The sequence below is a fragment of the Trifolium pratense genome, linkage group LG1, assembly GCF_020283565.1.
Source record: "Trifolium pratense cultivar HEN17-A07 linkage group LG1, ARS_RC_1.1, whole genome shotgun sequence".
Lineage (NCBI taxonomy): Eukaryota > Viridiplantae > Streptophyta > Magnoliopsida > Fabales > Fabaceae > Trifolium > Trifolium pratense.
In genome coordinates, this window is record NC_060059.1 from 36,159,399 (window position 1) to 36,279,642 (window position 120,244).

At 32.1% G+C, this 120,244-nt stretch overlaps 13 protein-coding genes and 2 long non-coding RNA genes across 27 annotated transcripts; 10 read left to right on the forward strand and 5 right to left on the reverse strand.

Annotated features, from left to right (window-relative positions):
- Nucleotides 1-4,073: 4,073 nt before the first annotated feature.
- Nucleotides 4,074-9,335, reverse strand: LOC123902868 (vesicle transport protein SFT2B). Of its 6 annotated transcripts, none has more exons than XM_045952679.1 (7): nucleotides 9,062-9,335; nucleotides 8,426-8,573; nucleotides 8,274-8,327; nucleotides 5,993-6,066; nucleotides 5,361-5,478; nucleotides 4,891-4,949; nucleotides 4,074-4,771 (listed from the first exon to the last, which is right to left on the reverse strand). In XM_045952679.1, exons 2-7 carry the CDS (start codon nucleotides 8,528-8,530, stop codon nucleotides 4,693-4,695), a joined length of 489 nt encoding a protein of 162 aa, XP_045808635.1. In that variant the 5' UTR covers nucleotides 8,531-8,573; nucleotides 9,062-9,335; the 3' UTR covers nucleotides 4,074-4,692. The 6 variants fall into 6 exon arrangements, with proteins under 6 accessions (XP_045808635.1, XP_045808631.1, XP_045808630.1 ...); XM_045952675.1 differs by having other exon boundaries at nucleotides 8,244-8,327; nucleotides 9,072-9,271; XM_045952674.1 differs by having other exon boundaries at nucleotides 8,244-8,327; nucleotides 9,062-9,271.
- A 3,378-nt stretch (nucleotides 9,336-12,713) lies between these two features.
- On the forward strand, nucleotides 12,714-16,992 carry LOC123902869. Of its 3 annotated transcripts, none has more exons than XR_006807774.1 (5): nucleotides 12,714-13,003; nucleotides 13,208-13,303; nucleotides 13,655-13,699; nucleotides 15,430-16,638; nucleotides 16,759-16,992. It is a non-coding gene; the product is annotated as an uncharacterized LOC123902869 (long non-coding RNA). The 3 variants fall into 3 exon arrangements; XR_006807773.1 differs by having other exon boundaries at nucleotides 12,715-13,003; nucleotides 13,642-13,699; XR_006807772.1 differs by adding an exon at nucleotides 13,459-13,523 and having other exon boundaries at nucleotides 12,719-13,003; nucleotides 13,642-16,638.
- Nucleotides 16,993-18,319: 1,327 nt separating this feature from the next.
- LOC123902870 (sulfite exporter TauE/SafE family protein 3-like) lies at nucleotides 18,320-22,553 on the forward strand. 2 transcript variants are annotated; one of them, XM_045952682.1, is made up of 13 exons: nucleotides 18,457-18,713; nucleotides 18,838-18,997; nucleotides 19,357-19,557; nucleotides 19,649-19,713; nucleotides 19,981-20,008; nucleotides 20,135-20,211; nucleotides 20,501-20,596; nucleotides 21,081-21,131; nucleotides 21,250-21,471; nucleotides 21,623-21,716; nucleotides 21,828-21,968; nucleotides 22,324-22,436; nucleotides 22,490-22,553. In XM_045952682.1, exons 1-12 carry the CDS (start codon nucleotides 18,540-18,542, stop codon nucleotides 22,398-22,400), a joined length of 1,386 nt encoding a protein of 461 aa, XP_045808638.1. In that variant the 5' UTR covers nucleotides 18,457-18,539; the 3' UTR covers nucleotides 22,401-22,436; nucleotides 22,490-22,553. The 2 variants fall into 2 exon arrangements, with proteins under 2 accessions (XP_045808637.1, XP_045808638.1); XM_045952681.1 differs by lacking the exon at nucleotides 22,490-22,553 and having other exon boundaries at nucleotides 18,320-18,713; nucleotides 22,324-22,458.
- A 638-nt stretch (nucleotides 22,554-23,191) lies between these two features.
- On the forward strand, nucleotides 23,192-31,613 carry LOC123902872 (sulfite exporter TauE/SafE family protein 3-like). Its single transcript, XM_045952684.1, has 12 exons — nucleotides 23,192-23,505; nucleotides 23,620-23,779; nucleotides 26,324-26,524; nucleotides 26,629-26,693; nucleotides 27,533-27,560; nucleotides 27,718-27,794; nucleotides 27,933-28,028; nucleotides 28,793-28,843; nucleotides 28,954-29,175; nucleotides 30,693-30,786; nucleotides 30,885-31,025; nucleotides 31,340-31,613. Exons 1-12 carry the CDS (start codon nucleotides 23,323-23,325, stop codon nucleotides 31,414-31,416), a joined length of 1,395 nt encoding a protein of 464 aa, XP_045808640.1. The 5' UTR covers nucleotides 23,192-23,322; the 3' UTR covers nucleotides 31,417-31,613.
- A 1,885-nt stretch (nucleotides 31,614-33,498) lies between these two features.
- On the forward strand, nucleotides 33,499-44,248 carry LOC123902871 (sulfite exporter TauE/SafE family protein 3-like). The gene is made up of 13 exons (XM_045952683.1): nucleotides 33,499-33,920; nucleotides 34,048-34,207; nucleotides 40,159-40,359; nucleotides 40,464-40,528; nucleotides 40,942-40,969; nucleotides 41,244-41,326; nucleotides 41,549-41,623; nucleotides 41,706-41,801; nucleotides 42,544-42,594; nucleotides 42,705-42,926; nucleotides 43,193-43,286; nucleotides 43,385-43,525; nucleotides 43,836-44,248. Exons 1-13 carry the CDS (start codon nucleotides 33,738-33,740, stop codon nucleotides 43,910-43,912), a joined length of 1,476 nt encoding a protein of 491 aa, XP_045808639.1. The 5' UTR covers nucleotides 33,499-33,737; the 3' UTR covers nucleotides 43,913-44,248.
- A 2,184-nt stretch (nucleotides 44,249-46,432) lies between these two features.
- LOC123902873 (replication factor A protein 1-like) lies at nucleotides 46,433-47,079 on the forward strand. Its single transcript, XM_045952685.1, has 2 exons — nucleotides 46,433-46,583; nucleotides 46,730-47,079. The coding sequence occupies exons 1-2, from the start codon at nucleotides 46,434-46,436 to the stop codon at nucleotides 47,045-47,047; spliced, it is 468 nt and encodes a 155-aa protein (XP_045808641.1). The 5' UTR covers nucleotide 46,433; the 3' UTR covers nucleotides 47,048-47,079.
- A 2,836-nt stretch (nucleotides 47,080-49,915) lies between these two features.
- LOC123902874 (la protein 1) lies at nucleotides 49,916-57,431 on the forward strand. Its single transcript, XM_045952686.1, has 11 exons — nucleotides 49,916-50,200; nucleotides 50,282-50,360; nucleotides 51,307-51,456; nucleotides 51,790-51,932; nucleotides 52,242-52,390; nucleotides 52,772-52,873; nucleotides 52,957-53,392; nucleotides 53,706-53,853; nucleotides 54,024-54,102; nucleotides 54,198-54,358; nucleotides 57,286-57,431. The coding sequence occupies exons 1-10, from the start codon at nucleotides 50,150-50,152 to the stop codon at nucleotides 54,298-54,300; spliced, it is 1,440 nt and encodes a 479-aa protein (XP_045808642.1). The 5' UTR covers nucleotides 49,916-50,149; the 3' UTR covers nucleotides 54,301-54,358; nucleotides 57,286-57,431.
- Nucleotides 57,432-59,091: 1,660 nt separating this feature from the next.
- LOC123902875 (transcription factor MYB3R-1-like) lies at nucleotides 59,092-65,709 on the forward strand. The gene is made up of 12 exons (XM_045952687.1): nucleotides 59,092-59,456; nucleotides 59,848-60,028; nucleotides 60,524-60,578; nucleotides 60,666-60,723; nucleotides 61,153-61,247; nucleotides 61,482-61,585; nucleotides 61,680-61,808; nucleotides 62,318-64,007; nucleotides 64,126-64,430; nucleotides 64,535-64,643; nucleotides 64,737-64,967; nucleotides 65,328-65,709. The coding sequence occupies exons 2-12, from the start codon at nucleotides 59,946-59,948 to the stop codon at nucleotides 65,409-65,411; spliced, it is 2,943 nt and encodes a 980-aa protein (XP_045808643.1). The 5' UTR covers nucleotides 59,092-59,456; nucleotides 59,848-59,945; the 3' UTR covers nucleotides 65,412-65,709.
- Nucleotides 65,710-66,306: 597 nt separating this feature from the next.
- LOC123902876 (D-amino-acid transaminase, chloroplastic) lies at nucleotides 66,307-72,408 on the forward strand. Of its 2 annotated transcripts, XM_045952689.1 has the most exons (6): nucleotides 66,421-66,676; nucleotides 66,754-66,809; nucleotides 70,226-70,404; nucleotides 70,819-71,504; nucleotides 72,031-72,139; nucleotides 72,170-72,408. In XM_045952689.1, the coding sequence occupies exons 1-5, from the start codon at nucleotides 66,526-66,528 to the stop codon at nucleotides 72,123-72,125; spliced, it is 1,167 nt and encodes a 388-aa protein (XP_045808645.1). In that variant the 5' UTR covers nucleotides 66,421-66,525; the 3' UTR covers nucleotides 72,126-72,139; nucleotides 72,170-72,408. The 2 variants fall into 2 exon arrangements, with proteins under 2 accessions (XP_045808646.1, XP_045808645.1); XM_045952690.1 differs by lacking the exon at nucleotides 66,421-66,676 and adding an exon at nucleotides 66,307-66,363 and having other exon boundaries at nucleotides 72,031-72,408.
- A 5,882-nt stretch (nucleotides 72,409-78,290) lies between these two features.
- Nucleotides 78,291-81,344, reverse strand: LOC123902878. 2 transcript variants are annotated; one of them, XR_006807775.1, is made up of 6 exons: nucleotides 81,203-81,344; nucleotides 81,060-81,109; nucleotides 80,656-80,743; nucleotides 80,422-80,515; nucleotides 80,082-80,209; nucleotides 78,291-78,623 (listed from the first exon to the last, which is right to left on the reverse strand). It is a non-coding gene; the product is annotated as an uncharacterized LOC123902878 (long non-coding RNA). The 2 variants fall into 2 exon arrangements; XR_006807776.1 differs by lacking the exon at nucleotides 78,291-78,623 and adding an exon at nucleotides 79,919-80,003.
- Nucleotides 81,345-81,911: 567 nt separating this feature from the next.
- LOC123902877 (TOM1-like protein 9) lies at nucleotides 81,912-90,077 on the forward strand. Its single transcript, XM_045952691.1, has 10 exons — nucleotides 81,912-82,363; nucleotides 83,408-83,486; nucleotides 84,612-84,710; nucleotides 84,808-84,921; nucleotides 85,137-85,297; nucleotides 86,063-86,144; nucleotides 87,333-87,418; nucleotides 87,822-88,025; nucleotides 88,407-88,897; nucleotides 89,147-90,077. The coding sequence occupies exons 1-10, from the start codon at nucleotides 82,263-82,265 to the stop codon at nucleotides 89,740-89,742; spliced, it is 2,013 nt and encodes a 670-aa protein (XP_045808647.1). The 5' UTR covers nucleotides 81,912-82,262; the 3' UTR covers nucleotides 89,743-90,077.
- Nucleotides 90,078-90,733: 656 nt separating this feature from the next.
- LOC123902880 (photosystem I reaction center subunit psaK, chloroplastic) lies at nucleotides 90,734-92,305 on the forward strand. The gene is made up of 3 exons (XM_045952694.1): nucleotides 90,734-91,040; nucleotides 91,358-91,441; nucleotides 92,013-92,305. Exons 1-3 carry the CDS (start codon nucleotides 90,957-90,959, stop codon nucleotides 92,238-92,240), a joined length of 396 nt encoding a protein of 131 aa, XP_045808650.1. The 5' UTR covers nucleotides 90,734-90,956; the 3' UTR covers nucleotides 92,241-92,305.
- Nucleotides 92,306-92,770: 465 nt separating this feature from the next.
- Nucleotides 92,771-97,681, reverse strand: LOC123902879. 2 transcript variants are annotated; one of them, XM_045952693.1, is made up of 6 exons: nucleotides 97,461-97,541; nucleotides 97,275-97,339; nucleotides 94,948-96,117; nucleotides 94,544-94,784; nucleotides 93,755-93,837; nucleotides 92,771-93,011 (listed from the first exon to the last, which is right to left on the reverse strand). In XM_045952693.1, the coding sequence occupies exons 3-6, from the start codon at nucleotides 96,064-96,066 to the stop codon at nucleotides 92,940-92,942; spliced, it is 1,515 nt and encodes a 504-aa protein (XP_045808649.1). In that variant the 5' UTR covers nucleotides 96,067-96,117; nucleotides 97,275-97,339; nucleotides 97,461-97,541; the 3' UTR covers nucleotides 92,771-92,939. The 2 variants fall into 2 exon arrangements, with proteins under 2 accessions (XP_045808649.1, XP_045808648.1); XM_045952692.1 differs by lacking the exon at nucleotides 97,275-97,339 and having other exon boundaries at nucleotides 97,461-97,681.
- A 1,908-nt stretch (nucleotides 97,682-99,589) lies between these two features.
- LOC123902881 (dentin sialophosphoprotein-like) lies at nucleotides 99,590-104,396 on the reverse strand. 2 transcript variants are annotated; one of them, XM_045952696.1, is made up of 5 exons: nucleotides 104,129-104,396; nucleotides 101,716-102,965; nucleotides 101,386-101,587; nucleotides 100,989-101,071; nucleotides 99,590-99,805 (listed from the first exon to the last, which is right to left on the reverse strand). In XM_045952696.1, the coding sequence occupies exons 2-5, from the start codon at nucleotides 102,937-102,939 to the stop codon at nucleotides 99,734-99,736; spliced, it is 1,581 nt and encodes a 526-aa protein (XP_045808652.1). In that variant the 5' UTR covers nucleotides 102,940-102,965; nucleotides 104,129-104,396; the 3' UTR covers nucleotides 99,590-99,733. The 2 variants fall into 2 exon arrangements, with proteins under 2 accessions (XP_045808652.1, XP_045808651.1); XM_045952695.1 differs by having other exon boundaries at nucleotides 101,716-102,990.
- A 1,557-nt stretch (nucleotides 104,397-105,953) lies between these two features.
- LOC123902883 lies at nucleotides 105,954-109,473 on the reverse strand. Its single transcript, XM_045952697.1, has 5 exons — nucleotides 109,329-109,473; nucleotides 107,320-108,453; nucleotides 106,967-107,216; nucleotides 106,761-106,840; nucleotides 105,954-106,358 (listed from the first exon to the last, which is right to left on the reverse strand). Exons 2-5 carry the CDS (start codon nucleotides 108,400-108,402, stop codon nucleotides 106,287-106,289), a joined length of 1,485 nt encoding a protein of 494 aa, XP_045808653.1. The 5' UTR covers nucleotides 108,403-108,453; nucleotides 109,329-109,473; the 3' UTR covers nucleotides 105,954-106,286.
- Between the last annotated feature and the right edge of the window lie 10,771 nt (nucleotides 109,474-120,244).

Consider the following 120,244-nt stretch of genomic DNA (forward strand, 5'->3'; position numbering starts at 1 on the left):
ACACATTAAATATATGTTGGTTGTTGGGTGGATTAATCTCAAATAAATATATAAAAATTAGAAGTCAAAAAATATGAACACATATATGAAGTAAAAAAAAAATATTCACCTCTCCCAGTCCCACATGATTTTTTTTTTTTGTATATAAATTCCAATTCAACGAATATGAATTTTTTTTGTTAAGTATATGTATATAGTAATTGTTAGAGTGGAGAAGAGAGTGAGAGAGAGTGAATAGTTCCATCAATGAGGATTGATTATTATTAATCTTAGAAATACAATTTATAGGGATACAAATTGTAGTGTGATACTTGATTAACAAATAACCATGATTAGAGTAACTTACTCAAGTTAGTTACTAACTATCTAACAAACTAAAGTAGTTACAACAATCAAACTAATAACTAACTTGCTAAGCAAGTAACTAACAAGTTGTTGATTGTTTTCACCAAGTCATTGGATTGTATTTCTCAACACACCTCCTCAATCCAATGTCTTGTCTGCAATCATGGTAATGCCTACCATTTTTCTTAATTCTTTGAATCTATCAACCTTCAGTGACTTGGTCATGATGTCTGCAATTTGAATTTCTGTTCTACAATGCATCACATTCAATTTGCATTTGCTGACTTGGTCTCTTAGAAATTGATACTTGGTTTCAATATGCTTTGACCTTCCATGTGCAATGGGGTTCTTTGCCAAGATGATTGCAGACTTATTGTCAACATTCAATCTCATAGGCTTCACATAGTTGATCTTCAATTCTTCTAGTAAGGATTCAAGCCAAACTGCTTGACAAGCTGCTTGTGCTGCTGCTACATACTCAGCCTCACAACTAGATAATGCCACTATGTTCTGCTTCTTTGAAGACCACAAAATAGGTGAATTTCTGAACCTGAACTAGTAACCTGATGTGCTCCTTCTATCATCTTTGTCTCCACACCAGTCAGAGTCTGAAAAACCTTCAAATTCAATTTGAGTTTCACTGTTGCTTGTTGGAAAAGCTAGACCATAATCCTGTGTACCCTTCAAGTATCTTAGGATCCTTTTTGCTGCAATCAAATGAACCTCAAGCTGCCAACTACCTGCTTGAACAAAGTAGCATCAACTGCTTGTTCATCTTCATTTTTTGACAATTTCAAATTTGCATCCATTGGAGTTTGAGCTGCTTTGCAATTCTCCATTTGAAATCTCTTCAATACATCTTCAATGTATTTTCTATGATGCAGTACAATACCATTTGAAGCATAGTAAAATACAATCCAATGACTTGGTGAAAACAATCAACAGTAATTAAAATTTTATCTCTAAAATAATGTGTAATTTTCAACATTTCATTTTTTAATAGTGCATACTGTAGTAATCAAAGTGAAAAGTCTTAGGAATACACATGATATATGAAGTTGCAAAATGCAGATACGTAGTAGTGTAGTACTAGTATGTTTTATCCCTGAGGAAAAGCAAATAAAAAGAGAAAAGTACTTCTCACCATTCACCAACATTTACTCCACTGTATCATCAATTAATGATTAATAATGTGGAAAGAGCAAAACTCAGTAACATAACACCTGATAAGGACTCAACTATTCTAACTACCATTCTACCTATGATAAGCAGGATATGTGATAATGTTAATAAATTATTATAGCCAGCAACTTTACAAGTTATCAATGAAAATGTTCTATATGTATATTGATTAAAAAAATAAAATCATTTCAAATAAATTGACAACATCTAATTTTTTTTCTTTTCAGTAAACCAATATACCGTCTGCATGTAATTACAAAGACTACTCCTTCAGAAAAATCTTAAATCAAATACTTTAGATATTCAAATATCTACCACTTATGTCACATGTTCTTAATTTTGATTGACATTTGACAACATGCAATATGTAAATAACTTTAAAAGCTTAATTCAATATTTTTTATTTCTCATTTCTTAAATCTTTAATTATTTTATAATACTAGTATAAATTAATTTATGAATAATGTTGAAATTGAAATTTCATAAAATTGAAAATCCAATAGTAGATAGTATAGGGTAGGCAGTGGCGGCTCGCACACATGTGCGAGGCATGCGACGGCATCGGGCCTCAAAATTTTGAGGGTCTCAGCTCAAAATTTCGAGCTCCTATAATATTACTTATATATTATTTATACATATAAAATATCAGATGTATATTAATAGATAATTTTTTGGCCCTAAACTAATAGTTATATATTATTAATGTTCATATAATATCATACGAGTATCAATAGATTAGTTAGTTATACTCGTAAATATAGTTTTAGTCCATTTTTATCTTTGCATAAAATTTAACCTTAGATTAGGAGATTCTTTTTTGACGTTATATACAAAGATAATTATTTTGTATTTCTTATCTCATTTGATTTAATGCAATTGGTTTAATATTGATAATCTATATGTTTACAAAAATAAAAATGATTTTTTTATATTATACACGATTTAAATCGACAGCTTTTTTTTTTAAAAAAAAAATTATATTAAGGGGCCACTTTTATATTTTACACAGAGCCTCCTAAAACCCGGAGACGCCCTGAGGGTAGGTGACAACAAGAGTCACGAGGGAGGTATCAAACCAAGCAAAAAGAGAGTGAGATGCATTGAATATAAAACAGAGGGGACACTTTTTGGTTGATCAATAGTCAATTTTTATGACATTTCATTTTCAAAGTCCATGCAACTTGAAATCAGTAGTACATTGTTTTATTGTATGTTTGACCAAGAAAAAGAAAATTGTGAGTGAAAGTACATAGTTCCAAAACAAGATAAATTCCAACGTTATTGATTTTATCGGCATAGGTAAAAATAAAAAAGAAGTACTGGAGTACTAGTACTAACAATGTTTCAATTATACACGTGACAAATGAAAATTTTACTACATGATTATTTGAAATTTGAATATTCAGCTTGGTTGATCACATTTTACCACTTATATTCCTTTTCGACATTTTTATCGGAAATTATCATTATCACGAGTAAGTTTAACTTAAATTGTTTTTACAACATTAAATTTTGGGGAAGATCGTCGGTAATAGACCGATTCAAGGGATAAGGAACATGAATCTCTTAAATAAGTGGTCATTAGTTCGTTCTCCGAGTCTTGTGTATGGAAAAAGATTTGGTTAAAAGAAGAGGATTCATCTGATATATCCCACAAGTTTTTCAACAGAAGTTAGTTATCGTTAAATAGCGGAGCGGTAAAAACTTCATATCGTGGTGAAAAAAATTGGGGGCAGATCAAATGGTTTGAACTTAAGCATAAGAACTATTGGGTTGACATGGATAAAATCTATTGGGCTAAAGCTTAGAAACCATCCGTTGTTGTTGGGCTATTGTTGCCTACACCTCACGTTTTACAAATCACAATTCCGAAAAATACTCAATGTTATTGTCACCTGATAACCACTCACACCAACTATACCAGTTTATTCGATTTTTTAAAAAAATTAGTACTGTTTATTTTTTGAATATATTTTTAATTTTTCAAATTTATGTTCATTTTAAATTGCTAAAACGGAGATAAAAGATTTATTTTTCAAATTCATCCATCTAGATGGGCAAATATGGAGGAGTAAGGAAAAAAAAAGCAGGAGGTAAAAATAGCACTCTCCCAACAAAACAACCTTTAGAGTAACATTTGTTCATGCTTTTCTTCGTGTTCCTTGTTTTCAACAATGCATTTGGATGTTTTCTCTCTAGGCCTCTTTTATACCCTCAAATATTTCAATTTTGCCCTTGCTAAAAACTTCAGTTCGTAGAAACCTAAGTTTTTTCTAGTTCAAATTCAGGGAAAATTCAGTTAACAAAAACCGAATTTTTTTTTCAAGGCAAAAAAAATTCAGTTCGTAACAACCGAAGTTTTTATTGAAGGGCAAAAAAATAAAATCCAGGAGGGAAAAAGAATCATGGGGGCTTAAAGAGAAAACATCTTACATTTGTCCTAAAGTTATGTTTCAATGGATGATTTTGGAGTGGAGGTGAGGACTTAATTAAATTAAGGAAGCTATGATGAAATATTTCTAAAAATAAATTGAGATTGAAATGTCATAATTTTCTATCATATAATTCTTCTATAAAAAAAATTGGATAACAAACACATAGAAGAAAGACAAACTAGGGGCCAATAGAGCCCAAATCAAAGTAATACAAAGCTTATGTTTGGTATTATATGTCAAAATCATGGCGGTGATACAGCCTAATTTTACAGAAGCTACAGAGTGTAGCTTTTGGAAAATCACATTGGATCATCGTAATTCTGACATTCCCACAGTACTACCAAACATATACACAGGGATTAGAAAGGGGGAATGTCATCTATCTACACCCTTTCCGGGATTATCATTACATGTTTAGCAAGAAAATAAGTATAGAATAGGATATGGAAAAAACACCATTTCAAAAAATGAAAAAACAAACTTCTTTGTATAAATTTCAATCCATTATCTTTTTTAATTGAAATGAAATGAATAGGGGTATGGAAGATGAATTCCAAATCAAGGCCGAAAGAAGCTTCATAGGCACAAGAAATCAAACCAATATCTGAACTTTATAATCAACATCAACAATGCCAACTTCTCCACGAATCAATCCACAAAATCCAAACACTGACCAACCATGTTTACGATAGACGACAAGTGACATCTTTGTTTTTTTTTTCCTCTTGGTTTAGAGTTCTGTATCGCATAATCTAATCATCAACTCGGAAACCATTCTTCGAGCAAAAGGGATATAACTCAGGCTATACCTGTAACAACATATACATGCTATGAAAAAATTCCTTTTGAAATGTTCTTCATTTGTAGAAACAGTTTAACCATGTCACAAATTTATGTCAGGAAACAAGTTTATTGAAGGCAAAATTACCAAATAAGGGCTCCGATCTCGACTATGATTGCAAGTAACGTCAGCACCTTGCTATGGATCTAAAAACATGAAAAATAGATATTAGTTATCCATCAGTTTGATGGCACGAATTATAGTAATATGATTCATATTAACAATAAAAAATGGCCAGTGTTCAGTGTTCATTATCCGGTGTTAACCTCCTCCAAAAGTGAGTAGGCTGTAAATTAAAAAATCTTCATCATTAATAGAAAATCAAAAGTTGATATATACTCGTGGTCTTGTATGCATATGTATCTCATATCAACCAATGATTTATCCATCAAAATTTGATATTACTTATTTTACACTCTTTTGTGAGTTGCTTACTTAAGATAAGACAAATCCCATTAGTTGATGGGGGAAATAGACAAAATCTGAAAGCAGTTTATTAGTACACCAGAGAAAACTTAATATAATATGTTTATGGAGATCGAAGGAGTAGGGTTTACCAAGAGAGCACAAATAAGTGCTATAACTACACATCCGAGGTAGATGGCTGTTGCAAAAACACGAACAGGGTCAAACATTACTGCCATTTGTTGTGCCGGTCCAAGAAGAAAGCCTGTACTGGCAGATATGCAAAACAAAGTTGGATGGTCTATTAATTAATTGAACTAAATACAAGAATTTAGAACCATAAATATGACCAAATCTGATATAATACTATATTCACTCAATGATAAACTTAAGTACATCTGTATGCATATTAGAAGAAAAGTAGGCAAATAAAAAAACACTTCCTGCCTAGATATTAGAAGAACAAAGGCAAATGAAAACAACATCCAGTCTTATCAATGAAGACATCAAAAAAAGAGGGAAAATGCCCAATATTGAAGAGGACAAATGAGACAGAAAAGTTTTGCAGGGCTTCACTTCTCTTCATTTATTTTTTCAGGGTGTGGAGGGTGAATATATGCATGAAAATAATTAGAATTAGAATTTGTGAATAGCTTGAATAGATATCAATCAGGATTTACCAATAATACCCTAGACTAAAATGTTATCTTGTCTTTGTAGATAATATGGTAACAGTTATTTCTAAAACTATCATGGGTCAATAAGGTACAAACTAACCATCTACCTTCCAACTGCTAAGAGGTTGCCAAAGGTGAACAATAATGCAAATTTGATGGGTTTGGCAAAAACAATCATAGACTGCAAAATAGAAAGAAAACGGTTAATGAATGTACTTGCAAATTATCAACACAATTTGGTTGAGGTTGCTAAAGTTTAAAATAAACAGAGGACAAAATATAATATTTTTCGCATAAGTACCATAAGTTACACAAGATATAACATTCAACATCTTTTCGGAATATAAACAAAAAACAACTTTTTAGGTTCATTAAATAAAGCATGTATCTGGACCATTTTATTGTCTAGAATCCAGATCATGATTTATTCAATGAATCTAGAAAGTTGTTTTTTGCTTATATTCAAAACCGGAGTATGATAGGGTTCAGATCACAAAAGTAGAGAAAATGGATATGAAAAAGGGAAATAGCAATTTGTATCAATGAAACAGGGAAACAATTACAATGTGTAGCAATGATGAAATAAGAAAATAAAAGGTAACAAACTGATAGCAGTAGCTATCAGCCCCAGAAGCTAAAAAGCTTCCCAAATCACCAAGATGGTGATCCCATAATTCTAACCGAAAACTAGGCTAAGTTATTCTTTTCTCTTGCTACTCTTTATATAGTTACTATTACTAATATCATGCCCTCCTCATGCACATGATTACACATGCTCACATCTTCTGCACATGCTTTACTTGCCACCTCATCATTCTTTCCTTTCTCACACTTACGTTGGGCTTAGGATCATAATCAAGGCCCACTTCACAATTCAAGTTTCTATCAGAGTAGTATGTGCCAAGTTACAATGGTTTCTGGAGGGAAAAAGTTGGAAAAGCTTCAAAGAAAAAGTTACTTGAAAAGAGTGAAAGTACTGCTTGATACCACTAGACAAGGACTTCTTTTAACAGTCTTACTTAGAAACAGTTAGAAAATCACACATACTTTTACACATAATGGATATACAAGTAGATTTCAAAGTTTTACGGCTTTTTAACCAAAACCAGACCAGAAAGTCATGTCATTATGCCCAAAAATCACATCACTTTTAAAATCTGAAATTAGTTTTCTAAAACTCATGGTGAGCATGAATTTGCATTGACTTGCATAAATCTAGGGAAAATATGTTCTTATAATAATTACCTAGATGGCAAAAACCTAGTATTTTTTAACAGAAAGTAACCAAGGGAAAAATTTAGCAAACAACTTGGGCAGTAAAGTACTAAAGTGCCAAGAAGAGCATAAGCTAAGTGTTGAATGAATGTACTGGAGAAAAGATACGAGTAGCACAATGATAAACTCAATTCTATCATCTTTACTTCAATATAGCATACCCAGTGATAGGTTGAAATGTTCAATTCTCTTGTCTTCTAATTCATCACTCTTTATCTATTGTTATGGTAGGAGTGTTAGTTAATTGGGCTTACATGCATTCAGGTTATTTGATGCAATTTTGTCTCAGCCTCTGGTGTTTTATCCACCAAATTTCCACGTCCCAATTATGGTTGGTAGGTACTTACAAGGGCCCTTAGGTAAGGGTCTTGATAAGGATTCAAAAATGGAAAGTACAAAAGAAAAATCAAGCTTTTTAAAATTCCCAGTATATGAAATGTTGTATTTTCCATTAAATACTTTCCGTTTTCTGATTCTGCAAGAAGTGACCTTTGGCACTTATTAGACGGACCCATTATAATTTTCTCAAAAGGAAGGTCCTTGAAAGATATATATGGTTAAGGTCCAAGCCTTAATAAAGACTCTAGCAGATGCAGCATTCAAATAAACTGAGAAAGTAACTGTCATGATATGGAGAAAAAAGCATGATAGGAAAGTGACGCTATTGCTATGCTTTCCAGGTACTGGGACAGTTGCCTCTAAGAGATGAAACCTCAGAAGAAGTCTGATAGCTCGTATTCACTGTCTAGGTGAAGTACAGTACATAGAGTCTTACAATCGGCTTGTAAGGTAAGGGGTGTTTCCTACTTATATACACAATTTCAGGTCATGTCTCATCCAGTTTAGGGACTCTCAACATAGAGAAACACCATTCAATCCCCACATCACCAGAGAAAATTTCAGGTCATAGGCTATAGAAAAATACTTTATATTCCATTCAATTAAACCTATGCACCTAACCTAACTATTTGATTACTTAATACGCTGAATTGGTTATATGGGATTCAGGCACACCTTGAAATTTGAATAAGCCAAAATCTAAATACATGAAGACAAATAAATCACATACAAAACATGACATACACATAAAATGAAGGCACAAATTTCTCTCACCAGTAACATGAGAGCCAGACCAGCAATCGAACAAGCAGCAAATCCATAAATTCTCTGTTTAATCAACACCCAAAAGTGGCATAACTTAGAACTGAATAGGCTACAGAAAAGTCCCAAACAGTTAGATCTTGTGTAAAAAGTTTTGACAGTACCTGTGTTGTAGAGAGGGAGCAGAGGCCACCTGAATCCTCATCCAACCAGCTCTCCTCTTGTTCTTCATTATCTCCTGATAAAGACTCACCGAGTTTTTTCCACATTATTTGTAACAAGAGGTATCTAAATATCTCTTCACCAGTGCCACTATAGCATTAAGAGAGAGAATAAAATCATCAAGGTGTGAAAATGAAAGATTTAATGGTTAACTTATACAAAATAAATGAATCAAAACATATATAGTACATTTTCAAAGATATCCTAGAAGGCAATTTTAAATCTCAATGCCATGATATGCCATTTGTTTACTTTGTTGGGGAGGGGGAAGCTTCATCATAGTCATGTTGATTGTCCTTCCTCCCAAATACTACTTTGTTGGCTTAGTTAGAATAATCTCAATTCCTCAATTCAACTATAATGCCACTAATCTTTCCCTACAAAATTTCAACAATCCAAATCCAACAACTAATTGAAGCACAATTGTGTTCCTCATTTCAGCATTTTCAGATTCCAAAATCAATAATTCTGACCAATAATGAAAGATGAATATAGAAATTAAAAAGAAAAAAGTGATAAAATGGGTAAATAGAAGATTTTGATGAATCATAAATAGAACAAATAGGAGAGAATCTTACAGAAAATGACCTTGAAAAGTTGGTTTGATAGTGTGAAATTCAATTGAACAGAGTGATGAAAGAAACGGAGAATCAAAAGCGCATTGACCTTGAAAAGTATTGCAACTGAATGAATGAATTACTGGAGGCGTTGTCGGAGATGGAGAGGTGTGAATAGTAGTTGGTCAAAACGACCCGGTCGAAACTTGATTTCTGCACGTTCGAACCAATATAAACCATCTTTTGCTTTTAAGATAGTTACCGGTCTTTTAAGAAACCAAGACACAATTAAGATACGTTACCATTTATATCTTACCAAAAACTAAAACACTCATTAAATGAATTTTCTTTTTCTTAATAAAAATAAGGTTAAAAATGACTTAAGTTATCAATCTTTATTATTTCTTAATTCAAGTGAAAAACTCTAAAATGACAAAAATTTTAGGACCAGGGGAGTATTAAACTTTTTTTATTAAAAGCTAGAATATCGACCGTGCGGTGCACGAGTCTAATTAGCCGTAAGATATGTAACTATAAATTACGATATGATAATTGTAATAATATAAGATATATGCAAATTTTTTAGTAACATTAAACGACAGTTCAACAATAATTTTGGGTAAATATTCATCTCTAGTCGTATCTTCACCGTCATCGCCGATGATCAATATTTTTAATCCTTCTCTAGAAGTAACTCTTGAAATCGCAACATACAGCTGACCATGTGAAAACACTGGCGACAGAAGATATATATCCCTACATGCTTTAAAAATTGTCCCTGACTCTTATTAATAGTCATCGCAAAAGAAATCATTAAAGGAAATTGTTTCCGTTGAAATTTAAAAGGAATTTTTATGTCAAATGGTGTCAGAAAAAATCTAGGTATGAAAACCTGATCACCAATATTACTTCATGAAATAATTTTTCGTTCAAGAGCACGCTTCCTTAATAACATGACAATAACTCCAACTTTAAGTCTCAACTTGTGATTTCGGAGTCTCGACGTATAAATCATTTATTGTGTCGACTATTGAATTTTTAGGAGCTAATATAGCTCTATTTTGGAAACACGTTATATTGTTCATGTTTTGTAAAAGTTGGGGATATGTGATTTCAACGATAGAAGCAAGAGGATCACCTGAATTTGGAATCAATAAATCTGATGAAATGTCAAGTTCTAAATCATCGTCATTGTCATCTTCAATTTCTCCATCGCCAACACCCAAAATCCATTCAGAAAACAACCTTCTTTGATCCGGAAAGGTTAAGATACATTATTAGCAAAAGAAACAAATGTGAATCAGTGATTTTTTTCGTAATTAATAATATAGTCACATTGATATATATCTGGAGTCAACTACTATTTGCATAAATATCACCTTGATATATATATATTTGCAGTAATACGATCAACCATACTCCTCAACATGAACAAACTTTTAAGTTCAGAAAGACATAAAAAAAGTATATTTTTTTTAGCATGTTTAGTTTAAAAAAAAATAACTTTTAAGTCTAATGATTTTTTTTCTTTCCGTAAAAAAAAACACTAAGAAAATTGTTAACATGGTTAGTTAATTAGTAAAAAATATTGAATTAGGATAAAAAAATATAAATTTTTTCAAAAAATAAAATACTAAGAAAATGTATGATTTGATGATTTGCTAGATTTCTAATTATCGATTTTTTATTGTTTAAACTGTGCAATGTAATTTGATGGTGTTTAATTGTTGTATGAAATATTTTCTATGAAAATCGATGGTGCTTATCAATTATTGCACATAATTTTAATCGCATTGAAGGGTTGCAGGTTCGAATCCTAGTCAAGACAAAACTGTATTATTTTTTAATAAAAATTGCAAGATAAAAGTGGAGGGAAAACAAATTAGGTTTAGGGTTTGCTTGTGTATACAAGTTTATAAGATAAGAAATTAGTGTGAATTTTACTTACTAATAATAAGATTATTAGACTCTTAAATGAAAAATTGTGTTTGACAAATAAAATTGTGCTCATTTTTTTTTTATTATAAAAGGAGGGCATAAGGCCAAAAAAGAAAGCAGCTAAAAAGAAACTGTGCACATTTTTAAAAAGCAATGAAAATGTCAAAATAATATAACAATGAAAATCCCAAAATATTATTTGCATTATTTTTTTTATGCAATTATTCGCATTATTTAATTTCAAGTAATGCAACATGCTTTTAACAAAAAATATTAATATTATTATTTTAATAATAAATCATGCACATGCATAAAAAATAAATTTTAGTCTAAGTCGATTTTACCAAGTTTGGTTCAATCATACACTTAATAACAGTTATTTTTTTCTTTCTAATAGACACTTGATAACAGTTTTAATCTAAAAAATATCTACCAGTCAATTTAAGTGATCAATATGATGTGGATTTACATGAAATCAACTTCAATGATCAAGGATGAAGTTTACTACATATAATTTATGTAATTCTAATAAAATTTAATTCTATTGTTTATTTTTCTTTTATATGTAGATAAAGTGACAAACACCACCTAAAAACTCACAAATACAAATGGCAGAGCTTATGTTCAAATAAGGGTAACCATTCAATCTAACAATTTTAATATTATTATTAGTTGAGTTATACATCTTATGAACTGTCTATTGTCTTAAGGTTATAGACCCTTCAAATAAGGGAGAACTTCAATTTTTTTTTTACTAACACTTAATATATTTTAATGACCTTCAATGAGTAATAAAATAGATTAGTCGAAAATTTAAAAAATAAAAATTAAATGAGAAGTACTATCTTAATTAAAGTTAGAGACATTATCATTAAATTTGGGAGAAGTTGTTAATTATTTTTTTAATATTTTATTCCAAAACATAATTTAATTTTGCTTATATTTCATTTTGAGAAAGTAATATGACAGCATCCTTTGTCTTTTTTCCTTAAAAAGAAAAAAAAAACTTTTTTTTTTCTAATAAGTTTCATCAGTTAATGTAATTTCATTGTAAGACATTAAACGAAAATATATCTCTCATTTAAAATTTAAACAGTTCATCACATTATAGGAGTCCAACTCTTTTTCTGCCTAGACCTCATTTGCATTACTAGGATATTGCTTTTAACGTCCAAAATTTTGACCACTAAATTAAGAAAATAGGTCACTAATTAAATTAATTAGAATTTAGAAACAAGATTGAATTAAATTGGTCAACAAGATACTAGTTGCTAATTTAGAGACAGGTTTTGAAGACCAAATTTAGATATAACAACTTAGGATCTAACAATTTGTCAAAAAAAAAAACTTAGGACCTAACAAAGATGGTTTTTAATATCCCTTTTTCAATGCACTATAATGGAAATAACTCCATTTTTGTTAAAAAGGATTACACAACTCTATTTTTTTTTTCTTATTTGTTAAAAAAAAAAACTCCATTTTTCTTAAAAATGAGTACGACAACTCTATTTCACTATCACTCCTCACCTACACTTTTCATTTTTTGAAAAATAAAATAAAATTTTAAATCTCTTGACCATGCTACACGAGTATATATTAATCTTAATATAATAAAGGATGAGTGGTTTTGCAAACCCTATTTTGAAACCCTAAATCCTTGTCCAATCAATGTTTTACATTTTTTTATACTGGCCAACCACATCTTGCCATGTCTAGGTTTTCATATTTAGGTTTTCATTTCATTTTAGGGTTCAATCTTCACATTGACACCTAATCCTATTTTCTAGCCAATCACTTCTTGACACATATATATTTGGCAAATCACTAATATATATTTCCTTTTCTCATACTTTCTTTATTTCTCAAATTTCTTTCTCTCTCTTCTCTCTTTTCTCCCTACGATCTCTCTCTATTTTCTCACCATCTTCATGAACATCATGAAGAACAACAAGAACACCACCACCCATCCCCAGATTCCGGCGAGCCATCGCCGGCCACCGTCGCCGCCGGAGCTTCTTTCATGTGGTACGATCTGTTTTGCTTCTTTCTTTATTTTTTTTGGTTTTTTTTTGTTGTCTGTTCTTCCCCTATCAATTTTCTGCTTTGTTTGTTTTATTTTAGTTGTTCTGTTTGGTGTTTGTTCTATTGATTGAAGATTGTGTTTTGGTTTGGGAATGGGTTGTTTGATTAATTTTAATAATAACAATAATGATTATTATGATTTTGCAGTAAAAGAAGATGAGTTCAACATCAAAGACTTTAACCTTTGAGGATCTGGCTAAACACAATCACAAGAAAGATTGATGGATCATAGTCAACAACAAGGTCAATTTTTATTCTTTTTTTTTTTTTATAAATTTTTTGGGTATGCAATTTCTTATTGATTGATATGTTTTTCTTGATTGATTTTTTAAGTTCAATTGATGAATCTGATTTATGAACAAATTTCAGTCTCTCAAATTTTTATTTTTCAACTTCAGTTTTGCATGTATGAAATGTATGAAATTCTCCTAGATTCAAGTTTTTGGGTGTTGGAAAAACTAAGGTAAAAGAAATCAATTTGATTGAGAATGTGCTAATTTATTTTTCTCTTATTTTGTTATGTTTGGTGTTTGTTTTATGAACCAATTTCAATCTCTCAAATTTATATTGTTCAACTTCAGTTCTTGCATGTAGGAAATTCTCAATAGATTCAAGCTTTTGGGTGTTGGAAAAACTAAGGTAAGAGAAACCAACCTCCTCTTTTTATTCTTTCTCTTTTATACCAAACCCTAAGAACCTAGAAGATGGACAAAAGAGATTTTATAAGTTAAAATGGACAATATATGTTTAGGTTGCAAGTTCATGTAAAAGAAGAAATATTTATGTGAAATTTGTGTAGACATACATGTGGTAAATTTAGTATAACTCTCTGAATATATGTCATATGCTAAATATTTTAAATCCACTACAAAGAAGACAAAATTTCCTACAATTTAGTCACCGGAAATGTTAAATTCCCATAAGTATAGTAGGAGAAAAGCTACCTACAAGTTTGAGTATAGTTTCAGTCCTGTTTCTGTACCAATACCCAATCTTTTGTTAAACTGGACCAATTGGATGGTTAAACCTCAAAACAAAAATTATATTTGTAATCTTGACATCCTAAGCTTTCAACCGAGTGGTCGTTTACTCAAAACGGATATGGTTTGGTATTTTAATTAAGTTGCGAAAGTTAAGGTGTTGTTGCTATGTTTGTGCAGAAAAATCTGTTTCTGTACCAATACCCAATCTTTTGTTAAACTGGACCAATTGGATGGTTAACACTTAAAACAAAAATTATATCTGTAATCTTGACATCCTAATCTTTCCAACGAGTGGTCGTTTACTCAAAACGGATATCGTTTGGTATTTTAATTAAACTGCGAAAGTTAAGGTGTTGTTGCTATGTTTGTGCAGAAAATTCTCAATAGATTCAAGCTTTTGGGTGTTGGAAAAACTAAGCTAAGAGAAACCAACCTTCTCTTTTTATTCTTTCTCTTTTATACCAAACCATAAGAACCTAGAAGATGGACAAAAGAGATTTTATAAGTTAAAATGGACAATATATGTTTAGGTTGCAAGTTCATGTAAAAGAAGAAATATTTATGTGAAATTTGTGTAGACATACATGTGGTAAATTTAGTATAACTCTCTGAATATATGTCATATGCTAAATATTTTTAATCCACTACAAAGAAGACAAAATTTCCTACAATTTAGTCACCGGAAATGTTAAATTCCCATAAGTATAGTAGGAGAAAAGCTACCTACAAGTTTGAGTATAGTTTCAGTCCTGTTTCTGTACCAATACCCAATCTTTTGTTAAACTGGACCAATTGGATGGTTAAACCTCAAAACAAAAATTATATTTGTAATCTTGACATCCTAAGCTTTCAACCGAGTGGTCGTTTACTCAAAACGGATATGGTTTGGTATTTTAATTAAGTTGCGAAAGTTAAGGTGTTGTTGCTATGTTTGTGCAGAAAAATCTGTTTCTGTACCAATACCCAATCTTTTGTTAAACTGTACCAATTGGATGGTTAACACTTAAAACAAAAATTATATCTGTAATTTTGACATCCTAATCTTTCCAACGAGTGGTCGTTTACTCAAAACGGATATCGTTTGGTATTTTAATTAAACTGCGAAAGTTAAGGTGTTGTTGCTATGTTTGTGCATAAAAACTGATTTTAAAAGAATAATCTTGATTCCTTTTGTCAAAAGTGTTTTCAATTATATGAAATGTTTTAATTTACTTTGATATTTTCACTTAGCTTCATTGTGTTGATTCCAATTTTTTGTTTACTTTCTTAAATGGCAAGATGAAATAATTTGTTTATAATCATATATATATATTAACCCAATCAATGTACCAATCATATTTTCATTTGTATGTTTTACTAATGAATTTTGAAATAATGAATATGAAGTGAACCAAACACTAGCTACTTTAGGCTTCTTTGGAGTTGAGAGCTGCAAATAATGTGAGCAAGTTTACATGTTCTCAATATCTCATCTTGATATCCTTCATTCAATAATTAGGTGACTAATCTACCACATCTTTCTAACATCACATGCAACCTTCATTTCATGATCACATGATGCCATCATTGCTTCTCTATCATTATTATATTTATTACTAGCTATTCCTATCATGATTATCCCTATTACTAGCTATCATATCATGATTATACCTATTATCTCTATTTCTTGCTTCATGTGACATGTGTAAAGAAATGAAGAGACAAGTGGCATCATGCATGTATGTCAATGAATAAGTGTCTTCATAGATGAATTCATCAACCCTATGTAAACCAACTCCTCCTAAAACTACATTCACACACTAACTTTACCATCATTGTAACTTATGATTAATAAATTATATTATACATTTTCTTTTAAGTAATTAGCTATTTTTTTTATGTAGCATTTTTTAATTTGAATTTATGTTTAACAATTTATACTAAATTTTTTTCACTATGTTCATTCCCTAAAATTTGTAGACAACATGTTGTCTTTTGTTCCTTTACTTTCTCAGCTTTCATATGTTAGATGTTTATGTGTCATTCACATGATGCAATGATTTCATTGTTATAAATTCTATTGGCATGACTTCTTTATCAATTCTATATTGATTGCATGTATTCTTGGAACTTGCTATCATGTCCTTCACAAAATTCTTATCATGCAATCATTCCTCCTACCTATACCTATATTTTGAATAGTACTCTAATGTCCCAAATAGCACTCATTTGTCCCAAATTACAAATAGTAACCTTCTTTCAAATAGTAACATATAGTACTTAGTAACCTATATATTCTCAAATAATAACCTTCTTCCTATATATTAAAGGTTTTTTTTTTCCTGAATCTAAATTCCCTAATCATTTCATTTTTTGGTTTTAAATCTAACAATTCATGTGTCCATAATAAGTACCTTGATAGTAATCATATGATGCATTTTACAAAGGTAAACTCTAATTTGGATTTGTTAATAATGCTAAGTTGTATCACTATATCTAAATCATCATGATTATCCATTTTCTTTGTTATAAAGGTTATCAAAGCTTATATGCTAAGGATTTCGAACAACTTCAACTGTACCATAGTCTTTTGGATCATCACAATTTGATTGAATTGTAAGTAGAAATTATCTCATAGTCTTTTGTGATGAAGCATTGTGAATGATGTCTTATTTAGAAATGTCACAAAGAAAGAATGGCTATAAGAAATTACATTTGTTGATTTGGTTATTTCAGGGCCATTTAAAGGAGAAAAATGGAGCATGCTTGGTGTGAATATAATTGGGTGGTGGTGCATATCAATCCAATATAACATGTCATATTAGTTTTTTCAGCTTTGTATAATACATAGTGATAACACCCAACACTTGAAATAATGAGCAAAATTATAAATCTTAATATAAGGTTTATAATATTGGAAAAATTGTCAACTACATTGATATTTGTCCATTATATGGTGGTTCACTTTTATATTTACTATGATTTGGTTTTTAAGTTTGTTTCCCCATGAGAAAATTAAATCGAGTGTGCTCTTATGCAAAAATTAAATTTTATACATGTCACGGGTTTTGAAGACTCCGCTATAAAATTAAGTGTGATGCTTCACTTGATTAGGTTTATTATGGTGACCATTTTATGTTGTGGGCTATTCTCTGTTTTGAGTTCAAACTATCCTTTTTACGATGAAATGTGTTTGTTTTTGGTTCTATGTTGTTTATGTTTGTATCCAACTTGATTTCTATTGTCTTTTGAATACTTTATCCTAATTTCGTTGTGCTTATGCTTAACCCGCTTGATTAACAACATCCATGATTGACATATATATGATATGGCGATGCTTAACCCATTTGATTAACAGCATCCATGCTTGAAATATATTTGGTGTTCCGCCAAACCCGTGCAACGCACGGGTCGGTTACTAGTTAGATAATGAAGTGGTGTAAGGAAAACCTACTAGCTAGCAATGTGGACCCTTTCATTTATAATAATAATTAATTGTTTGAAAATGAAGATAAGATCAAATGTGCAAACAAAAATAAATTACTTTATTTTTAAAACTCATAACTGAAAATCAAAATTTTGGAAAATAAAATAAATATTTTTTTATTAACCTTCTGATTTTTAGGGTCTGATAGATAATTCATAATTCGTTCGTGAGATAGATAAAATAAAATTTTGTTTGTACTGCTAAATTAAGAATATTCATTAGCAACCACACTATACTTTAACTTTCTTACAGAAAGTATATGGACTATTTCCAATTACTTTTGAAGAACCCAATCACCACCTGCAGTTTGAAATTGTGTAAACTTTCTTGTTTTAATAATATTTTTCCTATAATGTATTTAAATTAAAGTTATGCACCATGCTTTTAACTTTTAAGTAAAAAACTATTTTCATAACATAATATTTAATTCATCTTTAATTATAAGCAAAAATTCACTTTTCAGATTCATTAAATAATTGATGTATCTGATCTGCTTATAACTAGATTCATCAGTTATTAAAAAATCTAAACAGTTAATTTTAGCTTATAATTAACGATGAAGGGAGTATTATTAATTATATTTTTTTGTCAAGTAATCTAGTGGCTATAATTTCATCTTTTTAAGTGAATAACTGGGAGTATAGGGTTCGAACCCTGGTCCCTGTAATAATTTACAATATCCCTACCAATTGAGCTATGTTCACGAGGAAACATTATTATTTTATCAAAAATAACATACACACGTATATTAAAAAAATAATTTCTGGTCTAAATAATTTTACAAAGTTTGTTGATTCAAACACACAATTGATAATAGTTGTATATGAACAAAATCTACTTGTCAATTTAAGTGATCCATATGAAATGGACTCGCATGAAATATCACATTCAATGATCAATGAATTCATATTATAATAATAAAAAAATCTATATAATCAACAAACGTTGTCAAGTATTTTCTTCCCATTACTACTCTTACATATTTTCAACGAAAAGTTTCCAATCTTTCCAGGCTGGCTAGCTTCCCATCATGAAAAATGTGGTTTTGTTTTCATTCATTCTTTTATTTGTTCTTCTCATCTTTTGTGCTAATAGAACATACAAAAATGAAGAATCATCATCATCATGGTTAATGAATGAAGCACAATCTTTTTATCATCATGTCAAAGTTAATAGTCATTCAGGTTATGAACATATTTGGCCAGTAAGTTTTTTGCATCCATAACTTTGTTATTTGTATTAAATATTAATTCTTCTAAGTTTGTATTTCATATATAAATGTGTGATTATGTATGAACATAGAATTTTTATTGTTGAATTATTAATAGGATATGGAACTTGGATGGGAAATTATTGTTGGTACCTTGATTGGAATATTTGGAGCTTCATTTGGAAGTGTTGGTGGAGTTGGTGGTGGTGGCATTTTTGTGCCAATGTTAATCTTGATTATTGGATTTGATGCAAAATCAGCCACTGCTATTTCAAAATGTAAGAATCTATCATTAGATTTCTTTAGAAAGTTATGTGTTTCGAATGGATCGTTGAAATTGGTTTTGCGAATAAATAAATCATCAGTTTAGTATGTTACTTTTTTTTCCACCTTATTAGGACTTGAATCATGAATCTCCAACTTCTTAACCTTTAATTCAATCAGCTTAACGAATTGAACTACATATTCTACACTATTAATATGTTACGGACTAAATTGACGAAATTTCATATAATTTTTCTATATTTTAGAGACTAAATTATAGATACAGTAATACTTTAGGGACTAAATTAAATGTTTAACTTTTTTGTGAATTACATGATTTATTTGGATTTTTGATCATTTGTGTATTTTTTAGGTATGGTTACTGGTGCTGCAATATCAACGGTATTCTTCAATTTGAAGCTAAGGCATCCAACACTTGATATACCAATGATTGACTATAATTTAGTGCTTCTTAATCAACCAGTAATCATTCTTGGTATTAGCATAGGGGTTCTTTTAAGTGTAGTTTTTGCTGATTGGATGATCACTGTTCTATTAATTATTATCTTCATAGGTAATTTATTGGGTTATTTACATTTCAGGTTTACGTAAAAAATTTCACTTAGTAACATAGTTGATTTGTTATATATTATTGTTATTTGCAGTGACATCAGTGAAGGCTTTCTTAAAGGGTCTTGACACATGGAATAAGGAAACCATAGTGTTAAAGGTAAATAAATACTATAAATTTCAATAGTTTAGATGATTTTCATTTGCAATGTGGAAAAGATTATGTTATTTTCTAGTTTGCAATGAAAACGCGGATATCTTACTCAAAATCTCATGTATACCATCCAAATCTTTCATCATTAGATTAAATTTAGTGACTTAAAACTTATTCTTGAATTAGATGTATCGTGAAAAAAATTATTTATCTTTAAACATAAGAATTGATTTCTAATCCTTGAATTTCTTTTTCAATGATTTGGATTGACAGGAGGCTGTCAAGCATTTGGAGTCTACTGGTGAGAGTATATTTAGATTGGTTTTAAATGAAACCACTCAATATGGTCGTCACAAGAAACAAAATGAATAGATATCTATAAATTAATTATTAATTATTTATAAGAAAATTTGTGTTTTTCTTTCAGCCACTAGCAGTGAAGAAGTTGAATACAAGTGGCTTCCTAGTTGTCCTGATGATGAGACTCGAAAAGAAATGACACAAGTAGGCTTATTTTAATACGAGTATTATTTTATCTTAATGTAATCTAACCACTTCTTAGACGTTGAGAAATACTTGTTTAGTCATAAGTATAAATAATTAGTGTTAGGCACACTTGCATAAAGGAGAAAAAAATTAAAGAGAAAGAATTAAAATGATATTGATTGATGTGACTTGATTTCTTTTATTCTTTTAGATTTATGTATGTGTGCCCAAATAAAATTCATTTGGGCTTGTGTCCATAGAAAAATGTGTCCTTAGACGTAATACTTAAATGCAATTATGTACGTAGGTAACCCAGGGGACAATTCTTAGCAATATTCGTTGGAAGGAATTTGGATTTCTTTGTTTTGTTTGGTTTGCAGTCCTTTTCTTACAGATTGCCAAGGTAAATTTCGGATAAGTTTTTCTGCAGTCGGATATTTTAAATCCACACTGTCAGTACATTAGTAACAGTTGGATTCAGACTGAACAATTCATATTTTAAGCTCAATATTTTGAATTTAAAATTAAAAAATTGAAAATGTGCACTTTTGTGAAGTGTCTTATTTGAATCCAACGGTCACAATGCACCGACACGGATGAACGCAGTGGTATCCAAACTGCATGAATTTATTTTCAAAAATTTCTTTCTCTACTATTAAAGGATAAGGTTTTAAATTATGGTCGCATCACAATATTTGATAATGCGAAAAATCGTGGTCAAATGTGTGCAGCCAATGCGACCTCAATTGTTGTCGTAAAGATATAAAAAAAAACTATGATAGTCTCTCAAATTGTGGTCGCGCGGACCTTTTATTAAACCTTGATTTCTTGGTACATTTATATGAAATCATTAGGAGTATTAAAAGGAATCATTTATTTTTCAACAGAATTATACATCTACATGTTCAATCACATACTGGATACTTACTTTGCTACAGGTAATTAATTTTGTACACTTTCTTTTACTTTGTGTCAAACAATGTGACTTAATTTGATCCATACTATGGAAAATTGACAATTACTTACAATCTTAGGAATTAAATTTGTGTTTTATAGATACCAGTGACCGTAGGGGTTTCCATGTACCAAGCAATAGGCCTATATCAAGGGAAGAAAATTACAGTTTCAAAACAAGATCATGGCACACATTGGCCATTGCACCTTCTAATTTTATCCCTTTCATGTGCCTTGCTAGCTGGAATTTTGGGTGGACTTCTTGGTGTAGGTAGTGGATTTGTCATGGGTCCTTTGTTTATTGAACTTGGAATTGCTCCTCAGGTATGTTTAGGATCACTGACACTTCTGATTGAAGGTGTATTTGGTGTCTAAACACGGCACCAAGACATTTCATTACATTCAATTATTCTATTTTATCAAATTATTATCAGTCTCGTGCCAATTACTTAATTTAAATATTGTAACCTTGCAGGTAGCAAGTGCCACAGCCACATTAGGAATGACATTTACAGCATCAATATCAGTTGCACAATATTTCCTCTTGAATCGTTTTCCTGTTCCTTATGGTAAAATTAACTTCATTTTTCACTTTTTTTTTATAATAAATATATGGTCATAAAATTCAAATGTATATTTTTAAAGTAATACTAATACATATCTTTAATCTTGATTTGCAGCTCTCTACCTTACTCTGGTGGCTACAATTGCTGCATACATAGGACAGAAAATCATTGATAAGCTTGTCAATATCTTTCAAAGAGCTTCTTTGATTATCTTTGTCTTATCCTTCACAATTCTTATTAGTGCAATTGCACTAGGTGAGTACTTCTTATATATAATATGTTCTTGTAATTAGTTGCTACTTTCCATGTTTGCTTTGTTTATGTAGAGAGAATGCTATATATGTCAAATATTTTAAATTGTAGTCACAGTCGCAACTGCATGTCATATTAAGCAATTCATTGATGTGGCCGCAATTGTAGCCGCAAAGATTTTCAAAACCTTTAAATTTATAGTAACAATTATGCGTGGACATAAGTAGTCAATACAGTCGCAATGTGGTTGCAGTTGATGCGACTAAAATTGTAGTTGGAATGTGATTGCATAGACCTCTAAAATTGTATGATTTATTTTTTTGACTAAAGTTTTCATATTTGCATGATTTGTGTATAGGTGGTGTAGGAATATCACGTATGATTGAGAAGATTCAGAAGAATGAATACATGGGATTTGAGGACCTTTGCTACTAATGTATAGAACATAGAGCTGTTCATCTATTTATCTAAGTTTTGGCGTTATTGTTTGCCTTGGCCACACTTGGAGAGCTTTGTTTATATTTGTTTTTTCAAATTTAATTATTTACAATAGTTTGGGAATTTTTTTATTACTAAAAGCTATAAATGATTAGATGTATATTTTTATTTCTTGTAAGTTGTCTATTGATCAAATTTTACTATTTAAGTTGAATAAAATAAGTGAAGAAATTGTTCAAATTTCAGCTCAATAGATAAAAATATCAAAGTTGTTAGTTTAAATTTGAACCGGACTCTTTCACTTATATATGAATTATCAATAGTTACCGTTATTTTGCATGTATAAACTAAAAAGAAGGAAAACAAAAACTAATGGAGAATCACATATTTAAACTTTGAGTGAACTCTTTATATCATCATTCATAGAAATTAAAATTTAGAAAAATTGAAAATCATTTGATATGTTATTGAGACACATCAAGATTAACGGTTTATTACATAACGTAAATCTTGATAAGTCTCAATAACATATATCAAATAATTTAAAAAACTTTATGGATGATCTATACGATATAAACTTTCAATCCAACAGTGAATTTCGTAAAATTCATATTCGGTAGATCACTTATCCACGATGGACCAATTGTGAAGGTGGTGCACCATAGCATTAGCCATCATATATAATATAACCATGTGTTACACGAGTGTGTATATATATATATATATATATATATATATATATATATATATATATATATATATATATATATTAAGGTATGAAGTGGTGTAAGCTATCAGTGTGGACCCTGTCATTTGTATATATGAAAGGTATTTTTCTTCCATTTCTGCTCTCACATTTTTCAACCAAAAGTTTACATCTATCTTTCCAGGCTGGTTAGCTTTTCATAATTGAAGGGTCATGATGAGAAATGTGGTTTTGTTTTCATTCATTCTTTTGTTTGTTCTTCTCATTTTTTGTGCTAATAGAACATACAAAAATGAAGAATCATCATCATCATCATCATGGTTAATGAATGAAGCACAATCTTTTTATCATCATGTCAAAGTCAATAGTCATTCAGGTTATGAACATATCTGGCCAGTAAGTTTTTTGCTTCATATGTATTAATATTAATTCTTCTAAGTTTGTATTTCATATATAAATGTGTGATTATGTATGAACATAGAATTTTATTGTTCAATTATTAATTAATAGGATATGGAATTTGGATGGAAAATTATTGTTGGTACCTTGATTGGAATATTTGGAGCTTCATTTGGAAGTGTTGGTGGAGTTGGTGGTGGTGGCATTTTTGTTCCAATGTTAATCTTGATTATTGGATTTGATGCAAAATCAGCTGCTGCTATTTCAAAATGTAAGAACCTATCACTAGATCTCTACAAAGCATTTCTAGATAGGGATTGAGCGCAATTAATGTCTCTGATTTCATGCGGTTAGCAAGATCACAGTCGTCCGATTAAATTTAGATGGTGTAGATTTTAAAGTTAAAAATATTTATATTTCAAAAAATTAAAAACCGCATGAAGAGCTGAGCCATCTAATTTTGATCCATTTATTTATATATGAAATATAAACTTAGAAGAAATAAAAATCAGATGACTGCACCCACACTGACTGTCCTGGATCCATTTCCTTTAGAAAGTTCTGTTTTCTGAATGGATCTTTGAAATTGGTTTTGTGAATAAATAAATACATCATCTGTTTAGTCAATAAAGTATGTTGTAAAAAAAGTTTAACTTTCAATTTAATTAGTAAAAAAATATAAAATTAGTAAAGTATATAAATATAATTAATAAGTAGTTTTCAATTTAATCTCCATCGTTAATATATTAGAAACTAAATTGACAAATTTTCATATACTTTAATAACTAGGATCGTATCTAAAATAGAGTAAAGAGGATGACCATCCTAAACCTCTCATCAAAATTAGGTCCTAAAATAATTTTTTTTAAAGGTATATTATATATAAAATAAATAAATAAAAGGTTTTGTTATAATATCCATTCATTTGTACAATGATACACCTTTATTTTTATTTGGTCTTAAAAGTAAAAACCCTCCCTTTCCAATTGTGATATTTTAATTGCTCTTAAAAGTAAATTTGCTTCCAAGTTCCAACCACTCATTTCAGTACGGTGCAGATAAAGTAGAAAAGCTTGACCATGGAAGTGGCTTTTTGGCATTTTAATCACCAATTTATTTTATTTTTTTAACAAAAACATTCAATACATATGAGATTTTGTTTTTTTTTTTTTTTTTTTTGTTTTACTCATACATATGATTCTCATGAAGAGAATGAAGACAAAAGAGGTAGGAGACAGTTGAATATAGTGCCAAGCGATTTTGGTTAGAAGAATCCAAACGCAAACATGGTGCTGCGGTGAGAAGTGGAAAAATGAATTTAATTAGGAGAATTTTTAATTGTAGAATTAAATTTCAGTTACAATCATCTCATTGGTCTTCACAGCGGAAAATCTTAAATAATGCACTCATATACTATTACTATAACTATAGTTAAGGATACTAATAAAAAAAGTTTTATTGTTAATTTTTTTTAGCATGTTTAACCAGTGTGGCAGAGTGACACTATTAGTATTGTATAGCCCATTTTAAAATAAATATAACAACATTTGGTCTCCAATTAAATAAGTGCATCCTTCTCAAAAGTGATTGGGCGTTTGTTATAGCAAAACCAATAAATAAATATCAAAATTCTTAGGTGTTGAAAATAATATGCATAAATATCTTTTGAAGATTTTAAATTTAAATATATTTTAGATTTATATTTTCAATAATATATCGTTAGAAATTATTGTTTATATTTACAATAATATGTCCCTTGAACTTAGCTCAGTTGGTAGGGACATGACACTATATGTGCAGGAGTCCGGGTTCGAACCTGAGACACTCAACTTATTCATCTTTAAGGTGAATTTTCTAGCTACTAGGCTACTTGACAAAAAAAAATATCATAAGAAGTTTCAATATAAATTAACGTACATTGAAGTTACAATGAAAGAATTGGAAGGCATAATGTTGTGTTTGAGAAATATAAAAATGAAGGCTTCACATCTAGCATGATTGCATGAATATTATAGAAAGTCTTGCATTTGATATATGAGTAGAGTCGTCGACATTTCCAACAAAGCGTTTCAACTTTGCCCTCAAGTACCTTTTTAAAGACCTGCATGCTTTTTGTTGGGAAAGTACACTGTGGACCTGTGTGAGTTTCTTCTGATCCACACAAGGTTCTATGAAGTAACTTTTTAACTTTTCAATGTGTTTGTTCTTAAGAAAGTGGTTAATTCATCTTGAAAATTAGTTTGTTTAGATGTTGTTAGAGTTAGTTACAACCAACTTGTTAGTTAAAAGTTTGTTAGTAACTAACTAGGTAGTTAGGGAATTTGTTTAGGCCTAAGGGATGAGCTTGTTTGTTACACAAGCCACCCTATATAAGTGCAACTAGTGCATTCTTTTGTAATCAATCTTTTGTGGCCCATTAAGGAAGAATAAAATTCTCTATTTCCCTAAGTTTTCAAGTTCAGTTGTTAATCAATTTCATCAAGAAACTAGTTCATCTTGCATATTGCAGTTTTTGCAAAACTGCTAGTTTGCTCAAGCTCAAGCCTGCGTGCCTGCTGAGCTTGCCTGCAACCCTGCGCGCGCCTGTGCCTGCATAACCAGCTGCTGAGCCTGCCAAGCCTGCAGCTGTGCTTGTGAACCAAGCCAATTCTTGCTTTTGCTGCGCCAACATTTGTAATTTAGTAAATTTGGCATGTTTGTTGACTTATTTATTTCTTTTTTTAATTTGTGTGTAAAAACTTTAAACGATAATTATTTTGGAACAGAGGGTGTACATGATTTTTTTGAGATTTGACAATTTATGTGTATTTTTTAGGTATGATTACCGGTGCTGCAATATCAACTGTATTCTTCAATTTGAAGCTAAGGCATCCAACACTTGATATACCAATGATTGACTATGATTTAGTGCTTCTTAATCAACCTGTAATCATTCTTGGTATTAGCATAGGGGTTCTTTTAAGTGTAGTTTTTGCCGATTGGATGATCACTGTTCTACTAATTATTATCTTCATAGGTAATTTACTGGATTATTTATTTACATTTTCAGGTTCACTTAATAAGTTTCACTTAGTAAGTAGTAGTAACATAGTTGATTTGTTATATTCTTGTTATTTGCAGTGACATCAGTGAAGGCTTGCTTAAAGGGTCTTGAGACATGGAATAAGGAAACCATAGTGTTAGAGGTAAATAAATACTATAAATTTCAATTGTTTATGTAATATTTTTTATAAGTATACTTGAATTTAATTTGTATACACTGACGGTTAGTATAAAATTATTTATGTTTTAGAAGGTTTTAAAAAAAATTGAAAATAAAGAAATTGTTATTAATCAAAGTGATACTAATGACTATGACTATTTTATGATTTGAACTCTATCCGTCGAAGTTAGTATAATGTTAGGTTTTTACTACTGAGCTAGTAGACATATATAATTTAGAAAGTAACATAATAAAGTGGGAAAATTATGTTATTCGATTATGAGCCTGTTTGTTATAGATTTTTTTTTTAAAATAGATTCTTATAATGTTAAATAATTTTGTGTAAAAAAAAATTATAAAGAAACTTTTTATAAAAGCTTCGAACGAAAATTTAGTTTGAATAGTTATTCTTAAAATGTTATTTTAGGTATTTGATCATTTTATTGAAAAAAAAAAATTGGATATCAAAATTTCGAAAAATCACTTAATTCTGAAGCTATTTCAAATAGATTTTCATAAAAATCATTTTTGAAATACAACTTTTTGAAAAAATTGTGATTTTGACTATGTTTTGATCTTCAATGATGCGTGTTTATGTTATAATATGATGTCAAAATTAGTGTTTCAATTTAGAAAAAACAAATATAAAAAAACTTGTGATATTTTGAAAAATAGTTTTAGAAAATTTATTTTCAAAAAAGAAAAAATCCATTTTTTAGATATCTATCCATTTTCATAAAAGTTTTACTGTACGCATAAAATTTATTTGCTAATTACATTTCAAATCCTTGATTTTTCTTTATCAATCATTTGGAATAACAGGAGGCTGTCAAGCATTTGGAGTCTACTGGTGAGTGTATATATTTTTATATTGGTTTTCAATGAAACCACTCAATATTAATTTTTATATATTTTTATATGGTCGTCTGGATATCTATAAATTAATTTTTTTTTACAAGATATCTATAAATTAATTATTTATAAAAAAAATTGTGTTTTTCTTTCAGCTAGTAGCAGTCAAGAAGTTGAATACAAACGACTTCCTAGTTGTCCAGATGATGAGACTCGAAAGGAAATGACACAAGTAACCATATTTTAATATTGTTTTATCTTAATGTAATCTAATTAACCACTAATTAGATATATAATAGTAAAAGTAAATGCAACTATTTTCCAAAACAATTAAAAAAAGTACTACTTATATGTAACTATGCATATGCAGGTAACCCATGGGACAATTCTCAGCAATATTCGTTGGAAGGAATTTGGATTTCTTTGTTTTGTTTGGTTTGCAGTCCTTTTCTTACAGATTGCTAAGGTAAATTTTGGATCAAGATTTTTTGTTGGAGAATATCTTTAATTCACGTGGTCGGCACACCAGTGGCAATTGGATAAGACTGAGTATGTTTAATCTGCTAAAAAACAAAGAATTGGACTGAACAACTTTTGTTGTATCCCGTTTGATTTAGAAATTGGTTATGAGGCTAGACAAAATAGATAGTAATAGACCTGACAAAAACAAGAATTTTTGTTTCTCACTGAACCAAATGACAACTTTTTGTCTATAGGACAACTATAAAAAATACAAAAATATTCATTTTATTTTCAAATATAAAAAATATTATGTCTCTATCTCTCTCCAATACAATTTTGTCTTTTTGTCTTGTACTACTTGTTTTGTCCGTCCAGTGTTTACTTTTTTGCAAATCAGATACACCCTAAATGGTCTATATTTTAAGTTCGATATTTTAGATTTTAAAAAATAAATAAAAATTACTGTAGCATTTATTTTACAGCCCGATTTGAATCCAACGGTCACACCAATGCATTGACCGGATGAACGCAGTGATATCCAAACTGCGGGTGGGATAGGTACTTCAACTAATTAAGTTGATTGAACAAATTAAGAATTAAGAGTTGGAGATTCAAGATTTAAATCCTAGCAAGAGAAAAACTAACGTATAACAATTAATGCATTCTTAGATCGTGGTTGTACAAACTTTTCATTAATGCATTCTCTCCTTTCTTTTCCTGGTACATTTATATGATATATAATTATTAAAAGGATTCATTTCTCAACAGAATTGTACAACTACATGTTCAATCACATACTGGATACTTACTTTGTTACAGGTAATTTTATACACTTTCTCTTTGTGTCAAACAAGTTGACTTAATTTGATTCATACTATGGAAAACTAACTATTACTTACACTCTTGGGAATTAAATTTGTGTTTTATAGATACCAGTGACCGTAGGGGTTTCAATGTACCAAGCAATAGGCCTATATCAAGGGAAGAAGATTACTGTTTCAAAACAAGATCATGGCACACATTGGCCATTGCACCTTCTAATTCTATCACTTTCCTGTTCCTTGCTAGCTGGAATTTTGGGTGGACTTCTTGGTGTTGGTGGTGGATTTGTCATGGGTCCTTTGTTTATCGAACTCGGAATTGCTCCTCAGGTATTTTCAAGTAGCACTAACATTTTTAATTGAAGCTGTATATGTGTTCGACCACGACACCAACATATTTCATTACATTCAATTATTATATTTTATCATATTATTATTGGTGTCGTGCAATAACTCAAGCATAATCCGGGAGACGCAACCTGAAATAATTAAGAACCAAAGTGAGAAGAAACATAAAGCTAGAAGTGCACTCTCGTTAGGTCCGCCTGATAATAAGGTAGGCGATTTTGATAATGATGGACGTTCGAACGCAATTCTCAGGGTTGATTATGCTTGTGCTATACCGGAAACAACGCAAAAGATCGTGATAATGTCGGATGATGATTTTGATGAGATAGTCCGAGCAGACCTTCAAGTGATGAAACAAGTTGGTTGATATGGATAGGGAGAGAAGCCTTTCATAACTTCTATTAGTAAAAGTCAAAAGAAGAACAAATGATTGGCTAGGAGTGTTACACTCGTTCTAGGGGTGTCACATCTCACATGTCCCTTTAAAATGAGAAGGTGTTTGGCAAATCGGAAACTAGAGTTTTTTGCGCATTGTAGAGATGGTTACTTTTGGAGTTAGGTCTACCCTCACCCCCACCCCACCCACCCACCCCCCCCCCCACCACCACCACCCCCCATCTAGAAAATATTAGTGTCGTACAAACTACTTAAACCTCTCACTAGGATAGTCTCATCCAGTGGCGGAACTAAGGAGTGGCTGGGGTTGTCACAACCCATCCAAAAAATAAAAAATTACATAACTAGCCTTAGTATTTTTATAAAATTACGAACTAATATATATTTGTTGGCTAATGTCACGGTGGACCACATTGACAAGTGATGTACCGAATATGAATTTTACAAAATTCACTATTGGATTGAAAGTTTATATCGTATAGATCATCCATATATTTTTTTAATTTTTTTGAAAATCATTTGATGTGTTATTGAGACTCATCAAAATTTACGTTATTTAATAAACCGTTAATCTTGATGTGTCTCAATAACATATCAAATGGTTTTCAGTTTTTCTAAATTTTTCTATGGATGATCTATATGATCTAAACTTTCAATCCAACGATAGATTTTGCAAAATTCGTATTCTTTATAATGTTATTCGTGACTGGTCAACCATGGACCACTTGATGAAGTGGTCCTTATTAGAATTTACCATATTTGTTTGGGAATAACAGTATTAAATTGAAATAATAGCTTAATGGTTGTTAACATGCTCATTAAACAAAATGTAAAATTCATCTTACTTGGAAAAAATTAAATGTTAATTAAACATATTTTTTTATGTCATTTCATACTTATAAGCTAGTTTAGCCACTAATTTTATCAAACAATACAAATTCAATGAGTTAGCTTATTCTCTATAAGCTAAAAGTTAGCTTATAAGTTATTGCCATAAGTTCATTCACTATAAATTAGCATATCAACTATTCGCTACTTTTTACAAAACAGAGCCTACATAAATTGATCAAAATATAGCTATTTAATGTTTCATAACCTTGCAGGTAGCAAGTGCCACAGCCACATTAGGAATGGTATTCACAGCATCAATATCAGTTGCACAATATTTCCTCTTGAATCGTTTTCCGGTTCCTTATGGTAAAATTATACTTCATGTTTTACATTTTTACAAACATAGTCATAAAATTCAAGTGTATACTTTTCAACTAATACATATCTTTCATCTTGATTTGTAGCTCTCTACCTTACTCTTGTAGCTACAATTGCTGCATACATAGGACAGAAAATCATTGATAAGCTTGTCAATATCTTTCAAAGAGCTTCTTTGATTATCTTTGTCTTATCCTTCACAGTTCTTGTTAGTGCCATTGCACTAGGTGAGTACTAATGCTTATATTATAACAATTATTTGTGGACATAATTAAGTAGTTGATGTGTACGCAATTGCGAAAGAGGCCTCCACAAATTTTATAAAAATTTTCGTAAAAGTTTACCTGCATTTAATTGATGTGACTAAAATTGCAGTTGCGATGTGTTTGCAAAGGCCACCAAATTCTTCATAGCAAACTATTGCGGACTGCGATTTAAATTTTTTAACTATGGCTGATTAAGTTCTAGCATTTTTTGCAACATATCCTTCACTTGTATGATTTATTTTGACTAAAAGTTTCATTTGTATGATTGTGTATAGGTGGAGTAGGCATATCACATATGATTGAGAAGATTCAGAGGCATGAATACATGGGATTTGAGGATCTTTGCTACTAAAATATATATATGATGTATAGATCATAGAGGTTCATCTATTTGTTTGCCTTGGCCACACCCGGAAAGCTCTGTTTATATTTGTTTTTTTTCAATTTATTTACAATAGTTTGGGAATTTTTTATTACTAAAAGCTATAAATGATCAGATGTATATGTTCTGTCATATTCGTCCTCCAAAGCTTAAATTACTAAAATTAACGGTTTGCGTTTTTTTTTATATGTTGTTAATTTTTATGTGTCGCAATAGCATATGAAATGATTTTGGATTTGTCTGAAATTTTACAAAAATGATTTATATGATATAAACTTTCAATCCAACGGTGAACTTTATAAAAAAAAATTCGGTTAAAACGTTATTGAGAGGTGTAACATTTGGTGTCAAACTAGTTGATGTCATTTGATATATATATATATATATATATATATATATATATATATTACTTCTTTTAAGAAATTTTAAGTACTTGGAAAAATATATTTTAAAAAAAATTATCATCTATAAATATCTGTTAATATCCGCAAATATCTTAAAACCCACGGATTATCCGTTTAATGGAAACCCACACGGATATGGAGCGGATACGAATATCATATTTATCTCATGGAACACACACGGATATCATATTATCCGCACATGGATATTTATTTGCATCCCTATGCATATGTTCCGGCATACTCATCCCGCAAAGCTTAAATTATTAAATGGAGATTGCATATTTACATTTGCCACCAATTAATAGTGAAGGATGACTTCTTTTTTTTATTCTTTTTTAAGTTGTGTATTGATCATAATTTTGAATAGAATAAGTGGGAAAAAAAAAATTGTTCAGGAAGTATAGTTCAGTTGCAAGCAATATGTAGGAATTACGGTTCAAATCTTGATACACCCGCTTAAAATATGATTTTTTAGTCACTAGACTATCTGACAAAAAATAATAAATGAAAATTTGTTCACAAATTCTAGCCCAACTAACAAAAATATCAAGAAAGTTTCTCTTCCGACCCCATTCTTTTATACCCCCAAACAGACGTTTTTGCCCTTGCAAGATATTTCGGGTTTTACGAACCGATTTTTCTTCATCGTTTAAAAATTTCAGTTAATAGAAATCGAAATTTTGTGCCGTTAAAAAAAAAAAACCGAAATTTTGTGTTCCAAATTTTGTGTTCCAAACTTCGATTGAGAGTGTAATAAATACAGCTTGTGAGGTAGTTGAAATGGGTTCCGTTATAGATACGATTCCATCAAGAAGAAGAAGAAGAAGAAGAAGAAGAAGAAGAAGAAGAAGAAGAAGAAGAAGAAGAAGAAGAAGAAGAAGAAGAAGAAGAAGAAGAAGAAGAAGAAGAAGAAGAAGAAGAAGAAGAAGAAGAAGAAGAAGAAAGGGTCGATGGTTGGAGTTGCGCCTCCGCCAACGAAAAAGAATGCAAAATTTGCACTTTATTCGGCGTAAATTTCCGAAAATTTAAAGTCTATGGAATGGTTTGCTGAATTTTTTCACTAAAACCAATAAGAAACAAAAAAATAATGAATCTAATTAACGATTAAATTTGATGCAAAGATTAAAATGGCCTGGTGGTTGAGTTTGTAAATGATTTCAACATGTAATAGTTCCAATTATTAAGTTTTCCATAAAATGGCAATGTAGGATTTGTTGAAGCAATAACCTTGCACAGACAAGCAACGTGGTCTGCGATTAATCTATGGATACACATATCTTTTTTATGAACAATCTATTGATATACATATAATATTTTATGATCATTGACAATATATAATTATTATTATAGAGCCTCAAAATTTTAAATTGAGGCCTCCAAAATTTTGAGGCCCGATGCCGTTCGTCGCACACTCCGCACTTGTGTGGAGGCCGGGCCTCGGTTCATTGAGGGACAAAAAATCTTGTTTTTGTCTTGTCTATTGCCACCTAATTTGTCCAGTCTCATAACCAGTTTCAAATCAAACAGGATGCAACAAAAATTGTCCAATCCCCTATTTTTTAGCACATCAAACAGACTCTATATCATATACTCGTGTAGACCGATCTAACATATATTCGCATTTCTAACTACAACTCTATTTCACCATCACTCCCCTTTTCATTTTTGAAAAATTAAATTAAATTTTGAATCTTTCGATCATGTGTTCACGACTATTATATATATGAGAATGAATGAAGTGGGGTAAGGAAAACCTACTAGCTATCAATGTATGGACCCTTTCATATATATGAAAGATATTTTCTTCCATTTCTGCTCTCACATAGTTTCAACAAAAAGTTTACATCTATCTTTCCAGGCTGGTTAGCATTTCATCATTGAAGAGTCATGATGAGAAATGTGGTTTTGTTTTCATTCATTCTTTTGTTTGTTCTTCTCATTATTTTTTGTGCTAATAGAACATTCAAAAATGAAGAATCATCATCATCATCATGGTTAATGAATGAAGCACAATCTTTTTATCATCATGTCAAAGCTAATAGTCATTCAGGTTATGAACATATTTGGCCAGTAAGTTTTTTGCATCCATAACTTTGTTATTTGTATTAAATATTAATTCTTCTAAGTTTGTATTTCATATATAAATGTGTGATTATGTATGAACATAGAATTTTATTGTTCAATTATTAATTAATAGGATATGGAATTTGGATGGAAAATTATTGTTGGTACCTTGATTGGAATATTTGGAGCTTCATTTGGAAGTGTTGGTGGAGTTGGTGGTGGTGGCATCTTTGTTCCAATGTTAATCTTGATTATTGGATTTGATGCAAAATCAGCTGCTGCTATTTCAAAATGTAAGAACCTATCACTAGATCTCTATAAAGCATTTACCTCTTTAGAAAGTTCTATTTTCTGAATGGATCTTGAAATTGGTTTTGTGAAATGGGAATAAATAAATCATCCGTTTAGTACATAAAGTATGTTTTTAAAAAAAAAAGTTTAACTTTCTCCAATTTAATTCATAAAGTATATAAATATAAAGAGTAGTTTCTAAAGTATATAAAGTCAATTTAATCTCTGTCGTTAATATATTAGAAACTATATTGATAAATTTTTATATACTGTTATGATTTAAGAATAGAGAGGGAATTGAAAGAAAAGATTCTTCATTATTGAATAGAATGAATTGTTCTTACACTAACATCACTTATATACAATCATAGAGGATCTACCATAAGCTAAGCTACACTATCTACATGATAACTTGTGCTACAAGTTAGTTACAAATTGTTAGCTATACAATGTATAATGCAACTTAGGCTTGATCATGAGCATCACTTAACATCCTCCCACAAGCTGATGCTTGGTATATGTCAAGCAATCCAAGCTTGGACAAGAGATTGTTAAACTTTGGTGCAGGCAATGCTTTTGTCAGAAAATCTGCTAGCTGATCATGTGTTGAAATAGGAAGCAATCTCATCAAGCCTTCTTGTACCTTCTCTCTAACAAGATGACAGTCAATCTCTATATGTTTAGTCCTTTCATGAAAGACAGGATTGGAAGCTATGTGTAAGGCACTCTGGTTGTCACAGAACAACACTGGCTGTTTGGAACTTTCAATGTGTAAATCTTTCAGCAAGTATAGCAGCCATGTTAATTCACAAGTTGCTGAAGATAGTGCTCTATATTCTGCTTCAGAGGATGATTTGGATATAGTTGACTGCTTCTTAGCTTTCCATGAAACTAGTGATGAACCTAAGAAGAAGCAATATCCAGTTGTTGATTTCCTTGTATCTAAACACCCTGCCCAGTCAGCATCTGAGTATCCAAGGAGATGCATATCTGTGTTTCTGTGGAACATGAGGCCTCTACCAGGATTGTGCTTGAGATATCTAATGACTCTACAAGCTGCTTTGTAGTGTGTCACAGTAGGGTTATGCAAGAACTGACTTAACTGTTGTGTTGCATATGTTATATCAGGCCTAGTGTTGGTGAGATATAACAATTTCCCTACAAGTCTCCTGTACAAGCTTATATCTTCAAATGGCTTCCCATTGTCTTGATGTAGCTTGATAGAGGGATCCAGAGGTGTAGATGCAGGTTTGGAGCCAAGCAAACCTGAGTCATTGAGCAGATCAAGACAGTATTTCCTCTGAGAAATGCTGATGCCTTCTTTAGAATGAGCAACTTCTAATCCAAGAAAGTACTTCACAACTCCCAAATCCTTGATTTTGAAGTTGTGATCCAGAATAGTTTTGATTCTATCTATCTCTTGCATATTAGTGCCAGCCAATATCACATCATCAACATATATAAGTAATGCAGTGAAGTTGTTTTGTTGACTGAGTGTGAATAATGAATAATCAGAGGTGGATTGTGTATATCCCTCCCTGACTAACAAAGATGTAAGCTTTTCATACCACTTTCTGCTGGCTTGTTTCAAGCCATACAAACTCTTGAGCAGCTTACATACTTGGTTAGGCTTAGTGCACTGAACACCATCTGGTATTTGCATATAAACATTCTCCTGTAAATCTCCATGCAAGAAGGCATTATTGACATCCAACTGATGTAAGAACCACCCTTTAATAGATGCAATGGCAAGAAGCATTCTAACTGTAGTGAGTTTAGCAACAGGTGAGAAAGTGTCAAAGAAATCAAGACCTTCTACCTGGTTATAGCCTTTAGCTACAAGTCTGGCCTTGTATCTCTCTATGGTGCCATCAGACTTGTGCTTAATTTTGTAAACCCACTTGTTACCAATTGGCTTAACATTAGGTGGTAAATCTACAATCTTCCAAGTGCCAGTACGAGCCAATGCCTCAAGCTCAGAATTCATAGCTTGTATCCAATGTTCTGATTTACAAGCTTCAGTATAGGTTTTAGGTTATGTGTGTTGTGTGAGAGACATTGTGTAGACACTATGTGAAGAAGACAAATGATCTAAAGAATGAAATGAGGAGATAGGATAGAGAATACCTGGAGATGATGGCTGTGTGGATGAATCTGAAGAACTGCATACATAATCAGACAGATAGGAAGGTTTATGCTTTATCCTGTCAGGCCTAACCAATGGTGAAGTAGCAGTTGGTGTAGAGTTAGGTAAATTATGTTGTTGGTCAGGTGTGTTAGGAGGTGAGTCATTTGGTGGTGTAATGGCAGAAGTGTCAAAGTATTGAGTTGAATTATCTGGTGAGGGAGTGATGGAATCACTGTCAAGGATTGAATGGTAATGCCAATGGTTTTTGGAATTGTTGGTGGTATAAGGTAAAATATGATCAAAATGTTTGACATTTCTTGAAATGAAAATGTCTCTGGATTCAAGATCAAAAAGGATGGTGCCTTTGACACCTTGCTTGTAGCCTAAGAAAATGCATTTTCTACCCCTTGGTGATAGTTTTGTTCTATTAGCAGTTAAAGTAGATGCATATGCAAGAGAACCAAATACTTTCAAATCATTTAAATCAGGTAAAGATTGATGCAACATTTCATATGGTGATTTATTTTCAAGTACAAGTGTGGGAATTCTATTAATGATGTATGCAGCATGTAATACAGCATAAGACCAGAAATTTTTAGGCAAATTTGACTGATATAAAAGAGCTCTACCAATGTTCAAAAGATGTTGATGTTTCCTCTCCACTCTACCATTTTGTTGTGGAGATTCTACACAACTTGTTTGATGTAAAATGCCATTAGAAGAGTAGTAATCATGCATTAGAAACTCAGGTCCATTATCAGACCTAACAATTTTGACTTGGTGATTATATTGAGTTTTTATCATTTTGAGTAAAGTTACTATATGAGTTCTAGTTTCAGCTTTAGATTTCATTAAGATAATCCATGTAAATCTGCTATAATCATCTACAGCAGTTAGAAAATATGAATAACCATGAACAGATTTTATTGATATAGGGCCCCAAATGTCAAAATGAATTACATCATAAGCAGCAACTGCTTTATTAAAACTATTACCATAAGGCAATTTCTTAAACCTAGCAAGGTGACAAATGTCACATATTCCTTTATGATCTGCTATTACATAAGGGAACTTATTTTTCATACTAACAAGTCTATGATGGGAGGGGTGCCCTAATCTAAAATGCCATATAGCTGTTTTGGGAATGGTGGCATGGTTAGAACCATCAATGGAAGCAACATGAGCCAATCTATCTGTGAGTTTAAGGTGATACAGGCCTTCATGCTCATCACCAGAACCAATCATCTTCAAGCACTTCTTGTCCTGAATGACACATTGTGAACCAGTGAAATTAACAATGTAATTAGATGAACTACAAAGTTTGGACACAGCAATTAAATTGATTGAAAAAGCAGGCACATATAGAACATCATGAATGACTAATTTTGAAGAAAAATTAACAATACCAGAATATTTGGCAATTGCAAAATTTCCATTAGGCAATTTAATGTGAATAGGATTGATTTCAATATATGATTGAAACCAAGATAATGAGTTGCATATGTGGTGACTAGCACCTGAATCAATGATCCAAGTGCCAAGAACACATGCATTATGAGAAGAAAGATGAATACCTTTGTGAATCACTGATGAATGATCAGTGATGATGGAAGAACCAACCTGATTGGAGCTTGCAGAACCAACATTGGATGCAAGATTAGAATTCTGAAGGAGAGTCATGAGCTTATCATACTGATCTTGAGAGAGTGATGGAGGAGTAGGAGCAACATTAGAATCAACACTACCTCCCTCAGCTGCAACATTATGAGCAGATGAAAACTTCTTCATGTGTGGTGGTACACCATTCTTTTTGAAGCAATTTTCAACCACATGATTGTCCTTTCCACAGTAAGAACAACTACGAGTAGAAGATTTGGAACTAGAAGAAGGTTTTGCAGATCTTGCAGCATTAACCAAAATCTTAGAATCATCAATTTCAGCAAAGTTACCTTGGCGTTCATGCTGGATAACTAAGGAGAAAACTCGGTTAATTGGAGGAAGAGGCTCCATGATCAAGATCTGTGACCTAACAGTAGAGAAATTCTCATTCAAACCAGTTAGGAAACGAACGGTTTGAAGCAAGATGTGATTTCTACGCGCAGACCTCATAGCTTCGCAAACACAGCGCTGACGGCAAGTGCAAGAAGGAATTGGAAGATACAATTCTAATTCCTCCCAAAGAGTCTTGAGTTCAGAGTAGAAATCAGTTACAGAACGATTATCTTGTTTCAAAGCATAGATTTCTTGTTGAAGTTCAGAGATACGAACCAAATCACCTTGCGAGAAACGTTCACGAAGATCATTCCATATATCAATGGCGTTCTCCATGAATACGACAGATTGAGCAATCGAAGGAGAAATGGAGTTCAAAATCCAAGATGAGATCAGCTGATTGCAACGATGCCAAGCACGATAGGCAGGATCAAAGTCATCGTCCGGCATTGGAAGAGCACCGGTGATGAAATCAAGCTTCATCTTCGCACCGAGCGCACGTTTCATAGAACGTGACCAAGAATGGTAGTTAGCACCGGTGAGAAGAGGAGTAACGATAACAGAGGAAGGTCCATCGCCGGGATGGACATAGTAAGGAGAAGAATTGTCAAGAACTGGATCAGGTTGAGCTCGAACCATGATGAAAAACGGTTACGGCGGCGGAAGAAAACGGTTACGGTGGTGGAAAAACGGTTAGGATCTTGAAGGCGGATGATACCATGTTATGATTTAAGAATAGAGAGGGAATTGAAAGAAAAGATTCTTCATTATTGAATAGAATGAATTGTTCTTACACTAACATCACTTATATACAATCATAGAGGATCTACCATAAGCTAAGCTACACTATCTACATGATAACTTGTGCTACAAGTTAGTTACAAATTGTTAGCTATACAATGTATAATGCAACTTAGGCTTGATCATGAGCATCACTTAACATATACTTTAACAACTAGGATTGTATCTAAAACATCAGAAATTCTTTGATAGGCACAATCACAAATAATACTATTTAGGCACACACACATCAAAGATTTTTTTTTAAAATATAAATGATTTAGTCACATCAACTATTATTAATTAATTTATTTATATTTAACTTTTTCAAAAATATGTATGTGTGCCCAAGGATATTTGGTTTAGGCTTGTGCCTATGTAAGTGTTACTCCTAAAACATATCTAAAACAGAGTAAAGACGACGATAGTCCTAAATCTTCCAAAATTAAGGTTCCACAATAATTTTTTTAAAGATATATTGATATTGTCAAACAAAAAAAAAAGTGTGTATCATGATACACTTTTTTTTTTGTTCACTTACTCCCTCTCCGATTGTGATATTTTAATTGCTCTTAAAGTAAATACTTCCTCTGGTCCTTATTAAGAGAATTTTTATTTTCTAAGTTTATTGTAAAACTAATATATCTAGACTATAATATGGTCTAAATAAATTAATTTTACAATGAACCTAAAAAGTTAAACTTCTCTTATAATAAGGAATAGAAGGAGTAATTTTCATAATGATAGGCGTTTTCGATGAATGGTTTTTTTTTTCAACTTTGCCCTCAAGTACCGTTTTAAAGACCTGCATGCATTTTGTTGGGAAAGTACACTGTGGACCTGTGTGAGTGTGAGTTTCTTCTGATCCACACAAGGTTCTATGAAGTAACTTTTTAACTTTTCAATGTGTTTGTAATTTAGTAAATTTGGCATGTTTGTTGACTTCTTTATTTCTTTTATTAATTTGTGTGTAAAAACTTTAAACTATAATTATTTTGGGACAGGGTGTACATGATTTTTTTGAGATTTTGACAATTTATGTGTATTTTTTAGGTATGATTACTGGTGCTGCAATATCAACTGTATTCTTCAATTTGAAACTAAGGCATCCAACACTTGATATACCAATGATTGACTATGATTTAGTGCTTCTTAATCAACCTGTAATCATTCTTGGTATTAGCATAGGGGTTCTTTTAAGTGTAGTTTTTGCTGATTGGATGATCACTGTTCTACTAATTATTATCTTCATAGGTAATTTACTGGATTATTTAAATTTCAGGTTCACTTAAAAATTCCAGGTTCATTTATTTACCGGACTATAACATACTGATTTGTTATGTTATTGATATTTGCAGGGACATCAGTGAAGGCTTGCTTAAAGGGTCTTGAGACATGGAATAATGAAACCATAGTGTTAGAGGTAAATAAATACTATAAATTTCAATAGTTTATGTAATATTTTTTATAAGTATACTTGAATTTAATTTGTATACACAGTTAGTATAAAATTATCTATATTTTAGGAGGTTTTAAAAAATTTGAAAATAAGAAAATGTTATTGTTATTAATCAAAATAATACTAATGACATTGACTACCCTTAATTGGGAACGAGGGGATTTAAACTTTATCCATCGAAGTTAGTATAATGTTAGACTTTTACCATTGAACTAGTAGACATATGTTTTAAAAACTAACACAATAAAGTGGAAAAATTAAGTGATTCGATTATATATGCATGTGTGCAAAAGTTTTATTGTAGGCATAAAATTTATTTGCTAATTACATTTCTAATCCTTGATTTTTCTTTATCAATATATCATTTGGAATAACAGGAGGCTGTCAAGCATTTGGAGTCTACTGGTGAGTGTATTATATTTTTATTGGTTTTCAATGAAACCACTCAACATGCATGGTCAGCTGGTCACAAAGAAACAAAATCAATGACAATAGATATCTACCGGTTACTTTTTTAGATTCATCGAAAAACCAATATATCTATTTATTTATAGGCCAGATACATTGATTTTTCAATGAATCTAAAAAATAACTTTTGCTTATAAATAAGGCTGAAGGGAGTATAATTTATTTATTTTCTTTGACAAAGATATCTATAAAAATTGTGTTTTTCTTTCAGCCAGTAGCAGTGAAGAAGTTGAATACAATTACAAACGGCTTCCTAGTTGTCCGGATGATGAGACTCGAAAGGAAATTACGCAAGTAGGCATATTTTAATATTGTTTTATCTTAATGTAATCCCATTAACCACTAATTAGATATAATACTAAATGCAACTATTTTCCAAAACAATTAATAATAAAAGTACTACTTATACGTAACTATGCATGTAGATAAAATATGGCTAAGTTTTATTAGTGTCATTAGTCCAATCCTTACAATTTACAACCAAATGAAATCTTTCTTTCCCTCTTTTATTGGAAGATGGGTGAATTTTATGAGCTTTTTGAAATGGATGCACATGTAGGAGCAAAAGAGCTTGACTTGGAGTATACTAAGGTTAGTATGATTTGTGAGTTTCCATTGCGATTAAAATTTTGCTCAGACTTTCTAATATTCCTGGCTCCGTCACTACATGTAGGTAAACCAGGGGACAATTCTCAGCAATATTCGTTGGAAGGAATTTGGATTTCTTTGTTTTGTTTGGTTTGCAGTCCTTCTCTTACAGATTGCCAAGGTAAATTTTGGATCAAGATTTTTTCTTTGGTCGGAATACCTTAAATTCACACAGGCGGTACATCGATGACAGTTGGATTAAGACTGAGTGTGTTAGATCTGCTAAAAAATAGAGAATTGGATTGAACAACTTTTTGTTATACCCTATTTGATTTAAAAACTGATTATAGGACTGGACAAAGTAGATAATATGGAATAGGACAAAAACAAGTTTTTTGTCCCTCATTGAACCACATGACAATATTTTGTCTATAGTACAACTATAAAAAATACAACAATATCCATTTTATTTTCGAATGTAAAAAATATTATCCCTCCGATAGAGTTTTGTCTTCTCTTATACTATCTTGTTTATTCATGTATTGTTTTGTCCATTATTTAGTATTTACTTTTTTACAAATCAAATACACCCTAAACGGCTATATTTTAAGTTTGGTATTTTAGATTTTTAAAAAATAAAACAAAATCAGCATATTTTGTGAATAATCCGATTTGAATCCAACGGTCACACCAATGCATTGATCGGATGAACGCAGTGATATCCAAACTACGGGTGAAATGGTTAGCTCAACTGGTTGAGTTAGTTGAGTTAAGGGTTAAGGAGTTGAAGGTTTGGGATTCGAATCCTAACAAGGAGAAAAACTATGGCCAATGCAACCTTTTCATGCATTCTCTCCTTTCTTTTCCTGGTACATTCATATGAAATAATTATTACTTAAAAAGATTCATTCATTTCTCAACAGAATTATACAACTACATGTTCAATCACATACTGGATACTTACTTTGTTACAGGTAATTTTATACACTTTCTCTTTGTGTCAAACAATTTGACTTAATTTGATCCATACTATGGAAAACTAACAATTACTTACACTCTTAGGAATTAAATTTGTGTTTTATAGATACCAGTGACCGTAGGGGTTTCAATGTACCAAGCAATAGGCCTATATCAAGGGAAGAAGATTACAGTTTCAAAACAAGATCATGGCACACATTGGCCATTGCACCTTCTAATTCTATCACTTTCCTGTTCCTTGCTAGCTGGAATTTTGGGTGGACTTCTTGGTGTTGGTGGTGGATTTGTCATGGGTCCTTTGTTTATCGAACTCGGAATTGCTCCTCAGGTATCTTCTAGTAGTATTAATATTTCTGATTGAAGGTGTATTCGGTGTCCGAACAAAAATATGTATATATATATATATATATATATATATATATATTTATATATATATATATATATATATATATATATATATTTATTTATTAAATATGAAAATTTTGGGACGAACCGTAGCCCTCCCAGTCGGCCCTAAGGGCGCTCCTTCCTATATTGTATATCATTGCATAAATTGATCAAAATATAGTTATTTAATGTTTCATAACCTTGCAGGTAGCAAGTGCCACAGCCACATTAGGAATGACATTTACAGCATCAATATCAGTTGCACAATATTTCCTCTTGAATCGTTTTCCGGTTCCTTATGGTAAAATTATAATTTATGTTTTACATTTTTACAAACATAGTCATAAAAGTCAAGTGTATACTTTTCAACTAATACATATCTTTCATCTCAAATTGCAGCTCTCTACCTTACTATTGTGGCTACAATTGCTGCATACATAGGACAGAAAATCATTGATAAGCTTGTCAATATCTTTCAAAGAGCTTCCTTGATTATCTTTGTCTTATCCTTCACAGTTCTTGTAAGTGCCATTGCACTAGGTGAGTACTAATGCTTATATTATAACAATTATTTGTGGACATAAGTAGTTGATGTGTACGCAATTGCGAAAGAGGCCTCCACAAATTTTTTAAAAAATTTCGTAGAAGTTTACGTGCATTTAATTGATGTGACTAAAATTGCAGTTGCGATGTGATTGCAAAGACCTCCAAAATTTTTATAGCAAACCGTTGCGGACTGCGATTTAAAGTTTTTAACTATGGCTGATTAGTTCTAGCTTTGTTTACAACATATCTTTCACTTGTATGATTTATTTTCACTAAAGTTTCATTTGTATATGATTGTGTATAGGTGGAGTAGGAATATCACATATGATTGAGAAGATTCAGAGGCATGAATACATGGGATTTGAGGACCTTTGCTACTAAGTTATGGCGTTATTGTTTGCCTTGGCCACACCCGGAGAGCACTGTTTATATTTGTTCTGTCATACTCATTGCAAAGCTTAAATTATTAAATGGAGATTACATATTTACATTTGTCAGTCGTTAAGTCTTAGCTCAACTGATAAATAATGCCAAAATTACTAGATCGGACGTCATGATGAGAGTTTGAACCTCGATTCATCTACTTAGTGAAGGGACGAGTTATCTTTATCGTGTTTTTAAGTAGTGTATTGATCAAAATTTCACTATTTAAGGTGAATAGAATAAGTGAAGAATTGTTGTAAAAAAAAAAGAATAACTGAAGAATTTGTTAGTTGAGATTTGATTGGGGTTTGAACCCGGCTCCTCTATTTGTATGTGAATTTTTAATGGTTATTATCATTTTGTCTATAAACTAAAAAGAAGAAAGGAAAAAAATTTGGAAAATCACATATTTGTCCTATGTTTGCCATCACAGTGATAATATATCAGAATTACGGTGATCCACCGTGATTTTGCAGAAGCTACATAGTGTAGCTTTTGACAAATAACAACAATGGAGCTTTATGTTACTTAAACACTCTTAGTTTTGGTTTACAATGGAGCCGAAGATCGAACCTAGGACATCTAACATATTCCTACTTATATCATATTTATTTAACGGGCGGAGACGAATATCATATTATTTGTCACATATCCCTGCTCATTATGCATAAATTATTAATTGTGTATTTTGTTTTTTTTTTCATGATATTGATACGAACTTTCTACTTTCTTTAGTGATGACTAATCTTCATCGAGGAATAATTGGGATATACAAGGTGGATTCTCCCCCTCCCAACTGAATTTTCTTCATACTCATGAACCAAAAACCGACCTCTAACGGTCTAACTACATGCTTAAGGGGACCAAAATCTTACAACCAATTCATTATTGGTAATTGTACACATCGGTTAGTCTCATTAGTTTTTAAAAATAAAAATCAAGAATTGAACCAAACACAATTTGGTTTTATTTTCCTTCAAAAAAAAAAAAACAATTTGGTTTTATTTTTGAACTGAACTGAAACAAATAGTTTTTTTTTTTATCGTTTTTGTTTGAATTTTTCCGGTTTGGTCAATTTTGTCTGAAAGGGCTAAAATTTTATTCCGCAATAAATGAAACAAATGTTAATAGAATGATTAAATTAAAAAATATTTGATAAAAATAAAGATTAATTTGTCTCATAAGTTTAAGCTCAACTAACAAAATTGTCGAAATTATTAGACCGGGCGTCGTGACCCGAGTTCTCACAATTATTTGTGAGTTTAATTTCAATAGATTACCACTTCATCTAAGACAAAAAAAACAAAGAGTAATTTTTTTTGGACAAAAACAAAGACTAATTTAAAATATTAAAAAAATATTTAAACAATATATTAAATAACTCTGAGACCTATTTTAAGACTAAATTTTACAAGTGGTCCTTAGTTCGATCCCTGACCAGTGCTATGAAGAAGCATTTATTGAGAGAAGTTGACTCTTTAAATAGATCTCAGTTACTTCGAGAGAATTAGTTGTGCGCAAAAGATATCTTTAGTTTACCTAAAAAAAAGTGCTTACTCCGTTTCAATTTATAAGCAAAAAAAAAAATTAAATTTTTTACTGCAAATTATAACCAAAAAATATCAAAGTTTATGATCTTCAAAAGTTATTTTTAGGTTGCGTTTGGCCTGACTTTTTTTCAACCTGAAAGTTACTTTTAGCTTAAAGTTAAAAAATCCTATATATTAACAATGCAAACCCATTCGTCGAGAACTATTTCAGCCAAAAATCATCCAGTTTTCAAAATACTGAACTCTCCTTGATTGGGCCACTGTTTGTTTAGAAAAAATAGGGTTTTTACTATTAGATTGTACCTCAAAATTCTCATCAATGGATACATCTCTCTCTTTCTCTAGACTCCTCTCTTCTTCCACCACCACATCACTCTTATCTCCCAAAACCAAAACCCTCTCTTCCAATTTTACCCTCCCCCTCAAACTCAACCGTTTCAACCCAAAACCTCTCCGATTTTCCACTTCATCCAAAATCTCCGCCACCATCTCCGTCGGCGACAAACTTCCCGAATCCACCTTCTCATACCTCGACCCCGCCGGCGAAGTCCAAACCATAACAGTTTCCGACCTAACAAAAGGCAAAAAAGTCGTTCTCTTCGCCGTTCCAGGAGCTTTCACACCAACATGCTCACAGAAACACTGCCAGCTTATCATGTGCGATTGTTCCAGCTTAATAGGGTGTTTTAGATTCGTTTTTCAAAAGCTTTGCGCGCGTAAATTGATTCTGATTATGGGAATACTATGCGGCTTTGTTTCTAGCAATTGGGTAAGAATATATTCTGATTCTTCTTTTCTCTATAATCATTTGAATAAGACTATTCTCAACAGTGTGTTATTGTTTGTGATTCTCACTTATAAATATCCATAATTTCTTTTCTTCTTCCATTGCATTTGAGGCTGAATCAGTCATCCAATTTGATTTCGAAATGGCAACCCAATTTGACATGTTGTGCGATGTTCTTCCTGGGCATAATTCATGGAAGTTCAAAGTTCGTGTCCTCCGTATGTGGGCAATTTCTTCTTTTATGAAGCCTAATGAGTTGAACTCTATGGAAATGGTGCTGATAGATGAGAAGGTTTGTTCGTAATATTTGGTTTGTTTGCTAATTCATAGAATTGATTATTGTGTATGATTATTTTTTTTTTGGTTTTGTTTTGATATGTTTCTCGTGTTCTTGGTGATGGTTGATCTATAAATAACGAAACTTTGAATAATACACAGGGAGGTAAGATTCATGCCTTGATAAGGAAAGAATTGGTTTACCTATTCCAGAATAAATTAAAGGAAGGGGAAGTTTATAAGCTATCAAACTTTGATGTTGTTCCAGTCGTTGGATTTTATCGTACAACTCTGCATCCTTACAAATTGATTTTTCGATCGAATACCAAAGTTCAGAATTTTGCGAGTTCTGATATTCCTATTTTGGGATTTTCTTTCACCGATCTTGCTGAAGTGGCTAGCTACTCTGTTAACTATGATTACCTAATAGGTAATTTTGATTTGAAGAACCTTACAAATTTTGTAATTTTCATCGATTAATGGTCATTGTGTATCAAGTTATTTGTTTCTTATGTCATTGTGTAGAATCATATATTCATAGATGAGATTATTCACACCAAGGTAACGTGTGCAAACCTTACTCCACAAACCTTACTCCATTTCAATGTCTTCTTCCTCAAATAATCCCACAAACCTTACTCCACTCCAAATGTTAGATCTATGGAAACTTAAAATTCCTAGCAAAATCTATAACCACACAATTAGTGCAGAAACTACTAAAGTGTCTGCAAATAGTTCCGATGAAAAAGCAATAACAATAGAACTTCATGTACAAGGATTCTATAAGCTTTTTGTTCAGCCTTTGGCTGGACTTCAACCTATACCAACCGAAAGTGATTTTATTGTATCTCCTATCTATAAATACAGTTTCAAGATTCCTCTTTTCTATCTCTCTATTTTATCTTTCATTTTATCTCGAAGGTTGGCCAATTTACCCATTAGCAAGGATTTAGCTAATTATATTGAACCCTATATTGTTGAAAATTGCATTTCAATGGGACAACAATTTGGAGAGAAAGAATTTAAGATTGTTTTTTATATTGAGGTCGTTGAAATAGATCTGGCAGATTGTGAAGATTGCGATGATTATCGTAGACGCGGTATCGTTTGATTGATATTAATGATTAATTGTTGATGGTTTTCTAGGTCTTGGTATTTTTCTTTAATATATGGTATGTAATTTTATTAAGTCGTGGAATGCCCTTATTCCTGATGATGAATATTAATTGGTTTGTAATTTACTTATAGTTAGAATTGAAATTTATCTATTTGGGTTGGTCTGTGCAGATAATAATTGTATCATTACTTTGTGATCAAATATTCAAATGTGCTAAAGTGATTCAAAAAGAAGCTAAAGGATTAAGAATATATTGGTCATCATATCTACGATCATGTGCAAGACCTCCATTCAAGATAAATATATATTATGAAATACTTTGTTTGTGATAAATCTCATGTCTCTGATGTGTTTTATCGACAAAGTTATTGAACCTGATTTATTGTCATTATGTTTGATAACTTATCATTAGCTTCAATGATTTGAAAGTTTATTTATTTATGCTCATGCAACATGTGTCTGTAGTACGGACTTTGAATATAAATATCAATTAGTTTTAATAATCTGGTCTTACCTTTGGGAAATTTTATTTTTAATTTATTTATAAAAAATTTATCCTTTATAATTTTTACTATTTATGGTTGAAAATAATTGTTAGATTATGTATTAATTAAATATTTTAATTAAACTCGTGCATCCGCACGGGTCTTACACTAGTATAACTTTAAAGGAAAAGTAAAAGCTGTTTGGATTTTTTTTAAAAAAATTAAGATAAAAGCTACTTTCAAAACAATTGATTGACTATGATAAAATATTTTATTTAAAATTTATTCTAAATTATTAAACACACACGTGAGATTATTTTTTTGGTATAATAAGTGAATATTTTTAAGAAGTATTTCAGCGAAAAAAATGAATTTTGTTACAAAAGAAAAAAATTATAATAAATTTTTTTGTATTATTTTTTTTATATAAAAACTTTAATAAAGTTGTACTTTTTTAAATATTTAAGAAACATAAAAAGATATTAAGATAAGAAATATATATATATATATATATATATATATATATATATATATATATTGTGTTAATATAGAACCTGAACTATTTCAAAATACATAATTTGAGTTGAATCAGTCTATACTACGAATGTTCAAAATATAAATGCCCAAAATGATTGGCTCAAAATGCAAATTACCTTATATTTGACACAAAATGAGTGTAGAAATTTTTTGTGAAAGATTCAAGGTTAACTTTAGACCCAAAATCCAACTAAAAATGTATACATAATTTGAATTGTATCAGTATAAATCAAGAAGACGAAGTGAAGTACAACAATTAATAGATGATGTGTATAAATGACATGTTCGGTTCTTGTTTCCGAACTTCAGCGAGAAGATTATAGGTTTTGAATTGATATTTGGTTCGGGAAATAGAATCCGAACTAGACTTAAGGGAGAAAAAAAAAAGAAAATTTAGAGGGCTGAGAGCAATAAAGGAACCTAAAGAGAAAAATTCATCAAATATTATTATTAATACTCTCATATGAAAAATATTATTTAAATACTATCATTTCATTTTATTTCTTTGGTAATTTTTATACTACCATTTAAATACTAGTCTATGAAATTGTGAATAAGGTTTTTTATAATAATAATAATGTCCAATACGTTTTAAAAAAAATGATAGCATATTATAATAACAATTCACTGTGGCATTATGTCAAACCGTTAGAAAAAAATAAAATAATATAAGGGTGCTGTTAACATGTGCATACAGGGCACATGTTAATGTATCTATAATTAGAAATTTGCATTTAATATTACAAATACATTTAATGCTTAAAAGATATAATACACATGTTTCAAGAGAATATTTCTATATTTATATTCTTAACATGTGCCTTATATGCACATGTTAACATTTGCCATAATATAAATCTGTATGGTGAGTGGGAATCGAAGAGGGATTTGCCGAGAAGCTAGCTTTTGGCAAAATAAGTTCCATATTCTAACTTTGTTGGAAGCTCATTATTTGTTAAATTTACACACATAAATTAAGCTACTTTTTTAATCAAGTACTTTTAATAAAAATTGTTTGGCCCGACTTCTCCTTATATAAAGTAAAAAGTTTAAAATAAGCTGGGTCAAACGGTACCTTATTATCATGAAATTACATTTAATTGATTTTCTCCCCCAAATTAAAAAAAAAAAGACAAATTTTTTTTGAAAGTATGTCAACTTTTTTTTTGTCCGTCAAAATAAAGAGTACTATTCCTATTTCCTACCGCTACCACGTTTTATTTTATTTTTGTCAGAAAATCTAACCACGATCCGTAGAAGTAAAACTAACACACGCGCATATTTAAACATCGTGAGCTTATAAAACTGAACAAAACCAAAGAACCTAAAATCTCTCTCAAAAACCCTACACTCTCTCCCCCCACTACCACTACTACTACCTCTCTTCCTCTTAATAAACCGCCACTCTCTAATTTCAGTTTCATCAATCAAATCAATCAATCAATGGCGATTCCTTCTCTCGACGAAGAAACCACCAAGAAAGTCATAAGACAGGTCAGTAACCGCCGTAATTTTTTTTCATTTTCCCTTTGTTACCGTCCCTATTCATTTACCCTAATTTGTTTGAAATTACAGGTTGAGTTCTATTTCAGCGATAGCAATCTTCCTAGAGATGATTTCTTGCGTAAAACTGTTACTGAAAGTCAAGATGGAAGTATCCTTTACCATTTTACCCCTTTCAATGTTTTTAGCTTTTTTGTTTTTTAATCAATTTGGTATAATTTATAGCGTTTTGTTGAATTAATTTAAGGTTGTGATAACAAACACATGCAATGGTGATGATAGTTAGGAAATGGTGATAGTTATGCGTCGATGCTGATAATAATTTAAGAAATTGAAGTGATTGAATGAAACCACATTTGTTGTTGATGTGTTGATGTCGGACGCTAACATGATAGTTACGCGTTGATACCGATAATGATTTAAGAAAATTGAAGTGATTGAATGAAACTGCGTGTGTTCTTGTTGGACAGTAATATGTGTTGAATATTTGGGATGTTGTGAATGTTATATGTAGGTGAAAAGTTTAAGAATGCTGGTTCAATTCAATTTTAGTGGGTTAGTTTTATGGTGCACAGGTGAGATAGATGTTGTATCATGCATATTTTTGTTTTCATCTTCAGATCAGTAAGTCTCATCATTGGATCAAGTGAAATAGGATGAGATTTATAGATCCGATGATGGAAAAAAATTGTTCATGGTTCAAGACAATCTTAGTTGTGCACCATAGAATTAGCCATTTTAGCGACCTAAAAATCAGTTTTTTTTTTCGTCAATTCAACATAACAAACATAAAAATAGATAGAGGTTTTCATTTCATTAATACTAACAAAAGCAGGGTAAGCCCTAGTAGGCGTGACTTAGTCGGTTAAGCTAGGCACCTTAGCAGAGGAGATTACCCTAATAGTCTCTCCAAAAGACTAAGCTCTTTGGGGTGTTCTGTGGGTCCACTGGGATGCCTAAGACCGCATTTGCAAATGTTTCCTACCAAATAACAAACCAGGGAAAATAAGTATTCCAATTTATTCTCATTTGATCAAATCTTATTCAATATGTTTTTTTTTTGGTTGTTGGTCTTAACTGAAATTCTAACTACACAGTGGTTAGTTTGGCTTTGATTTGTTCTTTTAATCGGATGCGAAAGCATCTTAATTTGGGAGAGATTAAGCCCGATGAAGTCAAGGAAGAAACTGTCAAAGCTGTTGCTGAAGTTTTGAAAAATGCTGCTACACTCAAGCTCTCAGAAGATGGTCAGTTTCTTGCGTTTTTGGCACATCCATTCCTTTTTTGTGTTAAATAGTTCTATTTAGTTTTGTGATAAATTTAGTTCTAATCAGGCAACACCAATCAGTTATTTATTTTGTGCTATACATGATTAAATAATCTGCAACTTCTAATTAAGCATAGTTGTGTGATCATTCTCATTTTGCTCCAATTTTGAATAGGAGAGTGTGCTCTATTCAATATATTGTATGAATCCACATATATGGGTCATGTTTTGTTTTGAATTGTGGCAGCATGTTCTGTGTTGAATGTACACATAACTTATTACTTACTTATTTCATTCTATTTGTGCATTTCAGGGAGCAAAGTTGGAAGGAATACTGAACTTTCCAAGCCAGAAGTGGTTATTGAGCAGGTTGAGATAAGAACAATTGCTGCATCACCATTTGAATATACTGTGAAGCTTGAAGAAGTAGAGTCATTCTTTGGGCAATATGCGAAGGTAATATTAACATTGATGCCATGGTTGGTTTAGATTCTAACATTATAGTCTTAATGCATTATGTTTCCTCATCTTATCTTCTGAGTGACGAGGCTTTATGTAAATTCATTAAATTTCTCGGTGAGAAGTTGTAGCATAATCTCTATGATTTTGGTAAACATGAGACTTCTTTTGGATAACTCTGGCATTTGATTCTCCTTGTTAATATTTGAACTCTTTAGATTAGATATTCATTTAGCAAAAAATAGTTCGGAAGATGGTACTGAAAGTAGTGGAAAGTACTTATATTTTAATTTATTTTAATTTCAGGTCAACAGTGTGCGGTTGCCCCGTCATGTTGGAGACAAAAAATTCTTCTGTGGTACTGCCCTTGTTGAGTTCTCATCAGAGGAAGAAATGGAAAAAGTTTTGAAGCAAAAATTGGTGTATGCGGGTGCTGAGCTAGAATTAAAACCAAAGTAAGCATACTTATAGTGATTCAATAACGAGTCTCTGACCATTGATGAATTTTAATGAAATAAAGTTTCTTTTGTTCTGTATATTAGAAAGGTTCTTATAGAAGGTAAACAAAGAGTATATAATCCTAATTTCTGTCAATCCTTTAGGCAAATAAATATATATTACAATAAAATTGTCAATTAATTTTTATTTTTATTAAAAAACTTGAATTAATAACAGTTTTTTTAGAGCATAATTATGATGCTCCTTACATCTAGCTTGTGAAAATGGGTTTTTACTTTTTACTAACCTGTGAATTTTGGGGGTGTAAGGCTGTCTCTTATCTATATACGCAAATGCTTATTGTCTATTAATACTGTATATATATTTATGAAATGCAGGAAGGACTTTGATGCAGAAAGAGAAAAAGAATTGGAAAAACATGCAAAGTATCATAAACCTGCGGATTCAAACCATGAAGATAACACAAATTCAGAAGAAGAGTAAGATTCTTACATTCTTTTAACTCGTACCCCCAACCATAATATACCGTTAAACTGATTGAGTTCATTTGTGTTTATCATAGCTACCCTAAAGGCTTACTTATAGCCTTCAAACTAAAGAGCAGTTCCGATGAAGTTCCTGCAGAAAAGAATTGCACTGAAAAACAAGCCAATGGAAATAATGGTGTCACCAAGACAGATGAACAAAAGCCCGCTGAAGTTGCTGCGAAGTCCGAAGATAATGACAATGATAAAGAAAACAATGGTGGGAATGAAGCAAAGGAGGCTGAAGGCGAAGAAAAGGAAAAAGAAAACAATGGGGTGAAAGAAGTAAAGGAGGCTGACGTTGAAGAAAAGGGCCAAGAAAACAATGGGGTTAATGAAGGAAAGGCTGCTGAAGCTGAAGAAAAGAAGGGTCAGGAGACTGAAAAAAAAACAGCTGCTTCTTACAAGAGCGACTCTGATGTTGTCTTACGTGAGGATTTGAAGGTTGTCTTTCAGAAGTTTGGTGATGTTAAGGTAATTTTGGTTTAACCCCATCTCCTGCTGTTGGGACTTTATTCATTCGTTTATTGTTTATAAGTTAAAACTCTTGCCTCTTTATATATATATAAAGAGGCAAGAGTTTTGCACTTTTAAAAGGATTTTTTTTCCTTTTGTTTGAATACCCTAATGGTGGTTTAGATATTAGACCATTTTGTCTCACTCTGATTACTAAATAAATGACGATTATCATTTATCATATCAACCATTTTGAATTTGCTTAAAACTGGATTTGAATTTCTTGGCTTAAGACATGCATATTAATTTGATATTCATGTTTACTGCACAGTACATAGATTTCAATATGGGAGATGAGTCAGGATTCATTCGGTTTGATGAACCTGAAGCCGCTCAGAAAGCACGTACTGCTGCAGTTATTTCTGAAATCGGGGGATTGGCTGTGAAGAATTTTATTGCTATTCTAGATCCAGTGACCGGTTAGTTTCATTTTCACATCTAATTTTTCGATCAATTCGGTTTCACGTGTTCGTAAACTCTTTTGAGGCATTGATTTATATTATCTTTGGAAATATTCATACTTACCCTCCCCTCCTCATGTTTGAACCAATCAGACCCTGAGAGTTATTCTTGTTTGCTATGAAATTAGGTGAGGCTGAAAAAGAATACTGGAGCAAGCTTCGTGGTAAGCAAGATCAGCGCAGAGAAAGCTTTAGTAACCGAGGAAGGTAGGTGGCACTCAACCATGTCTTATCTTTGAATATGTCTTTTTCTGACGCGGCCACTGGGTAGAATAGTAATTTATTATATAATCTATTTTCAGGGGAGGAAGGCATGGTAGAGGAGGGAAAAATTTCCGGCATAGAGATAATGATTCTGGAGGAGGTCGCCCAAATAAATTTAGAAAATTTATGCAAAGGGGTTAGTAGCTGCATCAAGGGTTTTTGCCTGATTTTGTTCTCAGCTAGTTTCAGATTTTGTGGTTTATTGTAAGGTGAATTCTTCGGTACACTTATTATGTGGATGTGTACCGGTACACCGCTGATGTGGTTAACAAGTGGCAGATATTTAATGCAGATTTTGTTTCTTTATTACATTTTCTATATTAAACACTATTTTATAATATTTGCAAATATATCCTTAACATAAATATAACAATCAATTTTGTTCCACAATATAAATCAAATCTTTTAACCAAGATTTTCACGTTTTTTAAAACAATTATTTTAACAAGATTAAAATATTTTGAAATTATTATAATATCCTATCAAATAATATGATATTAGTATTTTAACAACATATGGTATTATTTTCTTTTCAAAAACACGTAAGATTTTAACAACTTATTATTATTATTATTATTATTATTATTATTATTATTATTATTATTATTATTATTATTATTATTATTATTATTATTATTGTTGTTGTTGTTGTGGTTGTTGTTGTTGGATCCAACTATGATTTTAATATATTTCAATATTATTAACTTTCAATTTTTGTTTTAATGTTATTGGTTATTAATACATATAATTATTAAAATGCATTTATTTATTTATTTATTTTGCACAAAAAAATTTATAATTTATAATGTGTATATATTTTATTGTAATACTATTAATATTTAGTCATTTGTAATACTCTATATGGGCATCAGATTCGGATTAGCAGGTATATAATTGTTTTTTGTCTCTGCAAAATTACTAAATTTAATTTTTCTTCTTCATAAATGAATATCATGTTTTTATCCCTACAAAATATCTATGCATGCAATTTTAGTCATGTTGTTAAGTTGATGTATAGTTATGATGATTTTGCAAATTTATATATAGAGTATTATAAAAAGTTTGTCCAAAAATAAGGAGCTCAAAATTTGATTTTTAGGTCAAATTAAATATTCTTTACTTTTATTTTGATATTTTGATTTAGAAAATTCATATTTAATTCATCTCATTTTGAAAAATACAAAAGTTTTGTAAATGAACTTTTTGTATTATTTCAATTAGGTCAAGTTGAACCACTTACGCAAATAAATAAACTCTTATGTATTATTCACAAGCTTGTCAAAGTATTTATGAAAAAATAACTTATGAAGATACAATTTTTGTTAGGTAAAACTTATAAATTAATATAAAAGTTTACTTATTTGTATAAAATATTTGTTATAAGCTAAAAAATAAAAGCAAAATAAAATTTGGTCCATGAGGAATTCTTAAGTAATGGTTAGTTCAGTTGGTTGAGATTTGACCATTATTTATTTGTACAAGTTATTTTTTATTTTGTTTCAAAAACAAACAAAAAAAAGAGTTATTTTTTATAAACTAAAAAATAAATTAATTTAAATAGGCCCTTAAAAGATCGAAATTTTCTAAAGATTAAAAATTTATGAAAAAATAAAAAGTAAAATAAAAATTGGCCCATGAGTGATTAGAAACCATGGTCATACATTAACAAAGCATACATCTTACCACAAGAAAAATGATCATCTTGTTAATCACATATGTTTGTCTTTATATTATATAAATGTTTTGTTTTATATTGTTTAATAAAACATAAAACCTAATATTAAAACAACGTCCTAACTTTATTCCCTAATGTCATTTATGTATGCGCTGTTTTGTTTGAAGCTACTCACGAGCTAGACTCATCAAGACCCAATTTGGTCTGATATACTTGAAAGGATTAGGTACGTAGATACCCCGTGTTTATGGTAGTAGTTGCTGGTGTTTTTGGTCTTTCCTATGCTTGTGGGACTCGGCCCCATTGACTGATCATCCCTCGATCCGGCGTTCAATTAGTTCTGGGTTACTTTAACAATATTTGATTTGTCAGAGGTTGATGCAAAGTTCCCACTTTGTCGGGTCTATCTCAATAATTGTATCATTTCATGATTTCAAACTATTTAGTTTGAAAAAGTCATCATCACTTGTTGCTTGTAGTAGGGAGTAGTGGGTACGTGTGTCGTTCCATGCTGACGGTTGGTTCATCGCCTTAATAGATACTAGGGACTTCTATTTTGTCTTATAGGATTAGATAAGAGTTTGTATGCTTCATTGTTCTACGTTTATTTACTTAGGGTAAGACCTAGTCCCCACTTGTAATTATCTTATTTTTCTTCTTTTTAATAATAAAATGAGCTATAAGTGGAAGACAGAAAATGATAGGGGTGCCAACATTGTTGGAATATCTATTCCTACCTTGATATATAGAATCATTTAATTTATAACAAAAAAAAGAAAAAAAGAAGAAGTTCTTAGTGATTATAAATATAAAAAAACACACAAGACAAATATTTATCACTGATACATAAAAAAATTGAATAAATATTTATCATTAATAATTATAATTTATTAACAAAATCAAACACGAGACATATAATTATCAAAAATCAATAAGTTAAATTTATTAACATATTAAAATCATAGTAAAAATCAAAAAGTTCATACGAATGCACGAACTTTTAAACAAGTTAAAATATTAAAATCATATTTTTTTTATAGAATATTAAAACATTAGGTAGATCCAATAATAATAATACTTGACAAAAAAAAATCATACGTTATTTTTTTTTAAGAAAATACCATATGTTTTTAAAATACTAAAATCATATTATAATATTATTATAATATTACATTATTTGAATCTTGTTAAAAAAAAGTTGAAAAATCTAGGTTGAAAGATTTGATGCATACTTTGATTTATTGTGGAAGATGATTGATGATTATATTTATGTGAATGATACATTTGTAAATATTAAAAAGTAATGTTTAATATAGAAATTTTGTGTAAAAAAAATATATGTAGAAAACCTAATAAAGAAATAAAATCTGCAATAAATGATTGCCATTTGTTAACCACATCAGCGGTGTATCGGTACACATCCACATAATATGTGTACCGAAGTGTTCACCTTATTGTAAAACAGTATTTTTGTTAAGTTGCAATTTGGCATGTAAAACAATTAATTATATGATACTTTCTCGTGGTATTTTTGAATTAATTTTGGTAAGTTAACAGTGATGTAGGTACTTTAATATCCATAAGTTTATTTTGGGTATTTAAAACAGTTTATAATCATAATTATTGGACGAGATTTTGAATGAATCTTGATAAACGAAGTAGATGGGGAATTTTTATTACTTTTTTTTTTAACAAAAGACACTTTATTATCGCACTAGGCAAATAGAAGAAAGGTCTTTATAACCTTCCTTTAAAAGAATGTTTAATTAAGGATCATTATAGGCAAGTAGATCCATTAAGGGTCTCTTTGGATTTAGCTTATTTTTAGCTTGGAACTTTGATTAAAAAGTTATTATTATTGTTACCTTTTTTTTACGGTTATGATCCATATGACATTGAGAGAAATTATATGCAATTTTTTTGTGGGACCCATTTTGACTTCTATCCATAGTTTATCATTGGAGTGAAAATTGAATGAGGATTGAATTCTCTAGATTTGATTTCCCTAAATTCACCGCATTTAAATTGCAACGGAAAACAAAATAGGGAAAGAAATATTAAATGTAGAAAAGATTATAAACATCATAAATAATACTGTAAATGTAGGAAATTTAAATCCATTGATTGAATTGCTTTGTGATTATGTATATCAATATAATCCCGCAAAGTTTTTTATAAAAATGATCAAAAATATTTTCTCTTTTATTTCTTATAAAAAGAACTGGAGAGAGTACCATATTTTTGAGTAAATTACATCATATTGTATCAATGATAAAGCATAACAATAGATGACTTAAGTTGGTAACTTAATTATTTAATTTTGAAAATATATTTTGGAATATTAAAAAAATAGGGGAGTATCCTTAAAAATTTCAATAGATTTCTAATTTTGAATATTGAAAAATGTAAATTATGGTATGGTGTGTCAAATTTATCATATAAATATGTTAAGTGATTATGATGAGAGATACAAAAATTTCAATAATAGTCAAAGAGAAGCGCTAAATAGTACGAACAATTTAAGGTAAGAATGAAAATTATTTACTCATGGGTGTCTCCGTAATGATTCTATTTTGTGTTTGGCCGGGTGTAATATAATTGATGATATGAACCATTTATTCCTGAATTGTCATGTATATGCGGCGGATTGGAGGTATAATTTTGTGGCTAAGGGTTCCTTGTGTCCTTCTTGATAATGTTATAGCTTTGGCTTCTCAGTTTTGAGGGACACATAATTTTTGCAAAATTTCGAGAAGCTACATGCAAGCAATCTGGTTAGCAACCACATTGGTTTACAATATGGTGGTGGTTGAAAGTTAAGCATAAATGTTTTTGTTACGACTTAAATCCTTGGTTGTCTAATCCAACTGCTTGTATATAGATTGTGGTGGGTTGAGTTTCATCTCTTTTTATTTGGTGTCTATTTTTTGTACTTTTACCTCTAGACATTCCTTGTGCCTTTTTTATTTAATATATTTTTTTGCCTTCTTAAAAAATTGAAAATTGAAAAGAATACACATTTCTTTTGGATATCTTTTAAAAGAAAAAAATTGTTATTTTTTCATTTGCAAAAATATCATGCGCATAATTTTTATATTTTTGACCTTTGGTAATCGTTATCATTTCCAAAGTTAAACAAGTGCATCAATAATTGTCTTCTTTTTCTTTATTTGTTATCATTAAAACTACATTAAAAACCATAAAAACACCAAAAAAAAAATAGAAAATAACAATAACTACTATAAAAAATGGAAAATATTCTCATAAAACACTCAAATTAAAAAGATTTAGTTTGTTGACCATTTCATTTGAAGAGAAAAAAAACATGTAATTTGAGTGTGTGATTAACAAAAATTGTCGGTTAAACATATTTGAAAAATTGAAAAAGAGAACCAAAACACAACAACGTTACATTAAATATATTGTATAATATTTGTTGAAGAAGAACAACAACAACAACTAGAAGAACGAAAAAGCATAGGGTTTGAAAACAAAAACTTGTCGAGTCCGCCTTTTTTGTTTGAACACAAAACACTGTTACATTTTGAATATCTCTGTGTTCTTGGATCTGAATATGCGAATTGTTGATTTCTTAATCTTCTTTGATATCAAATTCTGTTCGGTGAGTTTTCATTTCTTTGATTTTTTTTCTGCATTTCTTTAGTTTTTCTAGTTGTGTTGACTCAATTTTTGAATTTGAATTTTGTTTTTGCTTGATTTCTTATCATTTACCTTATTCAGTGATGCATTTTTCAAACTTCGATTTTTTGGTTGCTGATAACTTCAATTTGAACTTGATTAGGTTTTCAGATAGGGTTGACTAATGTGATTTTAGTATATCACTGTAGCAGCTTTATAATTAAGCTATGTTAATGTGGTGTATGAATGAAAGTGTTTGAGAAATTATTATTTTTTCATTTTGGAATTGATTTTTGGTTGATTTACAATGTTGATTTGTTTTTTGTTTTGATTGATGATTGATGTGGTTTTTTTTTCCTTTTTTTTTTGTGCAGGAGTTTGATCTGCCTGCTTTTTGAAGAGTTTGTAACTATAATGGTTTGCGGTAGAGTGGGAATTGGGGTATGCTTTTGTACTTGTTTGCTAGAAAATTATGGACGGTGACCAAAAAATGGCCGTCTCTCAGGTGGATGGACACAGTGACGGTGTTCAGAAAATTAGAGCAGCATTGCACGGGTAAGCATAAACGTCTGCAACAGATTTCTTGTTTTGATTGAATATTTTTAAGAAATGTTTATGTTTACTTCATTTTGAGTGTTTTTAATGGAGAAATTGGTACGTGCTCCTTCGGTATCTTTATAGCTACAAGGCATTATTTGTTGGTGTCTATAGCACTTGTAGCCTTTTAATAGTCGACATATTTATCATTGAAGAGTTGCAAATTATTTCGAAACTGGATGAGATTTATAAACATGTTCTTTTCTAGAGCCAAAGTTACCGAGTTATAATAGGTGAGGTTTGAAAAGTTCAATTTCAAAGTTATAGTTATCTTCCTGCCTTGTCCTTGTACTGCCTGTGTTTTCCATTTTCATCGAATCACTAATGTTCAATTACTGATATTTTATAGGTGTGAGTTATAGTAGGTAATCACATATTAAGTATCTTCTGGTTTGAGACATTGATGATGGGGTTAAGGAAGTTTTTTTCTAATAGTTAAAAATCTTTTTGTAGGAGGACTACTGGTCCTGCAAGGCGTTCTACAAAAGGGCAATGGACTCCCGAAGAGGTGATGTTTTGGATACTCGAACAGCATAACTGATCATTCTTCCATTTGATAATGATTTTATTTTTAATATCTTTTTTTCCCTTGCAGGATGAGACATTGCGGCTTGCTGTTCAGCGTTTCCAAGGAAAAAATTGGAAAAAAATAGGTATCATATTGATGTTTCAATTTATTCATTATGATTATATATGAAATTATTCGTGAAATGACCTATCACCACTGGCTTGCAGTATTAAGTGCAATTGCATGTTTCCATTCTTAAGTTATATACCTCCAAGGTTTTCTTCAGTTACATATTGGTAGACTTAATTGCACTGATTTAAATGAAATAAAAAATTCTGTACTGTAGGGGTGGGATTTTTCGTATCAGTTTCTGATGTATAGAGCATAAAACCAACTTTAGGTCCTCAAAACATGTTTTTTGTAGCTCTACTCTCTCAAATTTTATTAGCTTTTCTTTTTTATATGGAGTAATTTATCTACTTGTTAACCTTCTTAAAGCAGTGTTTAGCTTATGCAAATTTGTTTTGATACATGTTTCATAACTTGTCTAATTGGTACTTATATATGTCTGAAGCGGAGTGTTTCAAGGATAGAACTGATGTCCAATGCTTACATAGGTGGCAGAAAGTGTTGAATCCCGAACTTGTAAAAGGGCCATGGTCTAAAGAGGTAATCTATACCTTCAGTCTGTGTGTTAATCTTATATCTCTACATGTAGAAGTGGTTCAGTCTCTCTTTTAGTTCTTACCTTACCTAACGATAAACCAATATCTGTTATTAGAGTTTCTTTGAGCATGTGAGCCAGAACTCTATCCTTGGTTTCCACATTATTTTCATTTTGATGTGACCTTGGATTATATTATCTTTCTAGTCAGATATCTACTAATCTAAATATTTAAATAGGAGGATGAAGTGATGATTGAATTGGTGAACAAATATGGGCCTAAAAAGTGGTCAACTATCGCACAACATTTACCTGGACGTATTGGGAAGCAATGTCGAGAAAGGTATGGCCATTGGGTTTCCACTAACTCTTTCATATATCATCGGAGTATCTTTTGCTTGCAATTTTGATTAATATAATTTGTAAAATCTTATTAGGTGGCATAATCATCTTAATCCTGCTATAAACAAGGAAGCATGGACACAGGAAGAGGAGTTGGCTCTAATACATGCTCATCAGATTTATGGGAACAAATGGGCGGAATTAACGAAGTTTTTGCCTGGAAGGTAGATACATATTTAATAATATTACTATTGAGAAAATGGAACATGCTTCACTACCATGTGTGGTCATAGTTCTTAATCATATGTGTTATGGGACTGATTTAATCAGATACCAAGGTACTGCAGGTTCTGTTGTGATAAAGACAGACAAAATAAAAGTCTTAAATATTGATTAAGATCCTATCATTCCTCCTACTCCTGTAGTAACTACAGGGGATCCAAATGATGTCCCTCGGTGCCTGGTTTTTTAATTTTAAATTCTAGTTCATTCTCGGTCTTCTGCTCATCATTATGCATGTTCTTCTGAAATATATGAACAATACTCGCATGAACCTGGAAATTCCACAAATGAGGATGGCCATTTTAATTTACATTCCTTGCCCAATATCGAACATTATGCACCCCAGAAATTGCTCATCATCATGATGCATGTTCTTCTAGTTCATTCTCAGTCTTCTGCTTATCGACATGCTTCTAGATTTAGTGACATACTTGTGCTTTTATGGAAACAGGACAGACAATGCTATTAAAAACCACTGGAACAGTTCGGTCAAAAAGAAATTGGATTCTTACTTGGCATCAGGCCTGCTTACTCAGTTTCAGTCTGTACCTCATGTTGGAAATCCTAGTCAACCAATGGTTGCAACATCTTCAAGGTTGCAATGTAAGGAAGAAGATAATGTTCTTCAGGGGACTGAAGGAGATGAATTTTTAGAGTGTAGCCACGAGTCACCCAATGCTCTCCAATTTCCATCCACTAGAGAGATGACCAGTGTTGACTCACAAACTGTAGGGGGATATAGGCCAAATGAAGAATGTAGTCTTGCGACGGATCATAGTCCAAGTCAAGCATCCTGTTCAGAGCCATGTTATCTAGCAATTGACGCTGTTACTTTATGCATCTCAGAAATTGCTCATCATGATGCATGTTCTTCTGAATTCAGTGAACGTATGCATGAACCAAATTCTACAAATGAGGATGACCAGTTTAATTTACATTCCTTGCCCAATATTTCATCAATGGAATTAGGGGAGGACTCCTCGCAGTTGCAAAGAGATTGTACAGAACCTAGTGGAATATGCGGCTTGGTGAATGTTCCATATCAAACTTCAGTGGATTTAGCTGTTTCAACACCCATGGAAACTGCATCTATGGATTCTGCTAAACCAGATCATATGTTGATAACTGACGACGAATGTTGCAGAGTCCTGTTTTCAGAGGCAAAAAATGATAGATGTTTTATCCCTGGAGATTATAATAAAGGTGTTGATGCTGTTGAATTTTCTGGTCACCCTGCGGTTTGTCAATCATGTCATATTCAGATTTCCGAAACTGGTGGAACCTCAACTCAGCCAATATCTTGTCCTCAGTGTTCTAATAATTTTAAAGGAATGTTATCCTCCCAATCTACCCGTCCAGTGCATTCTGCTGAGCATGAGGATCGACAGTTTGTCTCCAGAGCACATGATGACTTCACTTATGCCAACGACACATCCAGTTCTCGTTGTATTGATGCTATAGATAGTACAGTAATGCAAGATGTTAAGCAAACCTGTTATCCAACAGATGAAAAGCCAAACAAGGACACAAAAAAGGAGGACAACGGAGCACTATGTTATGAACCTCCCCGTTTTCCAAGCTTGGACATTCCTTTCTTGAGCTGTGATCTTGTACAATCTGGGGGTGATATGCAACAAGAATTTAGTCCTCTGGGTATCCGCCAGTTGATGATGTCTTCTATGAACTGCCTGACTCCGTCAAGGTTGTGGGACTCGCCTTCTCGTGATGATAGTCCAGAAGCATTATTGAAAAGTGCTGCTAAAACTTTTACGGGTACACCATCAATATTAAAGAAACGGTGCCGGGATTTGTTATCGCCACTTTCAAATAAAAGAATTGGTAAGAAACTTGAGACTGACATGACATCCTCTTTGGCTGAAGCTTTTTCTAGTTTGGAAGCAGATATACTTTCTCCATCTTCATTGCAAAAGCAAAATTCTGTGGCTTCTGGTTTTGATGACGATAAAGAAAATTGTGGAGAAGCTGATAAAGGTAAACAAGTAGAGGAGACAATTAAATCTGTAATTTTGGAAGAAAATAAGTCTCAAAGAGATGCTCTTGACAGTAATTCTCCTGGTAAGGTTAAGAAGCAACCTTTTGCTGTCGATTCGAAAATGAAGATTGACGCTGCTGCTGAGAACGTAAGTACTATGTACAGTTCATCTCCTCTTATTGTAATTGTTTGTAATCTAGCGTTACTTCTGCCTCTCTTATTTCTTTGTTAGACTACTTTTCACTCCTTTTTTTTCTGTTTATCAGGCGCATCAATCTTCTGGAGTTTTGTCTGAACATGATAGGAACGACCTTTCATTATATTCATCTGACCAAGTTGGTTTTAGAGACAGAGTTCCCAGAAACTCGAACAATAGGAGCTCGGAAATAGCTCCAAACCAGAGCATCCCTTCAAAATTATCTTCTGAGAACCAATGCTCAAGGTTTAGCTCTCCTTGTGTTCGTGCAAAGGAGCATGAAAATCTTACAGTTTCAGTTACTCGTGTAAAAGCTCCTGGAGCGAATTTGAGTGATCAGAGTAAAAATGATGGAGGTTTTGAAACGTGTAGCATGTAATGTTCTTTAAATTTCTTGTTATTGATGTCAATTTAGTATTTTCATTTTATTTTGGATGAATGCTCACACTGTTTCTGACTGTCTGCTTCTTTAATGGCAGATTTGGTGGAACACCTTTCGGGAAAGGTTTTGAATCACCTTCTCCGTGGAAATCTCCTTGGCTCAGGAATACTTTTCTCTGTAGCCCCAATCCTGAATTAACAATTGAGGTACTTTTGGTTCTGTTGGATAACTACTGTCTGTAATGATCTTCAAACTATATTTTACCTTTGACTTGCTGATAACAGTAAACATGTTTTCAGGATTTTGGATTTTTCAAGAGTCCGGGAGGTGATAAAAGTTACGATGCTATCGGGTTGTTACAACAGGTCGGTGAACAAACTGCTGCAACATACGAAAATGCACAGGAGATTTTGAAAAATGATACTCCTAAAGCATTACCTAAAGATGCATCTGGAAACGATAAGAATAGCGACGAGGAAAACAACAATCCTAGCAAGGCAAACAGTTCTAAATATACTTCAAATGATTTGGTAAAGTTGAATTTAATCATCCTTCATCTATGCTTCCTTCCCTTATTTTCATGCAATATCTAATCTTTTCATGTTACATAAAAATGTTGGAAAGAGTAGCGGTATTTTTAAATTTAACATGAAGTGATTTTTGGTGGTATCTCTGTCTTGATCATTAAACATCAGCGAATCCCGATCCCATCCATTTATTCATAACAAAAAAACTGCTGACAAGAGTCACAGTGTGTTCTTTATCAAACACAAAGTGATATTTGTTGGTGTCTCACATCTCACCATGTAACATTCGAGATTATTTCCGATAAACCTCACTTTCTGCTAATATCTTACATAGCTTAATGGGATTGTTTGTTTTTCCCTCAGGTTGAGTGTCGCATGCTTGATTTTAGTGAATGCGGAACACCAGAAAAGGGTGATAGCAGCAAATCCTCAGCTAGTGAGCAATGAGCTTCTCAACCGCTTCACATTTTTCGAAGGATTGTAGATAGTCCATTGTCAATCATGGCTTCGGCTGTTCAGGCTTCGTTATATATGTATGTATGTACCATTTGTAAGATCAGTTCGTCATTATCAGTTCCTAGACTTCATTTGTAATTGACTCATTTAAAAATTCTTCTTGTAATAACAAAATTACAATGACAAAAAATGGTCCGGCTTTTCTCCCGAATCGTTACTTATGTTATCTTACAGTACTTATAGAGAAGTACTAAAATGGGAAAGAGCAAATTTTGGATTATTTTTCTCATTCGGATTCTAAAGGGAACTAAACTTGTCACTATTGCTTCTCCGGTCGAATTTGAAGATTTTTCATTGTTTAGTAATACACTGTACCTCTTCCTCTTGTCATTTTTTACATGAACTACTGCAAATATTTTCAACCTACATATTCTAAGAAACTTCAAGAGGGTCATCCATCTCACAAGTTCTTGAAAAAAGGATGCACCTTGTTGATATTGAAAAATGTTAATCTGTTAAATCATCATCAACTATACCATTTTTTTTTCATTTGCAAAATCAAATATATTTTTTCATATGACTAAACACCACTAACCAATTTTGCATACTTGATATCTCTCTCAACCAATTGACACACCACTTTTGTCCTTTGGTAAATTTATTTTGTAACAAACGCCAGAACAAAAACATTCAATGGGATATTCTTATTCCTAAATCTCTTAGATCGGATTGATGGGTCATTTCTTCACTTTAAACTTTATCATCTTATAAAAAAATAAAGATAAATCAAACACATTTTTCAGGCCTCACGTGTCACATCTAATAATTCAATGTCTTCAATTCTTATCTATATAATACGATATTTCTACCAACTAATTTATATGTCGAAGCAAGAGTAAGATACCAGTATTTGTTATTGAAATCACACACTGTTTTAGGACAGGTACACGGTATTTGTAAACCAGTTTTTAGTAGTACTGTATATTTTATTATTTTCATTTAATCATAGTTAGATAAGGGGTTATTTATTTATTTATGTAGTTAATTAAGAGTGAACACTGTTCTCCGAGCATTGATCAATCCATCATCAAACAAACAACTACTGATGATGGCGTGTCTCCGGTTGATTCCACCACAATCACAAAATCTAAATTCCATTCATTTCATTCATCATCATCACCGCTTTTCATATCAACAACATCGCCTCAGTTATCCCGTCACTAAAACCAATGCTCTCACTAATTCTGATTTACTTGGTTAGTTAGTTTTACGGTTGTGATGATCGTATTTACTGTTAACTGCAAACTCATTATTAATGACATTCATTTTGCAGATTCTGATCAAACTCGAGTATTTGTTGATGCTGTTCCTCTTTTATCTTGCTCTCAGGTACAGTACTAGTATAACTTTTCTTTTCACTTTCCACTTTTAGTAGCCTCATGTGGCACATACATACATGTCTTTCTTCCAATACTCCAAATAGGAAAGATTCCTTTATTAACCACATTAAATAATTCAATCAACTTAAAATAAAATCTTTGCTTATATTTGTTATCGGAGGAGGAGGAGTTGACGAATACTGAAAACAACTTCATTAGCGAACCGGTGATAAGCAGACACACCGTCCCGAATTAGATTGACTGTCTGAAGCGAGTCTGAGAAGCACATCACTCGTCTGAACCCACTCTCCCAACAGATTTGTAAGCCATGTAACACAGCCATGAGCTCAGCGAATAGGATACTACGGACAGCAGCAGCCCCCGTAGAAAATAAAAACTCTGTTCTTTGTAGCGCCAAGATAGCTTCCATCGACATTGAGACACATGGTCCCTTCCACAGGCTTGGACCAAGTTACTAACCGCGGGTTAGAGGAGGTGGCCGCTGCCGAACGTGGAGGAGTAAACACAGCCTCACAGGATTAGTATACAAATGATGAAAATTCCACATACCGTTAAACCAAACATCATGGATCTTTGCTGCTGTATCTTGGATTGCTACATATGGCACAACCGTACATAACTTTTCCTTAAGAATCCAAGGATCATACCAAAAGCTCGTCTCACCATTACCGACTTTAAAGTAAACCCATCTTTCAGCTTTTGAACGGCCTTCACCACCGAATTCCAGATCACTGACCCACCAGCAACAGTTACGTTAAAAGGCAGCTGCCCCCTCAGGTATCAATCTTTGAAGAGACTGACCCACAACTTATCTGGTGACTGCAGAATCTCCCATATAAGTTTACCAAGGAGTGCCGTGTTATGAGACCGAGAACATCTCATGCCTAGCCCCCCATATTTGCGAGGTTGCATAATTTTCTTCCAGCTAACCAGATGCATACCTGAATCTCCAGTGCCTTTCCAAATGAACCTTCTGATACTTCTATCAAGATAGTCACACACACTTTGTGGAAGCCAATTAATCTGCATGTGATATGAAGGAAGGAAGGAAAGCACTGAGTTCGCCAGCACCACTCTACCGGGCTTATTCAATAACCGACTCTTCCAAGAGGCCAGTTTAGATGTGACTTTGTCATACACCTCACTAAAGTCTTGTTTACGGACCTTCCCATAAAACATTTTCAACCCCAGATACTTCGTGAATCTATCTGTGGCATGAATCTGAGTACAGTTAGCAACATTTTTAGACCAGAACACGCACAGAACTGTTTTAAGTAACACTTCATCAATAATTCAGGCTTGAGCTAAGGTAGCCTTACCAAAAAGGAGGACATCGTCCGCAAAGAAAAGATGCGAAAGCTTGGTTCCATTTTGACTCATCTGCATAGGCTTCCATCTCGAGTCTCTAACTTGTTTGTTAATCAGAGCTCCCAGCTGTTCCATACAGAGAACAAACAAATATGGTGATAAGGGGTCTCCTTGCCTAAGGCCTCTCGTTGGAGCGAATGGTTCTGTCTTGCTACCATTCCACAAAATAGTGTTGGATGACGAGGTGATACCAAACATGATGAAGGAGATAACACTAGAAGGAAAATTGAATTTTTCCAATGTTTCACGCAGAAAGCTCCAGTTCACACGATCATAAGCCTTTTCCAAATCCAATTTAAAAACCATGTCACCTTTTTTACTTTTTGACTTTCTCATAAAATGCAGCCCTTCCTGTAACACAATTGCATTATCTTTAGTACTTCTGCCTGGAATGGAACTGTTTTGTAATGGGCTGACAATTCCATCCAAAAAGGGTCTTAACCTCGCCACAATAATCTTTGATATCAATTTGTAAGAGACATTACAAAGGCTCAGTAACTGCAAGATCATCAAGCGTAGCAACATCATCTTCATTATTACTAGTACGCACCTGCTGCCGAGTACAAAAAAGATCTTTGAAGAAGCTTAGCGCTTCAGCTTTCATGAGGTCCGGATCGGTACACCACTCCCCAGATTGCAGCTTGATGCCATGAATTTTGTTCCTCTAACGACGGATAACTGACTGGGCATGAAAAAATGACGTATTCTTGCTGCCAAGCTTGATCCATTGCTCCCGGGACTTTTGGAACCAAAGCGTCTCCTCCTGAAAAAGAATATTCTCATATTCTGCAAGTAATTCTTTTTGTAATCTCATCAGGTTTGCCGAATCAATGTTCTCTAGAGCTCGTTGAATGCCTCGAAGTCTAGCTTCCACTTCTTTCTTGCGAGCAAAAATGTTTCCAAACACGTCTCTATTAAAGTCAGTCGATTTTTTAGCAACATTCTGTAAGCAGCGAACAATGCTACCACGGTCCATATTCCAAGTATCCTTGACTAACGCAGGATAATCTTTGTGTGTGAACCATGAAGCTTGAAACCGGAAGGGTCTTCCTTCTCTATAAACCATAGTATTACGACATCTCATAAGAATTGGATTATGATCAGATTGCCGACGAACCAAATGTTCCACAGTTGCTTCCGTAAATTTCATACGCCAATCATGGTTACACAACCCTCTGTCAAGCCTTCGAGATACTAAACGACCACCTCTGCAGTGCCCTTGCCATGTGAATTTAGACCCGAACGCGCCTGTACTTATTAAAGTTACCTTAGTAAAAATATTATTCTCTCTTTCATTTATGGAAGTAGGTCATTCATTTTGAGACGGAAGAAGTAATTTGGAGAATACAACTACTTTCGTATTAAATCAATGAGATTAACCGCATTCTTCATTCAAATTTTCCTTGCATTTGAGTCCAAAGGGAATATTACAGAATAATTCATGTTAACTTTTAAAATACTAACCTCAATATTTATGTCTTTAGATTTATTTTGTGGATTGTGATATCTTGTTAGCTTTTAAGATTTGGTTTATTTAGTGTTATATCTTTATTTTCAATGTTATGTGGATGGCTGATTATGGCAGCTAGTAAAAAATCTGTCATATAAACATGGAATTGCGGCCTATGACAGAAACATGGCGGATATAATAAGCATTGTGGCCTGTGAGGGCTAGCACAACTTTCTATATCTATATGCCATAGTGCCATTACTTTGCATATTAAACCCCCAATAAATAAATAATTTGGGGCTTGGCTCTAGTAGAGAAATATACTCACAACCTTTAGACTAATCCAACGACTGACATTTGGTTGAACTGAGCTGTTAGATTAATTTTGTGGCTGATGTTTAGTTGGACTGATCTGCAGAGGATCCAAAAACCTTTAATTTGGTTCATGAGGAGCTTAATTAGTTTACACGATATAGGTTCAAATTTTATTGTTATTACTGCTTTCATAAAAACCACCAACATACATGTGTGTTGAAAATAAACAGAAGATAACACATGCTTTCTTCCCCCTCTTTTTCATGCATAAGGCCTATGAAAGGCTGAAAACATTCAGAGAAAAGATAAATGGAAAGCAGCAATACCTTGCCATGTATTCTAGTATTTTTGGTGGGATAACAACTGATCCAGCAGCTATGGTTATTCCTATGGATGACCACATGGTGCATAGGGGCCATGGTGTCTTTGATACTGCAGCAATAATGGACGGGTTAGTGATTTCCACCTCATATTGGAAACTAATCTTTCTATCTGGATTGAACATGAGAACTTCACTTGCATAATATTTCGAAACAAAAAGTCTTCCAAATTTTACATGAATTCATTATAATGAACTTTCTTAGCTTCTCTATTAACCTTTAGTTGGTTCAAATAATGTGTGAAGGAAACAAAAAACAGATGAAAATGACCTTTGCATAAGCACTTTGATTTTTCAAGCTAATAAAAAGTACAAACATTCACTCGCCTTTGTGCACCCTTTAAGATAAAAATAACTACTCTTTAAATAAGGTTGTGGAGTATGATTGTTCATTGGGTACGCAAAGTAGTTATCTTATCTTTTCCAACATTGTGTTTTATACTTTGAAAACTAAAGTTGTCAGCTGATATGTTTTGTGCATTACAGGTACTTATACGAGCTAGATCAACACCTAGATCGCTTTTTAAATTCGGCCTCAAGGTCTAAAATAGATCCTCCATTTGATCGAGAAATTATACGAAGAATTCTCATACAAACTGTGAGTGCTTCCAAATGTAGAAAAGGATCACTAAGATACTGGCTATCAGCAGGACCTGGTGATTTTCAGCTCTCTCCCTCTGGCTGTCACCAGTCAGGGCTTTATGCAATTGTAATACAGGACCTGTCACCGGCAGCGGCTTCAGATAAGTCCAAGGGAGTTAAAGTCATTACATCATCTATTCCGATAAAACATCCCATGTTTGCAATCACCAAGAGTGTGAATTACCTTCCAAATGTGCTCTCAAAGATGGAGGCGGATGAAGCTGGTGCTTTTGCAGGCATTTGGCTTGACGATGAAGGTTTTGTTGCTGAAGGGCCTAATATGAATGTGGCTTTTGTCACCAAAGAGAAGGAACTTATAATGCCTCACTTCGACAAAATTCTAAGTGGATGTACAGCTAAGAGAGTTTTAGCCCTTGCTGAGAGTTTGTTGAAGCAGGGTGAGCTTCAGGGGATAAGGATGAAAAATGTAACCGTCGAAGAAGGGAAGAAAGCAGATGAAATGATGCTTATTGGCAGTGGAGTTTTGGTTTGCCCTGTAGTGCAGTGGGATGACCAGGTTATTGGAGATGGTGAGTAATTTCACTTCTTTTCTGCAATGATTTATTCATGTGATTTTGCATTAATTACATGAGCATATTTCATCCTAAGTTTTCTTCGAGTCAATTAAACACAGTTATTACTTTAAAAGTTAAGTGAATTTGGTCTTCTCGCCAATTTTCTTCTTCCTAAATCCCTAATGTTATCATTTTCTATCTGAATATTTTGGATTTCATGATGGACTAGGATATTACAAATATTAGTAAAAAAACTTAGGATTTCACCGCTGGTTTGTTTAGCTGCTAGTAGATTAAGGAAAAAAGGTCAAGTTCGCTTGGTTTCATAATCTGGCTTGTGTTGACAGTTTTATCATGCAATTTGACTTTCATTTCTCTAACAAATGATTCTATCTTATAAAAACTTGTGCATTGTTTCTTAGTAGTGTGTGAGCATAAACTAAAATATTGACATGCCATCTTGTAATGAGTATAGCATATTGAAAGTTCTTTTACTTCACCTTTTTATGAGCTTATTGATTTGGTTCTGCATTTTCTGTAGGCAAAGAAGGCCATATAACACAAGCTCTCTTAAATCTAATTGTCGATGACATGAAATCAAGTCCACCTACCGTTCGCACACCTGTTCCGTATTGACTCAACTTTATTTCCTTTCTCAACATGTAAAAGAGAAGAGGGATCTTAGTGTAAAGTGATGTGAAGTAACTTTACTGCTCATTGGTTTGTAAAGTATGGAATGTTGTAAGAATATGTATACGAGGGATCTTAGTGTTGTTTGGTGGTTCAAAAATAAGTTTAAACCAATTTCTTTGGAAGTCAAATTAGTCGTTGTTTCGCCACGTTAAGGTTACTGCTTTGTGACAAATACCTCAAACTAGACAAATCATTTCATGTATAATATTTTAGACTTATTTTCACATATTATAGGTGGAGTTCTTTTTTTACCATAAGTAGAGGTTCTGCAGGTTCACCACTTCACTTTGGTTCATGTGCTCAATTTGAGATCCTGATGGCCATTTGATTTGATATTTTGTAGAAAATTCCCCAAACATATCATGAATTATGCACTTTTCAAAATATGAAACATTACATGAAAAATGTTTTCTCTATTGTGAATTTATTTTCATACATAATTTAGAGTCACATTTGACTCGTGATATATCCAACTTTTTCAATTCACATAAGTGATTATTTAGAGTCACATAAGTGATTATTTATGCATCACACATTTTTATTTTTGGTGTGGTTGTCAATAACATTCTATATTCACAATATAATGTACACTGGCCTTTTGATGATAGGAGATTGAGTCATAGCTCTTAAACTTATATGTAAATAAAATTCATTTTCTCTCATTGCAAATACCATTCAACCAATCAACCATGTTTTTATTGTAAATTTGTAATACAAATTTTTCTCTTAACTATAAATAAACTGAAGCATATGCTTAATCTTTATCTTTATCTTTATTATAGTAAAAAAAAAGGTAGTCCATGCGGAGTATAACTATTGTCACATAGTCATGGTGCATGTGAAAATTAATTATATTTTATTTTGTTATATATTTGGCATGTTGCATGAGATGTAAGTGAGATGTGATAAACTTGGTGTGTTGCATGAATGCAAAGTGGAAAAATATATGTAAATGACAACATGCAAATGATAAGTGGTATGTTTGGACGCTTGGTATATTAGCATGAAAAATATAAATGACGGGTGACATGTTGCATGTTTGGTGTGTTGCAAGGAATGCAAATTGACAAAATTTATGTAGAGAACATCATGCAAATGACAAGTGACATGTTACATGTAATGCTCCCATTATATAAATAAGATCTTGGACAAACACAACAATATATAACAACAACAACAACAATAACAAGAAGAAAAAAACAATAACTTTGCACAAGATAACCTTACTCTACTAACTAGAGAGAAAGTGGTCAAAGGAAAAAGTAAAGCAACATAGAGAGTCGTTGTTAGAGAAAATTTGAAAGAAAAAAATAAAGCAACATAGAGAGTTTTTTGTTATAGAAAATTTGTATTTACTTATAGATGAAATTTTAGTATCCCCATTATCATCATGAGAAATAATATTTTCACAATGAATCTTGAGAAATAATATTTTGAGAACTTATGGACAACTCTAGTTTCATAAAGTCTTTTTAGTTTTAGTTTTAATAATTTTTTATTTGCATTGATTTTCGTGACAATACCACACTGCCTTCAATATTTTAGTTGTCATATAATTTGTCAGAAAATTGGTTGTTCAAATAACACATCTCTTATCATTTTAGTGGAAGTTCAAGAGGAATACGAGTCCCGTGTATTTTTCTTCCTCACATGAAGAAATTTTTTCTAACAAATCAGTCTAATTAATCATATAAAAAAATGTGATAAAAAGCCAATATGATCAGTTTGGGTTTGCCACCCAATTTTTTTTCAACATACTTCATGATAAATCACATTAATCCTTCCCTAAAAAATAGACTAAAAAAATAATGAGACACCCAAATTTTTTTTTCACATGCTTCGTGATAAAAATCACATTAATTATTCCCTACAAAAATGGTGTCTAGGCTATAAAAATAGTGTGCACGCCAATGCATACACAAACTGTCGAAAACAAAATTGGATGCATGATAATGTTAAGCGTGTTTTTTTTCAAGTTATAAGCAATTTATATTGCAGCTCTGCAGTTACATAGTGTGTTTCTAGAAACATGTTATTAATCTTGAGTAATTAACAATATCATACCGATATAATAGGCAAAATTATACTACAAGTCATTTATCTTATTTTTTTGTAACATTTTGGTCCTTTATCTTTTTTTGTAACAATTTGGTCCTTTATCTTTTTTTTTGTAACACTTTGGTCCTTATCTTATTTATTTATAAAAAATAAATGATCAAAGTATTACAAATAAAAAAAGATAAAGGACCAAACTGTTGCAAAAAAAGGGACTAAAGTGTTATAGATAAAAAAAATAAAGGACTAAAGTGTTACAAATAAAAGATAAAGGACCAAAATGTTACAGAAAAAAGATAAAGACTAAAGTGTTACAAAAAAATAAGATAAAGGACTTATAATATCAAATATAGTTTTTTTATTCTTAGTGGTAAACTCGTCAGGTAACTATACCAAATAATTTCAATCAAATAACATAATGTCATGCACTGTTCAAAGAAGAAAAAAAAACAGGAATGATAACATGCACAGCAGTCTGCTCTATGCAACAAATAGTCAAATACATAATCAAAGTAACATTTTGTACAACTTGTTTCTCAGAAATTAAAGACCCTTAAGGAGTGGCTTGAAATTTGCCATATCATCGCATTCCTAGTTTGAAGATCAATTATGGTCAAACCCTTGAAATGGGGCTACAACATAAGGTTCGACAGTATGGCCACCCAATTTTGGTCGTGGATAAATTGAGTCGTGCAAAAGTTCGAATACAAAATTGAGTCCTAGATGACTTTGTCAAATTCTCTATGAACTATAAGCACAACAACCCGTTTCTGAATTCGAAATTTCAAAATATAATTTACACATAAATAAAATGTTAAATAGTTATCTGTATTATCATTTTTTGAAATGTTATATAGTATAAAATCAAATTCAAACACATTAAACGTAAACATATTAATTTAAGTCTTAGAATTAGTATGCATAATATTTTTCCTAGCGTATAATTTTTTTTTTGAAACATCTCTGGCATATAATTATATCAACTACTAAAACATAAATAACAACTACTAAAAAAAGTACTTAACAAATAAATAACAATTACTAAAACAGAGTACTTAACAAATAATCAACAATTACTAAAAAAAAAGTACTTAACAAATAAATAATAATTACTAAAACAAAATACTTATAACAATTAAATAATAAGTGCATCCTTAACTTTCCGGAGGACACAAAAGGCAATAAACCCAAATTAATGAAATCATGACAGATGTGGTTGGAGCTGACAAGGAGATAACCTTCTTGATCCCCTCCCGCAACAAGCATGCCTACCTGGAAGAATTAGGTTGTGTGGTACTACGCAGGGGGTCATTCACTGAACGCACGACATGTATAACATCTCATTCTAAGAAAGCAACACTCACATACTACGTCTTGAGGTTGATTAAGCAGCTCGTAAGTGAGGGCATCACCTTGACCAAGAGGGAGTTGTTTTACATAAATAAGGACTTCAAGTCACAAAGAGTATCAGATGAGATAATTGAAGACATTGGTTGTATGTTGGAATGTACCCGACAAAGCCTCAACATCGTGGCCTCTCCAAGAGGGTGTATCATTGGAAATGTAATTTTTCACCGTGGGGAAGAAGAAGTTGACTGCAATTATGGTGAGAAACAAATTCCATCAAAGGCAGTGAACAAATAAAATAGACTTACTCGATTAAGAGAACATCAGTGAACATTCCCTGCATATTGTCATAGCCTTTGATAGGATCTTTGTGAAGATAAAAAATGAATTAGTGAAAAGTCATCAACCAAAAACAAATTAGTCAAAAATAAAAGAAAATTAATTATTTACCCTTTGACAATTAGAGGAATCAATGAAGTTTCAGCAAGATCGTCAACAACATAGTCAGATATATAATCAAACATTTTCTATAAATAAATTGCAAATCATTGAGAATCTGTTTATGTTAAACTTTATGTGTTGAATCATGATAATATGTGTTTGTCTATGATTGTTTGATGTTTTCCCTTGAGAAAAATGTTTACTTGGTTGATTGTTGATGATACTTGAGTGTTATTGGTGAAATTCGAATTTAAGTGAATTTTCATGAAATTAATCACTTATGTGTGTTAATAAGTTGTTTTTAAGCGATTCTAAGTATGTATAGTCATGATATATGCTTGGGATAATTTTCTCGACTCAATGTAATATATTTTCCATTTTCCAGCTTCTTTGAATTTTGTTGCTCAGTCGGTCCCTTTTAGCGTCTCGTTCAGCATAGTATTGAACTCGTATGGCTCTCCAGCCATCGCTTGTTTTCTAGCTACCTTAGTGAATTTGAAATGTAGGAGCCACATAGGTTGTGCTCGTACTATTGTCGGCAATAACATAAGTTGGACACCAAATCGTTTTTCCCAAAACTTGTTCCACACAAGCAAGCAAACATTGTGAATACCCCTAATAGAGGAAAAAAATTAATTTAGAAAATTAAAAGAGCAATGATAAATTGGGAATAAAACCAAGAAAAAAATATTCACCTTTCCCTTGAAACCAATCTCAGTATATCCCAAAGGGAGCTCAACAAAAGTTGTCTGAGTCCATCTCCCATGTATTCAGAAAAGGTGGGTAGAGACTACAAATAACAAATAAAATAGACTTACAACAGTTAAATTTAAGCAAAAAGGTAAAAATCAAAAGAAAATAATAAGAAAAATACATACATCAAGTATGCCCACAACATTTGAAAGCAAAAAAGTAGTTTCACGGCCAGGAGCAAACTTACAATTAATAATCCTCCACCTGATATGAAGTTTCTTATGAAAGCACACAAGTGCATGTTTTTCCTTGATGACCTCTTTAAAAAATTCTGCAATTTCTTGTTCTCCATTCTTGATATACTGCATCAAGGAGGAAAACTGTTCACCACAAGTAGGGCTGCAAAACCAAGAGCTATAAAGCTCATACAAATCCTGAATGCTATGTTGTTTCATACAACGAACAATATCGAATTCAATTCGACAATTAAGGCGCACCATGACGGTGGAAGGCCCAAACTCCAAGTTGTAGCCTTTGTTCCGGCATAACACACAAGATCCAAATTGAAATGGAATATTCCTCATTAGGTACGAGAGTCAGGAGATTTTATAGATGAAGTTGCATAACATCTTACTAATTGTCTTTCGCACATTATTTTTTTCTAGAACCACCACTCGTGGCATAAAAATCACAATTACTATCTTAAACTCATTTCCACATAAAAAGACAAGTCGAAAACAGAACTGTTATATAATAGAATCAAATTCTAACACATTTAACATACTATTTCAAGTATTAGAATGAGCATGCATAATATTTTTACTGACATATAATTATATCTTTATTAACTCACACAACACCAATGATCAATCAACAAATCTACCGTAACATGACACTCTGTTGATTTTAGCATAAACAATGTCTTGTCATTCTACTCATTTATCTCAGATGAATTTGTCAAATTCTCTGTGAATTATAAGCACAACAACCCGTTTCTGAATTCAAAATTTCAAAATATTGTTTACACATAAATATTTCAAAATGTTAAATAGTTATGTGTATTTTCATTCGTTGAAATGTTGTACAACAATATAATCATATTCTAACACATGAAACATACTATTTCAAGTCTTAGAATCAACAATATAATCAGCATAATCATCAATTAATTAATTAGCATACATCGCTAACATATATGGAATTTTTTTTGAAATAATAACATTTTTTAAGTTCAAATCTTGTAAGAATGTCCAGCTCAACAATATCATTATCTTTGAAATAATTTTACATATTACAGTGATTTTCTTCTAAACTAGTAACCGACCCGTGCGATGCACGGGTTTGGAAGAACGTCATATATATAACAATCATGGTTGTTGTCAATCATGGATGCTATGAGCCAAATGAAGTTAGTCATAAGCATACAAAAATTAATCAAATTGGTTCATTTGGCTGAACGTCAAATTTATTTCAATCATGAATGCTGTCAATCAAGTGAGTGAAGCATATATCATTACAAATATAGGATGTTTTAAATTAAGAAGAATTTTGTGAAGGACATGATAGCAAGTCCCAAAATAGAATTCATCCTTCCTGTATTCTTCAATATAGGAGACTTTTCTAGGTCAATCTCATTATATCCAAATTCAATTTACAAAAACAACCACATAAATTATCATTATCATTACAATATGAAGGGAAAAAAAAAGTTTCAATGCACAATAAGGATGCAAAAGTACATTATTTCTCTCTTCCTCTAAACAATAATTCAAAAATAATCACAGCTCCTTTTTTCCATTAATTTGGTTGATAACTTCAAGCTCCAAGTCCCTCTTTAGGCAATCATGTCGCATATAGATCTAAGGCCCCAAACCAAATTGATAGTCTTCTATCATATCCTACAATCTAAAATTCCCCGCATAAAATTTGGAAATTCATCATATCTGAGATAAAAAGATAACTATATTGAATGTTACCAGCATGATTTACCATTGGTTTCAACTCCACAACCAAGTGCAACAATGTAAACATAGCTATATTGAATCTTTTTATTCGATTAGAGTCTAGAGACCTAATGTGTGAATGGTATACTGGACACAACCTTCCCGGCTGCCACAGTCAACTAATATTATGACAGAAAACAAAGTATAAGTGCGACGGTACTGTTGTATGGCTTACCCTACTGTGTAAGTGCAAGAATATGATTCTAAACTATGGTTGCACTCCCAGTTGTGGCGGCAAAATACCGACAAATGCATGTGATGCTGCTGCAATTGTAATTGCGGACTGTAATTTAGAACTATTAATAATCATCACTGCTTTTATTAGAGGAGTAAATTAGCATTGATACTCAATAGTTCGGACTACTTAGTCCCTTAAATTTATCTTCAGCATCGAACTATGAATAATCATCACCGCTGTAATTTAGAACTATGAATAATCATCATCACTGCTTTTTTACAATGGACTAATGTTCTTGTCTGCTGATCATATAAAGTTGGAGTCCAATGCATAATATATACACCATGGAGAAACACCTCTAAATAAGCAAACTTAATAAGCTAACATTTTTGCTTTCTAAAATGAAGTAATTTTGTCATACCTGAATAAATAAGCTAAGAAATTATCAGTTATCACTAATTCTTTCACTAATTGCATACAAATGATGGTTTAGAAAAGCACAAATAGTAAGACCACAAAGCCATCAATTTTTCATATCGAGACATTTACTCAAACACCTTGAGTGCTCACTTTCACAATCAAAGAGAGTTTTCAAACACAATCAAAGCTATGTACCTCACCAATTGTCACTAAAGTAAGGAATTCAAAGGCTCACAATAATTCTTTATATCTAAATCAAACTAAAAGTAATTAAAAGTATCTATTTATATGGTGATAGAGGCATCACAAAAACACTATCCACAAACCCAAACAAACTTGACAGCATACACAATACAATTCATTTTAATCATATTTTTATGTGTATATGTTTTGAATAAAAAATTGAAACTACACAAATATTTAAACAATGAGTTCAGAAAAATAGTAATAAAAAAAATATTTTTCATATTACATAGAGAGGTCAAGGAAAATAAATGCAATTGTTTTTGGATAGGGTTTAGAGCACAAAATCTGCATAAGATTGTTGTAAGAATTTCACTAATAATTGTACTGTATGAGTGAGGGAGTCAAAAAATACCTATACCTATAATTATACATTTGTACTATGAAATGAAGCCATGATATATTCTTAAAGCTTAGTTTCAACTTTCAACTTAGTACTACCTACAAGCAGAATACTAAAATAAGTCTGCATTCTCTTGAATACATCACAAGAAACACAGTTAAAGCATATAATAGTACCTCTTCCTCATAACTACTTTCATCATTCTTAAATTTCTTCAACTCAGCTTCCTTCTTTTGATGAACCTCTTCTAGCTTTTGCTTTTTTGCACTCACTGCCTGTACTTCTTCCTCAGCCTGCCTCTTGCCTATATCAAAGTCACAAAATCCAGTTGAAATATACAACATAAAAAATTCTAATTTTCATAAAATCAGCTGCACCAATCAACAACACCCTAGCTAAAATTAACATCAACATATAATACACGTGCCACTTAAAGATGATGTTGGAAATTATAATTTTACACTTAGGAAAAAGGATTATCAAGAAAATCAACAATCTTAATTCTTAGTTTCTTACCTACTGGATCCGTCGAAACTTTTGTTTCTTAGTTTCTTACCTACTGGCGTTCAACTTTCTTTTCAGAAAATAATCATGAATATAAACATCAAGCCTGAAGCATAACAGACAAACAGATGAACATCAACATAACATGATCCTCAAGACCAAAATCAAATAAACCAGAAACAAACACAAAAAAGAAAACAAATTCTAGAGTGTAAAAAATGCCAAGCATTTAGCATGTCCACATACATTTTATCAGCTTCCCAATTACTTTGAGCTTGACCCAAAGTTGGCTTCATATTGACAAACCCAAATTCCTAACAGCTTGTGGTATTCTCTGCAAAGAAAAAAAAAACTTAGTTTTAGAACCCTTTATCAAACATGAAAATCAACCATACTTCTAAATTTGTCATTGTTCTGTCAATCAAACTTATTAAATTTGTCATCATTCATAATCAAGAAGATAATGAAATGATAAAACTTCTATTGTTTATAACTTAAGTAGAATGTATATTTAATCTAAACAACTATAACTCAAATTGATGGGATGAGGCTTCTATTTCTTTGCAAGAAGATGATGAACAAATCAGCAAGAATGATACATGAAAAATAGAAGAAAACCCAGCAAAGAAACAGAAAAACATAAACCAAACCTAAAATTGAGAACCCAAAAATTGAAACTGAGCTGCCTCTTTCATAGAGCCTGCAAAAAACAACACAGAAAACCAGTTAGAGAGATTAATATTCACAAATTGAGAAAGATGAAATCTAGAAGATGAATTTCGAGATACATCACCATCCACCATAACCACCACATTTCACCACCACCTCAAATCTTCAATCATCCTAACCAACAAAAAAAAAACAACAGAAAAAAAAAGCAAATAAATGTATAGAAAGAAATATCGAACCAGAGAAAAGAAGGAGAAAGAAGCTCTGTCACCGCCGTCGTCAAACACCGCCGTGTTACCGCGAAACACCACCGGAACTCTCTATATCGGTCGGAACTCTCTGTCACCGGCCGGCAAATCTCTCACTCGGCCACTCCCTCATAGGTGGTGGTGGTGGTGGCGGTGGTTGCGATTGTGAAGGACAAGGACGAGATGGAGGGTGAGAGAAAGAGTTTGACAACCTTGAGGGTATAGCATTGAGGAATTGGTGGGATTCTTTCTTAACAGAGAGATGAAATCTGTGGGCTGAACCAAATCTGTGTTCTGATTCAGTTGGTTTACTTGCTGTCATCTTGTGTTTAGTGGAGCTTTTCAATTGGTGCAAGGAAAGGCCCAACAGGATTGATGCAGGCTGAATCATTGCAACCATATAGAAGTTTCTAGTTGCCACCATGTGGTTTTCTAAGCATATAATAAGTGTCAATTAACTATTGGATAGAATATTAGGGTTACCAAAGGACAAGCAAATTAGGTTAGATGAAATGGAAACCTAGAGGTGGCAATATGTGATTGGTCAACATGGAAAAATGTAGGAGATTGATTGGGCAAGAAATTAGGGTTTGCATTTGGTGGTTGAAAAACCACTCATCCTTTAGTATATAGAGATAAGAAGGAGATGGTCACCAATCTTCTACATGTGGGTTTACTAGTCATGGCGACGTAATAACCGTTGATCAAAAGCGGTCATCAAAAGCAACGGCATCAAGTGCTACTAATCACAAATAAATAGACACGTGTCACATTCTTTTAACAAGATCGTTCTTTTGTTACCTTCAAAGTTCCATTTCTTCTTTCTAGACAGAAAAATTTCATCGCCGGAATCTTTCTCCGATCGCGTCGGTGTTCGGTTTACGTTCGTCGGAAAATAACCGATCTTATTCCGTTTCGAATCGGTGACCGGAAAATATGGTGAATTCTATGGTTGAACGCGCCACCAGTGATATGCTCATCGGTCCCGATTGGGCCATGAATATCGAGATCTGTGACATGCTCAATCATGACCCTGGGTTCGTTTTCCCTCAATTTCTTCTTCTCGAATCTTCAATTATCGCGTTTTTTTTTTTATTGTTTCTTGTTTGATCGATTTTTTTATTTTATTTTTTAACTTTACCTTCTTGGAAAAAATTGGTAGCAATAATATTTGAGGTTTATAATTGAGCTAAGTTAGGAGCAATAGAATATCTGAATGACTTAGTTTATAAGCTAATTTTAATTAAGTGCTTTCAAAATTCTGAGATTTAGTGCTTTTGTACATATATTTTTTATGAAGCTTTTTGTTTGAATTGATTAATTAGTTTATAGATAGTGGGTTCTGCTAATTTGTGTGTGATTCACATATGCTGTGTGGTATTAATTTGCTGTGTAATCTTCTACTATATGAAATTATATGATATGATTTATAAGTGTATATGTGTGCCCGTTTTGTTGTTCTTTTTCTTATATGTCAAACTTCAGGTCTTAAATTATTACGGTCCCTGAGAAAACTGCCGTGACAAAACGGTATAGGAAGCGGCTGTTACTGTATTTTACCTGCTTTTATATAGTGAACAAAACTCACCACGAAATGCCATAAGGCCGTGACAAGATGCTAATAGACAAAGAATTCTGTTTTTTCCAATTGAAATGGATAAAAATCACATTTTTAGTACAAATTGGAACATAAACTACATATGATAGTACAAGATATTTTAATACGATTTGTGTGATGTTGTGATTAATTCACACCATGACAATTGTAATCCGCAACGCAATATCCATAACATCTGAAATTGCGAAATCCTTAACGTGACCGCGACCTTTATTTAAAACCTTATATATTAGAAATTGAATTGGAATATATGCATTTATAATATTTGTATTTTATTTTGAGCGGTTTCTATGTTTTGGTAAATGAGAGAACTGGATGGTGAATATGTATTTCATATTTGGTGTTTCTATTTTCTATGTTTGTTTATACGCTGAATTTGAATACATTTGATGTATGATGTTTGAGTTTTGCTCTTGGTTTATAATTCCTTATATTGTGAACTTGGTTTGGTTATGCTTAATAGGCAAGCAAAGGACGTTGTCAAAGGTATAAAGAGGAAGATTGGAAGTAGAAATTCTAAAGTTCAACTCCTTGCACTAACTGTAAGTGAAGGAGTGTATTAATACAAATTTATTCTTGTAATTATTTTCAGACCCTGATGTTAACATTGCTCAAGAAGATGCATTTGGATTTGTGTATCATTGCTTTAACTGTATTATATTACATTTTGACCTCCTAAACTTTAAAAAGTTGACTAATTTATGAATTTTTGTTCCTGAACTATAATTAGCTATACTTATACTTGTTGTAGTATGTTTTACGGGTTCCTTTCTTTCTTTTTCATCAGCAAAATATCATACAAAGTACTCATTAGATATTTCTTGAAAATAGTCAATCAAAATATAACAGAGATAATAAAGAGGCTAAAATTGCAGTAAAATTTTCATTCTCTCTGGTTATCTGAAATGAATATTTGGTTACTTAGACTACAGTAAGCAGAGGATGATACCAGTAAACTTGCCTTTGATGATTTAGATTTCTGTGTATAAGACCATTTAGAGCCCCAAAAAACTGAGTTGATCATATAATTAGAGATAAAGGGAAATTTATGAAATTTGTAGGCAAAACCATTATGAAAGAAGTAAATATAATATAGAATGATATCAAGCAGAATGGTCAATGTGTATATAGAGGGGGTCGACTACCCTCTATAGCAGCCAAGTCTTATCCCACTGGGTGGGGTCGGCTCACGCTATAATATTTTATCTTGTATCGTGTTTATAGCGAAACCATATGCCTCTAAATCTTTCTTTATAGTTTTACATATAAGTTTTTTTGGCCTTCCTCTACCTCTCTAGCAATGACATTGCCCTCCATCTGAATATCCTCCTCACTATGAAATCTACAAGTCTCCTCCACACATGCCCAAAGCACCTAAGTCGAGATTCAACTATATTTCCCAACTACTCCATCATCTCAAATATAGCCATAAATTACATGTCAGCTGGTAACTGTTTGTTTAAATAAGCTCTATCAGACACCTGTCATTAAAAAATTTATGTTCAAATATGGAAACTAAACCTTCGGAGCACCTTAGTACCTGTCCAAATGATGTTTGTTCAGCTTGGGAGTATTCTCTATAGTCTGGATAAAATTTAATTTAAATGGCTATATATTTGACAATCAGAAAAGCTTATTTGTTTTCCTGTTGGTCTGCTGCATTCTAGTTGCTGGAAACAATCATAAAGAACTGTGGAGATATGGTTCACATGCATGTTGCAGACAGAGATGTGCTTCATGAGATGGTGAAAATAGTAAAGAAAAAGGTAGGCATAGTTTTTTAGATGTTTTCACTGTTTTCGTATGTTGTTTCTGCTTTCATATTGTAAAATGTGTTGATGTTATTTGTCATGGCAATTGTAGCCTGATTTTCATGTCAAAGAGAAGATACTGGTTCTTATAGATACTTGGCAAGAAGCTTTTGGTGGACCAAGGGCAAGATATCCACAATACTATGCTGCATATCAGGAACTGTTGGTAATGTTTACTACAAACCTTTTACATAGTTGTCAATCATTCCTCTATGGATTGCAAAAAAAAAAAAAAAAGAAGCTCAAGAGATAAATCACTTCAACACTTTTTGTATTGGTTTTGAGTGTGATTGGTTACTCTTTGAATATTTACATGACCCTTCTTAAAATTTAGTTATTTCTTTATTTTTTTTTATTATGCAAAGGATTTGCTTATTTCAGCGTGCCGGGGCAGTATTCCCCCAGAGATCTGAACAATCTGCACCCGTATTCACTCCTCCACAAACACAACCGTTGGCTTCATACCCTGCAAACATACGTGACGCGGATGCTCGGCCAGACACAGCTGAGACCTCTGCAGAATCTGAATTTCCAACGCTAAGGTATGTTTCTAAGTCCTTTTCTTTGTTATCTACCTAGGTTTTATTAATTTATAGTTTCCATATAGAGTTATTATTGTGGCAAACATTAGTTCAGTCTTTGGATTGCTTTTGATGCCTGATATCATGGTTCTGTATACTTCTAGTTTCATTTAGGACCATACCTGTAAGTTGATGATTATATTTATATCTATTACCAGTGGCATATTTTCTTTGTAGTTCCGATGTCGCATTTGTAACCCTGTGCTCTTCTTTTTATGACTGGGCTAGCCATGGATTATTTTTAATGGTTGATGCAGAATCTTTCTTCTTCTGGAATCAAGTAAAGTCTGGTGGTGTTTTGGGAACCAGTTATAAAAATAAGAAAAATGCAAAATTTAGCTTAAAGGAGGAATTTTAAACACATTTTTCATTCTTGTTATTCTACCTATTCTTTTAATTCATTATTCTGTTTTTCACTTTATATGATGTGTGACAATTCAGAACAAAATCACTCCATATGATGTTTGAAAAATGCTAGTCTTGATACACTCATCAGTGTCTTTTTAACTGTTAATGGACTGATTTTTCAAATATAATGAATTAAGCTGTACAAATCTATGTGTAATTTAAACTACATTCACTTATTTAGGATGCAATGAGCATATTGTACTTTCAGTAGGTACTTTTATCGGTATACTTATAATGATGATGATGCAAGTTATTTGTTGTACAGATTACCATATAAATTTATGCATTTTTATGTTTTAATTTGTACTTTTTTCCCAGTTTGAGCGAAATACAGAATGCACATGGTATTATGGATGTTCTTGCAGAAATGCTCAATGCAATAGACCCCAATAACAAAGAAGTAAGTTGCTCGATTCAAACATTCATATTATGATGAAAAATATGAATCGGATTACTTTTTGTTGGAATAATTGTGAAGCTTATGGGTATGACTTATATGAATAACGCATTCAAATTATTCGCTTTATTTGGTTAATTTTTTTTTTAATTCCCAGACCAAATCATTGTCACAGTCACCACTTTGTTTTGAGGATCCCTAAATGGTTATGGTCAATTTATTACTCAATTGACTGGCAATTTTCTTCTGTTCCCTCTCCCTTGTAGTCTTTGGGCACTATCTGCTGATATCAGTAGTTATTCACAGGGTGGTTGTAACGTGTTTATGGGATGAGACAAGTATAGGTCTTGCTTTAATCCAGATATTATATAAAATCTATTCATTTTTTCTATTTTTTTTCCTCTCATTTTCTTTTTTTTCTCATTATGTTTCCACATCCAAGGCAGTAGAACAGAAAACTGAGTAGAAGCTATAGAGATGAATATTGCAAATTGCCCAGTTATATTTTTATCTGTCAAATGAATTAATAGTCTTTTCTCTGTTGAGGCGATTATCAGCTTGAAAATGTTAAGTTTTTCATTATCTATTCTAGACAAAATACTGCAGCACATTTTAACTGATACATTTATATGCAGTTAATTGGTGTGTTGTAAATTTCTTCACTCAAAATCATGGGTTACGTTACATATGGAAGAACAATTTAGACACTTTAAATTGTAATTTTAAATCAGGTGTTCATGAATGTCAAACAACCATGTGATAATTTATTTTGAATCCTTAGGCTATGTTTGGGTATCTCTTAATGATTATTATTGTAATGGAAATAAAGAATGGGATGGAATGAAATTTCCTTACCGTTACGTCAGATATTTGTGATGGAATGGAGTTGTGTTCATTCCATTGTTTGAGAAGTGAATGTACTAGTAAGAATTGTAGCTTTATTTGAATAGTCCTATACTCCTATCCTATAGACTATTCCATCCTATTTTAAGAAATCTAAACAATATTACAATGTCTACTAATGCCCATGCATTCCTTCAACCCCTTTCCATGTTTCCCTTCTGAACTTGTTCTTGAAGTCTAAATATGCTTTCCTTTCAACATTTAAGCTCAAGAGACTATTGATTATTATGTTGTAAATAGTAAATTCCTACTTTACATCTTATGTATGTCCTTTGCTTTCTTTTTCAGGGGCTCAGACAGGAGGTTATTGTTGATTTGGTGGAGCAGTGTAGAACATACAAGCAAAGAGTGGTACACCTTGTAAACTCAACTACGTAAGGCCTCACGCCCCCTTTGGTGTTTCCAGAAATGCATTCTCTCTAGTTAGATTCCATCTTCTCCTTATCACAATTAAAAAAGAAAATTCATAATCAAATGCCATTCCAGTGACCCACATACAAAGTAAAATTTGAAAATGAAAATTGAATATGTTGTTAGAAAGTAATCAGCCCTTAAGCATTCCGGGATTCTTCATGTGCCTCCTAATGTAGACCTTCCACACTCCGGGCTTCTTTCTACATTAGAATGTGGATCTACAGTCCTGTCCATTATAATGATTGATAACGACATTATATTCTTTATATGCTTGATTCATGTTAATCGTATTCTAGTAAAAATTATCTTTTTATCCAAAAAATGTAAGAATGTTATTATGGTGTTTTCTTTGTATTTTTCCAGGGATGAATCACTGCTATGCCAGGGACTAGCTCTCAATGATGATCTGCAGCGTCTACTTGCTAGGCATGAATCTATTTTATCAGGATCTTCTACTCAAAATGGAAATCAGATAGAGAATTCAAAACCTGCATCTTCCGGGCAACTTGTAGATATTGATGCTCCTTTGGTTGACACTGGAGATACTGGTAAACAAACTGATGGGAGGTAATCCTGCCTGCCTTTTCTTTACATTATTGCTTTGCTCATGTATATTATCTGCATTCGTTGACATGTTACTCTTCATTTTATCTTATGAGAATCTATTTGATTCATCAGTAATGTGTGTCCTGGACACATGTTCATATTTTTTTTTTTTACTGGAATTGTATCTTTGATGTTGGGTGTAGTTTATCTATCAGATATGGACATATAGATTGGGAATAGTTTAGTGTTAGTCGTTATTATGGCTTAGATCATTTGTGTGTAAGATAGAGGCTATTGCAGTTGAGACATGTTATATGAGACCATCAAAGTCACCATTTTTGTCGTTATCAACATAACCTGACTAATGTGATGGTTGTTGCTCTGATCATATAATTTGCGCAGGTCCTCTTCTGGTGCTGAAGCAGGGTCCCAAACATTGAATCAGTTAATGCTTCCCGCGCCAGCTACATCCAATGGTTCAGCTGTACCTGCAAAAGTTGATCCCAAGTGGGACCTGCTCAGTGGTGATAACTATAACTCACCAAAAGCAGATACTTCACTTGCTCTTGTTCCTATAGGAGAACAACAACCTGCCACTCCTGTGTCTGGTCAGAATGCCCTTGTTCTTTTTGATATGCTTTCTAATGGAGACAATGCACCTACAGCTGTCAACACCCAGCCGAACCAGCAAACTAATGTTGCTGGACAATCTGATCCATTTACTCCCCAATATCAACAACAGCAGACATTCACATCTCAAGGTGGATTTTTCCCCAATGGGAATGTGCCAAATGCTGGTTCGCCTCAGTATGAGCAATCACAGCATACACAAAATACAGCTCCTGCCTGGAATGGTCAGGTTCCAGAACAGCAACAGCCAGCTAACCCTTATGGTAATATTTCTTCATTTGATTTAAATATATTCATATTTGGATGAATTCCTTTACAATTACATTCTCTTTCTAAAAATGGTTTTTAGTTAATTCATGGAAAAATTATAAGATGCCATTTTTCCTTTCTCCACTTACTGGCAGTGATATGTTGGATTGGTGCGTGGATGGATTGATAATTTAAATGTATAAGGTTTTTGCTTTTGTATTTCATACTTCATCGTGTCACTCAATTTTTTCCTGGTTTGATAGGTGCACAAACTAGTGGTTCATTGCCGCCACCTCCCTGGGAAACTCAACCGGCAGACAATGGCCCGGCAGCAGGTGCTCAGTATCCACAACCACCTCAATACAGTCATATGGCTATGCCACATGTACAGAGTGCCGCAAATCATCAAGGGCCTCAAGCAATGAGTTATGGCCAAGCTGGTGGTATGTATATGCAGCCAAATCCGAACGGCCATATGTCAGCAGTCAATAACCAGGTTGGAAGCAATCAATTTGGCATGCACCCTCAGCATATTCAAGGTGTTGCGGGGCCTTACATGGGTATGGCTTCACATCAAACACAAGGTGGTCCTGGTGTTCCCATGTATCCACAACAGATGTATGGAAACCAATTTGCAGGTTATGGTTACGGTCAACAACCAGGAGTTCAATACGTTGAGCAGCAAATGTATGGTCTGTCTGTCAGAGATGATAGTTATTTGCGACACTCTAATCAGGTTCCTACATCTTATGTTCCATCAGGGAGGCCCTCGAAGCCAGAGGATAAGTTATTTGGGGACCTTGTCGACATGGCAAAAGTGAAGCCAAAACCATCTCCGGCTCGAGCTGGTAGCATGTAAAAACTGTCTTGTTTTGCATTTTAGCCGTTTGCTAACTTGTGATGTTTTTACTTTCTATATATAGTTTTTGGTTTTCATATTGTTTGATTGTCTGGGAATTAGCATTCATGTAAATTGATTCTAGAGGAAACAGAAAGGGGAAGGTGATGGAAACATTAAAATATTGAGGTCTTATTTTCGTCTGCTCCATTTCTTCTATTGATATATTAAAATAAATCGAAAGACTGGGGCATTGGGTGAAATGACTAGATTTCTTAATAGTTAATGTCATGTTTGTATGTACTAAAATGAGAGGAATCAGTTATTGTTCTTGCTGCTGATCTAATTTTCGTCTACTCTTTCTTCTATCGACACTACTACTCTAAAAGGTTTTGGCGTATTTTATTTATACAGAAACTTCATTAAAAATTTCTAAAATATTTATTATTTATATTTATTTTTACATATTTAAATTCAAATTAATTTAATTTTTAGTGCACGTTTTTAATGGAGAAACAGTTTTAATGAGTCATGACATTTATCTGTATAAAAAAGAAAAATGCAGTTTTGGTATACTTATTATGTTGAATTTGCAATTGTGGTTTTCTAATTTTTAATTTTATAGTTTTAGTCCTCTATTTTAAATTACGCAATTTTGTACCAAAAACTATAAAATAGAGGACTAAAAACTATAATTTTTAAGTTAAAACAGGGACAAACTTAATAGGTTGTTCAAAACGAACTTAATTAATAGTTTACAATTTTTTTATAAAGTAATAGTCTACAATTTTACAAATCATTTTAAAATATTAATAATATAAAATTTTCAGAATAATATAGTCCTACAATTTCCAGAACCAACAACTACTACTAAGTATTTACCACAAAAATAAATTTTCCAAAATCTAAATAAAAAGGAGCCTCCTAAATTTTGTACAGGTCAGATATCAAACAAACAAACAATGAGGTAAGGGCTAAGACATTATCCATTCCCTCAAAATGAAGTCAAATCAGATAATGCCACGTTGGAATAACATATCTATGGCCATCTAGTATCAACATTTTGAAGCCACAAATTACTTATGCGGATGTCATTAGCTTCTGTTTACATGTTACATCATAATATCATAACCTTCAAAATATTTCTGTGTGAGTTAAAGTGAAGCTCAAACATAGCAAGAAAGGGTGTGATTCAAAACAAAAGTTAATTTTTCATTTTCTCTCAGTTTGAACAAATGGCAACTTCTATGATGACAACAACTTTCACTCAATTCACTGGCCTTAGATCACAATTCAAAGGTTCTCCTGTGCAGGGTTTGGTAATTAACCATCATTTTCATATATACAAAATTTGTCATGAGTTTTTTTTTTTTTTATATATCATTAACTTTAGTAGGTTTTGTTTTATATTTTTTTACCTCTTCACGAAGACTCATTAGGCGTGTTCTGGTGTCAGATATGCGTCGATGTCAGACACCAACGCATATGATTACACTGAATTATGTCATTTTTTAAAATTATTATCAGAGTCGACTTATCCGGTGTTTGTGTCTGTCTCCGTGCTTCATGTCACAAGTGGTGTATTTTTATACGGATTTAGGTTTTTTATGTTTAAATAACATCGCTCAATGTGCAGGTTGCTGCCCAACCTATGACAAGCCGCAGGGGGAAGGGCGCTTTGGGAGTTCGATGTGACTTCATTGGTTCATCCACTAATGTGGTATGATTTCAAGAATTAGATTCAATTCTAATGTTTTTAGCTATTCATTTAAGTATTACTAAATTGGTTTTCAAGAAAAAGTTTGTCTTACTTTTGGAGGTTTTAAATTGAAGTTGTGTCGTAGTTGCAAGTATTTTGTGATCTTTAGTAGCGTAGACCGTAATGTAATTGTAGAAACTTTTGAAACCGTAATATTGCGGCCTCAATTGCATTTGCAGACCGTAATTTAACTGTTAAAACTATGATCTTTCTTACAATATTATATTGTGCATAATGGTATGAAAAATCAGCGCGTGTTTTAGATTGACTGCAAGTTTGGCATATCTATGACTGATTTCGAAAAAGTTGGACTTTTAGACACGTCAATTAAACTCACTGTGATTTCAAACATGTCATGCACATAGTTTTCTAGCCCAATTATTGTGACAAAGTGGTGTGTAAGACTATGCTTTGATCTTGATTTCAATTAGTGAAAGTGGTTGATGAAGTTAAACTTTTAAAACCACTTATTAGAATTAGTAACTTCTCTAATTTATGTGCATAATATGATTGACTTTGACATGCTAAACAGATTATGGTGGCATCTACAACCCTAATGTTGTTTGCTGGAAGATTTGGGTTGGCTCCTTCAGCAAACAGGAAAGCAACTGCAGGACTAAAGTTGGAGGCAAGGGACTCAGGCTTGCAGACTGGTGACCCAGCTGGGTTCACCCTTGCTGATACTTTGGCATGTGGAACTGTAGGACACATCATTGGTGTTGGTGTTGTTCTTGGTCTTAAGAACATTGGTGCAATTTAAAAAGGAAACTGTGAACTTGTGTTCTATCTGTAATAAGTTTTAATGTCATTTTATTTTAATCTCTAGTTGTTCTCGTTCCCACTTAAAAATGCACAGATATCGTACATTAAGTAACCTAGCGATACTATCAAGTTATCTGATTCAATCATGTGGTTCAATAATTAACTCAATGATTCGACCAGTAACCTAATACTTTCATTAGGTCGATTGCCAAGACCATTTTTAAAACACTGATATCGTACATTAGCATTTCTGAGCAAGATTCAGTTTAGTCACAGAAAAAATGCAGACAAATTTAGTCAAATGACAGTAAAATTGATCATTTCTATTTATTTTTAAAATTATTTTGAGAAATATTTCAGAGACCAAATATATTTTTATATTTTGTTTTCTTAAGGTTTATTTTCGGCATTTACTCTAATTCTTAATAAGCTCTAATAACCATCTTTCTCTTGCTCTTAAATGGTGCAGCAAAAGAAACAAAATTAACAATTGCAAAAAATTAAAAAAAGAAAAAGCACTCAAATATGTGGTTTTCTTCCTCCAATAGCTAATAAGGAAGTAACTTTAACTTTCAGATACTGCAAAGTGCATAATGTATCATAATTTACTGATAAGTTTAACTGTATACATAAACATTGTTGCCTATGCAGATTCAATACCATTGCTTCCTAATCCTATATATAAGAGATTCCAATTTTACATTTTTCGCATTAACTCCATGCACAATTCATCATGCCAAGGCTGAAATGCTCCATCGTGAGCCACGTTCTGCAAAAACAGACAGATAAAAGTACATCAAGATAACTTCCACCACGAGCAATTCGCAACAGTTAGCAAAAGATGTATACAAGACGACAAAAATATTCACCTGTCTTAGAAACAAAAATATGAAAAGTTGAATTATGAAACAATGCACCAAACAAAACTGGACAATAATCTAGTGAATTCCATGAGAAAGTTTATGCAACGTCACAAATAATCATATCTTAAAACTACTACTACTAAATAGACGATATTCTTGGGTTGGATCCTGGGATCCATATGTATGGAAAGAATACCATAGGGGATTCATTGTATGAGGCGAACGATCAAACCCCAGAAAAACCATCTACCTATATAGATAGGTAAAACTATAGCTCATTTTAAGAGCTACCTTAGCTCAAAGGATAAAAAAACATTTACAACCACAAAGAAAGAGCTCTAAATTTGAAGCCATAAAAACTCATCACCACCATGTTAACCATATGCAACAATATTGAGTTGGTTCAATCTCATAAATAACGCATGTTGAATGCCTAAAGCATACATAGTTTATAAAATTATTGCTTCAAAGGAGCAACCCAGTGCTTTATATCTCTTGCCCAGGGTCCAACTACATGGAATGGTCACAAATTGCATTAGCAAGAGACTGATTCGACGACTCAATCTGATACCTCCTACGGCAAAAAAAATTCCGTATGCGATAACGATCAAATAATGCAAATAATGTGAACATAAATTTATTGACTTACTTCCAACCAGAAAAAAAATCCGCGCAAGAGAAACAAAACTCTAGGCTTTTCCGTGGACACCTTAGCAATAGCTTCGGATATATCTGCACAATTATGAAACATAAATTTGATAGAGGCCTGAAATTAGATTGAGCATAGAAAGAGTTGGGCAATAATCAGAATAGAAGTAGAAGCTACCGAAAAACATGCACAAACCAACCACAAATTAGAATATAGACCGAAATGATGTCTTTCAGCAAAATCTAACCCAAATTCAGTGATGATTAGAAATCAGTACTAGTCAGTCAAAGAATGAGCCCATGCTTAAAACTACCTTTACTACAGAGAAATCAAAGATTGCTATACTGTCATACATTAAGTTCAATAATAAATCAATTCATAAGTTCATGAGCAAATTACATTTATTCATGAAGCTCTAAAGTACTCTGACGCATTGTTTTGGAAATAACAAACACGACTCAACCCCCCAACATTTAAATTTTACAGACAATCCTGTTTATAATTTTAACAAACACAAACAACCATCACAATAATATTGAAAGTACAAATCAATACGATAGTTTCAGGTTTTGAAAAGAAAATGGAAGTGTATAACCTTCTCTTAATCTTAAATCATAGAATTCAACTAAGTTTTGGTTGGTACACCCAGCTTATCAAGTGAGAGTTTTTTAATGCTAGCGGTGAGAATTGAATCGCAAGCATTCGATCTTGATAGTATATTTAGGATAAAAAATTATGCTACCATTTTTATATGTAAAAGAAGAAAATTTGTGAAGGTAGAACACTTACCAGGGTACGTTTTATGAAACGGTGTAGTGACACCATTCGAGCGATAAGATTCAACCACCCTCTGACGTGTTTCGAAATGGCGTTCCTTTTGAGTTGTGTTGATTAATCTGTTTATAAGATCCTTGTACTCTTTGCGGTCATAAGGCCTCTCAAGATGTTGCATAAGTCTTCTCCTAAAATGAGAATCATCATAAGCAGGTGTTTGCATGTTGTCTTTGGGGTTCATTTCTTCTCCATACCACTAAACACACAAAGCATAGACGTGTTATGAAAAAAGGTTATAAATTAACTGTTTGAAATTGTTTCTTTTAAAAAAACTAAATTATTGAATAATGTAGATGTTTGTAGACCATTTGCAAAATTTGACTATTACAGATACATTGTAAGAAGTTGAAGACACTTACAGATGAATCATATAATTTTGAAGGAACGAAAGGGGTATCTTGACAAATTTGATTAGAGTCCAAAACAATTAGATCTGAATCAGAGGAATTACTCCCATCCTCCAACTGGGATGTGATTGCGGCATTCATATCATACTTATACTCTTCATCGCCGTTAATAATCATCACAGATTTAAGTAGTCCACAATCTTCATTGTTTTTGCCAAAGTCGACGTCAATGTTTGAACCACCATTATGATCACTAACACTGTCAATTTGAACATCAGGGTCATATGTGGGCAAAAAGGATCTGTAATCTGCATCTACTTCATCATTGTCATTTTCAATATCAGGATTATATTTAGACAAAATGGCTTTGTAATCTTCATCCGCTTCATCACTGTCATTTTCAATATCAGGATTATATGACAAAAAGGATTTGTAATCTTCATCCGTTTCATCACTGTCAATTTCAATATTACGATTATATGTAGGAAAAAAGGATTCGTAATTTTCATCCACTTCATCATCGTCATCATCACCACTATATGTAGCCAAAAAAATTGCCCAATCTTTAGCTACATCATCATCTATCATATGATCATGTTCATCTATAAAAACAGCCATATTTCCATAATTCTTCGCAGTTTTCCTTGAAACACTAGGGAGACAATTCTGCTTCAAACTATCATTCCTGACCTCCCGTCTTCTCCGTAACCTTTTCCTTGAAACACTAGGGATACAATTCTGCTTCAAACTATCATTCCTGACCTCCCGTCTTCTCCGTAACCTTTTCCTTGAAACACTAGGGATACAATTCTGCTTCAAACTATCATTCCTGACCTCCCGTCTTCTTTTCCTTGAAACACTAGGGATACGATTCTGCTTCAAACTATCATTCCTGACCTCCCGTCTTCTTTTCCTTGAAACACTAAGGATACAATTCTGCTTCATACTATCATTCCTGACCTCCCGTCTTCTTTTCCTTGAAACACTAGGGATACGATTCTGCTTCAAACTATCATTCCTGAACTCCACTCTTTTCCATAACCTTTTCCTTTTACGATCAGTATAAGGACTTTTCAAATTTTCATGAGTATGAGAATCATCCGGGTTAAACTTGATTAATGCAAGCTCCATTTTCCTTTAATAGGAACAATTTCCTCCTTTCAAAGAGGAAACAAAAGCTCACTGTAAACATTAATAGAAAACAGATAAACAGTCAATTTTAGGGTTACAATTGACATCTTAAAGAAAGTATTTTTCTAACATGTTTAAATGATGACAACTATGTTTTGTGGAACAAAAGGGCAACAATTGCAACAACCTGTGGAATAACATTGGATGAAAAATGACCTAAAGCCAAAATTATCTACTAGAAATGTCTTTAATCAGTTTACGGGGGATTGTTGTCATGTGCAGTTATTGAAAGTTCTTGCCATGCTCCTTAATCAAGATTAACCATTATGAAACTTGTCACACCAATTGTATTTCTAAAATCTCTAGTAACTTCAATAAACGAAAGTAGTTTCAAACAAACAGCACAAAAGGAAAACAAAAGTTGGATGGTCGGACACATTTAACTCCGAAATTCACCTAAAGCTATATGTTAATTCCATTATAAATTATAGCCATGTTTGAACAAACAACTTAGTTAAACGCTTGCAGAAAAAACGTTTGTCATATAAGTGTTTATGTACAAGTTATTTCTATAACAAAAATAAAATAAAGTTAAACTATTTTCACATAAGCTATAAGCTATTCTCACAAGTTATTCAAGAACATATCATAAATTGTTTTTATAAGCTCTCCCAAACGATCTCAGAAGTACTTGTGATAGTATATAGGGTCCGTTTGGATTAGCTTATTTTTGAGCTTATGCAAACAACTTATGCAATTTTTATGTATTATTATAAGTTTGTCAAGGTAGTTTATCATAAAATAGCTTATAAAAATACAATTTTCACTAGTGTGAACTTATAAAATAACATAAAACCTAATTTATATTGCATATGCTGTTTGCATAAGCTCATAAATAAGCTAATCGAAACGGGCCCATACGCTCAAATAAGTCAAGAGACCCAAATCAGATTATGCATGCCCATTTTGTAAAAAAATAAAAATAATAGTTCATCTGATATCATAAATACGAGAAAATCAGGTCAACAAAAGTTAATGTATTTGGGTGTGTTTGGATAAACAGCTTATTAGCAGCTTATAGTACAAGTGTTTATCATGATAGGTGCTTATGTATATAAGCTTAAATAAGCTATTTTTATAGCAAAAGATAAAATAAAGATGAATTTTTTCTATATATGCAATGAGCTATTTTCATAAGCTATACATACCGGAGAACTTATGACACTCAAATAAGTGGATCTAAAAAGCCGTTGATGAGGTGAATTTTGTTGACCTAATTTACAGTTATATTTTGTTAATTATTTGAAATGAAAGAAGGGAAAAATGGTAAGATTTGAAAAGAATACTGTAAAAGAGAAGAATGTTGGAAGAATAGAGAAAGAAGAGTTACATACCGAGAAGAACGCAGTGTGTGTGTTTCTTTGTTCTTCAAATAAAAGATACAACAAATTCATTGTGTTTCTATTTTCAACTCTACTAAGACTAGAAACAAAGAACAAGAATGTTGTTTTGTTGGTTGGGATGTGGGAACCACCTAAATTAATCCTTAAAATTATCAAAACTTTTACTAATCACTTTCTTTCCATAATAGTAATACTACTACTTTTTGAAAATTAAGAATTACAAATATGGTTTCTAACATATACGTACTCTATCATACAAAATTTACTTTTTAAATTAATTCAAAAATTGATGTATTTGATTATAATATATGTCAAATATATTAATTATCCAGCGAATTTGAAAAGTTGACTTTTGTTTATAATTAAGGATAGATAAAATACTCGTTTCGAAAAACCACTTTTTATAGGTTCATTGAAAAATTAATTTATTTAGTATATATTATTGACTAGATACACTACTTTTTGAATGAATCTAAAAATTGATTTTTTTTTTGTTATAATAGTGACTGATACCGTATCTGTAGCTAGGCAACCTATTTTTATATAAAATTAGTAAATTTTGGTTTTTGTTCGTATACAAAAAAATTATATGTTTTCATCTCCCAATAATTTTGTTTTATGCTTTTAGTCCATAATAATATCAAAAGTGTCTATATATTATATTAAACCTACATAAGTGCATATTAGATTTTAAAAAAATGTTAATAATATTAAGATCACTAATTCTCCCCTTAAAGTTGTAAAGATTGTTCATTTATATCTCTAAATTTGTGAATAGATAAAAAAAAAATCCTAAATTAAAATTATGTCAAATAATTTGGTCCTTTTGCTAACTTGTGTATAATTTATCGTCAAACTAATCTACTCTATCCCTAAATATAAAATATGTCTTGAATAAATCATGAGAATTAAGAAAGTTGTTTGAGGTATTAAAGAAAGCCTTTGGAGATAGCAATTTTCAAACCCTTCAAAATACCTCACAATTCCTACATGACTACACTCCCAGGACCAACATGACATGTAGAGCTGTAAAAACGGGCGGCCCGGACAATTTCGGGCCGGCTCGGTCGGGCTTCGGACTTCGTCGGGCCGGGCTAAAAAGCCCAGACAAAAAACGGGCTACCAAAATTAGTGCCCGAGCCCGGCCCGGTACGGGTAGTCGGGCTTTCGGGCGGCCCGGTTTATTTTTAAATTTTTTTTTTTACTTCTAATGCTCAAACTCAACCATATAAATAGCATTTAATAATTCTCGCGCGTCCTATCTTTTACTCATCCGCTATATAATAATTCTCGCACGCCGTATTTTTACTCATCCCCTATCTACGAATTTCTCGCGCGCCCTATTTTTACTCATCCACTACCTACGAGTTTCTCGCGTGTCATATTTTTACTCATCCGCTACCTACGACTTTCTCGCGCGGCCTATTTTTACTCATCCGCTACGTACGAGTTTCTCGCGCGCCCTATTTTTATTCATCAACTACGTACGAGTTTCTCGCGCGCCCTATTTTTACTCATCCACTACCTACGAGTTTCTCGCGCCCTATTTTTACGCATCCGCTACTTACGAGTTTCTCGTGCGTCATATTTTTACTCATCCCTTACCTACGACTTTCTCGCGCGCCTTATTTTTACTCATCCGCTACGCACGAGTTTCTCGCACGCCCTATTTTTATTCATCCACTACATACGAGTTTCTCGCGCGTCCTATTTTTACTCATCCGCTACCTACGAGTTTCTTGGATGCCCTATTTTTACTCATCTGCTACTTAAGTAGCGGACGGTGTTTTATAATTTATATTACAAACTAATTTCAAACCATCCAAAACAAATTATTTATATTTATATTTTATTTTGATTTTTAAATTTTAATTTTTTCGGGCTTGCGGGCCGCCCGCGGCCCATTCGGGCTAGCCCATATTTTAATCGGGCTTTGCCGAGCCGAGCTAAAAAGCCCGGAAATAATTCGGGCTAGGATTTTCAAGGCCCGAGCCCGGGAAAAAAAATCGGGCTTGGCGGGCCGGCCCATTCGGGCTAGCCCATTTTGACAGCTCTATTGACATGAGTAACCAACCATCATGCTCAACCATTGTTCCTCTAGAGTTACCAAAGACAAGAAAGAGAAAACACAAAATATGTGGTTTTCTTCCTTCAAGAGATAATGTATCATAGTTAAGTGATTGGTTTAACTGTACATAAACATTGTTGCCTGAGCAAATTCAAATAGCATTGTTTCCTAATCCTAGATACAAGATATTCCAATTTTACATTTTTCGCAATAAGTCCATACATGGTTCGTCATCCCAAGGCTGAAATGATCCCATGTGGCACACATTCTGCAAAAATGGACAAAGAAAACTACATCAAGATAACTTCCATCGCGAGCAAGTCACAAAAGTTTGCAAAAGATGTATACAAGACACTCACATATTCATCATACTTAAAGAGACAAAAATACCAAAAGTTGAATTATCAAACAATGTACCAAACAAAACTCTACAATAATCTAGTGAATTGCATGCAAAGTTTATGCCACTCACAAATAATCATAACTTAAAACTACTACGGCTTGTTTGGATAAGCAACTTATATGTAGCTTATAGCACAAGTATTTATCATGATATGCGCTTATGTATAAGCTTATACAAGCTATTTTTCCGGTAAAAGATAAAATAAAGATGAATGTTTTTATACATGCTACGAGCTATTTTCATAAGCTATATTGGAGAACTTATGAAAATAAGCTGAAACAAACTTATGAAAATTGTCATAAGTTATTTTCATAAGTTCTCCAAAATAGTCTTACAAAACTTACGTGAGTAGATAAACTCGAATAAGTCAATCCAAACAAGCTAACAATGTTCTTGGTTTGGATCCTGAGATTCATGTATGAAAAAAATATCATAGGGGATTCATTGTCATAGGTGAATGAACATATCCCAGAAAAATCGGATTTGGATCCTCTCCAATTTTTCCTCATGTTTTCTCTCCTTTTTTTTAATCCAAGGGTTGATTTTCTCTCCTTTTTTTTCTTAGTAATTTACCAACCCTCAGATTAAGAAAAAGGAGACAAAACATAAGGGAAAATTGGAGAGGCTCCAAATCCAGAAAAATCGTCTACATATATAGGTAGACTATAACTCATTTTAAGAGCTACCTTAGCTCAAAGGATAAAAAATATTTACAACCAGAAAAAGATCTAAATTTGAAGTCATAAGAACCCATCATCACCATGTTGAATGCATAAAGCATAGTTTATAAAATTATTGCTTCATCGGGGCAGCCCCGTGCTTTAAATCTCCTTCCATAACAGGGTCGAACTCAAAGGAATGGTCAAACATTGCATTTACAAGAGACCGATTCGATGACTCAACCCTATAACTCCTACTCACAAAACGATAACTCTGATGCGTCAAGGCCCCTTTGCCTATTAAATCATTGCTTCAATAGGCAAAATATTCTTCATACACATCAAGGACCAAATACTGCAAATTATGTGCACATAATTTATTGACTTACTTCCAACCAGAAAAAAAATCCACGCAAGAGAAACAAAACTTTAGGTCTTTCCTTGGACACCTTAGCAATAGCTTTGGATATATCTGCACAATTATGAAACAAATATTTGATAAGAGACCTGAAATCAGATCGAGCATAGAAAGAGTGGAGCGATAATGAGAATAGAAGTAGAAGCTACCAAAAAAAACCAACCACAAACAACCGCGTTTATAATTTTAACAAACACAAACAACCATCACAATATGATGAATACAAATCAATAGGAGATAGCAGTGAGGATTGAATCGAAAGCATTCAATCTTTATTGTATATTTAGGATCAAACTTTATGCTGCCATTTTTATATATCAAAAAAGAAAATGTGAGAAGTCAAACCACTTGTGAAAATATGGACCTACCAGGGTACATCTCATGATACGGTGTAATGACACCTTCAGAGTGTTCTTTTTGAGTTCTGTTAATTAATCTGTTTATAAGGTCCTTATACTCTTTAAGGTCATAAGGCCTCTCAAGATGTTCCATAAGTCTTCTCCTAAAATGAGAATCATCATAAGCAGGTGTTTGCACGTTGTCTTTGGGGTTCGTTTCTTCGCCAAACCACTAAACACACAAAGCATAGACGTGTTATGGAAAAAGTTAAAAACTAACATTGAAATTGTTTCTTTTAAAAAAAAATGTAATATTTTTAAGAAATATTTATATAGTCATTTGAAGTTGAAGACACTTACAGATGAATCATACATTTTAGAAGGAATGAAAGGGGTGTTTCCACAAGTTGGATAAGATTCCAAAACAATTAGATCTGAATCAGAAGAATTACTCCTATTCTCCACCTGGGATGTGTTTGTGGTATTCTTAACACGCATATACTCCTCATCGCCATCAACAATCGACACAGAATTAAGGGGTAGTGTGTAATCCGGACCCACTTCATCACTGTCATTGCCATTGCCGACGCTGACGCCGATATTTGAACCACCACTATGATTACTAGCACTGTCAATTTTAGAAGAATTTCTTCCATCCTCCCAGACGGATGTGTTTGTGGTATTCTTAACACGCATATACTCGTCATCGCCATCAACAATTGTCACAGAATTAAGGTATAGTGCATAATCTGGATCCACTTCATCACTGTCATTGCTATTGCCAATGTCGACGCCGATATTTGAACTACCACTACGATTACTAGCACTGTCAATTTTAGAAGAATTTCTCCTATCCTCCCCGACAGACGTGTTTGTGGTATTCTTAACACGCATATACTCCTCATCGCCATCAACAATCCACACAGAATTAAGGAATAGTGCGTAATCCGGATCCACTTCATCACTGTCATTGTCATTTCCAAAGCCGACATTTGAACCACCACTATGATTACTAGCACTGTCAATTTTAGAAGAACTTCTCCCATCCTCCCCGACGGACGTGTTTGTGGTATTCTTGACATGCATATACTCGTCATCGCCATCAACAATCGTCACAGAATTAAGGAATAGTGCGTAATCTGGATCGACTTCATCACTGTCATTGCCATTGCCAACGCCGATGCCAATATTTGAACCACCGCTATGATTAATAGCACTGTCAATTTTAGAAGAATTTCTCCCATCCTCCCTGACGGATGTGTTTGTGGTATTCTTAACACGCATATACTCCTCATCGCCATCAACAATCGTCACAGAATTAAGGAATAGTGCGTAATCTGGATCCACTTCATCACTGTCATTGCTATTGCTAACGTTGACGCCAATATTTGAACCACCACTATGATTAGTAGCAGTTTTCCTTTTAGCACTGGCAACACGATTGTGCTGCAAACTATCATTCCTGGCATCCCATCTCCTCAATCGCCTTTCTAACCTTATTCTTTTATTGCCAGAATTTGGACTTTCCGAATTCTCACTAATATGAGAATCACCAAGGTTAACCTTGTTTAAAGCACGCTTCATTTTCCTCGAATGAGAACAATATCCTCCTGTGAAAGGTGAACGAAAAACTGACTGTAAACATTAAAAAAAAACACAGTCAATTTAAGTATTACAATTGATATCTTATGGAAAACATTTATCTACAAATTGAAAGCACTGATTGACTGTATTCATACATACACAATCCTACGAGATATTTTCTAAACATGTCGGAATCATGACAACTATGTTTTGAGGAACAAATGGCAACAAACAAGTGCTACAACATGTGCAAAAACATTGGATGAAAAATCACCTAATATTAAACAGAAAGCCGGAGTTATCTACAAAAAGTGTGTTTAATCGGTTTGTGAGGGATTATTGTCATGTGCTGTTATTGAAATTTCTTGCTATGCAACTTAAGATCAAACCAATGCGGAACTTATGACACATATTGTGTTTCTAAAATTTCTATGATCTATAATAAATGAAAGTAGTTCAAACAAATAACACAAAAGGAAAACAAAAGTAGTATTGTTCGATATGTTGTCGCTCACACTAACTCTGTCTTTGGTTCAAGTCCGAAATTCTCCCGAAGCTACGCGTCAATTCCATTATAAATTAATGTCATGTTGGATAAACAGTTCAATTAAGCGCTTATAGTAAAAATACTTGTCATATAAATGTTGGATAAACAGTTTAACTAAGCGCTCATAAGTTATTTCTATAACAAAAGATAAACTACTCCCTCCGGTCCTAATTATAAGAAAAGATTCATTTTTTAGATACAATTGAAAGCTTCATGTATCTAGACCAATCCAATGTATCTAAAAAGTGAATCTTTTGATCGGAGGGAGTATAAGCTATAACCTATAAGGTGTTTCCATAAACTACCCTAGAGAGCTTAGCTCATGGACGTAACTTGAAACAACTTATGGACATGTCATAAGTTTATAAGCTTTCTGTTAGGACTTAAAGCACACGAGGAGATTCCAACCCAAAAGACTAGGCCAATAGGTGGGAGAGCCTTGTGGCTTATCATTGAGCACTTTGATATACTCGATGTCGGACTCCTAACACTCTCTCAAACAATCTCACAAGTACAAGACATCATGTACTCCTATAGTCCTATGATGATGAGTAATGGGTGTTCAATGTAAAATCAATATTAGAGAGAAAAAAAAAAAAACTAAGGAAAGTGAAAATCGGTGAAAAGTGAAAGATTAGTTACCTTCACAGATAACTGGAATTTGCGGTACTGGCAATGCAAGGTGTGGATCCTGAAGTAAGGGTTTGGTGCATTTTCTTCTTTTCTTACTCGGAAATTTGTCAGTTATCTGAGGAAAAGTGTTACTGTTTTTTTTTTTGGACAACACAAGTGTTACTGTTGTTGGGTAAGGATCGAGTGAGAAAGTTATCTCTCTCCTTTGTTAACCTCTCTCATCTTAATTATCATTTCTATTTCATCTTTCAATCATAAATTTTTCTTTTTGTAATGCTGAATTAATTTTGAGCTCATAGGTCCGTGATACTATATAAGCAAAAAACACTAAATACATTAATAAAGTAATGAATTTAAAAATGAGTTTTTTTTCTTATATAGTGTCACAGATGAAGTATAAGTTTATTATAAGATCAAAAGAGTCTTGTTTGGTAGATGTTTTTTAAAAACAGCTTATAACTTATTTTTCAAATGTTATTTCAGTAGTTTACGAACTTATAATTTATTATTTTTTCTTCCAATTTTACCAATGACATCTTACTTGAAAAGAAATTAGATATATTAATTAAACATAACTTTTGTATACATTTCATACCGATAAGTAGTTCAATTGCTAATTTTACTAGATACTACAAATGACCTGTTTGGATTAGCTTATTTTTGAACTTATGGAAACACCTTATGCCATTTTTATGTATTATTATAAGTTTGTCAAAGTAGTTTATGATAAAAATAACTTATAAAAATACAATTTTCACTAATGTGAACTTATAAAATAGCTTATAAAATAGCATAAAGATAGTTTATGATATCAATAGATTAGTATCGGGTCCTGATTGTTTCGGCACTGCCGCCCTCGTGGTAGTGCCTCTGCCGGTTTTGCTTTTGTTTGGAGGGTTTTGGAGCTGAGGCTTGTTTGACTGGGTTTTGATTCTACCATTTTCCATCAGTCTTTTGCTTCACGGAGTTGTTTTTGGATTTTGATGGGCCGATCACTTTTGCTTCAAGATCGGAAGTTAGCGTCTGGTTACAACTTCCTGGGCTGGATTGTTGGTTGTCTTGGTGGCTTGGATCATGAGGGGTTTATGGGATTAGGAGGCAAACCTCATTTAAGTAGGGTTTTGTATTTGGTGTTTATCTTCGGTGTCGGCATATAGCGCTATTATGTAGTTCGTTATTTACCGGTCTTTGTTCGACTTGAGTAGAGATCGGATTATTAATATATTTGCTGTTAAAAAAAATAGATTAGTGTGGGATACTGTTCTTCTCTGTTCAAACAAAGTAAACAAAAATCATGAAAATGATTATGACAAACGTCGTTACGTCGTCACAAATCTTAATTTCTTATTGTTGCTTAGTATTTATTTCATAACAGGAAGTGTTTACATGATTTTTTTAATGAATTTTTTCTTCTAGAACCCGAATTAACCAGTCAATAGGGAAATGGTTAAGTAGAAAGAATGTCAATAAATAAGAGTATATTAGTGGAAAAACTAATAAATGTTGCATTGATATTTTTAAATGATAACTATTTTGAGACAAGGAAAAAGTGCAAATGAAACATTATTTATGAGACAAAGTAGTACCATATATACATACTTGTTGCAACTCTAAACACAAATAAATAAAAGTTTACTCGTGCCCGTTTAACTCGGTTAGTACAAGACATTGCATTATATATGCAGGAGCTGGGGTTCAAACTCCGGACATCCCACTTATCCACTTATGTGTGAAATTTTTAGCCATTAAACTACTTGACAAAAAATAAAAAATAAAAAATAAAATAAAAGTTTACTCTATGTTAGATAAAAAGTAAGCAAGTTGATAAGATGAGTTTATGGCATATACTCAAAAGATTATATAAGCTATAAGCTTAAAGACAACTTCAAAAGATTATATAGCCCTGTTTGACGATATCAAATTTTAAGATCAGAGAAATATTTTGGGTTTTTCTTCCTTTTAACTTGTGTGTGTGAGCTCCTCTTGAAAAAAAGGATCCATCCAACATAGAGGTTGGCATAAGGCAGTAGAAATAGTGATTTTTAAGGTTCAGTTTCTCTAACTGTGTCATAGTTCAGTGATAAATTTAACTGTACATATAGACTTTGTTGCCTGTCCAGATTCAAAAACCATTGCTTCCAAATCCTAGATACAAGAGATTCCATTTTTACATTTTTCGCAATTTCTCCAAACATCGTTTGTCAAGCCAAGGCTGAAATCGTCCCGGGTGGTTGACGTGCTGCAAAATTGGACAGACAAAAGTACATAAAGATAACTTCCATCGCAAGCAAATCACAACAGTTAGCAGAAGATGTATAAGAAACTCGCATATTCACCCGTGTTAGAAACAAAAACATTAAAAGTTGAATTATGAAACAATGCACCAAATAAAACTCTACGATAATCTAGTGAATTGCGTGCAAAGTTTATGTCACATCATGGAAATAATCATTAATCATAACTACGAACTACTAATGTTGCTTGCTGCATAATGTTTAAAGCAAATATTTATAGGCATGTATTCTTGGGATTCATGTGTATGAAAAGCATACCCTAGGACATTCATCGTCTAAGAATTACGATCATACCCCATTAAGGATCTAATACTAGAGATTATGTGAACATAAATTTATTGACTTACTGTATTCCAGAAAAAAAATCCACGCAAGAGAAACAAAACCCTCTGCTCTTCCTTGAACTCGGTAATAGCTTTGTCTAGATCTGCACAATTATGAAACAAATATTTGATAAGAGGCCTGAAATCAGATTGAGTATAAAAGAGTTGAGCATAATGAGAATATAAATCGAAAATCCAAAAACAACGACACTCTTTCATTATGAACCTACCAGGGTACCAATCAAGATAAGAGTTGGAAACACCTTTAGAGTGATATGATTTCACCACCCCCTGCCGTGTTTCAACATGGCGTTCTTTTAAATGTCGCTTAGATATGTCGTGCATACGGCGATCATACTCTTCTTGGTCATAAGGCTTGTCAAGACATTCCATAAGACTTCTCCTAAATTGAGAATCATAACATGCAGATATTTGCATGTTGTAGTCCATGTTGTCCGGGTTCATTTCTTCTCGTAAACACTAAACACAAAGAGCATAAAACGTGTAAGGAAAAATGATAAAAATTAACTCTTTGCTAATTATGACTAATACAGATACACCGTATAAAGTTGAAGAAACTTACAGATAAATCATATGCTTTTGAAGAAATGAACGGAGTGTTTTCACAAATTGGAATAGAATCCATAACAATTAGATCAGAATCAGAGGAATTGCTCCTATCCTCCACATTGGGCGTGTTTGTGGGATTCTTAACACGAAAATACTCCTCTTCATCATCAACAATCGTCACAGCATTAAGCAATGCTTCATAATCTTCATCAACATTATCCTGCACTTTAGGATTATCAAACGCCTGATCAGAAACTAGTGAATTTCGCCTAACACTTGACCTTTTTCGTAGTAACTGATCATCTTCAACTTCTTCTATTTCCTCACTGACACTGTTGTTGCCAAAGTCGGCATCAATGTTTGAACCATCACTATGACTACTAGCACAATCAATTTCAAAATCAGGATTAAGTGTAGCCAGATAGGATGCATAATCTGGATCCACTTCATCGCTGTCACCACTCTGATTACTAGTAGCACTATCGGCTTCAATCTCAGGATTATATGTAGCTAGATAGGTTCCGTAATCTGGATCCACTTCATCACTGTCATGACTCTGATTACTAGCACGATCAGCTCCAATATCAAGATTACTATTAGCCAGATAGGTTCCGTAATCTGGATCCACTTCATCACTGTCACGACTCTGATTACTAGCACGATCAGCTCCAATATCAAGATTACTATTAGCCAGATAGGCTCCGTAATCCGGATCCACTTCATTGTCACGACTTTGATTACTAGTACTATCAGCTTCAATATCATCATTATATGTAGCCAAATCGGCTTCGTAGTCTGAATCCACTTCATCATCGTCATCACCAGTATATGTAGCCAAATATTTTGCCCAATCTTCATCTATTTCATCATCTATCATATGATTATTTTTATCAATTGAAACAGATGTATTTTCACAAATCTTTGTAGTTGTCCTTGTAGCACTAGCAACATAGTTGTTCTGCAAACTATCATTCCTGGCCTCCCGTCTTCTCCATCGCCTTTCTAACCTTATTAGTTTATCATCATGATTAAGACTTTTTGAATTCTCAGTAGTATGAGAATCACAATGGTTAACCTTGATTAAAGCATGCTTCATTTTTCTTGAATGAGAACAATATCCTCCTTTGAAAGGTGAAAGAAAAACTCACTGTAAACGTTAATAAAAAAACAGAGAAACAATCAATATTCGGGTTACAATTGATATCTTAATCATCTACCAATTTAAAGCATTCATTGTCATTGACAGAATTCATATACAATCCTATAAAATAAGGAGAATATTAACTTGTGCCCTTAAGGGCACATGTTAAGAAGATAAATGTGGAAAAAATTTATTGAACTTGTGGAGTATTCAATTATCTAAACATTAAATTCTTTGTATCATTAAATGTTATATTACTATTTTTAGATAGCTTAACATGTGCCCTTAGGGCACAAGTTAACATGACCCATAAAATAAAGGCAAGTTGTTTGTGTACAAGTTATATGAAGCATGGACACCGGACATGACACAGATACTGAATCGTCGACGCCGATAATAATTTGAGAAAATGACATAGTTCAGTGTAATCATAAGTGTCGGTGTCGTGTCGGTGTCCAACACCGACGTGTGTCCGACATCGGGACACGCCTAATGTAAGGAGTGTCCATGCTTCATATACATTGTTTGTACAAGCTATCTTGAAACATTATGAAAATAAGCTGAAAACAACTTAGGAACATGTCATAAACTATTTTAACAAGATCTCCAAAAAGTCTCACAAGTGCTCATACCATTAAATAAGCTCAAATAAGGCAATCCCCAAACATACCATATTTCTATAAACAAAAAATAAAATAGAATGAAACTATTTTCATATAAGCTGCAAGACATTGTCATAAATTAACCTAGATAGCTGGATACATGTCATAAGCTGTTTTAATAAGCTCAAATAATTTGATCCAAACAAACCTTAAACAAAAAATAAAAAAAAAAAAGTAATTGTAATAAAAAATTGAAATAATTTAGAGTAACGGAGTTACCGAGGAATGCATGTATGTGTTGGTGGTTGAGTTCACATTACTGAGAATTGGAGTTAGCGAATGTGTGATGAAAGTGTGAAACGAGGGTTTTGTTTGGATAGTGAAAAAGAAATCAATGAATGAGAGCTATTATTATGAGGTAAGAGAAGAGTAAGAGACAAAAAATAATTTGATTTAGGGTGTTGTTAACATGTGCATATAGGGCACATATTAAGGTATCTTAATATAGAAATTTAACTTTTAATGATACAAAAATTTAATGCTTAAAAAGTTAAAATTTAATGCTTCATCATTTAATACTTTCTATTTTTACTTCCTTAACATGTGCTTTTGGTGCACATGTTAACATTCTCCTTTGATTTATTAGGGGAAAAACACAGCTTATAAGGCGTTAGATTTTGTGGGCTCTCAGATAGATATGACTTTTTTGGCGGTGGGCCCATGCTTGTTTGCGACTCTTTTTCTCTATTTATAGATATGTCTTTTGTTTTTCTGGTAGAGAAAATAGGGATTGGGTTCTTGACAAAAAAATAATTAAGGAAAATGTTAAAGAAGTAAATGTGTCCCCGCACAATATGAGCAGGAGTCGGGGTTCGAACACTGAATATTCCATTTATTTATCTTTAAGGTGAATTTTTTAGTTATTAGGTTACTTGACAAAAAAAAAGTAAATGTGGAGGTATTATTTTGAGGCAAATGCTAAATAGTGCCCCCGGGGCATTCTTTAAGCCCTTAAATAAGTTTTTTATAGAATTTTTATTGAAATGCGTAAAGTCAACGCATTGAAAATTGGAGTGTTTAATTTTTTTAATAAAATGTTTCTTTTAATGGAATGCTTAAAAAGTGCCCCGGGGGCACTCGTTAGCAAGACCCTTATTTTGAAACTTGTAAATTTAATGTTTTAAGCATTAAACATTCTATCTTATTAAATGATAATTTTCTATTTTTAAATATTTTAACATGTGGTTTTAGGGCACATATTAACGTGATCCAATAAATAAAATAGGGATTTGGTATGAGTGTAGTAAAAAAAATTGGTGTAGTCATGCTTGAGTTGTAAGCCATCATGCAAGTTTGTTGTTATTTGATCGAGATTAAATGGTTAAATTTTATATTAATAAAATAAAATATTGTTTCTTGATTAAAAAAATTTAAGATTAAATTATCTTATCGAGACCAGACAATCTTGAGTACCAATTACTTTAGGCAGAGGCACAACCTCCTCGATCTAAATTTTGATACCAAAAATGAAAATTATACTATAAGATTTCTCGTTATAAAGAAAACAAAAAGGTATACTATAAAAATGAAGAAATTTTTTCTATGCTTACACTTTTTATAACTATTTCTAAGTTTTATTGTAAATCGGGTATCTTTTGCGCGTAACTGTATAGACTAATCAACCGATCCTTGTTTGATTCAAATAGATGACAAACTCTCCCTAAGAGTTTTAGTATTGTTGCCTGCACAAATCAGAGATCGAACCCAAGACTCTGGTTAAGCCAGAAAAAACATGTGTCATCTAATTTAAATGCTATTGGCTAAAAGTCAAATGACATTAATATACACATTTTTAAGAAAGTGTTAAACAATAATAAATGTATTGCTGCATGTAAATGAGCAAAATGGATGCTAAATATTACTATGTTTTTTATAAAAAATTTATGGAACGTATACCGTCAACGCATTAAAAATTGTAGTGTTTAAATTTTTGAAATTCTTTCTTTACATGAAACGTTTAAAGAGTGCTCCGTAGTCACTCATTAGCGAGACCTTTAATTATAGAATGGCCTCGCTTGCCTCTCGTCGACAAAAAAGAAAACAAAGTATGGGAAAGAAAACACTTCATGTCTGTCAACGGTGTACTACAATACAATACTATAGTCAACCTATATACTTCTAACTAACTCTCACTTCACTTGTAGTACTACTAATTCGTAAATGGAAACTATGGTGAAAGAGAAAGAGCCTCTTAGAGCAAGCACATAGGTGGTTTTTGGACTTCAAAGACACGCTATTTGTCAGAGCACATGGATAATTGAAAACAATCCAACGTTGCTACAATGAAAGGCGATGCTATGTTTACCAACGGATACAAACTGACACATGAGTCATGACTAGTGCAAATGAATTAATTAAATATTGAAGGCTACAATACAACGGTTATCTCCCATTTTATTTTAAAACATGTGGGACACAATGGACCCATTTAAGAGTTTTTGATAAGTTGTATGAATATTTGAGAAATGTGGTTGAGTTGTTTAAATAATTGAGAATTGTAAAATAATATAAAGAATAAAACGAGACCCACTTAAAGAACTCATATTGAGTTTTGGGATAATGGTGCTCTTATTACCCTTACAAACCCAAAAGGTGGCTTCACAACTTTACCCTTCATCATAGGCCATATAAGATAATTTCATTATAATTTGATACAATTTACTGCTTAATATTATTTTAATCTACTTTTTTTTTAGGTAAATTAAGAGCATTATGAGACATCATAGTGACTAGTAGACATCAGAGAGACATCTAGTAGCACTAATCCTATACCTCTTTGTTCATATATATAATATAAAAAAAGGTAAACTATACAAAGTGGGGGGACCAAACCTTACCCATATAAAAAGCAAAAGAAATAAAAGAACAAAAATAGCAAAAGCAAAAACAAAAAAAAGGAACAAAAACAAAACCAAAATTAGGGAGAATATCCCTAAACTAGTCCTCAATGAGAGGACATGAGGCAAAGTTTCCCACAAAAGAAAACCTCTAGATCAATCGAACCCAAGAGAAGTCGACTAGTCATACTTCCATATTCGACTACAAAACTCCCAGAAAGGATCATGGAGAGTATCGTGGAGGTGGACCCCTAGATCGGGTAGGATAACTCCCAAGGCTACGCGCAATCCGTAGGTTTTGTTTTTTAGTTTTCTTAGACACGTACAGAGTGAATGGAACTTCCTCTTCGGTATTAGTATTTCTTCTAGTTTCCCATGCTTGTTTTATCTTCTCCATATCATCAAGAACTACCTGTAGTAAAGTAGGTTTTTGCAAAATAGTTTGAGTTTCAGCTACTACTTCCTCTACCGAGCCAGAGATTAACTTCGGCATATCTGGATCCATGATTCGTGCATTATTTTGTGTGGTATCGGTATTAACTACTTCCTCATAATGCTCTTAATTTACCTAAAAAAAACTGCTTAATATTATACACATAGGGTCCGATTTAAATCGACTTATTTGAACTTATCTATTGATATTAGTTGTTTTTTGAGATTATTGAGAAAAATTTATAAAAACTACTTACAATAGGTTTATAAATTATAAGTTATTTTTAGATTATTTTCATAATTTTTCGATGATAGCTTAGAAATTTTATAGAGGAAAATTCTACTTTTAATCACTTTCATAATTAGTGCATGATACACCAATATTTGAAAATCGTTCGAAATTTTATTAATAGAGATTGGTGATTTGGTCAATTTCAATTCTACAAAAATAAAGAAAAATAAATATGTCTGAAATTGACATTCGTTTTTCTTTACATTTTTTGGAACTGACACTGATCAAGTCACGGCCCCAATTTTAAGGACTAAGGACAGTAATGAATGTGAGCTTCTATTTTCAAGAGGAGTCATAGATGGTTATTAGAGTTTCAATTGATTTTAAGTATTAAGCCATGGTTGTTAGTAGAAGGCACTTGCATCAAAAAAAGTAGAAGACAAATTATGGAATGGAAGCTGCTGCAGCTACCAATGTGATCCTCCTCTGGTCAGCAGCTACTAATTTCACACCAATTCGTGGTGCTTTTCTTTGCTGATTCCTACTTTGGTCGCTACCCTACCATCACCTTTGGATCAATTCTCACTTTCCTTGTACTAGTTCTTATTTATGTTAAGAGTCGTACGTTGAATACGTGATATGGATTGACAATATGTTTATAACTAGTGGATAGTCCTCATCTTACACGTCAGTTTTGTAAGATTGAGTTACCAAATTCAAATTCTAATATTTATTATCTTATGAATCTATTTTGCTTTTCATTTTCGATAACCGACACGTTTTCGAGTAAAACAAAAAATGGGAATTGGACTAATAGCAATATGTTTATCAACAGCTTCATTAGCAAATGTTGAAGGTAAAAGAAGAAAAATGGCAATAGATGAAGGGTTTATCCACAAGGTATTGTGAACATGTCAGTTATGTGGCTATTGCCAAGACAAATTAATCTTGATGGTTTTAGTGAAGCTTTTAATGGTGTTGGACAAAATGAGTTTTATATATGTCAGTTCCCTCAATCTATGTCGTCTAGTGTAGCATCAACACTTTCTGGATTAGGTTTGTCATGTGTTAATATTTTGGCTAGTTTGATTTTGAGTTTTATTGATAATGTTACTAAAGGTGAGGGAAAGAAAAGTTGGGTTATTTTTGGATCGATGTTGGCCAATTTTTTGGGTTTTGTTTATTTTTGTAAGGTTTATGGACCTTGTAAGGGAGAAGAAAATGATGGTCAAGAAGAAGGAAATTAGAATGGAAGGATATAATAAAGTGTACTTTGGTTGAAGAAACATTTTTTTATTTTACTTCTAGTATTTGTTCATAGCTTCATAAGTACTACTTTGTTTTTTTAATTATTAACTTAGCCCATAATATGTCATTGGATTAACTAAGACATGTTCCTTTGTAGGACAAAAAATGTACATAACTAAAAACAAATGCATCTAGGTGGGAAAAGAATAACTACATTAATCATGTTATTATTTTTAAAAACAACATCAAGGGAGCAATGGGGTTTAAACACATGACGTTATGCAATAATGCAAACTAAGCAAGCACTCACCATTTAGCATTTTTTTAGTATAAACTAGAATGGAAGGGTATCTAAGTAATTGACACTTTAGCAACCATGCCATAATGTAGCTTAAGAAGCATAAAAATTGAGAAAACCATTAACATCGATATTTTTTCAGCCAAATAATATGAGTTGAGACGTTGAAGAAGTATTAAGAATGAGTTTAGGGTTTGATCCCTCTCAAAATTTACCTATAAAAAAATCTTGAGTATCATCGATTCATCGTATCTCTCTCATTGTCCCAATATTCTCAATGTCAAATTCTTTTGAATATGATACATAATTTGAATCTTGAGTATTGAGGATGGCCTTATCGTATAGTCTTCAAGGCATGAATGTCACTTGGTGAATATTGTTGTGCCTTCACTTCAAATTTGTCATACTTGCGCTTATGCCTTGGTTTTGAAACCAAGAAAGAATCAACACCATGATGAATGAGACTAATTAGAATAAGAACCAAACCCAATTCAAGATCACCTTTTATAAATTCAAAATATTCATAAACAACATAGAAATAATGGTGCAAATCTAATAGAAAAATTGTTAAGAGTGCTAAAGAGAATGCAAATAAGAGAAGGAAAAATAGGATGATGATAACTATGAGAAGAACAAAGAAAACAAATGAGGCATGAAGAAGGGCAAGGAGAATGAGATCTAAGTTTGGGAACATAATGAATGTGACTTTGATAAAAACAAAGTCATGTTGGTTGTTAAAGTAAGGAAATTAAATGAGAAAGTGCATGAAGTAAATGAATTTAGAACATATTCTATACTTCCAATAACATTTAACTTCTTTTTTTTAGGGACAACATTTAACCACTTTTGGATAAAGAAAATGTCATAATATACATACAAGCAAAGCATGAAATATTATTCTTTCATCTAAAAATTGTTACTTAGGAGATGTTTAGATAATTAAATTAACTTATTTTTGAACTTATAAAAAATAGTTTAGGTAAATAAATAAATTTTTATGTTAATTCATAAGTTCTCACTAGTGAAATCGTATCTTCATAAGTTTTTTTTTCTTCATAAAACAAATTTTTGAAGACTACACATAATAAAGAAAGAAATACATACATTATAGTGGAAAAGCTAAGGAAGAATAATAGAAGGGAAAGCACTTTTTTATTAGGAGTATTGAGAAAGCTGATACTTCTTGTTTTCAACTTTTGTAAATTAAGTCTAAAATTCAAATTCAAGATTGATTCCTTTCTTGTACTTGCCTTCATTGACAATATTCTCATAATTAGTGCTATTTGTATGTCATTCTTTTGGTGTTGAGATGCAGCAAACATAAATTTGGTCAACAACAACAATACTCCCAATCATGTTCTTAAAATTTTGAGTCTAACGTAACTCGATTCTATAAAATCGATTTATAAAATAAAAATTATCTATATTTATAAATATATTTTCACATCATCTCTTATCTAATGTTGAACTCTTAATTATTACTTGTATTGCCATAAAATTTCAGCTGCAAATTGAGGTTGTTGGCGATTTAGAAATGCAAATTTACAAGGCAACAAGTACTAGTTTTAGTACCATTATGTGGCTGCAATGTGACTTGTGCCAGGGTAGAAGATAGATTATGGCCATTTGTTACTTAAGCCATATTTTAAAAACTGAATTGGATAATAATTAACCGTAGTTGAATTGGATAATAATTAATAAATAAATAGTATAATGTTAAACTTTATAATAACTAATGCAAATCATAATTTAAAAAGTAAAATTTATAAAACTCACGAACAAATAGATTAAAAATCCATAACAAAATGCATAAAATAAATAAATAAATAAATAAGAGTTATACTTCTCGCACCCCTGACATACATGGGCGCTCCCTTGGTATTTTCAATTTACCCCCTCACTATTTAGGAAGTGAGTGCATAAATAGCAAAATTAAAACACCGTTGTTCGCTGGCTATGCCGTGATTGTGGAAAATTGCAAAAATTGAAAAACCACAGTTCACATTCTAGGATGCGAACTGGTTCACAAAAATAATTTTTTTATCTCCTTCATCTTATAAGGTAGTAATACTATGAATTAAATTATATTAATATTGAAAAATTACATAGAATATTTATAATATTTGTAATTATATCTGTATCTTTTCCATTCATAGAAAATTCAATACATTCCTAATCTATTTTAAGCAAATCATTGATGAATAGAGATTACATGATTTTTCTTCTTCTGTTTCTTTGTCTCCCCACTGATCATGTCAATCTCAGTAAAACCGATGCACCAAATAAGGAAGTAAATTATACACATAAAGACAAATATATAATCACATTAAATAGCAAACTGTATTTTAGTTTGCATTATAGGTAGCGAAATGTGTTTTAGTTTGCATTCTAATTAGCGAGTGACAATATATTTAACTCAAACTCAGCGTTTGGGCCCCCTTGAATGTAAATATTATGAAAAAAGAGTTCGCTTTCTAGAATACAAACTCTTTTTTTTTCTCGTAAATTTTTGAATCATGGGGGGCAGACGTTGGGTTTCAATGTAAAATATTTTCATTCTCTATATAGTGCGAAAAATGCTCGCATCCTAAAAAACGAGATGGTTAATTTGGTTATTTCAAGAGATGACTGAGGTATTTCGGAGGGCGCAAAAAGTTGGGTTCAATAAATAAAAATTAAAAAGGATCATGGTAATATAAGTTAAGCCCAATCTCGTAAAAAGAAATAAGTTAGGCCCAATTTGCAAAAGAAAAATCCAACTATATTATGAATTGTACTTTTCACACCCCCTGGAACGACTCAGTCACCCCTAAAATGACCAAACTACCCCTCTCACTTTCTAGGATGCAAGCACTTTTTCGCATTTTAAGTAGCGAGTGCCAATATTTTTAATTCAAACTCAGCGTCTACGCCCCTCTTGAATGGAAAAAATCATGAAAAAAGACATTCGCATTCTAGAAAGCGAACTGAGTTCACATCCTAGAATGCAAACTCTTTTTATCAAGACAGAGGTAGTATAACTTTAGGAAAATGGTATTTAAAGCGAATTGCACTTTCACGAATCATCACGACCCTTGTATTCCACCTATCCACTTTTTATTAAATTCCACCTGTTGCAAAACCTGACCGTGAATTCCGCTCAATTCTAAATTCTGATTGGGCAGTTTCTAGTTCGCTATGCTTTCGTGATAATTTCTTTCGCTTTATATAGCAATGCTGATAACTTTAAGAATCCAAATCGAACTTGTAACACAATATCATTAGCTTATGTTTCCTTTCTTTATACATACACATCATCTAACGACTACATACTATAAACTTTTCATCTTACCTCTTTTCAGGCTCGGTCCATATATATATATGTGTAACACTTAGAAGCGCAGAACTTAATATATTATAGAGTAGTAGTATTAGTAAATTAAGGGTGCAAAACTTAATATATTACAACAAAATGTAAAGGGTTCAGTTTTTAAGCTAAATCTCATCTCTCTAAAGAAAAAAATAAATTAAAATACATTAAACTAGGGGTGCAAAACTTAATACGTTAATCACAAGGATGTTTATTTTTTGTTTTTATGTTATTTATAATTTAAATCGAGGATGATTTTTTATTTTAAAAAAAAACATTGTGTTTTTTTTATTAAGGAATTACTTTTAACATTTGTTATTATGTGTGCACCAAACACATGATAAAATAATATTATCCTGTTTTACTCCCTCCGGTCCTTTTTATAAGGAACACTTAGGGCAAAAAATTTGGTCCTTTTTATAAGAAACTTTGACCAATTTTTAAATGTTTTAAATGTTCAATTTCACTTATGCCCTTATTTATTATGAGAGAGAATTTAAAAATAAGTAAGTTGGTTGAATAAAGAGTAATTAAACAATTGTATACATGGAATAAATTTAAATCTTTTATATTATAAGCTTGTATACACAAGCAAACTCTAAACCCTAATTTGTTTTCCCTGTTTTCCCTCCATTTTATCTTGCAATTTTTATTAAAAAATAATACAATTTTGTCTTGACTATGATTCGAACCCGCAACCCTTCAGTGCAAGGCAATATTTCCAACCATTATGGCAAGTATATCAATTGTGATTAAAATTATGTGCAATAATTGATAAGCACCATAAATTTTAAAAGTATATCATATCAAAATTATTGTTGACTATATTATTCATCACGAAATATTTTTATGTCTTTCCTGATCAATATTTTTTTTCTACCGGATCATAAATTTAGAGAATAATTATCATGTGAGATTTGGAAAGTTATTATCACGTGTAATTTAGAAAGTTATTATCAAACTCAATTCTGCTAAATCATTTTTTTTTTGCAATACAACCAAACACAACCATAGTCATGTCACTAATCACATTCATTATTTTGATTTTAACATTGTAGATTTAATATTAACTGATGATCAATTGATACAATATGTACTAGCAGACCAATTGTGATTTAAATTATGTCCACAAAGTGTTAAACTCCATCAACTTTCATAGGAAAGATTTCATACGACAATTAAGCACCATCAATTTTCATTGCACAATTTAAACAATTAAAAACCGATAATCTCTTATATTATAAGCTTGCCAACATAAGCTAACCCTAAACCAAATTTTTTCTCCTCTCATTTTCTCTTTCTTTTTATTGCAGCTTTATATTAAAAAAATACAGATTGTCATCGAACCTGCATCCCTTACTTACAATAAAACCTTTCAACCGCTAAAACATGTGCTTCAATTATGAAAAAAATTTAGGAATCCTAATATGTTAACCCTGTTTTCAATAAATTTGAACGGCGGAATTAATCACAATTTTTATTTATTTATGGATGTCTACTTAAGTTTATGTTCTTGATTATGTCTTTCATTTTTTTTTAACCTTTAATTATCATCAATTTTTTAACCTTTAGTTATCAGCAATTTTTTTTTAATAAGTAAACAAAACTATGGGGTTCCAAAATTATTTAAAAATATATAAAATATAAAATAAGCACATAAACAAATATAGAATAATTAGTCTATGAAATCCCCTAGAATACTCTTATTGAAAATGCTCTTAGAATTTTTGTATTTTATTTTTTATTGTTACATATTACACCTAATTAGACTCATGTACCGCATGGGTCAAAGTTCTAGTTTATAAGAGTATTAAATGAAAATAACTATGTTAAATGTGATTAATTGGTATGTGTGATTTTTTCAAAGTGTTCCTTATAAAAAGGACCGGAGAGAGTATATCATAATCATGTAATGTAACTATCATGCGCACTAAATGTACCCTAATCTCTCACCAAAAACACTTATTTGAATTGACTAGAGTTGCAACGTCATACATTAATGAATTTCTTAAATTTGTGACCAGAAACAATCCAAAATCCCCAATAACACACCAAACCACATGTTGGTATCATCTTGATTTTCAATTCACGAATCTTGTTTATTTACTTCTATTCTATTTATTGTCCTCAGTTGTTTTTGTCCTTAGTTGTTTACTTGCACTGCACCCCACTCCACACATGTATTACACCCCACTCAACATATATATAATTAGGAAAATGTTTAAGGATGCGTTCAAGCATTACTTAAACATACTAATAAACAAGTGTTATCTTGAAATTTGTGTTCTCAATACCTTAAAAATATAAAAAATATTTTTCTAAAATTAACTTTATCTTTAATTTTCTTTTTTAAGTATGTTTAATAAACGTCTCAGAGACATTATTTAGCATGACACATATAATTAATACGGATAATGCTAACATTTTCTCTAAAGAGACATGTTCATTTTTTTTTTACAATGAGATGAGAATCGAACCCAAGACCTATAGCATACTACTCAAACATTTCACCACTAAACCAAATATAATGGCTTGACACGTTCATGTTCTTTAAAAGACATGTTAATCAAAGTAAAAATAGAAATTTTACGTTAAAGAAAACAAAATTTAAATATTTAAAAAATTGAATGTACAATTTACAAGACAATTTTTATGAGGACTCCTTTATATATGTTTTTAAGGCATGTACTTCCTTCGTCTCAATTTTTTTTTTTTAAAAAAAAAACTTATCCCAAATTA

Bases quoted from the DNA above. Each gene is read 5' to 3' on its own strand.
- LOC123902868 (XM_045952675.1), bottom strand. From the start codon at position 8,530: ATGTGGAAAAAACTCGGTGAGTCTTTATCAGGAGATAATGAAGAACAA. The intron at 5,479-5,992 runs GTAGATGGTTAG...CATATCTGCCAG, and splicing joins AACCTCTTAGCAGTTGGAAG to TACAGGCTTTCTTCTTGGAC. The intron at 4,950-5,360 runs GTAAACCCTACT...TCATGTTTTTAG, and splicing joins CACTTATTTGTGCTCTCTTG to ATCCATAGCAAGGTGCTGAC.
- LOC123902870 (XM_045952681.1), top strand. From the start codon at position 18,540: ATGAAAAATGTGGTTTTGTTTTCATTCATTCTTTTATTTGTTCTTCTC. The intron at 21,717-21,827 runs GTAAAATTAACT...CTTGATTTGCAG, and splicing joins TCGTTTTCCTGTTCCTTATG to CTCTCTACCTTACTCTGGTG. The intron at 21,969-22,323 runs GTGAGTACTTCT...ATTTGTGTATAG, and splicing joins TATTAGTGCAATTGCACTAG to GTGGTGTAGGAATATCACGT.
- LOC123902872 (XM_045952684.1), top strand. From the start codon at position 23,323: ATGATGAGAAATGTGGTTTTGTTTTCATTCATTCTTTTGTTTGTTCTT. The intron at 27,561-27,717 runs GTGAGTGTATAT...TTTTTCTTTCAG, and splicing joins CAAGCATTTGGAGTCTACTG to CTAGTAGCAGTCAAGAAGTT. The intron at 31,026-31,339 runs GTGAGTACTAAT...GATTGTGTATAG, and splicing joins TGTTAGTGCCATTGCACTAG to GTGGAGTAGGCATATCACAT.
- LOC123902871 (XM_045952683.1), top strand. From the start codon at position 33,738: ATGATGAGAAATGTGGTTTTGTTTTCATTCATTCTTTTGTTTGTTCTT. The intron at 34,208-40,158 runs GTAAGAACCTAT...TGTATTTTTTAG, and splicing joins AGCTGCTGCTATTTCAAAAT to GTATGATTACTGGTGCTGCA. The intron at 40,529-40,941 runs GTAAATAAATAC...TTGGAATAACAG, and splicing joins ATGAAACCATAGTGTTAGAG to GAGGCTGTCAAGCATTTGGA.
- LOC123902873 (XM_045952685.1), top strand. From the start codon at position 46,434: ATGGCAACCCAATTTGACATGTTGTGCGATGTTCTTCCTGGGCATAAT. The intron at 46,584-46,729 runs GTTTGTTCGTAA...AATAATACACAG, and splicing joins TGGTGCTGATAGATGAGAAG to GGAGGTAAGATTCATGCCTT.
- LOC123902874 (XM_045952686.1), top strand. From the start codon at position 50,150: ATGGCGATTCCTTCTCTCGACGAAGAAACCACCAAGAAAGTCATAAGA. The intron at 52,874-52,956 runs GTAAGATTCTTA...TGTTTATCATAG, and splicing joins AACACAAATTCAGAAGAAGA to CTACCCTAAAGGCTTACTTA. The intron at 53,393-53,705 runs GTAATTTTGGTT...TTTACTGCACAG, and splicing joins AGAAGTTTGGTGATGTTAAG to TACATAGATTTCAATATGGG.
- LOC123902875 (XM_045952687.1), top strand. From the start codon at position 59,946: ATGGACGGTGACCAAAAAATGGCCGTCTCTCAGGTGGATGGACACAGT. The intron at 60,579-60,665 runs GTGATGTTTTGG...TTTCCCTTGCAG, and splicing joins GGCAATGGACTCCCGAAGAG to GATGAGACATTGCGGCTTGC. The intron at 61,809-62,317 runs GTAGATACATAT...TTATGGAAACAG, and splicing joins ACGAAGTTTTTGCCTGGAAG to GACAGACAATGCTATTAAAA.
- LOC123902876 (XM_045952689.1), top strand. From the start codon at position 66,526: ATGATGGCGTGTCTCCGGTTGATTCCACCACAATCACAAAATCTAAAT. The intron at 66,677-66,753 runs GTTAGTTAGTTT...TTCATTTTGCAG, and splicing joins CACTAATTCTGATTTACTTG to ATTCTGATCAAACTCGAGTA. The intron at 71,505-72,030 runs GTGAGTAATTTC...CATTTTCTGTAG, and splicing joins TGACCAGGTTATTGGAGATG to GCAAAGAAGGCCATATAACA.
- LOC123902877 (XM_045952691.1), top strand. From the start codon at position 82,263: ATGGTGAATTCTATGGTTGAACGCGCCACCAGTGATATGCTCATCGGT. The intron at 84,922-85,136 runs GTAATGTTTACT...TGCTTATTTCAG, and splicing joins CTGCATATCAGGAACTGTTG to CGTGCCGGGGCAGTATTCCC. The intron at 85,298-86,062 runs GTATGTTTCTAA...CTTTTTTCCCAG, and splicing joins TCTGAATTTCCAACGCTAAG to TTTGAGCGAAATACAGAATG.
- LOC123902880 (XM_045952694.1), top strand. From the start codon at position 90,957: ATGGCAACTTCTATGATGACAACAACTTTCACTCAATTCACTGGCCTT. The intron at 91,041-91,357 runs GTAATTAACCAT...CTCAATGTGCAG, and splicing joins GTTCTCCTGTGCAGGGTTTG to GTTGCTGCCCAACCTATGAC. The intron at 91,442-92,012 runs GTATGATTTCAA...CATGCTAAACAG, and splicing joins TTGGTTCATCCACTAATGTG to ATTATGGTGGCATCTACAAC.
- LOC123902879 (XM_045952692.1), bottom strand. From the start codon at position 96,066: ATGGAGCTTGCATTAATCAAGTTTAACCCGGATGATTCTCATACTCAT. The intron at 94,785-94,947 runs GTAAGTGTCTTC...TTGTGTGTTTAG, and splicing joins CAAAATTATATGATTCATCT to TGGTATGGAGAAGAAATGAA. The intron at 93,838-94,543 runs GTAAGTGTTCTA...ATAATTGTGCAG, and splicing joins GTTTCATAAAACGTACCCTG to ATATATCCGAAGCTATTGCT.
- LOC123902881 (XM_045952696.1), bottom strand. From the start codon at position 102,939: ATGAAGCGTGCTTTAAACAAGGTTAACCTTGGTGATTCTCATATTAGT. The intron at 101,072-101,385 runs GTAGGTCCATAT...ATAATTGTGCAG, and splicing joins GTATCATGAGATGTACCCTG to ATATATCCAAAGCTATTGCT. The intron at 99,806-100,988 runs GTAAGTCAATAA...CCATTTTTGCAG, and splicing joins GATTTTTTTTCTGGTTGGAA to AATGTGTGCCACATGGGATC.
- LOC123902883 (XM_045952697.1), bottom strand. From the start codon at position 108,402: ATGAAGCATGCTTTAATCAAGGTTAACCATTGTGATTCTCATACTACT. The intron at 107,217-107,319 runs GTAAGTTTCTTC...CTTTGTGTTTAG, and splicing joins CAAAAGCATATGATTTATCT to TGTTTACGAGAAGAAATGAA. The intron at 106,359-106,760 runs GTAAGTCAATAA...CCAATTTTGCAG, and splicing joins GATTTTTTTTCTGGAATACA to CACGTCAACCACCCGGGACG.